At 32.4% G+C, this 141,870-nt stretch overlaps 7 protein-coding genes across 10 annotated transcripts; 3 read left to right on the top strand and 4 right to left on the bottom strand.

Annotated features, from left to right (window-relative positions):
* Positions 1 to 10,574: 10,574 nt before the first annotated feature.
* LOC115881703 (serine/threonine-protein kinase BRSK2) lies at positions 10,575 to 42,131 on the bottom strand. The gene is made up of 14 exons (XM_030899306.1): positions 41,708 to 42,131; positions 31,450 to 31,544; positions 29,652 to 29,737; positions 29,449 to 29,589; positions 27,871 to 28,021; positions 23,830 to 24,045; positions 18,364 to 18,563; positions 17,996 to 18,220; positions 16,324 to 16,457; positions 15,874 to 16,227; positions 15,552 to 15,718; positions 12,997 to 13,180; positions 12,767 to 12,930; positions 10,575 to 11,908 (listed from the first exon to the last, which is right to left on the bottom strand). The coding sequence occupies exons 1-14, from the start codon at positions 41,796 to 41,798 to the stop codon at positions 11,681 to 11,683; spliced, it is 2,436 nt and encodes an 811-aa protein (XP_030755166.1). The 5' UTR covers positions 41,799 to 42,131; the 3' UTR covers positions 10,575 to 11,680.
* A 5,830-nt stretch (positions 42,132 to 47,961) lies between these two features.
* Positions 47,962 to 92,110, bottom strand: LOC115881483 (anaphase-promoting complex subunit 1). Its single transcript, XM_030898975.1, has 28 exons — positions 91,891 to 92,110; positions 91,640 to 91,824; positions 91,236 to 91,587; positions 91,066 to 91,186; positions 90,853 to 91,002; positions 90,504 to 90,793; positions 90,034 to 90,182; positions 85,342 to 85,711; positions 84,002 to 84,153; positions 81,044 to 81,192; positions 80,670 to 80,942; positions 77,640 to 78,235; positions 70,745 to 70,923; positions 70,544 to 70,694; positions 69,456 to 69,604; positions 69,184 to 69,336; positions 66,503 to 66,741; positions 65,283 to 65,423; positions 65,049 to 65,230; positions 60,486 to 60,687; positions 58,229 to 58,447; positions 58,013 to 58,136; positions 56,423 to 56,624; positions 56,137 to 56,372; positions 53,337 to 53,455; positions 53,149 to 53,278; positions 49,377 to 49,704; positions 47,962 to 48,462 (listed from the first exon to the last, which is right to left on the bottom strand). Exons 1-28 carry the CDS (start codon positions 91,912 to 91,914, stop codon positions 48,088 to 48,090), a joined length of 5,940 nt encoding a protein of 1,979 aa, XP_030754835.1. The 5' UTR covers positions 91,915 to 92,110; the 3' UTR covers positions 47,962 to 48,087.
* Positions 92,111 to 92,855: 745 nt separating this feature from the next.
* On the bottom strand, positions 92,856 to 94,493 carry LOC115881473 (replication factor C subunit 2). The gene is made up of 7 exons (XM_030898954.1): positions 94,258 to 94,493; positions 94,094 to 94,205; positions 93,832 to 94,040; positions 93,581 to 93,776; positions 93,318 to 93,527; positions 93,146 to 93,259; positions 92,856 to 93,087 (listed from the first exon to the last, which is right to left on the bottom strand). Exons 1-7 carry the CDS (start codon positions 94,350 to 94,352, stop codon positions 92,977 to 92,979), a joined length of 1,047 nt encoding a protein of 348 aa, XP_030754814.1. The 5' UTR covers positions 94,353 to 94,493; the 3' UTR covers positions 92,856 to 92,976.
* Positions 94,494 to 94,575: 82 nt separating this feature from the next.
* LOC115881471 (mevalonate kinase) lies at positions 94,576 to 105,522 on the top strand. Of its 2 annotated transcripts, XM_030898953.1 has the most exons (9): positions 94,596 to 94,777; positions 97,275 to 97,301; positions 97,356 to 97,450; positions 99,824 to 99,969; positions 101,243 to 101,433; positions 101,615 to 101,927; positions 104,451 to 104,642; positions 104,803 to 105,187; positions 105,299 to 105,522. In XM_030898953.1, exons 4-9 carry the CDS (start codon positions 99,921 to 99,923, stop codon positions 105,453 to 105,455), a joined length of 1,287 nt encoding a protein of 428 aa, XP_030754813.1. In that variant the 5' UTR covers positions 94,596 to 94,777; positions 97,275 to 97,301; positions 97,356 to 97,450; positions 99,824 to 99,920; the 3' UTR covers positions 105,456 to 105,522. The 2 variants fall into 2 exon arrangements, with proteins under 2 accessions (XP_030754812.1, XP_030754813.1); XM_030898952.1 differs by lacking the exon at positions 97,275 to 97,301 and having other exon boundaries at positions 94,576 to 94,777.
* On the top strand, positions 94,808 to 96,802 carry LOC115881470 (probable dolichyl pyrophosphate Man9GlcNAc2 alpha-1,3-glucosyltransferase). The gene has a single exon (XM_030898951.1). The coding sequence runs from the start codon at positions 94,978 to 94,980 to the stop codon at positions 96,733 to 96,735; it is 1,758 nt and encodes a 585-aa protein (XP_030754811.1). The 5' UTR covers positions 94,808 to 94,977; the 3' UTR covers positions 96,736 to 96,802.
* Positions 105,523 to 106,027: 505 nt separating the features above from the next.
* Positions 106,028 to 113,644, top strand: LOC115881572 (phosphorylase b kinase gamma catalytic chain, skeletal muscle/heart isoform). The gene is made up of 11 exons (XM_030899114.1): positions 106,028 to 106,122; positions 107,433 to 107,587; positions 107,643 to 107,826; positions 107,878 to 107,978; positions 108,032 to 108,122; positions 108,194 to 108,223; positions 108,291 to 108,397; positions 108,506 to 108,603; positions 110,077 to 110,163; positions 112,334 to 112,492; positions 112,711 to 113,644. The coding sequence occupies exons 1-11, from the start codon at positions 106,028 to 106,030 to the stop codon at positions 112,843 to 112,845; spliced, it is 1,242 nt and encodes a 413-aa protein (XP_030754974.1). The 3' UTR covers positions 112,846 to 113,644.
* Positions 113,645 to 114,317: 673 nt separating this feature from the next.
* On the bottom strand, positions 114,318 to 132,688 carry LOC115881634 (hyaluronidase A-like). Of its 3 annotated transcripts, none has more exons than XM_030899192.1 (5): positions 132,574 to 132,688; positions 122,906 to 123,127; positions 119,888 to 119,982; positions 117,780 to 118,297; positions 114,318 to 115,935 (listed from the first exon to the last, which is right to left on the bottom strand). In XM_030899192.1, the coding sequence occupies exons 1-5, from the start codon at positions 132,630 to 132,632 to the stop codon at positions 115,780 to 115,782; spliced, it is 1,050 nt and encodes a 349-aa protein (XP_030755052.1). In that variant the 5' UTR covers positions 132,633 to 132,688; the 3' UTR covers positions 114,318 to 115,779. The 3 variants fall into 3 exon arrangements, with proteins under 3 accessions (XP_030755052.1, XP_030755054.1, XP_030755053.1); XM_030899194.1 differs by having other exon boundaries at positions 122,906 to 123,124; XM_030899193.1 differs by lacking the exon at positions 132,574 to 132,688 and adding an exon at positions 127,547 to 127,628.
* Positions 132,689 to 141,870: the final 9,182 nt, after the last annotated feature.

The raw sequence follows: 141,870 nt of genomic DNA, 5'->3' as shown, positions 1-141,870 counted from the left end.
TTACTATACAAATAATGGCAAATAAGTACAGTTCAGAGTTTTCTTAATGTTAGTACTAAGCCATCGTTTTAACAAAAATGAATGTGTATCATTTTGTTTTCAAAATGTAGCGTTACTGAAATAACTATGTAAGTTACAAAAACAACATCATAGTGGTCTTTGAAATGGTCATTCATGATCTCTGTAGGTTTGACCTCTATATCTATTAAAAAGGTATATAAAATGTGTTAAGTATGATTTTTATTTACGTATAGGGGTCAATCTGACAAAAATAATCATCGGTTGTCATTTCAAAGGCCACACTAACGTCGTTTTTTCGATAATGTGGAATTATGTAATTCTGAATATCATAAGAATTATTCTTATTATAATACAGGGTGGTCCGAATTGTATTCCGGAAACTTCGGCTGCATATTCTGCAGATAAAAATATGTAAACAAGTTCGTATAAATGTATGTCCTAAAATGCTTAGTTTCGGAGATACAGGGTGTAGAAATTTCATTTTTATTTCGATTTTTTCCAAATAATTTCTGAAGTAACGTCAATATTTGGATGAAAGTTGGTGTCTGGGAGTTTTTTGACATGAGAAATTTGGATTTTGATGTCATTATGACTTCTACTAGTAGAGGGCGCCACCTACATATCTTTTAACTGGTTTTAAAAGTAATAACTTTTCGTCCGTACCTGTATAAAACTACTGAGTAAAAAAATATACGTTTACGACGTTTTTTACGTGAAAAAGGTCTCTTGGTAAAAATCGCTACGAGTAATGGTTTTCGAAATATTTGAAATTGAAATTATCAATACCTGTCATTGACATAAATTAAACATGTTGACTAAACAGTTATTAGATTGAAATCATAAATTTGAAATGTTTTTATACCAAAAGTTCAACAGAAACTGTTTTATCATCATTTTTGCAAATAAATTCATGATTAATTTAAAAAAATAAAAATTTCCTAAATTTATTATTTCAGTGAGATAACTATCTACTCAACGTGATTATTTTTCCTCAATAATGACATGTTGTCTATTTCCATGCTAAATATCTTAAGAACGGTTGCTCGTAGAGATTTTTACAAAGAGATGTATATTTTTTCGCTCAGTAGTTTTATACAAGTACGGATAAAAAGTGATTACGCCTCAAAACATTTAAAACACATGTAGGTGGCGCCCTCTACTAGTAGGAGTCATATTAACACCAAAATCAAATGTCTCATGTCAAAAAACTACCAGACACCAATTGTGTCTCTGAAAGTAAGCATTTTAGGACATACATTTATACGAACTTTTTTACTTATTTTTATCTGCAGAATATGCTGCCGAAGTTTCCGGAATACAGTTCGGACCACCCTGTATATCGTATACCTCACGATAACTCGGATTAAAATACCAGACAATTTTTATTAAAATGATACACATTGTAAGTTCATACTGTATGATCAAAAAAAATCATTAGTTACAATCCAAATAATCATTATAATGATTTGAGTACATTACAGATGTTATTAGTTATTATTACCATTTTTCGTGATCATACAGTACGTTTGAAGTGATTTGTTCAAAGCTTATTTGTACAAACGTCGAAGCTGTGATATTGATGAGTTAAAATTGAGTTAAAACAAAAGAGCTACACTACGTCCTATACAGGGCGAATCATACGACATAAATACTATTTTATATACTTTTAATGGAGTTATGGATATGTTTGATTCACTCTGTATTATTATCGTAATCTTTGAACCATTCAGGAAACCACTTTGAGCCATATGCTGTAGTATTTTGCATCCATGAACACATGTTTTTCATTCTGTTATCGTAATATCTTTTAGAATTAAAAAATATGCACGTATAATACCGTATGATCGAAAAGAAGGGCGTCCAGTTGGCTCGGGACTGACGATCAATGACATGCCTCGTATAATTTTACACATAAAATGACAGTGATCTTCATTTCAAAGCCATCTCTAACGCCGTTTTTTTTTCTCGATTATATTGTAATATTATAAAACATTACGTTACTCAGATATTACTGCTGAATTCAGAGGTGATATCTTAACGTTATATTGAAGGGAAATAAGATATAAAAAGTAGACCATTCATTGACTGATCTATTGGAAATACCGTATGATCGAAAACGACGGTGTCAAGTTGGCTCAAGAAATGACGCCAGCAATCATTATTTTTGACGACTACGATCACAGTTTCCAAGCCAATTCTGACGTCGTCTTTTTTTGATCGTCTGTGAATTAATTGTATAGTGGATATAAGCAGTAGTTAGCTGTCAGAATTATATACTAAATTGCAATAAAATTTAAAAAAATGATATTTGATTGTAAGGTAGTACCAACTAAAATTAGTAATTTTTCAAAAACAGAGAACCAAAATAAACCGTATATGATACGTCAATGGATAATGTTTAAAATAATGAAGGAGATACACAAACCAAGTGGTACAATTTGACCAAGATTACACTAGCCTACAGATTCATTACAGAGATAGCTATCATTCTCAGCTCAAACATATTGTTTTGGTTGGTACTGCGCAGGAAAAATACCGCGCAGGACACCAAAACGCAATGTACCTGTTACAAGATTTCTAGTAAGTTAATCCGATATAGAAAGTCAACATTTCCTGTTAACAGCTATCCTATTTGAGATTTTTACTACATATAAGCTTTACTACATATAAGTTCGAATTAGAGTAAACAGTTTTAAAAATCTGAAACAGGATACCTGGTATGGAAATTACCGAAATTAATTTTATTCTTATATATTGTAAATATGCAATAAAAAAAGTATATTCTCTATTACTATAGAGAATATACTTTTTTTCTTATAAAATACTATAGTAATCTTTATATCATATAATAGTTCTTTATGATATAAGTGCTAAAAGTGGTATTTTATTTTGTGAGAAGGGAAGCTTCGAACAAAGTAAAATCGCTTTTAGCACACATATCATACACTATTTAAGGGCAATTATGCAGTATAGGTGTTTTTCGTATTTTTAGAGATTTGCAACGCACGTTGAAATTTTTTTTTACTCGTCTTCATATCGAGCGTTGGGCGGGTTGGTTAGCGTGGTTATTTGGAGGGTGTTAATTCATTGGTTAGTCATAGATAATTATATATCGAGCGTTGGGCGGGTTGGTTAACGTGGTTATTTGGAAGGTGTTAATTCATTGGTTAGTCATAGGTAATTATAATTACCTATGACTTTAATTATAATTAACTATGATAGGTAATTATAATTACCTATGACTAACCAATGAATTAACACCCTCCAAATAACCACGCTAACCAACCCGCCCAACGCTCGATATGAAGAGGAGTTCGGCTCAACTTGTCTTAACATCAGAAGAAAAAATGTCAACGTGCGCACACGGATTTGTGTTGTATTTGGTCTCTAGAAGCACGTAAAAAAAGAATTTCTGAGAAATCACTAAAAATACGAAAAACACCTATACTGCATAATTACCATTTTTTTCTACAAACAAGTTTATGCTCGTATATACCAAGGTATTTTTGCGTAAATGAATAATTCATAATATTATGTTATTCCAGAGGTCATTCTGAAATCAAATTAATTATGAAGTTGCTAAGGTCTAGGGTAGTGATGGGTTGTTATTTAACTATCTGTTATTTTATAACAATTATTTATAAATAACATAACGCAACCGTTACTACTTCTAAAAAATAACAGATATAAAATAACGACACGTAGAGATCGGCCGCTCGTGAAACGAAAAACGAAGTCGGCGCTCTGCATCACCACGAAATTCTATGCTGCTCGAAGCAATTCCAAAAAACAACTAGTATGGATGGAAAACGAAACGAAAAAACGAAATGTTATTTCGTCAACCATCGATACAGGCGGCGAGACAACGGACAACGGAGTGGGGAAAGCGCTACGCCGAACGTAGCTGCTTCGGTCGATACCGTCGATGGTCGTATTTACAACAGCTTAAAAATAATAGGATATAAAAGAAGCAGGTTTTTTGAAACAGTTGCGGGCATAACGCCTGGCAGTGGAGATAACAGGTGTGGGAAAGGAACGCTGCTGCATCGGTCGATTGTCGATGGAGGCTGGCAACGGGTTGGAGAAGCAGTCATTTTAGATATGTTGTTTTTCAACCTGTTACGAGCATAACAGGGCGGTGGTCGAGATAATCGGTGTGGGAAAGGAATGCTGCTGCATCGGTCGATTGTCGATGGAGGTTCGAAACAGGTTGGGGAATAACGCATCAGTTGTTTTAGATACATTCTGTTTCAACCTGTTACGAGCATAACGGACGGAGGTCGAGATATTATGGCGCTGTATGTTTCAGTACTTACTTATTAAGTTTCAATATTTAGGTATTTATTTATTCTGAAAAATTTTCAGAATATTTTAAGATTTTTTAAAATGTATACAGGGTGTTTTGAAAAATCTGGTCATTGATTAATCACGATCCTGCTTAAAGCCCTTGACGTAAAAAGCTGATTTTGGAAAACGGATTGACTTTAGTGTGTAGAGGTTCGATAAGAAGAAGGATTTTTCGAAACTCGAATTCTAAGGGGGTGAAACTACTCTCAAATATTAGAATATTTTTATTTAAAACCGGTGAGTTTTTCGGAAAAACTCTTAAAACACGTATATTTTATTATGTTGTTTTACATATTTTAAGATTTTTTAAAATATATACAGGGTGTTTCATAAAATATGACCATTGAGTAATATTCTGCTTAAACTGCTGGGCGTTTAAAGCTGATTTTTGCAAACGGATTGACTGGGGTTGAGGTTCGATAAGGAAGGGTTTCTCGAATCTCAAATTCCAACAGGGTGAAAACGCCCCTCAAATATTACAATATTTGTTACTTAAAAACGGTTAGTCTTTCGGGAAAACGCCTGGACACGCATAATTTATTTTGTTTTTTACATATTTTGAATTTTTTAAAAAATCATACAGGGTGTTCCAAAAGTTGAGTAATTGATTAACCACGATTCTGCTTAAACTGCTCGACGTTAGAAAGCTTATTTTGGCAAATGTGAGAAAATTTTATCCAGTTTGTATGTTAATGGAAATTCTTGTTTTGCTTTATCATCACCATTTGAAATTATTAATTCGACGCGAACAAAGTCGCGGGTACACGCTAGTTTAAGTGTAAAATTAATTCGAACTCTAGTGTGTAGTTGGTTTACTTATATGAAGAATATACTACACATTTTCTTATATTGCTATTTTTTACCGCAAATGGTAAAATCATAACTAAGAGCTTCTCGCCCGTCGAGTGATATGCACCCTGTACACTGCTACGCAATTCAGGATCTACGCGGATCGAGGGGCAGGGCGTAGGTAGATCGCAATGTGTAGGTATAGACGAGTGGCGGAATTTTGGCTTTTTTTATATCGCAATTTGTAAACAGCGCTTATTTGTAAACAACGAACGTTTTTAGAGAGGTATTTTAGATAACAATCGATATTTAGAAATGTTTTGACACCCTGGAAATACGTCATTGTTGCAACTTGCAACTGCGTTAATACGCCTGGCGGTGACCGTCTCATACTCTTTCAGATATTTAGCAGTAAAATAAAGAAACCTGTTATTTTTAAGCTGTTATTTTAAGCTGTTTTTTTATAAATAACTATAACAGTTTCAACTGTTATCTAAAAATAACAGTTTTGCCCATCACTAGTCTAGGGTAATTGAAAGCATATTGAAAGATTCCAAACATTCGATCATTTGTTGTCAACTAATGTCAAATTTGTGCCTCAACTCTTGTAAAATGATGCAAAGTGATAAAGAAACTGAGTGTTTCCCAGCAGAAATTGATGAAGCGGCGAATAGAATTACTTTTGATTTATTACCCAGCAAGTCCAAGGATCAGTACGAGTTTTCATACAGGGTGGCCCATCGAAAACGTTCCGCAAGGCATAACGGCCAGGGTATTTTTTTTTTAGAAAATTCAAAAACACGTCAATTTTGTTTGTGAGGGGGACAACTTTTGCCCCAAAAATAATTGCAAAATCTTCAACCCTCTAAGCGGGGGTGTTATCCCCCAATTTTTTTCAAATGGAAAAGGAGGTCAAGTGATACCGCAATGAAAAGGGCTTTCTATCCTCTATACTTTCCGGCTTCGTTTTTGAAAATCGGTCGAGTCATTGAGAAAATATGAAGGATTGATATTTGAAAAGTTTATTTAAACATTTGTCAGAGTAAATGATAAGAGTAAATTCCTTCGACCAATTTGCTGTTTTTTCTAATTATTTTTGGATGTTTACGCATTTTTTCACTTGTCACAAGGTTGAACGATCAGGTGCGGTAGTTGCTAGATAGCTGTTCTGTGACTTATGAGTTGAAGTTCTTCTCAATATCGTTTAGCTTTTTAACAATTATTATGGTGTACTCCCTTGCAGAAAAAGTAGAAATAATCGAACTTTATTTTAAAAATAATGAATGTGGCAATCGGTTTGCGCAGATATTGAATGAACGTCATCCTGACAAACACCTTTATGGCAAAATTGTTCGCGAGTTAGTAGCAAAATTTCGAGAAACTGGTTTTGTTATGAATAAAAAAAGGCAGAGGGAAAATCCTGTAGTAAATGAAGCTATGGAGGTATTCGTATTGGGCCAAGTTGCCATGGATAGTACGCTGAGTACAAGAAAATTAGCCAATGAGACCGGCGTGAATCGTACAAATGTCCAAATGATATTAAAAAAACACCGTACAAAATTCAGGTGGTACAAGAACTCAACGAAGACAATTTTGATCGTCGCTTGCAATTTTCTGAAACTATGAGTGAACGAGTGGCGAATGATAATAATTTCCTATTTAATGTGTGTGTTTTCGGATGAGTGTACCCTCTTTTTGAACGATGTAGTTAATCGGCACTACTGTCGGTACTGGGCTGAGGACAACCCCAGGGTTTTTCACGAGGTGAACACACAAAATCCTCAGAAATTGAACGTGTGGGCTGGTATTTTTGGAAATTCTATTGTAGGTCAGTTTAACGATATTGAGAAGAACTTCAACGCACAAGTCACAGAACAGCTATCTAGCAACTACCGCACCTGATCGTTCAACCTTGTGGCAAGTGAAAAAATGCGTAAACATCTAGAAATAATAAGAAAAAAACTCAAATTGGTCGAAGGAATTTATCCTTATCATTTACTCTGATAAATGTTTAAATAAACTTTTCAAATTTCAATCCTTCATATTTTCTCAATGCCTCGACCGATTTTCAAAAACGAGGCGGGGAAATATAGAGAATAGAAAGCTCTTTTCATTGCGGTGCCACTTGACCCCCATTTCCATTTGAAAAAAGTTGGGGGATGGCACCCCCGCTTAGAGGGTTGAATATTTTGCAATCATTTTTGGGGCAAAAGTTGTCCCCCTCACAAACAAAATTGACGTGTTTTTGGATTTTGTGAAAAAATAATACCCTGGCCGTTATGCCTTGCGGAACGTTTTCGATGGGCCACCCTATATAATCGATATGTATATGCATGCATATGTAACGCATGCGTTAAAAGTTACATTTTTACTGACGTTTGTAGAAAAAGATCTTTATATCATATAAAGTTTACTAGAGTATTTTATTAGAGAAAATAAGAAAATTTTAGTTAAATATTATAAATAAAATCACCAAAAATGATCATCATAGACACAGATATTATTACGATTAATGTTGACTTCCTATTACAGTGTTAGAACTGACTTTATGTACAAAGGTAAAATTTCCTTCCTATCTAAAATATTATTTCACATATTCTTTCATCGTTGAATCATATCCAAGATATTTCTAAATAAGTTTCGATAAAATATAAACAGTCGAAAAATGAATCTTATAGAAACTGCCTCGGATATGTTTCGGACTCTCGTACTAGATCAAAACGATTTAAAAATAGTTTTATGCCGAAAAAGTTGCTTATATACAGGAAGCTTATATTAGTTTTTGAGGTTGTAAAATTTCGGAAACTTATTAGATGATTGTAATAGAACATTCTGAGTTATTAAGCATTTATGAGAAAAATCTCTAAGCGATTCAAAACTAATATTTGTAAACTGAGTTAAAAATCAAGGAAAATGAAATCAAACTTAGTATTTTCTGTTAATTTTGGAAATTTCATCTGTCAATTCAAAAGACTAAGGAAACAGTTGAATATTATATAGGGTGTTTCAAAAAACATCTGTCGTGGGAGATTCCTCGTGTAAAAATAAGATTTGCTTTTCATATCAACATACGTCCGATTCTGCTTCGTTTCGTAGCTACAGGGGGGTAAAGTCTTTTAGAACGTTTTTTACCCAAACAGCATTTGGACGTCGGGACAACTTTGTGTCACACGACCAAACGTCGGGGCGCAACCTCGTGCCAACCCTAGTCTGCACTAGTTTGGAGAATAATTTTTGGGTCGAAACGACGTTGGATACCGACGTTGGCTAGCAGCCTAATTTAGTACAAACTGCAACGTTGTTTAAAATCCTAATTCACAGAAATACAAAACTATAATAATATGGCGTCTAAGTTGCGTTTTATCCTAAATTGGGATAATTATAGTAAAAATATTATTTTTATGATTTAGTTAGAGACATATGCCAGATGGCAGTAAAGGAAAACAAAACAAAAGTATTTAAGTGTGGAAGATGTTTGAAGATCATAATTATTGAAACACTTTAACCGACTCTGTAACTCGTTAAGCAAGACAAAAAAGTTAAAGGCAAACAACTTTATTGATAAATGTATTGTTCCTACTTTGAAAAATACTAATGGGCCTCAAAATTAAAGAAGTCTTAAAAAATTTCATGAATTTTTTTTTAGTAAAATGAGAATAATTTATTCGCAGTCGAAAAAATTGTTTCCGCGTGTTTTTTAGGGTCAAATATTTCAAGTTAATGGATTCAAAAAGCAGGAATTGCTATTTTAGGAACAAAACATTTTCTTATTCAACAACATGGCGGCTTTCACTTTGTTGTTTTGGAGATTAAGATGGAGTAGTTCAAGTAGTCGCATACCCTGGACTAATAAAATCGCAGTTCAGCCTTAACAGGTAGTATACTAGTCGCAAGATTGCCTAATTTAGTCATCCTAGAGTCTAGCTTGTGCCGCCCTCTATATTCTAAACAAACGAGGGTGTGGATAAAGTATCGGTAATATGTCGATGTATATTTAAATTTAGTTTTATATGTACTTTCTTATGTCCCATTTTAATTAAGTTTTTTTTTATAAAAACAAAAACAGCACTGAACTGCCTGACTGAACGGAACAATGAAGTGAAAATTTAAGATTTAAGGTTATGGTTCAATACAGTTGCAAAAAGGTAGTGGTTCGACGTCCTACCAACGTAAGAATAAGGAAATCTAAACAACGTTGGAATTAGTAAAACAGACGACGTTTGCATAACGTTGGAATAGGTCCTGAAAGTGACGTCGGGAAACTCTTTATTGCCCAACATTGTAACTACGTTGTCCGAATCACCTAAAGATCACTTAAGCAAAAAAGGTTACAAGACAACGTTTATTCGACGTCGCAGAAGCTTTTACTTTGTTGTAGTACTAGTTCAACGTCCGTTACAACAACGTTTACATTTATTTTAATACACAAGGTAGGGAGCTAACTATTTTTTGTAACTAATCCAACGTTGTGTTTAGTAAACATGTGGTCGCAAGTCGTGAAAATGCTACTTGGGTAGTTTTTTCTTTTTTTCGATTTATTATAATTTTCTTCTTTTAGCGATTTGAATGAAATTTTGAGGGTAAAAGTTCAAATCAAAAAAGTGCAACATATTTTAATGCTAAAAAGTGTCAACATATTCACCAGGGACGTGCATATGGGTTATCACTGGAACATTTTTTGGAAAAAAGCATGTGCGCCACAGGCTTTTTTCTCTTGTTAGCAAAATTGTGTAGACCGTTTAATGCCGATTTAAAATTGTCTCCAAACCTGTCACAAATGTATAGCTTTAAATTCACATAAAGATTTTTTAGTTTATAAAACAACTTCAAAAAAGTATTTTGAAAAATATTCCAAGAAACGAAAAATATTCTTTCGGTTATTTTAACTATATTTTATACTGTTAGTCGGATTTATACTTCTATAATTACATAAGTAATGCTTAATATTGTTTTTATTCTCATTAATTCTATTTTAATCTTAAACGAATTAGATTAATATCAATCTCACTGATTTTTTCTCTCCAATAAAAGACCATTAGCTAGTTCTCTAAATACAACTACGTTATACTTACTTATTTGGTGTTTTAATTTTATCTCTTTAATTGTATGTATCTGTTTATATCTCTAACTACGTACGATTACCAAAAATATCTGTGGACAATTTGTTTTCTCTTTTCTCTTACCAAAGATGAGTTAGTTTTTAGGTATTTGCGGATCATATAAGGTTTATGAATGAAATTATTACACAGTGATATACAGTGTACGAAAAAAACGTTCGCAACAAATGGAAATGTTTTTGATTATTGAATTTCCACAAAAAAGTCAGCATGCCCAGTAACTAAATGTTTATTTTATACAGGGTGGTCCGAATTGTAATCTGGAAACTTCGGCGACATATTCTGTAAATAAAAATAAATTAAAAAGTTCTTATACATATAAGCGATACCAATTAAACTTTTAGTTACATAATCGAGGGCACAATTTTTAAATTGATTGTTACTAATCATGGACATATTCGATGCCGAGTTTAATTTTATACCTATATATGGCAAATTTTCATAAATATACGCTCAATATATCGATTTGTTGCAAACTTTTTGGCATACTCCCTATAATATCGTAACTGTTAATTTTTTAAAATAAAACTTCACAATTATATATACTTAAACGAATTCTTTAAAAAACGTCCACATTACCGTAAGTCATCTACTATATACATAGTGTTCAAAGTAAATCAACAACGCGAATCAACATTAAAAATAACGAAATCAAGTTTAACTAATTCGAAGGCTATAACGATTTCAGGAGTATAATTAAATTTTATTTTCTTCCTGTTAATATATTTAGTATTATTTGATTTATGGGTAAAGTGTTTTCTAAAACGGCGATATAAGTTCTATATTGACATGACATTTATCGATACATCACGTCTGCTTTGACATAGGAGTTGGTTTGGTAATAATAATAATTTACATTTCAAAAAACACCTTCAATAATATATTAACGCGTGTCTTACAATAACCTTAAATTTCAGGCCTTGATAACATATAAACCAAATAGTTTTCAATGCAGAACTGCTTATTAATTTTAAAATCGCTTTTATCCATTTATTAAGCTACAAAAACAGTTTTAAATAACGTATATCGTACGGTTTAAACGTATAATTAAGCATTAAGTCTTCTTCACTCACTGAAACTTCGTAGTGGCAAACCAAAGACATATTGAGGAAAAAAATATAACCAATAAACTATTAATTAATAATAAATATAAATAATAATCACAATTATCACTCAAATATATTTTGAGTCTCATATTCTTGTAAAATTCTACTTCATAAAACAAAAAATGCGATTTTTTTCTTCGGAAATGTCTTTGGTTATTGAGCCACGCCCTTAGAGCGACGCCACCACGCCCTCCGGCCAATAAGAACGGCGAATCGCAACACTTGACCGTACCAGCAGGTAAGCGCGGCGCCGTAGCGCTTGTACAACAGCCAGAGACCGCCCACTAGCCCCGCCCAATATTACGCAATTGAACTGCCCGACATGGTGGTGATGCAGGTTTTCTCGCAGGAGTCGGTGTTTTCCGAGTTGGACCGGACCGCTTTGGGCGTGCCGGGCGGGTTCTGTTCGCAGTTCTCCGTGTTGTTATTGGTGGAGGCCCGTCTGGACACCTCCCTGGAGGCGGTGCGAACGTCGAACACGCTACATTCGCTCTCCAAGTCACTGTTTTCAAGCTGGAGCACGTTGACCTAAAATAAAATAATATTTTTATTGTACTATTCTGACAATTTTTTTGAGATAACAGATAAAGCATGAATGCAATTTGTCAAACACATTATTTCGAATGAGCACTCGTATCAATTGAACATATTTAAAGTTGAAATTTAGAATAAAGCTTAAGAAAAGTGTATATTTGATTTAGACAAATCAAGCAACCGATTGGATATAAAATAGGAAGAAAAAAATATATTTACTTCCTTTTGTTACAAAATTGCTCAACTCCTTGTTATTTGAATTCAACTTTCTGTGTATTATTTAAAAAATGAAGAAAATAATATTGCTTTAAAAACACTAATAATATTGCTTTTCTCAATAATATTGCTTGTAACTCAAACTTATGGTTTCTTCGGTAAAATAATTTTAAATACATTTAATAAAAAAAAAACATTTTCTCTAAAGAAAATGGTTACCATGAAAAACAATCAAACTTTTTAAACAAAAGTATCAATTAGACTTTCCTTACAATATTTTTAAAATTGTCTTCTCAAAATTCTTGAAATAAAACCACCTCCCTACATAAAGTATGGTCCAACAAGTCAAGAAAGATTTCGACAGAAGACATCCAGCAAATAAAATTTTCCTCTAAATTAAAATGACCGACATATGTCACTGTCATGTATTCTCTAGCTGGACAGACTTGTTTAAATACTATACACCATTATATGCATAATTCGACAATCTATGATACACATTTTAACATTGAAGTGTTTTCGCAATAAGGTAAAAAATATTAAACATCCTAAAAATGCTTTGAAGCCTGAATGTAATCAATAACAGCTAATTTTTTTATAATATAGTGCAATTTGATAAATGAAATACGTATTTACTTGTCTAGTGTTAAGATACAATTCACTGGAATCCGACCCACAGGACGAGCTCTCTGACAAGTCTGTTGTGAATTTTCTTTGGGCCCTAGGACTAGGTGGAGGCCTTCTTGTGCAAACCTGCGCTTGGATATGCTCACAAACCCGTCGAAAACGTCGTATATTACCTAAAAAATAAAAATCATACAAAAAATTAACAATAAGAACATTAATTTAGTTTCAAGTCAATATACCTGATAACAACGTGAAAGTTATGGCATATAAATGTTCCTTGGCATTCTCCGTTTGCTTCGTTATAATGGAAATGTCAACTTGAAATCGCACGTGCCTCTGGAACATTGCCGGTCCTGCCGTGCCCCTCTTATATTCCACTCGGAATGACATGGGACTTGAGACGGAATGACTCAACTCTGCTATCTATAGAATCAAAAGAAACATAGTTTATCTAGTAATGAAACTAACAATCTTCTAGATTACCAAGGTATTGCAAGTATTGCACCAAGGTGTGCAAGTATTTTAAGAGGTGGTAGATATGGCCAAAAGAAACATATTTCCTCTTTACCATTTGTATAATACATTGATAATAATCGTGTTATTTAACTTTGAAAATTTAAAAAAATAATGGCAACATTTTGAGGGCAATTACCCGGATCTTAGCTTGTTCGACGCCCAGTGTTGACACATCGACTAGAAAGATTTAACTTGGGCGCACATTTCTGTTGGCGAATTATAACCAGTTAAAATATTTGCACTTATTTCTCTGACACTCTGTATATGGTAAATACGAAAACAAAAAAAAATTATAGAACTGTTTCTAATGTTAATGATTGCCAACTTTTACAGAGAGATTTAGATAGAATGGGTGACTGGTGTAAGGTGAACGGCCTTTCCCTAAACGCTAGTAAATGTTCAGTTATAAGTTTTCCCAAAAAAAGATCACCAGGGATTCCCTTTGATTATGATTTGAATCATGTTCATTTGACACGGGTGGATTTGGTCAAGGACTAGGGTATAAGCTTTGATTGTTCTCTTTCTTTTAATGAACACATTAATATAATTGCTAATAAAGCTTTAAAAGCACTGGGTTTTGTATTGAGAAACTCTAAAGACTTGTCGGTATGGGCGTTGCAGATAGTATATTGCTCATTGGTAAGATCAATTTTAGAATATGCATCTGTTATATGGAATCCTCAATACGATGTATCTAAGAAAACAATAGAAAGGGTTCAAAAGAAGTTTGTAAGGTATTGCGCTTTCAGACACAATCAAGAATATAGTTACATTATCAACTTAGACCCATTAAATTTAGAGACTCTGGACAAAAGGAGATTAATCTATGATTTTTCTTTTTTTATAAGATTGTTATTGGCGTATATGACTGTCCTGAGATACTTAGACAAATTGATTTCAAAGTTCCATTTAGGCCATTGAGAATTAATGATCTGTTCTTTATTCCTTTGCATGGCACTAATTATGGAAAGCACTCTCCAATTCCAAGGGCACTTAATTCTCTGAACAAGTTTCATGATGTTGACATTTTTAATGACTCTTACTGGGCATTTAGGAGGAAGATTAGAAATGGGAGTGGTGATTGATGGGTGTGGTTAATTCTTCTTTTTAGTGTACCGCTCTTCTCTTATAAGTGTTTATTGTTTTTTTTTGGATTATTTTTTAATGTTTTTAAGTATCTTTATACGATGTGAAAGAAAAAGAAAAGAATTTTTTTTTTCTTTTTTTTAATATTGTTTTGTAAATTTTGTAATGTAATGGGGTTTCCCGTAAATAAATAAATAAAAAATAAATAATATAAAATAATAATATGTAAAGTAATCGCAAAACAATTTCCGATGCACGTGATCAACTGTGAGTGACAAGCGATGGCGACAGCGCTGCCAGATTGTGATGGATTTATGAGATGAATCTTAATTTAAAATTGGGAAACAATACATTTATTATATCATTTTTTATTATATCATATCATTATATCAAGACTTTTACGTTTTATTTTTAATTGAATAATTATAATTTTAGTAATTAATTTATTTATTAACAGTAGTCACTAACACTCACAGTACCAATATTCAAATTTAAGGCAACAGATACTCGCTACAAATCGAAATAAGTAGTAACTTTGAAAATGGTATAATGCGCTTACCAATCAAATCTACTTCTCTGGCTGCAGTCAAGGGTAATAAAGGACCTTTATTGTCATGTTCTCGTTTAAAATAGTTTATCAGGAAAGCTACAAGCTATTTGCTTCGACTGTTTAAATGCTTCGGCATATTTTCAACACACAATTTCAAGAAATGTAATACAAAAACTGAAAATTTAGTTCTTAAATGAACCGTTTGTGCTTAAAAGTACAATTTTTATAAAAAAGCCTATGAAAATCAGCAAAAACCGAGAATTACTCCAAAAGATTCAATAACAACACGATATTATACAAAATAATTACTGACGTTATGAAAATTGTCAAATAATAAACGACAACGTTGCTGATCGCGGCGCAATGTAACCAATATGGCGATAGTAAAAATCGCTTTAAACTAATTTTTGCAGCTTTAATCTAAATAAAATATCTGTTAAAATCATTTGCTCAATGAAATCAAATGAAGAGCTGCTCGGTATCTGAAATTATACAACAAATTTAAACATTTTTGCCAAAATTTTATTGTCAGGTTTATAGGCTTTAGTGTCAATTTCGATATGATTGATGACGTGCATCGGAAAATGTTTGCGATTACCGTATATGGTAAATACGAAAATAATATGGATGTATAAATCTTACCGATAAGAAAGCATGTATCAGATCAGCCTTTACTGTAGCTAACGGCTTGCCCTTCACCAATATGGTGAAGGTCTCGTCCTTTTCTGTTGTCATCAAACTTCCAAACCAGGACTTTTTCGTTAATTCTGGAGACGACTCGGGAGTTAGATGAACTTCTTCAGAAGAAGCTACAAATAAAACATTAGTAAACCGGCACCTTCAAAATAACGTAAATGTTCAGTAGTACCGGTTTAACGCTTTGGGAGTAGCAAGGTACAGCTTTCCATGCTACAGCCGTTCGGTATACAAGGAATGTGGCTTCAAATAAAATATACAAACTTACTTTGTAATTTTCGCCTGTGAAACCTCGGGGAGCCGAGAAAACTGTTTTTGATAGTGGTCAGTCTCGACCTCCAGTGATGGCTGGTCGTACTCAGGTGCGGCGAGCCGGGCGGGGTCATCGGGGTCAATATATTAGAGCCTGCCACCAAGCTGGCGGCGTCGCTTTCCGGTGACGTCAGCGACATCACCGACGCGCCGCCGCTGCTATTGGCTCGGTGGTGGGTGGGCGTGGCCGGGGGCGGGGTCACCGTCACGTGTGTGTTAGCCGTCACGTGGGCGGAGACGCGGTGAGTGGAGGAGGGGGGCGCGTGGTGGGACGGCGTCGAGCGTTGGCTTACAGGCGAAGACATTCCAGCTAAAAAATATTTATTATATAAAATTGGAGGATATTTAAAAATCATTATGTAAAAACCACTATGTGAATTACTAAATATGTAATTAAAAGACTTACAGTGAGTATTAGTAGGTGTGATACTACTGTTAAACATTACAGGGCTAGAAGCGCCAGATGATCTCGTAGGTGAATGAACACTAAGGCTGCTGTGAGTGCTACCAGTTGAGGGGCTTCTTCTTGCATGATGTCGTCTGAAACAATAATAAATTGAAAAATATATGTTTTGATGAATACATGCTTGATGTTTATATAGATATAGTCTGTCTAAGACAAAAAGACAGAATATCTGTTTCATCTGCCATATTAATAAAAAAATGTTTTATTAAAATTCCAGATAACTGCACAACTACCTGTATTCTTTAACTAGACAGGCAATAGAAATAATCATAATTAAATAACATAAAAATCAATCTTATGCAATTTCTTCCATTAAATTACATTCGTATTTCAATACTTAGTGACTCGCTTTGTGTATCACAAAAGCTAACCACAATGATACGCAGGTTAATAATCAATATAACTATACCGTGCTGGCAACTGTTACTTTTGGGTCGGCATTTACATGTGTGGAAGTAAATCGCATAGGGATCTTATTAAGGCGGAGTGAGAGAAATGCGGCCGACCGATGCGACGCGCGATGGTGTGCTGTTGCGGCGTTGCCGATACGCCTTTCCCTATCAAGTAAAGTAAAATCACGATCGCAAACCGCTTATTTTTAAAAGACTTTTTTTTTCAAGAGATAACTAGATAAAATCATTAGGTTTGTAATGTTTCTGAGCATCTGAAATGGAATTACAAGGATATCGTTAGGGTGTCATTTTTTTATAACGAGAAAACGTCAGTAATCGCGATAATTTAAAAACTCAACTTTTTAACACGTAACAGGCCATAACTCAAGAACCACTTTAGATATTGAAACTTTTTTTATTTTCAAGATCGGATATTTTACAATATGTTTACATAAGAAAAATTCGATAAGGTTGTTTTTTCCATTCAAATTTGTAAACAATCCATCCATTTACTTTTAGAGCATAGCAATTTTCAGCAATCGTGTAATTTTTTTATTGATAAAGATTTTCACATACTGTCTACAAAGAAAATACATCAGAAATATTAACAAAGTTCTTGAAAAAACTACAATCTATTATTTCTAATAGATTTCGAGATATCGATTTTTGAATTCAGAGTTCTAATAGCGCGACCGCTATCGAACGCCCACTCAATTCCACTTATTTTTACCAAAAATGCAAGTGTTTTTAACTTGCACTTAAAAGTTCAAGCTATAGGGAAAATTACAACGACTCGCTAATAAATAAACAAATCAAGTATCACGAGACGTAATTACATCGTGAAGCTGAACGCATGACGTACACCTTTCCCTAGAACTTTAAGTACCGACAGAGGTATTGATTGGGTCGACCTGTCAACTGCGACAAATCTGCTATGTCCCCTTCCACGTCTCAGCGATGTGCACAGTTACTCGGTTTATTTCATACGTTGGGCAACGTGTTTACTGTCCTCTCTTTGTTCAGTACATTATAAACGCATTGTACTCTTCTTACGTACAGAAATCTCGACCCAAGACTAACCTTTGCCAGCCCTTAGTATAAAGAAGGCGTCCATTCTTCTCAAAGAGACCTGATTCAAATTAAAAAAGTAGAAAAAAAGTAGAAAAAACCTAACCTAACCGAGACTTTTTTCTACTTTTTTAATATAACTATATGCTTACTTATAGTGGGACCTTCTTGGTGTTAGAGGAGATCCTTCGCTGATTTGTCCAAACTGCAAACTAGTCTGCCCGTTCACTCTGCAAGTGTCGATTCTCTTTTTCGGTGGATCCAATGATTCGTTTGGTCGTATCCTTAAAACTGAGTCAGTCGTTTCATCCTCGTACGCAGGCCTGCGTCTTTTTCTTTCCAGCAATAGAAAATATATCACCTTTTCAGTATTATGACTGAAATTTAAAAAAATAACAAAACTGTTAGAATATTCATATAAAATTTTTAAATATAATTTGTTGAAATATCGTTGATAATTATTTCTCAAATAAAGTTATTAAAAAATATATTTCTACACAAATAAATATTGGTAATTTACCTGGGGCTAAGTAGATGTTGAATTAGTTTTTCTTTTTCCTTGAAACAACCCAAACTGCAGATTGCTTGTAGAACATCTGGGTCTACAGCTTCGATGGACGGCAACACGTGTGTCTGTACTACTTCCATCATGGGAAGTTCCAATTCGAGTTCACCCTTTCCTCCAGCGGTTACCCAAGGGTGCTTGTTAATTTCTGTTAACTATAACGTCATTTATTTAGTTCTTTTGTATTTAACTATCACATACAAAAATAATTGTAAACTAATTTTTGAACATAAATTTTGAGAACATACACAATTTGTAATATTTTAAAATTATTTTTGCGTAATAGTTTTAAATACACATTGATATAATAAATAAAATATATCGTCGGTCGGTGAAATACGAGGATGGTCTGAAAAGTTTCCGACCTCAACGTGAAGATGGCAGCACTCGTAGATAAAAGCTAGTTAATTTTCATTGTTCATCTGTTGACAGTTATTCACCAAGTTTCAGCCATTTTGGATGCACAGTTGTTATGTAACAGTCGTTTGAGTGAGTTGATGTCAGCGTTTTTGTGAAAATGGATAAAATCGAGTATCGAGCTGTCATTAAATATCTGGTTTTGAAAGGCAATACGCCTACACAAAATTAAACATGAGTTGGATTCTGTGTATGGGGACTCTGCACCATCATTTACCACAGTGAAATTTTGGGCAGCTGAATTTAAACGTGGCCGTAAGAGCTTGGGAGACGATGAACGTTCGGGACATCCAAAAACTGCAACTATCGACGATAACATCGCCAAAGTTCACCAAATGGTGTTAGACGACCGCCGAATTAAAGTGAGAGAGATAGCAGAGGTTATGAACATATCAAAAGAACGTGTTTGTCACATATTAAATCAAGATTTAGGCATGAGAAAGCTGTCCGCGCGTTGGGTGCCGCGTTTGCTCACGTTAGACCAAAAGCGTGTTCGTATGAACATTTCCAACGCTATGTTGGCGCAGTTTAGGCGCAATAAATCCGAGTTTTGGCGTCGAGTAATTACTGTAGATGAAACTTGGATACACCACTATACACCAGAAACAAAAATACAGTCCAAACAGTGGACGGCAAAGGGAGAACCGGCTCCAAAAAAAAGCAAAACTGTTATTTCGGCTGGGAAAGTGTTTTTTGGGATAGTCATGGAGTTATTTTAATTGATTATCTTCAAAAAGGAAATACCGTCACAGGAGCATACTACACATAATTACTTGACAAGCTAAAAGCAGAACTTACGGAAAACGGCCACATTTACAGAAAAAGAAAATCCTGTTTCACCAAGATAACGCACCGTCTCACACCTCAGCGGTTGCCATGGCGAAAATCCACGAATTACGGTTTGAACTGCTTGACCATCCGCCTTACTCACCAGATCTAGCCCCTAGCGATTTCTTTTTGTTCCCTCATTTAAAAATTGCGCTCGGAGGACAGAGATTTTCGTCAAATGAAGAGGTAATCACCTTCGTCAACCACTATTGCAGAGAAAAACGCCGAATACTATTTGGACGGGTTACAGAGATGGGAGCATCGCTGGGAAAAGTGTGTAGAGTTACAAGGGGACTTGTTCAAAAATAAAAAAAAATATTCAGAAAAAATGTCTTGTATCTTTGTTAGGTCCGAAACTTTTCAGACCACCCTCGTATGGTAAACTGCTAACTCCATTATTCCTAATTTTAGAGAAGAGAAAAGAAACGGTACAAAAAATATGTACACATGTAGCAACTATATTCATGCGTTAATATGATAAGAGATAGCACTAATATTTGTTGGGGAACAATAAAATTTAATATTTCGTTAAAAATGTTACGTAAAAATGATGTATTAGACGTATTATTTACTTAAAATCAAAAATGGAGTTAGTAGGTTATCACGTTTCACTGACGATATAATAAATAAGAGTAAATGTATTTAAGATAAAAAAGTAAATGTATTTCTCTAATAATGTTTTTTATCTTGAATAATACTTTTGTGTATATTATACAGAATATTATTTACTATTTTGTCAGAAATTTGTAGTATAGGTAATCTATATACAGACCGGACCACCGTAGTAGTAACATAGGCAGAACCGGACGAATTAACTTATACCCGTCCGCCGGATAAAAAGCAGGCGAAAAAATGCGATAAAATAATAATAGGTAGATAGGTGATAAGAATGTTTCAGAATTTGTATTTATTCGTGTTTTAATAGCCGAATACATAGATTCTCGCGACAGTTCTCGTGTAAAATTTATTTTTTAAGTAAAAGAATGGATGTTTACGAAGTTCGTGAGAAAATTCAAATTGTACAATGGTATTTAGAAAATAGGTCTTATCGGGATATAGAAACAATTTTTCCACAAACTTTTGTAAACAGGCCAATTCCATCTTTACCTACTATATCAAGAGTTATTAATAATTTTGAAACACATGGGTGCGTGTCCCCACAAAAATACAAAAAGCCTGATGTGTTTATTAATGACGAACAGGAGTTAAAGCAAGTGTTCATTTGTGCTACCGCGGATCAAAATCCCACGTTTTCAAGTAATCAAATTGCTGAGGTGGTTGCCCTGCCCACAATGTCCGTATTGTTCAAGAATATTTGAACAATTTTTTTCCCAATCGTTTAATTAGTGGAAATGGAACTATTTTGTGGCCCGCTAGAACACCAGATCTTTCTCCCAATGATTTCTTTTTGTGGGGTTATGTAAAATCCAAAGTGTATGGTCATAATAGGGCTAATAATCTGGATGAGCTTCAAGTAAAAATACGAGGCTTTCCAAACTATTAGCTCTAATGTGTTAGCCAATGTCAGACGGGGATTTTACGACCGCCTAGTCTAGCACAAGAATATGGTCTTTTTGAACACTTGTTATAACTTTTTTTATTTACAGAAATATTTTAGTTTTTTTTTGGGTTTAGAGAATTTATTTATTTTTAGTTTTGGTTTGTAAACATACTCAAATAATAAATATTTAAGTATATTTATTTTAAATGTTACCTTAAGTGAAGGTAAACACTTAAAATGAAAATAATAAATACTCGGCACTCCTCGCGTCGTATTCCTAGTCTGTCACGACCGACCCGTCCAAGCAAAACTGCAACTGCGTACTGCCTGACCAGCCGACTAGCCGGCGTGAATCTCGAGTACAAACGCAAATCGGGTAAACGTAAATTCGTCCGGCAACTTGCTATGGTACTAGTAGGCTGGTCTTCTCTGTATACTATAAAACACTGTCATTTAATGTGTAATAGTAATACTGCGCAACGTGTAGAAAAAATACTTTCGGAGAATCATATGCTACAAAATTATGCTCAGTTGAAAAAATACTTTTCATTTTTCATACATTTTATATTCAATACTCGATATAAATGACTAAGTAACTACTAATGTCAATGGCTGAATACGAAAAATATTGCTTCATAGTGAAATAAAAAATTGTTTCTCCAAAAAAGTCCTGTGGGTATTTCGCCACTAGAAAAATCTACAAAATAAAATAGTTATTTTTTGTAAACCCTGCTGCGTTAATCCAAAGGAGACTAATTGTCAGCAATGGCTTCCTAATAAACAAATTTGCCTAATGGACAAAAAATGCTTAACGTTTCGGAAAGTATATCTCTTTTCATCGTCGGAAGCAAAAAAAACAAAGAACAAATTAAAAAAAACTATTTAAAATATCTAAAATAATTCGAGAACACTTTAGTTTTTTTTAACAGATACGTATACAAAAACCGCGGTTCAAATTTTATTTTGTAATTTTCTTACATCCGCCACAAAGGTATAGACATTTTTTAAAAAATTGTTGTATTTTTTTTAAATGAGTTAGTTATAAATATCTCTTAAATGTTTTCTTTCTTTCTCGTTAAAATTCCTTATTTGTACATACAGAAACAGCTTTGGTTAGAGAATGTAGTCAAAATAACAGCCAACTACGAAGTAATTCCACACACCACCGCATTATTTACCGAAAAGAAACAAAAAAAAAGCGAATAGGATACAACGACGCTTCAAACTCGATTAAACTGAAACTAGTTGTACGTTGCTCACACCAAGTGGCAATAGAATATCGTTATCTCGCCTCGCTCGTGTTTCCAGTTGTTGCAAAGTTAATTTTATATCGATGACGATCTAATTTATGGGTCGAAAATGCATATTCGTATATTTTCAATTACACAGGTAGGCAGATATATTTTGTTTTATCAAGAATAATGGCTCATATTGTCTACGCATTATTGATAACCGATATTTTAATTAGGAATATGTAATTTTTTTATTGTGTTAAATTTTATTTTTATTTAACAAAGATCTAACTAAAACTGTATCTGATTAACTAAGGAATGTGAGCAATGAAAATTAAAGTAACCATGTGTCTAATTCAAATTTAAATGTCTCATTATTTTCTGATTGCTTGCAAAATTCTGCTTGTCAATGGCAGTTATTTCTGACGCACTTTTGGTAAAATACTTCTTCCTAAAGTAAAACTTAGTTAATTGTATAATAATATAATAATATAATTATTGTATATACTGTAGTTAATTGTAATTAAGACATACAAAAAATATGTTCGTAGTTATGTTTTGACGACATTTAGTATTTCAATTGGTCTAAATATTTATCTTTGTAAGAATAATTCACACTGTTGGTTTCTTATTTGGATTAATATTAATCAAACTAGTCAGATCCATACATTGTTTCAAAAAAGTAAGATAAATATTTAAAAAAATGACTATAGAGGTAAAAGAATTATGCAGGTTTTGCAGAAATGGAATTAACTTATTGATTAGAACTCGCACTTTTAAAAATTATTTTCCTTTGAAAAAAATAAACATATCATAAAATATTTATAATATTATTTTCCTTTAAAAAATCATCCTAAATTTAGGATATAAAAATAATAAGGTCTTCTTACCTTCCAATCATAATTGTTAGATCTGATTCGATTTTAGTAAAAATAAATTTTCAAATGTAATAAGAAGAATGTTTTTAATAGTACGATCAAGAAAAAATAAATTATAGGACCAATAAAAATGTTTGAACTAAAGCAAACATTTGAGACAGAACAGTGGAGATCTGAGTGCAGATCAAAAATTATCAGATCAATTAGTGCAAAATTATATTACAAAATATACCGGATGCTTTTCTAGAGTGGCTCACATCTCAAAAAAGCCCTCAACGTTCATATTATACATTATTTCAACAAGTCTAGCATTTCAAATAAATGTTCACCAAAGATCCATTATGAAACTTTAATATATAAAAAAGTATGGCATGAATCTGTCCTTTAGATTAATCAATCAAATTAAAGTAAAATGTAAAAAAATAGTAAAACGCGCCTCATAGGTGAAAAAATTATGCATTTTATGCATATCTTAATAGTTCACTAATCATACACAAATTTTTAAGAAAATATATTTAAAAAAAAACGAAACGATCATATGTAGAGGATCCAAAATTATGCATACCGTTAGCCTTTTATCTGGATTGATCTCGATCATTCCTCGTAACAGACTCTGACAATCCGGGGGTACAAAGTGCGGGATGTGAAACACGCCTCTTTTTACCTTCTCCAGCAGTTGCCTGAGGTTATCGTCATCAAAGGGCAGAGCACCGACCAATAGGGCGTACAATATCACTCCACAAGACCATACGTCCGCTTTTCTACCATCGTATTTTTCACCCTAGAATGAGATACAGAAGCACAACTTTTAATCTATCTAGTAATGTACATTTGCAGGTCTTAAGACCAACTGCGACCAATATTAAAACAACTAAATCGATGAAAGTTCGTAACCAACGATGTCGCTCCCTTTATCATTGCAGCAGCATCTACAGGGTCCGACGATAGTGCGTCGGGCATCTGTAGCTCCTAGAATAAAAAAACTTGAGAATTTCAGGAAAATATTTTAACTTCTATAGGGTGGCTTAGAAAAGTGTGAGCGGACCTGGATGATTTTTTTTTAAATATAACACCCTGTATATTATTGCATTTTTGGCTTCCTTTCAGATCACTTTACATAACCCTAAGATATGAATATTAAAAAATAAATCAAAAATATATATTTTTCAGCCCTTCTTAAAAAAATTATTAAAAATACAAGAACTGTTCTGAAATCAAAACGATATTAGGTATTTACTTTAGATGGTCTGTTCTTACTTTGCTATAAATATGGTAATGGTAATTCATACAGGATCTTCAATATTCTACGCCAAACTTTCTAAAATATAAAATATTTTTTCTTTGTTTTTTTTTAAATGGAACACCCTGTATATTATTTTTTTATTAGATGGAGTGTTTAAAAATGAACATTTTTTGTATTTAGAGTATTTCAAAATTTTTAACGGTTTCGCAGATACACGCAATATTATTTCATATGGCGCTTTCAATGGTAAAATACGAGAGAAAAATTATTGGGTGGCTTTGATAAAAATTTACTGTGGAAAATGCCATATGAAATATAAAACCGCAAATATCTGCGAAACCGTTAAAATTTTTGAAATACTCTAAATACAAAAAATGTTCATTTTTTAATTCTCCGTCTATTGAAAAAATAATATACATGGCATTCCATTTAAAAAAAACGAAGAAAAATTATTTTATATTTTAGAAAGTTTGGCGTAGAATTTTGAACATCCTGTATAATTTACGATTTTTATATTTATAGCAAAGTAAGTACAGACCATCTAAAGTAAATACCTAATATAGTTTTATTTTCAGAACAGGTTCTTGTATTTTTAATAATTTTTTTAAGAAGGGCAAAAAAAAATATATTTTTGATTTATTTTTTAATATCTCCGAAACTAATCAAAATGTATTTATTCATATCTTAAGGTTATGTAAAGTGATCGAAAAGGAAGCCAAAAATGTAATAATATACAGGTTGTTCCATTTAAAAAAAATCATTCAGGTCCACTCACACTTTTTTGAGCCACTCTATAGAAGTTACATTTCCTGAAATACATCCTGGTACATACTTCAGGTATGCACTTAAACAAAATTCTCAAGTTCTTTATTCTAGGAGCTACAGATGCCCGACGCACTATTGCCGGACCCTGTATAGAGGAGGTAAATAATTTTTATGACACCCTGTATTTTGTCGTTAAATAACAAAGATATGTTACATATTATACAGGGTGTCCCAGAAATAAGTGCAAGTACTTTAAGGGGTGGTAGATCTCGATAAAAGAAATATATTTTCTCTTTATCGTTTTTCAAATAAGCTTTTCCAAACCAAAATAACGGAGTTATTTTACTTTGAAAATTTAAAAAAAAAATATATTTTTTGCTAAAATTTTGGGACCCACTGGATCTTTTCTGGGTTTTCTTTCTTGTAAATTTAATCTAGTACCTATGTTGCCATATTATCAAGAAATTATGTTTTTAACTAAAACCTAGAAAGAAATCCAAAAAATTTTTCAAATTCCGAATTTTCAAAACAAAATTTTTTCGCGAAAAAAACTCATAGGCGTGTTTCTGGGGTTGAACTATACTCCCAGTTAAAATACTTGCACTTATTTCTGGGACACCCTGTATAAACTTATTTATGGATATAAATTGTAGAATGCCTTTTATACAATATTTTGTAAATTTTTAAAATTACTTTGTTTTATTTGCTTTATAAAAAGTAATCTCTAATAATATTTTTTTACCTTGAATAATACTTTTAGAAGTGAATATTAATACACATTATTATTTACTATTTTGTCAGAAATTTGTATCATAGGTAATCAAGGTACTATAACACACTACCAGTTAATGTGTATTAGTAATACTGCACTGACTGTGTAGAAAAAATACTTTCGGAGAATCTTATACTGCGAAATTATGCTAAATGCAAAAAATATATTTTATTTTTCAAATGTATTTTATATTCACGCACAGAATATAAATGACTAAATAACCATTAATCTAAATGGATGAATGTGGAAAAATTGCTTTATAGCTTTAAATAGTGTTGTAAAAAAATAGATGTATTTTTCTAAAAATGATTTAGTTCTCTTAAATGTTGAGAATGAAATACAAAAGCAGAAATTTTAATATATCTAGTATTGTACATCTGCGGGTCTTAAGACCAACTGCAACCAATATTAAAAAAAAACAAAATCGATGAGAGTTTGTAACCAACAATGTCGCTCCCTTTATCATTGCAACAGCAGCTATAGAGGAGGTAAATAATTTTACTTACTTGGGGTAGTTTAATCTCAACCAACGCAAGTGCAGAGCAAGATATTATCATAAACAGAATAAACAAGGCCAAAATAATATTTGGAATGCTCAACAATATATGGTGATCTAGACAATACTGTCAACTTACCAAACTTAAAATTTTCAATTAAATGTCAAGTCAGTATTGCTGTATGGTTCAGAGACATACACCGCTGTCTACGCAAATCAGAAACCAAAAAAAAAAACGCGAACATCAGAAATGAGGATATATGGAAGTTACCATCCAGAGGCAGGTGGATAATGAGATCAAACTGAGGAAATGGAGGTGGTTTGGTCACTGGCAGAGCTATTGAGTGGAACCCATCAGGCAGTAGATGAACTGGTAGTCCAAGACACACATCGCAAAGAACAATCAAAAAGGAGATTGGAGCAGTAAACCGATCATGTCAAGTCAGTTGCAAACAACCGAACCCGCTGGAGAACCTATACTGAAGCCCTATGCTCCACGTAGGAGTAAAGGATAAAATAAAAAATTGGCGCCGGGAGGCACGTATAGCCGCCCATACTAAAATATGTTAATATCTCGAAAACTGCGACTTTGACTGATTTTAATGTTATTACAAATTTTGTTGCAAATATTATTCCTAATCTTAATTTGAAAACCGCGTTTCGCTAGCTACTGTAATTTTGGAGTTTTTTTTAAATTTTTAACCCCCTCCCATACCACCTTACCAACCCCCACCCCCACCAAAAACTAATGGCCAGATTCTCGGATGCCACAGTTTTTTGTGCCAAATTTGGTTAAAATCGGTTCAGCGGTTTTTGAGTTATCGTGTTACAGACGGACAGACAGACAGACAGACACCATGAAAATATTTTGTATTTAGGTCATTTATGACCCAAGTAACTCATTTTGAGTGAAATTAAAAAACTTTTTTTTTGCCGATCCTAATAGCCGATCCTTTAGCCGACCATACCTGTTGGTATGGTCGGCTAAAAATAAGTATTGAATATTTCAAATTATACAATCTCAAAAAAAACAAAATTGTTGTATAAATTTCCAGCTATAATAGTATAAAAGTGCAAGCAAGACAGTTAGCAATGAATTCACTCTACAGAAATCATATCAAAACATCTGCAGGTAATAGCATTTAAGATATTTTATAAAGATGGCTGCTTTGAATCATGTAGAATGAAAAATGATAGCTGGCCTTCTATTATAATTGCTTCCTATTGAACACATTTAAAATTTTGACTCAAAGATTTATTAAGTTACAAGATAATATTATTTTGAATTTATTAACCATAAAATAATAAGGTAAATAATGTTTTTTCTTACCCTGATGACTTCCGGACATGCGTAATGGGGTGAGCCGCAACTTGTTTCCAACATGGATCCCATCGGCTGTAAGGAGGCCATTCCAAAATCCGCTATTTTTATATTGTTTTTCTCATCGAGCAGCAGGTTTTCAGGTTTTAGGTCTCTATGGCTGAAACATATAATCATAAAAATTACAACATTTGGAATGCAATGGAATGGAATGTTGGAAGTTATACAGAATGTCTTAAATAAGTGCAAATATTTTCAGGGCTGGTAGATCTCGATAAAAAAATATATTTTTCTTACCGTTTTTCAAATAGGTAATACTTTCAAATAAGTAATAATACTTTGAAAATTTAAAAAAATTGACTTTTTGAGAACCACTCGTCCTTTTCTACGTTTTCTTTCTTCTAAATTTAATCTACTGTCTGTGTTGCCATATTATGAACAAAAAAAAATTACAAAAATTCCAAATTTTCATTTTTTTTCGCGAAAGAAAGCTCATAGACATGTTTCTGGAGTAGACATGTTTCGAAATATACTACCCTAAAAATATTTGAACTTATTTAAGTCTCACCCTGTATATATCCCGTTATCAGGTAGATCCTAAAATTAAACACCCTAAGTAATATTTTCAAAATGTTTCCTAAACTCCTTATGTAAGGATTTAAATATTTTAACTAGTTCTTTTGTGGAATTGTAGAACAATTTTTAATAACATAATATGCTGAGAGACTGAAAATATACTTTAAAAAAAGTAAAACAGCACAAGATCTTGAAGATTTGTTTTTCCATTAGTATTATTTTTAGTAAACATTTATTTGCATATTTTAATAGCTACAGATAAAGCATGTTCTCGAATGATAATAGATAAATAGCTTGTGAAATAGCCATTTCATGGTGCAGTTAATAGGTATTAGAACGCGAGTTTAAGTGCAAATTACTTTAAAATTATGCAAATTTGACTGCCGTTCTGGTAATTTCGGTAACTTTCTACTACTGTCGTAATGTATCAGACTTTAGGCGAGTAATATGGATAGTTAACTTGTCAACAATGGTTATCTATGACAGTTGTTAACCGAGACCTTTATATCTTTGTTTTTTTTTTGTATTTTTTATACTTATACTGGAGACGTAAGTAAATAAACCGAGATAAGACTCACCAGGTTTTAAAATTAACGTATATACTTTGTTCATCTAACCGCTAATCGTTAAGCTAACCGCTAAAAATAAAAACATCTCGACAGCGCGAAGATGCGACTGTCCTCGTTACATCTTGAACGCCGCCGAACACGAGCCAGTGTCAGCAAACTTTCCGGCCGCGATTACGTCTCCCGTTTGCTATTTTAGTCGGTGGGTGATGCGGTTTTTTAAACACATCTAGTATAAAAAAATATCGTCGCGCGTCGCGGTGACCTGAGTGCCGATTCTGAGTGCGACTGTAAAATAGAAGTAATGTTGCAATAATCTTTCAGTTCTATGATGTATTCAGAAAAATTAAAAATTATTGAAGAAGGACCTCCAAAGCATATTTTGAATATTAATACTAAATTAAAATAGAGTAAATATATTGGAGTAAATAAGGTTTATACATACCAGATAGAATGGCTGTGGCAAAAATCTAATGCTGATATTATTTGGCGAAAGAATCTACGGGCTTCTTTAGGTGTTAGACGGCCTTTCTTCACTAGATAGTCGAATAGTTCGCCGCCAGAGACGTGTTCTAATACTAAATACCTTAAAATATTAAAATAAGTAATTTTGTAATTTTGTACTTTCCATGAGAAGAAATTACTTACAAATATTTTTTATTTTCGTAAACATCCGTCAGTCCTAGGACGTGAGGATGGTCTATTAGTTTCATTATAGCTATTTCTCGTTCCACCTGCAAACAAATTCATTTACATAAATTAAAATTAAATTTCACAAAATATAACCCGAGTTTTTAATTGTTAAATTTGTTATCCGTAGCTTTCATAACAAAAATTGTTCCATCAAATTGAAGTTTTCAAACGCAAATATCAACAAGAAAAGAATTTAAACTAAAAATTAAAGGCAAAAATAAGAAAGTGCGAATAATATCTACAAAAGTTATGCAAATATTAATGGATATCTATCAATTTATCTGTTAACGTCTAAAGCTATCTTAATCATACAATTGTTTCCTCATATGGCAATTTGACAACTATAGCTTTTAGAGAAAACGGCATCCCAATAAAAAAAATGGCTTTATTTTTTTATTCAAGAAGTAATCTTGATTTTAAATGTATAAAAATAACATATTATTAAAATATAAAGATAAAAAAACGAGATTTGGTATGTTAGTATATGACATAAATTAGGATTGACTGACGTATTCAATTGTTTTCGGTCACTTCCTGTTTCACCAGAAATGACAACAACTTTTGATTTTTAAATGGCACCTTCTCTATATTTCTACTTTATTCGATAGAAAATGACATTCTGAATGGAATACCATATGTCAACTTTTGACATTCTGGCTTAAAAAATATCATAATTTATATTTTAAATTTCAATGTAGATTATGTAGAGTGTCATGGCTGACTAATTTTTAAACACTAAAAACAAAAATCAAGGAGCTTTGGAAAAATATATTTGATCGTCAAACGTTTTTCGTGTCTTGTCTGGGTCGGTTAAGAGATACCCAAATCGCATTTTTAATCATATCTCAGTTTTTTCAAATAGGACAAGGATGGCTCATTAGCATATTATTTGGAAAAAAACATTTTTTTACGAATAATTTGGTACCACACACTTGGTATTTCGGGTCAAACTGTAGATACGAACCGCATATTACAATTTCAAATGAACCATATGCAAAAATGTCTAAAGTTGACATATGATATGTCATTCTATTCAAAGTGTCATTTTCTATCGAAAGAAAAGCAGAAAAGTACTTTGCCAGAATGGTCCTGGCAGCGTCCTGGCAGCCTAGGCAACGCAACTCTCTCCTGAAAAGGAGAGTTTGAGAAGAAAGAAGAAGAAGAAGTATAAATATACCGAGGGTGCAATTTAAAAATAAAAAGTTGTAGTCATTTCAGGCAAAACAGGAACTGACCAAAAACAATAATTTTATACGTCAATTAATCTTAATTTATGTCATATATTAAATAGCAAATCTCTTTTTTTTATCTGAATAAGTAAGTTATAGGAGTGAGCCACTTTTGAGACGCACCCGGTATATCGATCAACAATGGGTACACTCACTGAATTTGACACCCAATGCCAGTTTAATAATATATTATTGTACTTTGGTGCTTTGCTTTTGTGCTTAGGCGTAAAAGTGTTTTGGTTTGGTTTACTTTTGTGCCTAGGCGCTAAAATTACCTTTTTATATTGTCAATCACGTAGCAAAAGTTAATATTTTTGTGTCGTTTGAAATAACAGATTTGTTTTATCAATAAAAGGAAACAATAAAAAATACTTTTTTTAAAAGCAAATGAAAAATATTGAAAACGTTGTGATATATTTCAATTTAAATTACCTTAAATAAGTGATTACATCAACTGTTAAATCATTAAAAATATTCTCTACCGTTCTAAGTTAAAATTAACGTAGATTTTGGTTTGTACTCACCTTCATCAAAACGCTCTCGCTCAATTTTTCCCTGTTAATAATTTTAATCGCTACTTTCTTTCCAGTGACGCATTGCACCCCCAATTTAACCAGTCCTGAAACAAACAATAGTTTTATTTAAAGCGAAGGTAATAATGGCGAAACTCTCAATAGAACACAGAATAGCAGATTCTGTTCAACGTATCCTCACTAATGACTTTTTTATTTGGAGGACAATCGATATTATGAACACAAAATCCTTCGAGATTGGAACTGTTCCTAGGATTATACTGTTTAGTTCAAAATCATTAGTGTAATTGGAAGAAAGTTAAACCTATACAGGGTGTCTCAAAAATAAGTGCAAGTATTTTAAGAGGTGGTAGATCTGGTCAAAAGAAACATTTTTTCTCTTTACCGTTTTTCAAATCCAAAGTAACCGAATAATTTTACTTTGAAAATTACCAAAAAAAAATAATTATTTGCTAAAATTTTGAGAACCACTGGATCTTTTCTGGATTTTCTTTCATGTAAATAGTATGCTACTATGTTGCCATATTATCAAGAAATTATCTTTTTTAACTTAGTTGTAACTTAGAACTAAAAAAAATTCCAAATTTTTTTTTCAAAAATTCCAAATTTTCAATTTTTTTTTTGTAAAAAATACCTCATAGGTGTATTTCTGAGCCCGAAATATACTACCAGTTAAAATACTTGCACTTATTTCTGGACACCCTGTATTATGTGCTCTTATATTAAATACAATAATGTCTTTAAAGTCCTACGTTATACTAAACATATAATATTTACTAATTTTGTTATACCCCAGTCAAAATAGACATTTCAATTAATAATAATTCGCATAGAGCTGAAAATTGGTACAGGTTTTAAATACACTATTATAAATGATATCTGAAAAACCCCACCCCTCCCATATCGACTAAAAAAATTATTCAATGTCAAAAGTCAAAAATATGTTTTTTTTTTTGCTTTTTTTCTCCTAAACGGTAAGCGCTATCGCACAAGTACCTTAAACAAATGTTGTAGACCATTAAATTTTCTACAATAATGGTTCTTATATTTTTTTCGTACGAACCACAATTCCTGAGATATGGCGATCAAAAGTTGAAAAACTCATATTTTTCATAATATGCACACATTTCCGCACCACCTATGAGGTAGTGTACTTGGCGCGTTTTTTTAACGTGATTTCCCTTGTAGGCCTTGTTCACGATCTATTGCCCCCAGTTAATTTTTATTACACATTATACTATTAATTTTAAAAACGGTGCTCTTGGTAATGATTAATCGAACGGATTATAGTTCATTTTGGGAGAATTTTAATCTGAGTGGTAATCTTCAAATGATACTTCAACAGTAATGTCTTCTTCGCATTCTTCTTTCTCATTATCTTGCGGTATATCTGGAAATCCATCTATGACAGATGCATTAGTTGTCTCCTCATCAAAATCCTCATCTGTATTTAAGTCAATATTGGAGTAAGACTGACCTTGACAATTAGTACATATTGGTGTACAAAAAAAAATCCGACTCTTTTACAACCACAGTTTGCGCTACAACCCTTTTTGCAATTGCAAAAAATTGTGTTAAGTAGTTTTTCTGGAGCAGGTGGAAGTAAAGTTTTAATCAGCTCCAAAGTATTATCTATAAATTTCCATCCCCAGTCTTCTGGGTTCAGTTGATTGCCTAGCCACAATTGAACTTGATAGTATACACGATATAAGTGTTGACAGGCAGAAGCAGATGTTGGAGGAAGACAAGAAAGTTGTACCATTTTGTTATTCCGAGTATTTTTAACAAAACTTAAATATCTATACTTGCCTATTGAGTCAATTTTTTTTGGACTACCATATAGGGCAAGAAGCAAGCGAATTCCACTTGTGATGATGACTTGTGGAGAAGAGTCAATCTTTTTGAATACGTCTGCGCAGACACTACTGTTGAAGTTATCATTTGAAGATTACCACTCAGATTAAAATTCTCCCATAATCAACAATAATCCGTTCGACTATAATCATTACCAAGTGCACCGTTTTTTTAAATTAATAGTATAATGTGTAATAAAACTTAACCACAATAGATCGTAGACTAGGCCTACGGGGGAAACCACGTTAAAAAAACGCGCCAAGTACACTACCTCACAGGTGGTGCGGAAATGTGTGCATATTATGAAAAATATGAGTTCTTCAACTTTTGAAATCGCCATATCTCAGGAATGGGGGTTCGTAAGAAAAAAGTGTAAGAACCATTATTGTAGAAAATTTAATGGTCTACAACATTTGTTTAAGGTTCTTTTGCGATAGCGCTTACCGTTCAAGAGAAAAAAGCAAAAAAAACATATTTTTGAGCTTTGACATTAAATACTGTTTTTAGCAGGCGTGGGAGCGATGGGGACTTTTCAGATATCATTTATAACAGTGTATTTAAGACCTGTCCCAGTTTTCAGCTCTATGCGAATTATTGTTATTTAACCCCCTTTTTTTGTTTATTTTGACTGGGGTATTAATATTATTCATTTAATAAATATAATAATGTGACTTAGGTGTTTCAGTAGCTTATCTTGTATTTTTGTTATTAAAACTTATCTATTTCTATTAGAAATACATTTTTTTAACAATTTTAATAACTAATATCATTTATTGACAGTGTAAAAGAAAACCAACAAATTATTGAGTCTATCCTACATTGTATTTTACACTTTTTATATAAAATTAGCGAGGACCTGATGAACCGAAATTTAGGAGAGCCATATTAATCCACCTAAGTTTGTCGATATGCTACTTCCTTAATAATTTTATTCAAAGTAAAACACCAATTCAAAGGAAAACACCAAGTTTACAATAGTAGAAGATCGATAATAAACATCGATATTTTATATAGTTTCAAAAATATTGATTGCATTCTTAATGTTTATACATATATCTGTTTATTTGATGAGCAACTATTTTTAGGAGTAGTATATTTCGACCCCAGAGAGCACGCCTATGAGGTTTTTTCGCAAAATTTTTTTTGGAAAATTTGGAATTTTTGAGAACTTGTTTAATTATTTCTAGTTAAAAAACACGATATCTTCATAATATGACAACATATGTAGTAGATTAAATTTACAAGAAAGAAACCCCATAAAATATCCACTGGCTCTCAAAATTTAAGAGAAAAATCATTTTTTTTTGGAAATTTTCAAAATAAAATATCTCGGTTATTTTGGACGTATTTGAAAAACGGTAAAGAGAAAATATGTTTCTTTTATCAAGATCTACCAACCCTGGAAATATTTACACTTATTTAAGACTCACCCTGTATAGACTCACATTTTTTTTGCGCCAGGGCCTTTGGCATTTTACATAGCTTTGCGACTGAAAAATACCCTGTGTCTCACATGCATGTCTATTTCAATCAACTCAGTTAGTGCTTTTTGTATGTTTACACAGCAATTGAGTTTTCAAAATGAAAACTGAGATCAAAATTGTTCCCCCGCTTGAATCCTTCATCCTTTCAGTTCTCTGTCATACTCGTCATATTCTAATTAAGGTACGAAGACAAAAAGAAGATCCAGTGGAGAACTCTCAAACAATGGGAAAGGGAAATGACGAGAAGTCGTTATATCTGTGTAATCAGTCCAATGGCGTACATATATATTATTGTATATTATTTTTTCAATAGATGAAGATTTTAAAAATAAACATTTTTTGTTTTTAGGTATTTCAAAAATTTTAACGGTTTCACAGATATTCGCGGTTTTATATTTCATATGGCATTTTCCACAGTAAATTTTTATCTAAGCCACCCAATGAGTTTTCTATCGTATTTTACCGTTGAAGCAGCCATATAAAATAATACTGCGTGTATCTGCGAAACCATTAAAAATTTTGAAATACTTGAATACTTTGAAATACAAAAATTTTCAATTTTTAACTTTCCATCTCATAAAAAATAATATACAATATACAGAGTATTCCATTAAAAAAAACAAAGAAAAGTTATTTTATATTTTAGAAAGTTTTGGTGTAGAAGTTTGAACATCCTGTATTATTTAAGATTACGATTACGATATTTATAGTAAAGTAAGTATAGACCATTTAAAGTTAATATCTATTATAGTTTTGATTTTAGGACAGTTCTTGTATTTGTAATAATTTTTTAAGGAGGGTTGAAAAAAATATATATTTTATTTATTTAAAAATATCTCTGAAATTATCGAAATGTATTTACTCATATCTCAGGATTATCTAAAGTGATCTGAAAGGAAACCAAAAATGCAATAATATACAGGGCGTTTCATTAAAAATCATCTCGATCCACTCACACTTTTTTGAGCCACCCTATAGAAGTTAAAATATTTTCTTGAAATACATCCTCGTACATACTTTAGGTTTGCAATTAAACAAAATTCTCAAGTTTTTTATTCTAGGTGCAGATGCCCGATGCACTATTGTCGGAGCCTGTAAATCTATTGTGTTTCCCTTTCTTGAGTTAGAACTTATCATACAGTCTCAGGACGTTGATAAAAGCCAGTATCGGAGACTGTTTTATAGAAGTTAGTTCTCAATCTCCGATATCAGTCGTACCAAAGTTCAGAGCACGAATGGTTATCATCTCGGCGCACTCAGTGATGAGGTATTCTGGGATGAGGGTTTTCCCATTTTCCCCACAGAATCTGCATTCACCGTTGTTTATTAGCTTCAATTTCCTGAGATGTACGTTGAGGAGACAGTGTCCTGTTGAAACCCCGTGACAATCCAAAGATTTTTCTTACTTAAATCAAAAAAAATCTTCAGTCTGGTCAGTGATGATTTTACTATGGAGTCTTCAATGTTTCCCTCAAGCCTATTTTTTAATGTAGTTTTTAGAGGTTTTTTTACCACGTTGATGTCCAGAGGATGGAATAAATACATTTCGAAAGCTTGACCATTAACAAAGTGTATTAATTCTAGTCCAAACCCCACTAGTTCCTAGATTTTCTTTAAATACATTCCTATATATATAACATTTTCTATACGCTTATAAACTCATTGATATTCTTCATGCAAGCCACGATATATTTATCTCACCTCCCTTGATCGATTATTAATGTAGGAAATTGCAAATTATACAACGTAAACTTTTTTCTTGCACCCCGCCTACGATAATACACATCCGCCTTTAATCTTCCACCCCAATTATGCGGAATCTTTTAGGCCTAATCTGTCAAAGGGCAAAATCCACGCCTCCGATGCCTCAAAGGGCCTATTTTTAACGGGTCACTTTTGCTTTTCTGCCTTATTCATAATTAAAGTTTTCCACCAGTGACGGGTCCTTAGGTACGGAGCAGGGAAACATTTCCAAAAAATCGAAAATTGATAAACATATATATACAAGGGTTGTGTTGGTACTATTTTTGATATCAATATCACGGACTTTACATACAAAGCACTAACGATTTTTTTTATTTAGAGGACGTTAAAAAAGTTTTTCCTCTTGCAAAGAAAATCCGGGGATATACTGTAGATCTATTGTGGCCTCCTTTCTTGAGTTATAACTCATCATACAGTCTCAGGGCTTTGACGAAAGCCAGCATCTGAGACGATTTTACAGAGGTTTCTCCATTTTCCCACAGAATCTGCATTCATCGTTGATCCTTGGCTTCAATCTACTGAGGTATTCATTGAGGAAACAGTGTCCTGTTAAAAACCCCGTGATAATCCGAAGTAGTGATGGGTTATTATTTAACTATCTGTTATTTTATAACAATTATTTAGAAATAACATAACGCAACCGTTACTACTTTTAAAAAATAACAGATATAAAATAACGATACGCAGAGATCGACCGTTCGTGAAACGAAGTCGGCGCTCTGCACCGCCACGAAATTCGATGCTGCTCGAAGCAATTCCAAAAAACAACTATTATGGATTATGGATGGAAAACATGTTATTTCGACAACCATCGATACATACAACGGACAACGGAGTGGGGAATGCGCTACGGCGCGGCTCGGCGAACGTAGCTGCATCGGTCGATGGTCGTGTGGGGCTTGCAACAGCTTAAAAATAATAGGATATAAAAGAAGCAGCTTTTTTGAAACAGTTGCGGGCATAACGCCTGGCGGTCGAGATAACAGGAGTGGGAAAGGAACGCTGCTGCTTCGGTCGATTGTCGATGGAGGCTCGCAACGGGTTGGAAGAAGCAGTCATTTTAGATACGTTGTTTTTTAACCTGTTACGAGCATAACAGAGCGGCGGTCGAGATAATCGGAGTGGGAAAGTAACGCTGCTGCATCGGTCGATTATCGATGGAGGTTCGAAACAGGTGGGAGAATAACGCATCAGTTGTTTTAGATACATTGCTTTTCAACCTGTTACGAGCATAACGGGCGGAGGTCGAGATATTATGGCGCTGTATGTTTCAGTACTTACTTATTAAGTTTGAATATTTAGGTATTTATTTATTCTGAAAATTTTTCAGAATATTCATATTATAATCATATTTTAAGATTTTTTAAACATGTATACAGGGTGTTTTGAAAAATTTGGTCATTGATTAATCACGATCCTGCTTAAAGCCCTTGACGTAAAAAGCTGATTTTTGGAAAACGGATTGACTTTAGGGTGTAGAGGTTCGATAAGAAGGGATTTTTCGAAACTCGAATTCTAAGGGGGTGAAACCACCCTCAAATATTAGAATATTTTTTATTTAAAAAAGCGGTGAGTTTTTCGGAAAAACTCTTAAACACGTATATTTTATTTTGTTGTTTTACATATTTTAAGATTTTTTAAAAATATATACAGGGTGTTTCATAAAATATGACCATTGAGTAATTTCGATTTTGCTTAAACTGCTTGACGTTTAAAGCTGAGTTTTGGCAAACGGATTGACTGTGGGGTTGAGGTTCGATAAGGAGGGGTTTCTCGAATCTCAAATTCCAAGAGGGTGAAAATGCCCCTCAAATATTACAATATTTGTTATTTAAAAAACGGTTAGTCTTTCGGGAAAACGCTTGGACACGCATAATTTATTTTGTTTTTTTACATATTTTGAAATTTTTTAAAAAATCATACAGGGTGTTCCAAAAGTTGAGTAATTGATTAACCACGATTCTGCTTAAACTGCTCGACGTTTAAAGCTTATTTTTGGCAAATGTGAGAAAATTTTATCCAGTTTGTATGTTAATGGAAATTCTTGCTTTGCTTTATCATCACCATTACAAATTATTAATTCGACGCGAACGAAGTCGCGGGTACACGCTAGTTTAAGTGTAAAATTAATTCGAACTCTAGTGTGTAGTTGGTTTACTTATGAAGAATATACTATACATTTTCTTATATTGCTATTTTTTGACCGCAAATGGTAAAATCATAACTAAGAGCTTCTCGCCCGTCGAGTGAGATGCACCCTGTACTACGCAATTCAGGCGGATCGAGGGGCACGGCGTAGGTAGATCGGAATGTATAGGTCTAGACGAGTGGCGGAATTTTGGCTTTTTTATATCGCAATTTGTAAACAGGGCTTATTTGTAAACAACCACGGTTTTTAGAGAGGTATTTTAGATAACAATCGATATTTAGAAATGTTTTGACACCCTAGAAATACTACCACCGAGCACGTCATTGTTGCAACTTACAACTGCGTTAATACGCCTGGCGGTGACCGCCTCATACTCTTTCAGATATTTAGCAATAAAATAAAGTAACCTGTTATTTTTAAGCTGTTATTTTAAGCTGTTTTTTATAAATAACTATAACAGTTTCAACTGTTATCTAAAAATAACAGTTTTGCCCATCACTAATCCGAAGATTGTTCTTACTAAAATCAAGAAAAATCTTTGATTTTTCACGGTCATGAGTTCTGAGAAATTTCTTCGAGACCGTTGGAGGATTCCCATTCCAGGTTACGGATGGAGTCTTCCAGGTTCTTCAATGCTTTAAGTTGGTTTCCACTTGGGAAGCTGAACGGTTCTTGTCCAGTTAGTGGGGTGTTCGCTCTTTTTTTAGCTAAATCGTTTGCTTCTTCATTACTTTTTATCCCTTGGTGGACAGGTACCTATAGTAAGATGACTTTATTCTCTTTACTTGATTGGTTTATCTTCTCTAGGCATTAAATTTGCCTTCTTCGAATTTATGGTTACTGCGTTGATTGCTTTTAATGCTGTTTGAAGGATGTTAAGTTTACCATTTATCTCTTGTATTGAAAAACCGCATACTATTTTAGAATTTCTGCTCGAGAATTTTCGAGCCGAAATTGTAATTATAATTAAAAAAAAATCAGCCATCAAATGTTGCTGTTAATTTTCCTGTGTCTCTATTGCTGTATTAGTTAAGAAGCTCATGTTTTTTTAACCATTCAAAATAATAAATATTGTATAAAAAGTTTACTTATTTGTTTAAAATTATCGTTTTTAATTTATTGCAAACTTTCCCGATTTTTTCATAAAATTTTAAAAGAAGTAATGCTGATTCAATAACTGAAAAGTAAAAAAATATTGTCAGAAAAATATTGTTTCTTTCCTAATATTTCATTTGTATTAAATTTCTTAAAATACTATTACTTTAAATAGTTTCTATTTGGAAAGTGTCTTTAGTAAAGTCGATTAAAAAAATGCATGACCTGCATTTTAACTTGCAGTAAGTCTTGCAGCAAAATTAAGACCAAGACTACTTATTAGACTGCAAGACCAAGAGTCTCTTGGTCTTGCTCATATTTTTCAGCTGGTGTTCCTTAAAAAAAGAATTTTTCTATTTACCTTTAGACGAAAAATATGCTCAAAGTCCATTGGTAGAATTTTAAAAACAAGACTATCAGGACTGTCGATCTAATCGTCGAGAATTATTGAGAATCTAGCAGCTAAGGCTAGATTCTCATAAATATCAGTCTTGCAGCAAGACCAATACCAAGACTACTTCTTAAACTCCAAGATCAAGACGAAAACATTACTACTGAATTGATCATTACTACTGAATTTTTTCTACATATACTACATATACAGGGTGAGTCTTAAATAAGTGCAAATATTTTCAGGGCTGGTAGATCTCGATAAATGAAACACATTTTTTTTGTTTACCGTTTTTCAAATAAGTTTAAAATAATTGAGATATTTTATCTCTCCAAAAGATTCATATGCGTATTTCACTGTAACAAAATCTACAAAATAAAATAGTTATTTTTTGTAAATACTGCTGCGTTAATCCAAATGAGACTAATTGTCAGCGGTGGCTAACTAATAAACAAATTTGCCTACCGGACAAAAAAATCCTTAACGTTTTGGAAAGTTTATCTCTTTCCGTCGTCGGAAGCAAAAAAATACAAAGAACAAAGAAAAAACTATTTAAAATATCTAAATGCAACTATGCGAGAACACTTTAGTTTTTTTTTTAACAGATATGTCTACAAAAACCGTGGACGTTTAGTTAAAATGATATCATATCAAGTTAAACTTCAAAATTAACAATTACTACCTGATAATTACTTAATAAGGTAAAACCAAAAAGCCCAAACTTTCTGTATGATTATTTTTAAATTTCACGTATGTTATGTATATTTATGCAATGTTCTTTAAAATCGAAGAAGCGATTGCCATACATTACTAACATCTACAGATGCATGAACAATACATTTATTTTTATTAGATTGTATTAAAAAAGCCTCTTTTGTTTTTCTTTTAGAGGCTACCGCTTCTTTCATTATAATTTTTTAATTGATAAAATCTATTCTGTGCCCTGTGTCCCATTAATGTTGACTAATCTTAGATTTGTGAAAGTCGCCCTTTCTTAAATAATGTTTATGTTCTTTTATTCGAACACTTAAGATTTTCTTGCAGTGGCAAAATACCCATAGGACTTTTTTAGAGAGATGAATCCGCCACAGAGGTATAGACATTTTTTGAGATATTTTATTTTGAACATTTCAAAAAAAAAATTTTCGCTCATATTTTTAAAACCACTGGATCTTTTTTGGGTTTTCTTTCTTGTAAATTTAATCTACTATACCTATGATGAACCTACCTACATATTATGAAGATATTATGTTTTTTAACTGAAAATTAAAAAATTATCCAAAGTATTTTTCAAAAATTTTCAAAACATTTTCTCGCGAAAAAAACTTAATAGATGTATTTCTGGGGTCGAAATATACTACCCCTAAAAATATTTGCACTTATTTAAGACTCACCCTGGCATAGATATGTTTATGTTTGAATCAATCTTATTTTATAACAATACAGTTTCGAATTCAGAACATTTTATAATAAATTATTTTTTATTTGTAGTATTAAACGCAATTCCTTCACCTGTTTGTCCTTTTCCGAGAGTCTTTTCCAAGCGGTACGGTCCAACATATTGGTGCTGAACCTCCGCAGCGTTACTGTTTTCCTTCTGCATTTTCGTCACCTTCACCCCGGTCACATGCCCCTCGCATTCACCGACACGTTCACATTTCCGCCCACACGCCACGGAAATTCCATCGTTTTTCACAGTTTCCCGTTTTCGTAAATCACTCAGTTTTTTCTTCGGTCGGAAAACTCACAGGAACCACACGGGGGTTGCAAAGAAGCGATGTTTTCCGGCAACGCGCTACAGGGACCGGATTTTTTTCTTGGTTTTCTTGGCGGCCATAGTTTGCGGGGGCGAGTTAGTGGTCGCGGACCGCGAGCTGTCGCTTCGCAGTCGACATTTTCAGCCGATTTTCGAACAGAGCTGCTGAGAAGGCCCCGATTCGACGGCACGGCGATTCCTGCGAGGGGTGGGCAAAATCAATATCGACCCCGCGAGCGCTAGGGGATGGCGGTCGCTGCTGTTGAAGCCGAAAAGTCCCTAGGCGGATGTCATGGCCGGTACGGTTTACCTTCGTTTACGAGGGCGAAAAGAAAAGTTTGGGTCAAGTGGCAAGCGCGGTTTTAGTGGTTGTTATTAAAAAATTAACATTTTTTGTATTTAAAGTATTTGAAAATTTTTAATGATTTCGCAGATATACGCACTATTATTTCATATGGCTCTCTCAACGATAAAATGTTTAACTCTATGGTAAAATACAAGAGAAAAATCATTGGGTGGCTTTGATATAAATTTACTGTGAAAAATGCCATATGAAATATAAAACCGCGAATATCTGCGAAGCCGTTAAAAATTTTGAAATACTCTAAATACAAAAAATGTTCATTTTTTAATTTTCCATCTATTGAAAAAATAATATACAGCGTATTCAATTTAAAAAACGAAAAAAAATATATTTTAGAAAGTTTGGCATAGAATTTTAAACATCATGTATGATTTACGATTACTATATTTATAGCAAAGTAAGTACAGACCATCTCAAGTAAATACCTGGTATTGTTTTGATTTCAGGACAGTTCTTGTATTTTTAATAATTTTTTTAAGGAAGAAAAATATACAGGGTGGTCCGAACTGTATTCCGGAAACTTCGGCAGCATATTCTGCAGATAAAAATAAGTTAAAATGTTCGTATAGATGTATGTCCAAAAAGATCTAAAAGGAAGCCAAAAATGCAATAATATACAGGGTGTTCCATTTAAAAAAAATCATACCGATCCGCTCACACTTTTTTGAGCCACCCTATAGAAGTTAAAATATTTTCTTGAAATACCTGCACTTAAAGAAAATTCCCAAGTTTTTTATTGTGGGAGGTACAGATGCCCGACGTACTATTGACGAACCCTGTATAGTTTTTTGAGTGTATTTTTTTTCAGAGAGGTATGTATAATAATGAGACCATGGTAGAGAGGTATGAGAGTAACAGAAGTAATAATGAGACAATGACAGGGATAAATATGAGATAACTTAATAGCATCTATAGTTTAAAATTTTAATTACCACTCAAAAATGCTAAAAAATATGTAAAGAAACCAAATAAGGAATATACAGGGTGTCAAGGAAATAGTGTATAGTAAACGCCACGAATGTTTGGTTAGTGATTCATCGGTCGCTATCATGTGAACTAATCTGTTCAAGGTCACATAAAACTTAATTCCAGTGCCGTGGTGTTTCAAATCATATAATAATCAATATATTATAATATGATTATAATCTGTTGTATAGTAAGCCACGAATGTTTGGGAGTGATTCATCGGTCGCTACCATGTGAACTAATCTGTTCAAGGTCATATAAACTTAATTCCAGTGCCGTGGTGTTTCAAGTTATATAATAATCAATATATAATCTGTTGTAATTTGTTGTTTTAACTGTCAAAGTCTTGTCAAAACATATATTTGGTTATAAATATAAAATGGAATGCCCCATTGGTCGCACTGCAAGCACACCAATGGACTAACGCTCAAAAACGAATCAATCAAAGAAACGCGATATAGTATCGTCTTTGTCAATCTACGCTAACATTTTAGAATAAGTAGGAGGAGCGCAGGCAGATGATTAGACCGGGCCGTTAAAAACCTACGTCTGCGGTAAAAATTTACGTTTTTAATGTAAAAATGATAGCACGCGTGTCGATTCTAACTTCATCAAGCGCCGAATCACTCCCAAACATTCGTGGCGTTTACTATAATTTGTTGTTTTAACTCTTGTCAAAACATATATTTGGTTATAAATATAAAATGGAATGCTCCACTGGTCGCACTGCAAGCACACCAATGGACTGACGCACAAAAACGAATCAATCAAAGAAACGCGATATAGTATCGTCTTTGTCAATAACGCTAACATTTTAGAATAAGTAGGAGAAGCGCAGGCATATGATTAGACCGGGCCTTTAAAAACCTACGTCTGCGGTAAAAATTAACCTTTTTAATGTAAAAATCATAGCGCGTGTGTCGCTTCTAACTTCATCAAGCGATGAATCACTCCCAAACATTCGTGGCGTTTACTATATCTAACTTTGATGGGTGATTATACAGATAGATAAAAATAAAACAAAAAGTATCTAAAATGGCTCCCGAAGAAGTTACAGTCCTTGAAAGGGTAAATAAAAATAATATTTATTTAATTTTTAGGACTTCTGATTTTTAGGACTTTTAGGAAAATAGGAAAAAATTCAACTATATTTTCATGTTTTTTTTTTAATTTTCTCTAAAACGGCATGGAAATTTGGAAAAGTATTAACCAGATTAACCATTTTAGAACAAGCATTTTTTTATGAAGAATGCATTCTTTTCAAAATGTCAATAATAAAAAAAGTTTTTCCTCTTGTAAAGACAATCCGGGGACATACTGTACCGTGCTGGCAACTATTACTTTTGGGTCGGCATTTATATGTGTGTGGAAGTAAATCGCATAGGGATATTATCAAGTCGGAGTGAGAGAAATGCGACCGACAGACGCGACGCGCGACGGTGTGCTGCGGCGTTGCCGATACGCCTTTCCCTATCAAGTAAAGTAAAGTCACGATCACAAACCGCTTATTTTTAAAAGACTTTTTTTAAAGACATAACTAGATAAAATCATTAGACATGTTTCTGAGCATCTGAAATGGAATTATAAGGATATCGTTAGGGTGTCATTTTTTTATAACGAGAAAACGTCAGTAATCGCGATAATTTAAAAACTCAACTTTTTAACACATAACAGGCCATAACTCAAGAACCACTTTAGATATTGAAACTTTTTTTTATTTTCAAGATCGGATATTTTACAATATGTTTACATAAGAAAAATTCGATACGGTTGTTTTTTCCATTCAAAAATTGTAAACAATCCATCCATTTACTTTTAGAGCATAGCAATTTTCAGCAATGTGTAATTTTTTTATTGATGAAGATTTTCACATACTGTCTACAAAGAAAATACAGCAGAAATATTAACAAAGTTCTTGAAAAAACTACAATCTATTATTTCTAATAGATTTCGAGTTCTAATAGCGCGACCACTATCGACTACCCACTCAATTCCACTTATTTTTACCAAAAATGCAAGTATTTTTAACAAATTAAGTATCACGAGAGGTAATTAAATCGTGAAGCTGAACGCAGGATGTACACCTTTCCCTAGAACTTTAAGTACTGACAGAGGTACTGATTGGGTCGGCCGCTCGACTACGACAAATCAGAAGTGTCTAGCTCTAGCAGTCAACTATTAAGCTTGACCAATTAGGTTGGTTTTGGTTAGCGTGGTTATTTGAAGGGTGTTAATATATTTGTGTTTGTCAAAAGCTCTAACGTGATTGGTCAGGCTTAATAGTTGCCTGCTAGGGCTAAACACAAGTCGACAAATCTGCTATATCCCCTTCCACGTCTCTTAGTAATATGTGCACAGTTTCTCGGTTTATTTCATGTGTTTGGCAACGTGTTTACTGTTCCCTCTTTGTTCGGTACATTATAAAACGCATTGTACTCTTCTTACATACGGAAATCTCGACCCAAGACTAAGCTTTGCCAGCCCTTAGTATATGTTAAGTGGATTCTGATCAACTTCCTATTTAAATCAAGAAACACAGAGCTGCAACAACTCAGTTTTAAAAAGACTTAAGTATTAAGTCATTTCTAAAATCAAAATGATTTATGTCTTAATTCAAATTCAACATAAAGTTCAAATGATTTATCCTTAGACTTCCTCGGACTTTTTTTTCAATTAAGTCATTTCTGTAAAGATTTAAATCAATATAACGTTATTTAAGTCATTTTTATGACTTAAACTTATATATTTTTGATTTAAATCATGATGATCTGCAAGTTAGGTCAGTAAAATAATAAAAAATATCTTCTTTCATAAAAATACTTAAATATTTTAATGATTTAAGTCTTTTCTAAAAAGACTTAAATCTTTTTCTATTTCGGAATAAAGATTTAAATCACAAATCATTTTGGAAAATACTTAAGTTTTAAGTCTTAAGTCAACTTTCGAAAAATGACTTAAAATCAAATGACTTAAGTCATTAAAATTATTTAAATCAAAGAACTACTTAAGTTTTCTGTGAGCTTGCAATTCTAAACACAAAACCCAGAAGCCCTATTTTTATTGATTATATCAATAATTTTCTGCATAGTCTGTAGCAAGCCTTTGTTATTGAATAGGTTGATAAAAAACGTTAAAAATTAGGTTATTGCGTGTTATACTCAATTCGAGAACTTCTTTTTCTTATTAATTTTATTTCAAATATAATGTTACTTGGTGTCAAAGCTATATCATAATCATCAAAAAATCAATATTTATATAATTTGTTATGTTCATTAAATTTATTATAATTAATATGTATATGTCTCTTAATTATACGTTAAAAACTACCAAATGGCTTGGAAATGAAGATCAATGACATTGCCTATATAATTTTACATATATAATAACAGCAATCTTTATTTCATAGCCATCGCTGACGCCGGTTTTTTTCGATCATATTGTATTTAAAATCGTACCTCACATTAGATTAGTTAAACTACCAAGATATGAGAAGTAAAATCAAGACATAAGTATATATAAGTTATCAAAGTTTCTTTATGGTCAAACCATATTGGTCAAACAAACTATAGGATACATGTCAGTGACAGTTACCGTCTGTCATTTTTAGTCTCAGTAATTTCGGCCATTTTTTGGATATCGAAATCCCTTCCCTGACTCGTAGAAAAGATAGAGATAATAACATACAGGGTATCCCAATATTCCGTGGACCTAGAACTACTACATATTTTTAGAATCAAAGTAAGTTCATTGGACAATCAAACACATTTTTTCAGATATTTTAAGAACCGTTATTTCGATTTGGGGTAGCTTTCACCCTTTCTGTAATTTTTCTTGATTTTTGTGAATGTCAAATGTTAAAACACTTAGCAAAACATAGATACCCAAAATCTCATTCAAATCGAATAATGGTTCTTCAAATATTTGAAATGTGTTTTTTTTTTAAGTTTTGATTGCCCTCTAGCTGACAAACGAAGCACTTTTGTATAGTAAATAGTAAATTGTGTCAAAAATACATAGTAGTTCTATATCCACGGACTATTGGGACACCCTTATACTATACTATTAGTATAATATAAGTTTTTTTTATTCTTTTCTTTGACCTCTCAATATATATTTTATTTAATTTTTTCTTGGCTTTAGGTCAGGTAAACAATGAGAAAAACGGTTTTTTTATATTAAAAATTTCATTGACGTTTCGACCTGGTAGGGTCTTTATCAAAATTTATTACTTGAACGTAGATTTCGGCCGTTTTGTTTTAGTTTTTATTTTAATTTTTATTGTTTTCTTTTTACAATTTTATTATTTTCTAAAAAACTAGTAAAATCCATTTCAATGTGTATGTCTCTTTACAAAAATTGTGACGACTGTATGTTTATGTTATGTGTGTGGATGCCAATGTTGTATATTGGATTATTTTCTTCGCTAAGAATGAAAATAATAAAATTGTAAAAAGAAAACAATAAAAATTAAAATAAAAACTAAAACAAAACGGCCTAAATCTACGTTCAAGTAATAAATTTTGATAAAGACCCTACCAGGTCGAAACGTCAATGAAATTTTTAATATAAAAAAAACCGTTTTTCTCATTGTTTACCTGACCTAAAGCCAAGAAAAAATTAAATAAAGTATAATATAATATATATATATAGGTAATATATACATGTAATAGAAAACTCATACCACTTAATAACATATTTATTCAGTTCAGTTTGTAGAAACTACAATATTAATACATAATTCTTAAATTACCATTGTTAAATATGTACAAAATAATATCACTCTGTAATTCCTATATCACAAATTCGTTATTTCCAAAATTCCAAAACCTTTTCATGCTCACTGCAACTTCCCGTTCTATTTTTCATTTCTATCAGCGATTGAAAAAAGGAATTTTGAAGCGTATTTTCTGCTAAATCGTTTGGAATGTCATGGAAAACGATATATTCAGCTAATAGGTTTTTTTGAGCATTAAACCCTGAACTAATCGAAAAGTTGCGTAAATCTTGTTTCAATGTTTCTAAATGCTTATCGAAAATATCAGACACTTCTTGATTTAATGCTAAAATAGTTTCTTTCGGGATCAAATTCGGTAGTGGACTTTTTGAAAAAACTTGCTGACTGATAATCTTCAGTTGCCACAGACCAAGTGTATGGTATTCCGAATTCAGCATTACAATCATCTGAAAATAAAAGTATACACTTGTTTTAAACTCTGTTTTAAACTATATAGCGTAGATGGCATTCAAAAATTAAAAAGTAGGATGGGTAACAATAAGGCAGCAAAACTTATTTAGATTTTTAAAGAACTTAACTCTAATGGTTGAAGTGATTAAGTTTCACGAATAATGAGCTAAACCATTTTTTTTCTAGACAAAGTTAAGTTGGGATAATTACTCTGTTCTTTATTCCTTTCGTATTAGAGTTATAAAATAATTGAAAAAAAAAATTTTTCTTAATATTTCATTGAAAAAAAAACACCTACGCACCAAACATGTTTAAAACAGAGCTTTAAGCATATTTAAACAACTATTGTAAACAAGTAATGACATTTTAACACTTGTTTTTAAAAAATCCTATATGGGCATTTCGCCACTGCAAGACAATCTACGAAATAAAATAGATATTTTTTGTAAACACTGCTGCGTTAATTTATCTAAACTCAAAACTACTTCAAACAACATTCAACTCTTCAAAAACTACTTGTCAGCAGTTAAGTTTACTGATAAACAAATTTGCCTAACGAACAAAAAAAATGCTCAACGTTTCGGAAAGTTTATCTCTTTCCGTCGTCGGAAGCAAAAAAATACAAAGAATAAAGAAAAAACTATTTAAAATATATGAATGCAACTATTCGAGAACACTTTATTTTTTTTAAATAGATACGTCTACAAAAACATAAAAAAAAAGGAGAGAGATAAACTTGCCTTCTTAACTTGTTATTTTGACTTTGATCTATGTTCATAAATAAAATTATAACCCCAAATCAAATGACAATGGTTGACATCTGGTTGTCAAGTAAAAAAGGGAGTTCGACAATATATGACGTAACGTTAAACAATTGCTGAACAAACAATACATTTGATAGAGAGCATACCTTCAATAAAGCAATCATAATATCAATAATTATGACTCTATCCTTCACCACAGCATCGTACGTCATTCTGGTCAATAACTGTACCATTTTCTTCTCCATATAGCTCGCTTTGGTCCGGTCTATATTCAAAACGGACTCGCAAAAATTCCTCACCGACTCATCCGAGGTAAAACTTATAACGGAATTTGAGGGCGGATCCCATGGAATTACTTTCGATTGAGTTAGGGTACGCGCCAAGTCGCTGTGATGTCCAAATTTGTCGGTTACATAACTAAGACAACCTGCACGCTGTTTTACTGCAATGTAGCCTGTAGTGGACAAAATTTTCCTAGGAACAAATATTTAAAATATATAAATATATAATCCCATTAAAAACATAGAATGTAAAAAAATGCCAAATCTCGCAACACAATTTCTCCGCTATAAAAAGTTGTGAGATCTCATGTAAAACCAAGTCAGTTTATTTTATTTAGTCTCTCTTTAAGCACCTATTCAACAATCTTGATACAAATTGTTAGTATCAATATTAGTCATCTTTATTTCTATAATAATCATAATGGATGCACGGCCCCATAATTATAAAAAAGAATAATCTACTATTTCGATTACTAAGTAAATCTAAAGCCGGGTCTCATTTCATTTCGAGCGTCCATCTGTGATTTTTATTTTTTACCGAGTATTCGACAATGGGGGACGCAGTTATTGACTGGGATCGTGAAAAACATTTACAACTAATTTGTTTACACAAAGAAAATATTTTATAATTTTAATTTTATTGTGGGTTGAGTGTGAATAGCTATGTAGCTAGACTACGTCCATATAATTTCATTTTTGTTAATAAAGACCTTTATGATTATTTTTATTAAAAACCGGAATTATTATGGAATTGTGAAATTAAAAATTACTACTTAATAGGAAGCTTGACACCGGAAATGAAATTTTACCATTACATTTTTAGAAATAAATATACCGGGTGTTTCTGAAAAGTGGTTCACTTCTATAACTTTTCTAATTTTTTAGAAAAAAAACGAGATTTGGTATGTTAGTATAGGACATAAATCAGGATTAATCGACGTTTTCATATATTTTCGGTCACTACCTATTTTACCGTATATGATAGAAAATGACATTCTAAATAGAATGATATATTATATGTCAACTTTTAACATTTTCAATTTAAAAATGGCCATAAATAAACGTAACGACGTAATTTTACTCCAAATACCAAGTATGTGGTACCAAAATATTCGTAATAAATGCTTTTTCCAAATATGCTGAGCCAGCCTCGTACCATTTGAGAAATTTGAGTTATCATTAAAAATACGATTTGGGCATCTTTTAAGCGGTCACGAAAGGATACGAAAAATAATTACACGATCAAATATGTTTCCAAAGTTCTTTGATTACAAATTAATAGTTTTAACTCAGTCTTGGCACTCTAGACTGAAATTTAAAATGCTATTTTTATTTAATTGGAATTGTCTAAAATTGACGTATGGTATGTGATTCTATTCAGAATGTCATTTTCTATCAAATAAAGTAAAAAAGTACTTAGGATACAATCTAAAAATACAAAGTTGTAGTCATTTCCGGTGGAACAGGAAGCGACCGAAGGTAATTGAATACGTCAATCAATCCCGATTTATGTCATATACTAACAAACCAAATTTCGTTGTATTATCTGAAAAAATAAAAAAGTAAAAAAGTGCGACTACCTAAAGGCATCCTAGATCTATAGAGCAAACTAGTTGTCGCATTCTTCCCCGCACCTCAGTTCTTGGGACCGATGCGATGGGCTGTGCCGTCGTTTACGACCTGCTGCTTCGAGTATATAGTGTGAATTATATATCTTCGCGAACGTTTTGTTCGAGTAGCTTGGACGCGGCTTAATAAACGGTGCATTTAGAATAAAGTTTTTTAATTACTATAGAATATCATATCGTGCAATTGCCAAGTCATTATAATTATTATACAAATAAAGATGACTAATATTGATACTAACAATTTATATTAAAATTGTTGAATAGGTGCTTAAAGAGAGACTAAATAAAATAAACTGACTTGGTTTTACATGAGATCTCGCAACTTTTTATAGCGGAGGAATTGTGTTGCGAGACTTGGCATTTTTTTACATTCTATGTTATTGATGGGATCTTATTTCTTTTTGTAGGTTATCCTTCTATTTTTTTTCGGGTCATTCAAAATAATATTAAAGAAGTTTGGCTATAATTCATAAACTTTGAATTATCGTATAATTAATTAAGTCAGATAATATCAATTGAATTAATACTAGTTTTCTAACGACTTGTGTTTCCGACTTTGGGGCTCCCGAGTTCGTACTAGCGGAGTACTTTGCCATCGCGCTATCAAGTCTTGGTCGAAATACTGTAACGTGCCAAAATTTCACTAAACTATTTTATTTCTTTTCTTTAATAATTTAACGCTAATTGGTATTATTATTAGTCTGAAATATCGATCAGTTCAATTCAGTAAACCAAGAATAAATAAATCGTACTTACATGTTAACAAAAGTAATTATTCCATCCTTATTTTTAACTAAACATATTTCACACTTAATAACATTTTTTCGCCGATGCAGCCTCGAACTCGGGACTCCCGAGTTCGGCCTTCTGAACTAGCGGGTACTTTGCCACTCTCCGAATTTTCTGAGCTAGGGCATAAATTTGTTCGCGACTAGACCCCTGCAAATTCCATAAATATTTATTTTTCTTAATCGCTAACTTAATAATATTTTTTTTTTCTTCTTCGTATTTTTTTTTACTTCTTTTCTAAATTTTTTTTTTCTTTTTTTTTTAATTTAAAAGAACCGAGCTAAGGCCAAAACGCGTGACAATACGTTCAAGCCTAGCATTTAACATATTAAACTAAAAAAATAAATAAGGACTTCATTACAAGTTAAAGTCTGACTAGAAAAAATTCATAATCCTCGAATTATTGTTGGTATATTGATACATTTTGGTTATAAGCTTAAAGCTACCTAAAATTCTAAATTTGGAGTTTGTGATACATCTAGAAGTACCTTACAATTTTGATGATTTGTCAGTGAGTCAATGTCGAAATTAAAGAAATTTGACAAGCGATCATTCATAAACTATGAGGGATAATTACTAGATATTTTGGTAACCTAGCCAGCTATAGTATGTCTTCAAGTGTACTGAAAATTAATATTCTTGCATTATCCACAACGAAGTTAAAGGGTGGTGAAAAGTGCCGCTAATACCTTCGAGAAAAGGATGGTACGGCTGCGGCTGTGCTCGACTTGGCAGATAACAGTTTTTTCATTCATAAATTACTTTGATTTTATACTTCATTACTTTTTTCAGTATTCTAGATTAAGGTATAACTTGTCCAGCGAGAGATAAGTGACATTTGTGACAGTTGTCTGTCATTTAAAATTAAAGCAAGGTAAATTGTTTTTCTGTCATTTATTGGATGTTATCTGTCGTAAATATTTATTCTTTCACTGAACAAACTATAGACATTACTTAAACCATATGAAGGGTCCAGGGAAAAAACATGATAAGCGCTATTTTACTAATTTTACAGGAGAGTACTGGAAGGCTGGTGGTTATCAGGTTCTTTCCCTACATGTATATTTTTACTAAACATATATCATAGGATTTAAAAGTTTATTGGCTAGCAGAGTTTATACATTTTTTTTACCAAAAACCCAAAAACCCTAAAATTAGGAAATAGGCGCTTGTCACGTTTTTCCCCTAGGCCTTCATATGTTTTTCGTCGTGATACTTACAATAATAACTCCCAATTTCTTCCTCTTTCAAAGACAACTGGCCAATACCGTTCGTCATCTAATATGACCTTCGCTAGCGAATTAGGATCTGGTATCAATCCAGGACCTTTAATTTCCATTTGGACCCCATCTATGATGAATATGACAGGGTTAAACATAACCTGATAATGAAATTATAGAAAACAAACCTAATTTGACAATCCTCAACCTAGCGTAACAAATTTCATCTGTAAAAACATCTTTAGGGATTAGTAATCTGGGCTCTACAGCTAATACATAAAGATGTCTAAAAGCTTGCAAATGATACCTATAAAAAATGGATTTAATTTGTTTTCTTAATTGTTATATACTGCATTTTTTCTTAGATCACACAATTACAATTAGATACGCTCCTTGTATTATTAGTTTTGAAAAACTTGACATTTCCCGCCTACTAGTGACGCCTTCTAAAGGGTTAACAATTAAAGCAAGATATATTTTATACTGGCCAAATAGTTGTAGACAGTGAAACAGTCCGACAAAAATACTTATCCCTGGACAGCAACTTACAGCTTAAGAAACTAAATGAAGTCACTGGGAAATAAATCTGGTGAAGCCAACTCGTAAATTTTCGCTATTATAATCGCAGCGATAATAGATGCATTGTTTTGGTAAAACTTTTTGTTTCTGCTGTAGATGTGGCTGTTTTCCGCGATTGCTGCCTTTTTTCCAAATAAAGGTTCATTCTCACTATACCTTCCATATCAGCTCCCTTCCGTTTACGTAAAATATTATATCAAGTAAATGAATAGGACAATGCACACTATCCGTTCCGTTTCCCTTCCGTTCCATATCCTCTCCTTCCATACATTTTTTTGGCGGACGGACTGAAGCGTATCGGAAACAGCGTTGTCAAGTTCTTACATTTGTACCAGCCTTGGTAAAATTATGCTGATATTTATTCATTCTTTCACCTCTTAATTAAATCTATTACCTTTTTCAAAAGAACCAAATTTTTAAAATAAAACTTTCATAATGATATAAATTGTACAATGAAAACTATCGAACTGATACGGAACGGAAGCTTACGTATAGCGTCAATACAATCAAAAATACGGAACGGATATGGAATGGAAACGGAAGGTATAGTGAGAATCAACCATAATGATGGCATAGTATTGTCTTGTAAATGCTATCTCTTTGTGTTTTTCTAATTCCAAATAAAAGCGCAATTACTTCTCCAGTTTTAAAAACAGTATTCGCTTTCATTAGGACTCTTAGTATATTAGGTGGAAAAAAGCATTGGTTACTTCCGGTTTTTCCTATTACCATTTTTAAACCATTTCTAGAACCGTGATACACATGTGTAAAAGAAAATATGAGGCGGTTTTTCTTCATCTGCGCATGCGCTGTCGATTGTAGGACGGTCCACAATCGGTAATAACAAAACCCCGATAAAACCTACTTATTGGGTATACCGAAGCCTCTGTATATTCGTAGATCTCGCTAAAGCATTTGATACGGTAAATCACAAAATACTTTTAGACAAATTAGAGAGATATGGAATACGAGGAAACAGCCTTAGTATTTTAAAAAGTTACCTTAAGAACAGATCACAATATGTTAATTTGGGAGATATTAATAGCAAGCCAGGAAGGATTGAGCATGGTGTACCACAAGGCACTGTGTTAGGTCCATTATTGTTTGTTATTTATATTAATGATCTAGTTACAATTAACACAAAAGCAGAAATTTTTAGCTACGCAGATGATACAGCGATATTTTACAAATCTAACTCTTGGTTGAATTTGAAAAGATTAGCAGAGGAAGACTTTCAGACAATTAATACCTGGTTCGTCAAAAACAAATTAACATTAAACTATGACAAAACCAAATTTATATCCTTCTCTATTTATAAAAATAATGAACCAGATTGGGACAGATTACAAATAACCAATAATAATGTAATACCGGAATGTGATTTTATAAAATATTTAGGGGTTACAATCGACAAACATCTTAAATGGAATATTCATATTAATAATGTAACTAAAAAATTGCGAGGATTGTTGCCGAAATTTAATTATTTAAAAAGTTTTTTGGACGTCAAACAGTTTAGAATCCTGTACTCATCCCTTGTACAATCTCATTTGACATATGGAATTCTAGGGTGGAGTGGTGCGGCTGAATGTCATTTAAGGAGCTTGTATTCTGTTCAAAAATGGTTCATAAAAATTATTTACAATAAAAAGAAAACTCTCTCTTCAAACATTTTCTTTAAGCAGGCGCATCTACTGGATATACGTCAGCTATACTGCCTAGATGTTTTAAAATTCATTTATCAGGGGAAAATATCTATTGAACATGTTGACCATGAATATGAAACTAGACATAAGGCGTTTTATCCTAGTTTATGCCCTAAAACTGTTGGACAAAGATCTTCAAAGTTTTTTGCACCTCGATTATATAACATCTTACCAACATTCCTAAAGGAAGTTAAAAGTTACTCTGGGTTTAAAAAAGGGGTATGCAAATGGATGGTTGATCGAGGTAGAGATATATTTAATGACCTAATTAAATTAAAATATACAAAATAAATTTTCATAAGTGCCAGTGAACATTATATATTGTCATAATTAAACTGTATTCCTTTCCACATACAAGTAATTCTATTACTTTGTGGTAATTCTTTTAACGTTTATTGCGATTCTTAAAATTTAAATTTAGTTTTAGTTAAATTGTACTTAGATAATGTGTATTAGATATATTAGAATACTATGTTGTATTGTACTGTACTATTATCTGTTTTAATTTCAAGAGAAAATGTTTAATAAACGTTATTATTATGATTATTATTATTACTTTGTTAATGTAAAACATTATTTTTAAGCGGAAAAAAACTGCCTACAGTACGAAGAAGATGTAGCAGACTAACTTATGTTGGCTTCAGTAAGAATATAAGAAGCGTATCTAGATATTGTATGGTCTAAGATTGGTACAGTAACTCACTTATTATCGTTGCTGTGGATGGGAAACTTCGGATAAAAAGCGCATATCAGAGCTGCAATGCTCGAAGGTGAATTGCTCAACGTATACCTTCCCCCACCCAAAAACAGAAGCCCTAACGCCATATGAATGGCCAACTGAGATCCGTACGTTACTATGCCGTTAATTGACGCACCCAATCGCCTACGTAGATGGCGCACAAGACGCATAATTTCTAGGTTACCTGTACCAGCCATAACCTAAAATAAATCAGGCATATAAAATAACAAAAGATTGTTTAAAAAATTACCATAGATGCACTGAGTAACAGGACATTCAAACAGGTCTCTATTGTGGCTTTTCCAGCTAATTCAGCAATGGACTTGCCCGTCAAGGACGTGAACATATGACAGAAAAAGAGCAAAGTATCGAATGCTTCTTTGTCGGCAGATCCGGCATATTTTAATCCTAAGGCGAAACAAGCGCCGGCAACAATGTTGCAGTATGCTTGACTGTAAGAATAAACAGGTTATTAAAAAATACATACAGAAAAGTCCACAGACTTCGAGACATAGGAAAATCAAGTCCATTTAGCGTGTGTCCAAATTTTGACAAGTTTTTAAAAATTACAGTTTTGTTTAGACTGACGTTTAATTTCACTTGACCTCTCGGTGAATGATTTCTTTTTATGGGGGTACATAAAATCTAAAATTTACGGCCGTGAAGAAATTCCAAACTTGGAGCAGTTAAGGCAGAAAATATTTAATGCCTTTGACACTGTCACCCCTGATATGTTATCCAATGTGAGGAGAGGGGATTTTATGATCGTTTGGGTTATTCTTTAATGCAAGAGGGAGGCATTTTTGTACAATTTTTGTAGTTTTTTAAATTTCATTATCCTGTTTTTTTACCATTTACCCATTGACGAACATAGGAAAACAAAGGTCCTTTTCAGGACCACAAATATTTGGATTGAGAAATTTGTTACTTTTATTTTTTTTTTGGATTAAAAAAACAAAAGTTGTTAATATAATACCAATTTAAAAGTGTTTTAGTAGTTTCAATATACACTATGATATAAAATTTATTATTATTATAATGTACATTATTAATACTATTATTCATTCAAAATGGCATTAAGGCCCAATTGCATCAATGATTTAAATTTTTCTTAAAGATAAGTAGAGCTTAGAGTGAGCTGTATTTATATTTACTTTAATATTCACCTTAAATGAGGGCATTTGACTGATACAATTTTTGAATTTGAATTGTTTTTAATGATACTAACAATTTTAGTTCAATTTTTAATAAAATTTATTTAATATTATTAGAAATCCAAGAGATTTGAAACCTCTTTTAGCGATTTATAACATTCTCAAATGAATTACAGGTGCCCTTATTTCCTATGAAAACCACACAGCTTTTTCATAGTCGCTGTTGTTGCTATAGCTATAAAAACATAAATAAATGAATAGGGACACACTTTATTCTCTTAGTTTCATAATAATTACGTTTTTAAAGAAAAAGTCACAGTTATAACTCGACTTAAGCTAAGAAGACCTTAAATATCGCGGTGCAATTGGCCATACATTAATGTCAAAACTAATTTTTTAAGGTGTGAAAATTGCGACACACGCTAAATGGACTTGATTTTTCCTATGTCTCAAAGTCTGTGGACCTTTCTGTATATGCTTAAATACAGTATACAGTGTGATTAAACAAAATTGGCCACATTTATAAATTGTTCTGTTTATAGTCATGTGATCATTTCTGACTAGTCTGTCAAACGAAAGAATATACAATTTTGAAAGATGTATGGAAAAAAATCATGTTACAAATAACATATAACAACTGTCATATATTCTTTCGCTAGACAGACTGAACATATGTTATAACTTACTTCATTGCCTCATAATCGATATCCAAAGAGGTAGGTGTCACAAGGCAATATGGTCTTATAGAAGACGGCACTAACGATTCAACCCAATCTTTAGAAGGATCGATATCTTTCCATAAAATTAAAGCTAAAATTTAAAGACGAACAATAATTAATATAAAAAACCACCATCTTATGATCAAGTGCACTTTGTACGTCGACAGACATTGACATACTTACACTTGGACAAACTTCTAAGCATTAGAAAATCGGGTCTGACAAAATCCAACAAATACTGCGTTTCAGGTAAAGACATCCAATCGGCTACTGCCTTATTTCCGGTCCCCATATACATCATGGCCAAGGCCAAAGTAGCACCAGGAGCAGTTACATCGAGATTCACTGACGACCCTTCTCGAATTTGAAAGGAAGGTGTTTTATATTTGTCCTTTTGCGAACCTGTATGTCAATCAAATTGAAATCAAAAAATAAAAAAAAAAGATTTTTAGAAATAAATCAAAACCACAGCTTGTTCACTATAGTAAACGCCACGAATGTTTGGGAGTGATTTATCGGTCGCTACCATGTGAACTAATCTGTTCAAGGTCACATAAACTTAATTCCAGTGCCATGGTGTTTCAAGTAATATAATAATCAATATATAATCTGTTGTAATTTGTTGTTTTAACTGTCAAAGTCTTGTCAAAACATATATTTGGTTAAAAAATATAAAATGGAATGCCCCATTACTCGCAATGCAAGCACACCAATGGACTGACGCACAAAAACGAATCAATCAAAGAAACGCGATATAGTATCGTCTTTGTCAATCACGCTAAGATTTTAGAATAAGTAGGAGGAGCGCAGGCAGATGATTAGACCCGGCCTTTAAAAACCTACGTTTGCGGTAAAAATTTACGTTTTTAATGTAAACATGATAGCGCGCGTGTCAATTCTAACTTCATCAAGCGATGAATCACTCCCAAACATTCGTGGCGTTTACTATACCCATCTATACCATTCGGCGCCAGGCTGACTAACTGGAATTTAAATTTCGCGCTGGTGATTCAGGTGATAGCTCTGCTGTAAAAAATGTCAAGTTGCCGCATTTATTTATTTACTTCCTGACATTGTCATTCGTTTTGATACTTTAGTTTTGTATTACGAGTTTTTGGTTTAAATAAATAGTGTTGTGATATTTTAAGCTTAAAAAAGTTTACTAGCAGACCTTGCAGTCGAACATTGTTCTTTTTAAAACCTCTTTTAATGCGAAGAGTACAAGATAGCTTAATAGCCGTAAAAAACTCATCGCAACTTTATTAGAATGATGACCCTTTATGTTCCTTAAGTGCTGTTAAAAATGCGAGTTTTGTTGATGTAAATAATAACTGTTTATATATTTATAATTAATTTATTTTTGTTTCCTAAAATCTTCTGATTAAAAAAATATATATAAAAGTGGGCAATGCTGTGCCGGTCAAGCTTAATCACGTGATTAAAAGTTTATTTGGTATGAACTGTAGTTAAATAAAGTCTATTTCTTTCTAGTGGATTAGTTTCTTAAATAAATTGTCAAAATTCATGGAACATAAGCTTCAAAGTTGACTTTAACAATATAAAGACTATAATAAAAGAACTGATAGCCTCTAAACAAAACATAACAAAGACTATTCCAATCCAGTGAAATGTGAATAAAAGTATGCCTTTTTATATCTACTAGTGGGTAAATGAATTTGTAGATATATTATGACATTCCTTGGAACTTTAGTTTCGGAGATATAAATTTAATCGGACCTTTTTAAGAAAATTAATTTTATTTTTCAGAAACTATTTGAGACAGAGTTTACCAAAAATGCTTTTTATAACTACTAGCGGGTAAATGAATTTGTAGATATATTACGAATTTTTTCGGAACTTTACTTTCGGAGATATACATTTAATCGGACCTTTTTAAAAAAATTAATTTTATTTTTCAGAAACTATTAGAGAAAGAGTTTACCAAAAATGCTTTTTATAACTACTAGTGGGTAAATGAATTTCTAGATATATTACGAATTTTCTTGGAACTTTAGTTTCGGAGATATACATTTAATCGGACATTTTTAATCGGACATTGCTCAGGCATTTGTAGCTGTTATTAGTAATGTATGGCCATCGCCACTTTGATTTTTCGTTAGGTAACTGACTGAATGTGATTCAGTAAAACTGAACTAAAATGGGTTATTATGATACCCACTCTTGGTATTTGGTAAAATAAATTAAAAAATACAATTATAGTATAATGAAGGGTAAGAGCACTCACATACCGTAAAGTATGTCTAATCAGGGAAGATTTCGTCAGAAAAAAAAATCAGAAAACTGTCATATATCCTCTCGTTGGAGAGATTATATGAACAGTAGGCAAAGAAAAGTTATAAATATGTGATGTAAAAACCTTGGAGATATGCATAGAGATCAAGCCGGATATTGATTAAACTGTGTCAAAACACCATAATACCTGTAAGGGGTCTTTTATTTCCGCCGACCATGTAATAGTGTAGAGTGTCTGGGACGTTTAAATCCGACATGCCTGCAGGCTGGTCCCCGTGTTTCAACATGACCAAACCGAGAGCTAAACCGGCAGCTAAAGAGTAAGATTCTCGATCGACGCTGTTCTCCATTTCCGGTCCCGGTGGTCGTCCAATTTCGGATAACAAAACCTAAAATCGCAAACATTGAGAGCACAGTCCAACAATTTTCCAAGCATTATTAGTCATAAGTTAGTATAACTATATATATATATATATATATATATATATATATATATATATATATATATATATATATATATATATATATATATATATATATATATATATATATATATATATATATATATATATATATATATATATATATATATATATATATATATATATATATATATATATATATATATATATATATATATATATATATATATATATATATATATATATATATATATATATATATATATATATATATATATATATATATATATATATATATATATATATATATATATATATATATATATATATATAGTATACCTAATCTGTGGTATAACTTAACAAAGCTGTACTTTGAATAAAAAGATTAAGGAGTATAACAAAAATCTTAGATTCACCGCGAAGGGACTCTAAAACGACCTTCTAATTTTATTTAAAAAGTGTTTATTTATTTAACGTACGGCATATTAAGACACAAAGTACGTATATGACAAAAAGAAAGAAAAAAAATTACAAACGAATATTTAACAAATTAATATAATCTATTGATTCTGGAGTTGCCAGTAGGAAATCTTCTCGTCTGCCGTTATAAGCCGTTTCAGGGCATTGCTCCACGATATGTTTGATGGTCTGATTTTTGCCGCACTCGCAGGAGGGGCTTGGACTTTTTCCCCATTTGTGTAAAGTATAGGCGCATCTGCCATGCTGCGTTCTAATTCTATTTAGCGTGCACCGGTTTTCCTTGGTAAGTCAAAACCTGGTGGTGGGTTGGTGATGCATGGCATGTCACTGTTTAGTTTCGACTTCCATTCCTGATACCAAGCGTCGGTGATGCTCCATTCGTCTTCGTTTACATTTAGTGCGGTTTTGGTGGGTGGTTTTCTAGATCGGAGGCGGTTGTGGTTAGCATCCTCGATGGATCGGTAGTTCTCTGTTGTCCAGTACCTTGTTAAACTCTCTGTATAGAGCGTTTATGCCGCGCAGACTTGGGGGTGGGATGTGACTACGGGAAGCCATTCTGTGGATGTGGATTTAATAACACCAGCAATCATTCTCATTGTATTATTGAGCTGTGTGTCTATTTTGTGGACTTGTGGACTATTGAGCCATACCGGAGCACAGTATTCGACAGCTGAGAAGACGAGACCCAGAGCTGACGAGCGCAAAGTAGAAAATGAAAAGATTTAAAAAGTGTACTTTGATGTAACTATGATGTAGGGTAGACGTGGGTAGACTCAATAATTTGTTGTTTTATTTTACGTTGCGAATACATGTTGCTAGTTATTAAAATTGTTATAAAAATATATAATAATAATAGCTCCCGTATATAGCGTTTAACGCCTTGAGAATAGCTTGATACAGCTTGCCATACTAGAGCCGTTCGGTATACAAGGAAGGTAATGTGGCTAGCACTACGCTTCAACCGCCTATTATTACCTCAGGATTGTGAATCCCAAGTACTCATTTAAGGCTGAGTCGACCTAGGTACCCAAACTATTTTTATTTTAATAAAAATAGTCGGCTGATGAAATGCCGGGTGTAGTATTCGAACCCACAACCTTGAGATTGGTAGACGAGAGCCTGTACCTCTACGCCACCGGATACCATAAAAATATATAATTCTAATAAAAATAGATAAAAAATGTCTATACCTATGTGGCGGATTCGTCTTTCCAAAAAAATCCTTTATGGGTATTTCGCCACTGCACTGCAAGGAAATCTACAATATAAAATAATTATTTTTTGTAAACACTTCTGCGTTAAACCTAAACGGACGCTGCTTGTCAGAAGTTATGTTTATAGTAATACAAATTTGCCTAACAAAAGAAAAAAAAATGTTAACGTTCGGAAAGTTACCTCTTTCCGTCGTCGGAAGCAAAAAAATACAAAGAATAAAGAAAAAAACTATTTAAAATATTGAAATTCAACTATTCGAGAACACTTCACTTTTTTAAAACAGATACGTCTACAGTACGTCTGTTCGTTCTGTAGCTAAGGGGTATCCGTGAGCGGGGAAACGATATTCTCTCGATGTTTTTCGTAAAAAATTAGAGGACGCGTCCCATCAATAAAAATTCGACAAATTTGCAAGTAGCCAATAAAATGAGTGGGCGGAGCGATTTGCGGTGACGTACTCGTTAAGTCGACGTATAAAATATATTGCTGTTTATTTAAATGATTTTTGTCCGCATTCCTTTCATAGACACAGATCCAGCAGACGCACTTTACAAGAAACCGTTGACGTTCTGTTAAAAAGACATTTTTAACCGTTTAAATATCAAGTTAAAAATGTCATTTTAACAGAACGTCAACGGTTTCTTGTAGACGTATCTGTTTTAAAAAAGTAAAGTGTTCTCGAATAGTTGAATTTCAATATTTTAAATAGTTTTTTTCTTTATTCTTTGTATTTTTTTGCTTCCGACGACGGAAAGAGATAACTTTCCGAAACGTTAAGCATTTTTTTTCTTTGTTAGGCAAATTTGTATTACTACAAACATAACTTCTGACAAGCAGCGTCCGTTTAGGTTTAACGCAGAAGTGTTTACAAAAAATAATTATTTTATTTTGTAGATTTTCTTGCAGTGCAGTGGCGAAATACCCATAAAGGATTTTTTTGGAGAAATAGATAAGTTATAATAATTATTTATTAACACAAATATCCGACACGCTACTGAAGCAGGTATCTAAATTCTTCGACATGTAATCTGAGACAAGTAGTAAATAAAAGCAAAAATGCAAGAAAAAATACATAATTAGTTAATTTAAGTGAATTTCATAAATGATCGGTTTACTATAGGTATTATATAGTCACTTACTAGCGAAAAGTTATTCGATTATTTCACTCGATTTTCGACCGAGATCTACCGCACGCTACACAATCAACCATTTTAGTCTTTTTCAATGAATTGCAATAGTGTCACTGTTAATTTAAGTTCTGCTACAATTTCCATCTAGATTTACTACCTTTATACAACTATCAGTAGTAGAATAAATAATAAATAACATAAAATAAGCTCAGTAAAGACTGACAAATCCACAAAATTTGAAATCAAATTCAAATGTGTCAAACGAATCGTCAAACAGAACTGTCAAGAATTCCCACCCTAGAGTCCTTTTTCCGTCCACTATGCATGAATACATGGATAGGTTATACTCCTTCCTTAATCTATTTATTCAAAGAAAGAAGATTTAAAGCTGTAGAAAGAGCAAACGTAAGAGAAATGAGAAAAGATGAGTGAGGAAAATGTACGAGAGTAATGAAAGTGGGAAGCAGAGGTAAATAATAGCACAGATTATAAACTTTCTTTTTTCTTTATTGTTTTTCGTGGTTCCAGTTTTCGGAATCGGGCACTAGTTAGGTTAGTAGTTTGCGCACATAGCACGCCCACTTATGGCCTCTAAAATTGTGCACAACGCCTGACTGGCGCAGTTATTAGAGAGATATCGGAAAACCGAATATCGTCATGCAGTATTTACGCGTACCTTATCATGGTTACGATATGCGCGAGTCAATTTTTAACGCAATACCCGCTAATAACGTTACCGCCTGACGTAATTTGCGGATCAATTACACCAAGCGCTATTTCTAAATAACGTTTAAAAATTGCTTAAATGGGCATGTGCGGGTATTTGACAACCGGGGCCGGCCGGCGAGATCTTTTATTTTAAGTTATGTTTGAATTGTTTTGAATTATTACTTTAGTTTTATTAGGTAATTTGATATTTAAGTAGCTGGGATTAGTTTTAATTAAATAAATATGGCCCAAAATATGGATTCCACCTCTTCCAATATTAAAACACCTATAAAGAGGCTTAGGTTTACAGCAGATGACGACTTAGCCCTTCTAAGAGAATTTGTTGCTTGTTGCCCTAAACCCACTGGCAGACGTTGAACAATAAAGCACTGGAAATAAGCACTTTAGCCCTTTAGTTTTAAAATACCTAGTAAACACAACAATTTCAAAGTTTTAAATTCAAAGTTAGGTTAAGTTTAAATAGCGGACGCGACGGGAACAGAATTCTTTCAGATCCGATAACTATAAATGAAGAGAGTTAATACCACCTCACGTAAAGGAAATAACACCTGGCCTTATTAACGTCCATGCACGCTATTCAGTTTAGAGATATCTCTCTATTACGCTGTTTATTGTGCGAGTTTATTTTTGCGCACAGGAAATTTTACTCGTTTGCACATCGTCATAAAAAACAATTTTCGTACCACGAATTAGGGACAAGATTTTTATCTGTATACTTATAGGATACCTAGTCTGTGATAATAGTGACACTTGCGAATAAAAAAACATATTTACTTCTGTTATATGCCTGTGAGCGCTTCCCTGATAAACCAAACCAATTCCCAATAGTCCCGCAACCTGAATATTCTGCGATACATCGAACTCCATGGAAGTTGGAGGAAGTAAAGCTTCCACATGAATAGCCAGAATCTTTGTTAGGCTCTGATTGCGAGTACCTCTGAAAGCTGCCGCCAGACCTAAAAAGATTCTGTTAGTTTAATATCAGGTTAAAATTAATCCAAATCAAACCCAGTAGTATGCCCACGCTCGTCATTTCGTGCTGCTTAGAAAAATAAACGAACTTGTTCAATACTGCCAAGTTGCTTAAATGCCCATTTAAACCTAAGGCCATCAGGAAACCAGCGTGTTCCATTTGCGGTTCGGCGCAACCTAAAATAAAAAGATATGGTAATCGCAAAACAATTTCCGATGCACGTGACCAACTTTGAGTGATAAGCGATGGCGACAGCGCTGCCAGATTGTGATGGATTTATGAGATAAATCTTAATTTAAAATTGTCAAACATTTATTATATCATTATTTAAAGTTTAAAGAGTTTTACGTTTTATTTTTAATTTAATAACCAATATTTTAGTGATTAATTGATTTATTTGTTTTATAGCTTATTTTACTTATTACATATTGGCAAAAACTAGTCCATTATGAAGATTATTATAAGCGTTATTATGGGGTTATTTATTTATTGATGTATGTACATCTTACAACGCTATAAGTGGTAATAACAAGTAAAGAGGGTGCTATTAATGCACAAACTAATAATCACAGAATTTAATAAAAATTAACTTTAAAAGTGGTATAATGTGCTTATCAATCAAACTTACTTCTCTGACTGCAGCCAAGGGTAATAAAGGACCTTTATTGTCACGTTTTCGTTCAAATTGTTTTATCAGGGAAGCTACAAGTTTTATGCTTCGACTGTTTAAATGCTTCGGCATATTTTCAACACAATTTCAAGAAATGCAATACAAAAACTCGAAAATTTAGTTCTTAAAAGAAGTGTTTGTGTTAAAAGTGCAATTTAAAAAAAAAAGACTATGAAAATAGGCAAAAAAACGAGAATTGCTCACAAAGATTCAACAACACGATATTACACAAAATAATGACTGACATTATGATAATTGTCAAATAATAAACGACAACCTTGCTGAACGCGGCACAATCTGACCAACATAGCGATAATAAAATTCGGTTTAAACTGATTTTTGCAGCTTTAATCTAAATAAAATATCTGTTAGAATCATTTTCTCCATAAAGTAAAATGAAGAATCTGCTCGTTATCTTAAATTATACAAAAAGATTTAAACATTTTTGCCAAAATCTCATTTAGTCAGGTTTATATGCTTCAGTGTCAATTTCGATATGATTGATGACGTGTATCGGAAAATGTTTTGCGATTACCGTATATTCCCTGTTTTTTTTCCAAAAAAGTATAAAATGACTAAACCTACCTTTAGGTTTATTAAAAATGATCCAAGTACAATCGATGTTTTCAGCACCTGTTGTGATTCTAAGACCATTTGCCACGCCATTGTGAAATAAAGGCCATAGGTTCATATTAGCTGGTGTATCTATGTGATTTAGCTCTACAGTGTTGCCTCTAGGCAGCGCTTTGCCCGTCAGACACAAGGTCGGCGTTGCCAGTGGTTCTGTTATTATGGGTGTTGTGGTTCTTAACGTAATCATTCCCCTTGAAATTTGAAAATGATCAAACATTACAATTTAGGATCATGTAATAGCCGCCAAAGAGTTAAGATAAAAATAGTATATTGTTTTATTAGGAAATTATGCTTTTTGTGGCGAGGCTGACCGTTAGCGAGTTCAGCATTACAGGCTAGGCACAAAAAGTAATTTTTACTCTGAATAGAACATGCTATTTTTTTCTGACTTCAGAAATAATTTTTAAACAATTTCAAACGTTGCAAATACTACAATAAGATGATTTAAAAGTAACACCATGTATACTTGTATTCATTTAAAACTTCCCAATATGGCGGACTTCAGTATGGGAGGCTTAAACGAAAATCTCTAGACTGGAAGCGACTGTAGTTCAAATCGTTCAAATTGATAATCTGTGGTAAATCCAATTGAACTCTGACACTTGGCTGACATTGACGTTTACGGTTCCTTTTTCTAAATATTATTTTTTGAGTTTTTATTCACAAATTCTACTTGACCCTGTTCTTTTATTTAACCTGCAGCCTGCAGTACTAATTATATAGCTATAAATAATCTTTTCACCGATCAAGAACTGAGGAATAGGCTGGAAGATATTCAAAATGTGTAAAACACTTAAAAACGTATTAGAAAACATTGACTCGTCCACAAATTCGTGAAAATAAATTAGTCCAGATGTTTGTAAAAAGGTCTCTAATTATTGTGAGAAGTTTCCTCGTATCAGTAATTTTCAGGTTTGTAATATGTATATGATAATAAATAGATTAAAACTTATATTTCAGGAAACAGCGCGGGCATTACAGATTGTTGTAAATCAGTTTTAAAATATAAAGAAGGTTTAAAACAGGTTTAAAAGTTGAGTTATTAGAGAAGACCTAAATAAGGTAATGTTGGTAATGGGACCAAAGATCAAATAACACTTGAAATATATAATATGTACAATAATTGTAAGTAGTTTTTATGAATCTGTTTGATATCTATTGCATTGTTTTTATATTTCTTGAAATATATATTTTTTTACTTTACAGGATACACAAAGAATAATAAAAAATACAGTTACTTACTAAAAGCACTTAAGATGTGTAATAGATGTAGTTAGAATATCAAACACCAAACCAAACCAAAAATTATGTTTTATTTTACTGGTATTCTTCACATTTGAACGGAAAGTCATTTCATAAATAAGCAGAAGGACATTGTATAGTACACTCTATATTAATAATTAATATATAAAAATTCTTTTTATCCTATACTTGATAGTTGATGCATCACTTACTAGGTATAGAATTTAGTACTGATTCCAAACCTATAGTTGTGGTTGTGACATATTCTGATGTGTTTCTGGCAATTTAAAATAAGTTAATATTTAAACAAACATTTATGGCTTTCCTGACAGAAGTGTGAACACAAATTTAATAAAGGTATATAATGTGGATAATGTTCTGATTATTAAAGTTTGCATGGATGTTTTTGTATGTTGTTATTTTTAATAAAGTATATTTAATGAGTTTTTGAGTATTTCTTTTTCCCTCAGAGGGTTGCGTTCTAATCTTTATATATAAATTTTCATAAATTATATCTACAAAATTTATTACCTTGTAACTTTTTTTGCTAAAGACTTTGTAGTTGATACAGTTTAACAGTATATAAAAGAACTATTTAAATAAGATGTTTGAAAATATATAGCTGTTTTTGCACACATCAATTCAATTTGTGATTAACTGTACTGAAATAAAAACAAATTAAGAGAAATGGGGTGATCTATCAACTATAACATGAAACGCATCATCCTCTTTCCAAGTCTTCTATTAATTTCAGTTATTAAACAAATATAATTATTCAATAATCTTGATAATTCTAGGAACTCTCAGATATCGTCAAAACATGAAAACAAAAATTCACTTCTATAATTCTTACGTCCCTTTAACTGAAATATAAGTAACAGGGATGTTAATATTCTCACTGAGAAAGTTTATAAAATACCTTTAAGTAAAATCTCTTCGGATCTGCGGTAAAATACCTTTATTTATTAAATAATTTCAATAATCTATGTTTTTATTTATGACAACCACCTAATAACCTAATTTTAACGTCAACTTGACAATCCTGAAAAATGTTATTGTTAACCAAATAGTAAATCAATTTCTGAATTTGGTAACGCCAACTTATTTTTCATTAAAAAAAAATTACCAATTTTCGTAACTAGGTCGGCCATATTGAGGAACTTTTAAAAGAATTGTACTATAAAGTAATTATATATCAGGCGAAACTATGGTTACACTCGTTGAATTTGACACTTCATGTCAGTTTCATTATATATTTTTTTTCTTTTGTGTTTAGGCGTAAAGGTGCTTTTCTTTTATGTCTAGGTGCTAAAATGACATTTTTATATTGTCAATCATGTCGCAAAAATTAATAGTTTTGTGACGTTTAAAAAAAATTATAAAAAACTTACCTTCCTACTGGTAAAGCCATTGTTCTAATGCAAATTCCAAACAAATGCTTTTCCTGTTCTTCAATAAAATCGTGATCGGAAACATCGGGTCTCTGTATCAAAGTTATTGGTACCGGTTTTGAACTTGCTAGCATTTTGCGCGCTTCCAGTACCCTAGATTCATTATTAATAAAATGAAGAACATTCCAAAATGAAATCTATAAAATTTCAATAATCTTAGTAGTCGAGACTATATATCTAACGAGGGAAGAAACAGATAAGAGAAAACTAACCTTATGTCATCACTAAATCTCATTTTGGTTAGGCTGCAATCAATGTCCTCCATACCATCCAAGTCCGCGATTTCCTGTTTTGTATTGGGCATGGATTCTTGCAGTTGAAAAACTGTATTAACTTTCTCATCTGAGAGTTTATTTTTTTCCTGTGAAAAAAAAACACGGTACATAGCAAATTCGCCAAAAAATGCATATCTGAATCTTAATGCAACCAACTGTAGGACATTGCTGATAATATTTCAAATTCTTACTTCATTATACAGGGTGATCTGAACTGAATCTCAGAAACTTCGGCAGCATATTCTGAAGATAAAAATAAGTAATAAAGTTCTTATAAATGTATGTCCTAAAATGTTTACTTTCGGAAGTACAGGGTGTAGATGTTTCATTTTTATTTCGATTTTTACCAAATAATTTCTGAAGCAACGTCAATTTTTGGATGAAAATTGGTGTTTGGAGGTTTTTTGGCATGAGAAATTTGATTTTTATGTCAATATGACTCCTTTTTGTAAGGGGCGCCACCTACATGTGTTTTAACTGTTTTGAAGAGTAATAACTGTTCGTCCATACTTGGATAAAACTACTGAATGAAAAAATATACATTCTCGTGACTTTTTACGTAAAAAATGTTTCTGAAACTCTACATGATTCTGAAACTCTACAGATGTTTCAAAAACTCTACGACACCAATTTTTATCCAAATATTGACGTTAGTTACTTCACAAATTATTTGGAAAAAATCCAAATAAATATGAAACTTCTACACCCTGTATCTTCGAAACTAACCATTTTAGTAAATATATTTATGCTAACTTTTTTACTTATTTTTATCTGCAGAATATGCTGCCGAAGTTTCCGGAATACAGTTCGGACCACTCTGTATAATATAAACCCTGCTCAATTATACTCAATTATCTGTTTTTATTTATATTTGAGCTTTAGAATAAACAACCTAACAAAACTATACATACATACATAGACAAAACTATAGAAAACAACCAGAGGCACAACTATGACAGGTGACATCTGTGACAGATGTCATCTGTCTAAATCATATATTCTCTCCACAGACAGACTATACATACCATTTCAATTTCCTGTGCTTGTGATACCAAATCATCTCTCCACAACAATCGGTAAGCATCGACAGGCCAATCTGATGGCGGATTTTCTCGACATTTCCATAAAGCAGTGTAGAGCAAAAAGCTTATTCCTATGGGCAATGTTTCGAGGTACCTATGAAACTTGTATTTAGAAAATAAAACTAAAAATAATGTTTTTAAAACCTTTTGGTAATGTTCATGTCGACCATAGTCAGTACTACTTGTTCTATTGCTTTATCGTCCACCAAAACACTTTTTTCATTCACATTTTCTTGCTGTACTCCCGCTTGGTTTTGCGTAAAACAGTCCTTAGAAATGTCAGCATCACAAGAATGATTCAGTTCTGATAACAGTCCACAGAGCTAAAAGAATATACCGATTGGTCATATTGCCATTGGTGGTCGAAATAGGAAAAACAAAGATAAAGTCCTCTAATTATAACCAGTTGCTAGACAGAGATATAAAGAAATGCAGAGTTGCCGGTTCCTATTTACGGTAGGCATAATTAAAGATAAACGACTTAGAAATAATAACTGAGTTAAGCGCGTACACCAATACAATATTAAAAATTTTGTAGAGTACCGTATGATCGAAAAAAAAACGGCGCCAAAGAAAGCTGGGGTATGGTTTTATAATTGTAGCAAAATTACTAATTAATTGTTATGTAATACCGGGTGCGTCTCAAAAGTGGCTCACTCCTATAACTTTTTTATTTTTTCAGACAAAACAAAGATATTTTGTTTGTTAGTATATGACATAAATTGGGATTGATTGACGTATTCAATTGTTTTTGTGCACTTCCGGTTTCACCGCGAATGACTACAACTTTTGATTTTTAAATGGCACCCTCAGTATATTTTTACCTTATTCGATAGAAAATGACACTCTGAATCGAATGACATATCATATGTCAACTTTTGACATTTATGGGTTTATTTGAAATTGTACCATGCGGTTCATAACGACAATTTGACTCAAAATACCAAGTGTGTGGTATCAAATTATTCATAAAAAATGCTTTTTCCAAATATGCTAATGAGCCACCCTCGTCCCATTTGAAAAAATTGAGATATGATTAAAAATACGATTTGGGCATCTTTTAACCGGCCAGGACAAGACACTAAAACATTAGACAAACAAATATATTTTTCCACGGCTCCCTGATTAAAAATTAGTGTTTTTAACACAGCCACTCTAGATTGAAATTTAGAATTTGCTTTTGAGTGACTATGTCAAAAATTGATATATGATATGTCATTCGATTCCGAGTGTCATTTCCTATCGAATAAAGTAAAAAAATACCGAGGGTGCCATTTAAAAATCAAAAGTTGTAGTCATATCCGGTAAAACCGGAAGTGACCGAAAACAATTGAATACGTCAATCAATCCCAATTTATGTCATATACTAACATACCAAATATCGTTGTTTTATCTGAAAAAATAAAAAAGTTATGGGGGGTGAGCCACTTTTGAGACGCACTGGGTATATTGATGATCAAACCAATGCTAAAATACTATTGGAAATGCTATCTCGGTTGATTTTATTTTTTTATAGAAAATCCGCAATACCGCTGGGAAGAAATACATCAGCCCACCCATTGTCTCTTTTTAGCGCGTTTGAATTTCCATTAAGGTATCTCTATCGTTGTCTTACCCGTTGAAATGAACCACGGAGGAATAAGAGAGGGGAGATGCTACAGCTGTTGCAAAAAGAGGTTCACCTAGCCGTCCGCCATCTTAGATTGTGGTACTTTTTGTAATTTGTGCATTTTTCTCGAAATTTAATGTTTTTCATCGATAATTTGAGTGTTTTCTATTACAAAAACATTTAAAACCATGGTGTTGTGTGCTGTACGCAATTGTAGGAGCAGGAAAGGTATCGACTCGAAGAAACTCACCCGCGTAACATTTCACAGGTTAGATAAACAGTGTGGTCCGTAATGACCGAATTAACGGATGAACATTAATTAGTATTTTATGCCTATTTTAAGTTTGGTGTAGTAATGCCAAGTAATTTGTTCATTGCGATACACACGATTAATATTACACAATGATTTTACATTAGCTCAAGACAAATTTTCATTATTGTTTGTTTTTATTATTTGAAGTTTTACTTAATCAGGTCCTGTCCAAAGGGTACGCTTTTGGCCCCGCCCAAACAACGAAGTGGGACTGTTTTTATCCTACAGAAATACGTGTAGTAGCGACTCCGCTTTCTTATTCCTCCGTGAAATGAACCGACACAGTCACTGATCTGTCTGTATAGCTTTCATCGCGTAACTTTTCCCAATACGGCGGAATACATACGTCAAAACAACAAAATCAACTACTTAAACTACAATGAATTCATTGAAAATCTAGTTTTAATTATTTATTCGAAAGTATTGGTAAGAACGAAAATGTTAAATATGATTTAAAATCTTAAAAATCAAAATATATTAGAAACCGAAAAGCAGTGTCTACCTTAGTATAACACACTTCATACCAAATAAACTTTTAGTCACGCGATTAAGCTTAACCGGCACTGCTTTGTCCACTTTTATACATTTTCTTTTAATCAAAATATTTCAGGAAACAAAAATAAATTAATTATAAATATATAAACAGTTATTATTTACATCAACAAAACTCACCTTCTTAACAGCACTTAAAGAACATAAAGGGTCATTACTACCGCTTTCCCGTTCAAAATATTCTAATATCTTTTTACGGCTATTAAGCTATCTTGTACACTTCGCATTAAAAGAGGTTCTAAAAAGAACAATGTTCGACTGCAAGGTCTGCTATAGTCATGGCCGGAACAGCGATTTTTTAATAACAGGTACAAGCTGTTCCAGTTGCAAAAGATACCTGTTCCAAGAAACCTGTTCCAGTTCCAAACTGTTCCAAAACGAAAACTAATACCGTACTTGCGTCAATCTGATTCGGTTGCTATTTTTCTTTTTAAATTTATATAAAAGAATATTTTTTGCTTAAATAATGAGAACTACTGGGGATTTTTCTGTTTTCTCTAAATTTAATCTACTATCTATGTTGCTATATTACCAAGATATAATGTTTTTTAACTAAAAATTTAAAAAAAACTATCAAATTTTCGAAAAATATAAACTTTTCAAAAACATGTTTTCTCGAAAAAAACTCATGAGAATCGAAATATACAACCCCTAAAAATATGTGCACTTATTTAAGACCTCCCCTGTATAAGCACTAATGAATAAATATAGATTTATAATTTTGTTATATACTTAAAGAGTAAATTTTTGGAAGAGCTTAATTTTTTTTAATATCTACTATATTTATAATACAAAACAATAACCGACTGTTCTTACACTGTATTCTTCAAAAAAAACTATAATGCGATAATTATATTGCATTTGGCAACATCGCCAGCATTTTTTTATAATAAAAAATGTTTCTTACCTATTCTGTTTCTGTTTACATTAAAAAAATAAAATATTTAAAAAAAATATATAAATTTAAAATTTATAATAAGAATTTAGTTGAATTTTAATTAAATATTTTAAATAACGGCAACAGCCACACTTGTTTTTTACGCCCCTGTATCCCGATAACAGATAACACCTGAACGGTCGCGTGCGCTAGACTTGGCTAGACTAGCGAAACATTGAGCGAAACCGATATACGACCTCGATTATCAACTCAAACCAGTTCTTTTTACTTAACTGTTTCAAACAGTTCCAAGTTCCTAACTGTTCCATGCCCTAAACTGTTCCAGGTCGCAAACTGTTTCAAGTCTCAAACAGTTCCAAGTCCCTAACTGTTCCAAGCGCTAAACTGTTCCAAGCCCTAAACTGTTCCAGGTCGCAAACTGTTCCAAGTCTCAAACTGTTCAGGTTGGGACTTGAAACAGTTTACGGCTTGGAACAGTTTAGCGCTTGGAACAGTTAAGGATATGGAACTGTTTGGGACTTGGAACAGTTAAGTAAAAAGAACTAGTTTCAGTTGAGAAACGAGGTAGTATATCGCTTTAGCGACGCGGTCGCTTGGCGTTATATTATCGAGATTGAGTGCGAGTGCACTAATATAGTACATAGACGTAAAAAAACAAGGGTGACGGTTTTCGCAGCGTTGCCGATATTTGATATATTTAATTAAAATTCAACTAAATTTTTATTATAAATTTTAAATAGGAAATCAATATTTAAAAATACAGAAAGAAAATAATTTCTAATATTTACTATTTTATATATGTAAAATAGTAAAATACATATATAAAATAAAAACAATTTACTTTCCTAGATAATAAAAACAAGCGGTTCTTTGTCGGTATACATTTTTTGCGCAGAGTTTTTTTTTTAATGTAAACAGAATAGGCGAAGAGAATTTCTTACCATCGAAAAAACGTAAATATGATGTTGCCAAATGCAATATAATATATAATTATCTAATTTTGAAAAAAACACTATTAAGAATCTATTAGTATCACAAATATAGTAGGTAATATAATTTAAACAATTCCAAGAATTTATTTCTTTAAGTATTTAATTTAAGTTGCAGTGTTTTGAAACAGTTGAACAGTTGGAACTGGAACTGGTATAGGATAGCACATAAACCTGTTCCAAGCCAGTTCCAAAACAAACCTGTTTCTGAAAATATGTAATTCATTAATAAAATAGATAAGTTATAATAAGTATTTATTAACACAAACATCCGATACGCTACTGAAGCAGGTAAGTCAAATTAACGTATCAAAATTCTTTGACATCTGATCTTTGACAAGTAGTGAATAAAAGCTAAAATGCAAGAAAATATATAATTTAGTTAATTTAAGTGAATTTCATAAATGATCGGTTTACTACATGTATGTATATTATATAGTCACTTACTAGCGAAAAGTTGTTCCATTATTTCACTCAATTTTTTCCGAGATCTACCGCACGCTACACAACCAACTATTTTAGAGTTTTTTTCGATAAATCGCGATAATGTCACTGTTAATTTAAGTTCTGCCACAATTTCCATCTACATTTACTACCTTTATACAACTATCAGTAGTAGAATAAATAATAAGTAACATAAAATAAGCTCCGTAAAGACTGACAAATCCACAAAATTTCAAATCAAATTCAAATGTGTCAAATGAATCGTCAAACAGAACTGTCAAGGATCCCCACCCTAGAGTGCTTTTATGGTGCTTTTTCCGCCCACCATTCATGAATACATGGATAGCATTATGCTCCTTCCTTAGTCTTCTTATTCAAAGGTCGGTATGTATACTCTGTTTTTTTTTTCTCAGGTAAGATTTCGACAGACGATGACAGAAGAAAAGCAGATGACGTCCAATACCAATCTATTTATTTTACTAAAAAAAGTTTCTAATAATTTTTAAGTTAACTATGGATGGGTTTAAATATACATCCGTCATGCATCGTCTCTTGTTGTTTTTAACCAGTTTTATTGGTTTATTTCAAAAATGACAGATCGTATTGCAATTTTATTGGTTTGACGGAACGATAAACGACAAACGGACGCCGATGCGTATGAACTCGCCTTTGGATTTTTGATGCTTGTCAAAGTCTTGCCAAATTAGAGGTTATAATTTTGTGTCAACTGTTGTCAGTTTTTGCATGATGTATTTTGATTCGTGTTATTACGTGGGTTTTGTGTCTTTTGAAGTCAATTGGAGGAAAAATCGAGTGAAAATTAACTGTAGACCCAGAGCACAGTTTATGATTAATACACGCTGCCCAGGCAAAAAGTCTTATACACCAATAAAGTTATCATTAAAGTTCGTATACCATCTCGTCGTAGACAAGTGCATCTCGAATATGGTAGAAGGACCATACTAAACACATACTAAAAACTGGAGTAGCTGTAAAATATCACACGATACGTAAATAATGGATTTTAGTAATGCCAAAGGTACTGGTTTAGAAAATTAAGATTAAAGTTAATTGATCAACCTTTAAGATACCTATAAAATTTGCTAAGTGTTATTAATAATAAAATAGTTTGTTTTATTTATGTTGTTTTATTTATTCCTGCGGAATATTACAAATTTGTATTTGTACGTAAGTTATATTGATAAGTATAATCATAAATGCTGGAAGTTTCATAAAGCTGGTGCAAGTAAATAGTTCTTTTTTATGTTTTCTTGAGGTATGTGGTGTCTTGTTCTTGTTTTGTATTAACACATACTGTTTAGTACATAAATTAAATAACTCTGATTACGGTTTTCGCAGTTTTATACAGATTTTTCACAATATTTTTAAAAATTCAAATAAACTTGTCAGTATAAATTTTAAATATAATAATTCCTGCTAAAAATACAGAAAGCCAACTTATTTCTTTTATTTAAATATAAATAAACTACTTAAAAAATTATAAAATGACAGACACATCTATCATGTAGATAAGGATCAACCGGTTCCTTTGACTATATACATTTTTTAGCGCAGAGTTTTTTTTTAATGTAAGCAGAATAGGCGAAGAGAATGTCTTACCATCAAAAAAACGTAATGGCGATGTTGCCAAATGCAATATAATATATAATTATCTAATTTTGAAAAATACACTATTAAGAATCTATTAGTATCACAAATATAGTAGATAACATAATTTAAACAATTCCAAGAATTTATTTCTTTAAGTATTTAATTTAAGTTGCAGTGTTTTGAAACAGCTGGAACAGTTGGAACTGGAACTGGTATAGGATAGCACATAAACCTGTTCCAAGCCAGTTCCAAAACAAACCTGTTTCGAAAATAACAGATCCTGTTCCAAAGCGTCATCACTAGTCTGCTAGTAAACATTTTTAAGCTTAAAGTATGACAACACTACTTATTTAAACCAATAACTCGTAATACAAAACTAAAGTGTCAAAACGAATGACAATGCTAGAAACTAAATAAATACGGCAACCTGACATTTTTTACAGCAGAGCTACTACCTGAATCCCCAGCGCTAAATTTAAATTCCTGTTAGTCAGCCCGGCGCCGAATATCTCCAAGGTTGGCAACAAATAAATTTAAAAATCGCGCCCTCGATTACATAACTAAAAGTTTAATTGATATCAAATATATGTAAAAATTTGACCAATACTATATTTAAAACTTACCTGTACTATATCTCGTGATCTACTATTAACATTGGCAAAATACGGATAAGGACTCAGACTACGTTTCTGCAATAAGTGGCAAATATAGCTCATGACGCTAATCGGCTTATCGCTAAGGCCTTGCCACATGTTTATTGATTTTCCAACATTTTCATCTATGACAGGTTTGGTAAACACTACCATTTTCGGAAAATCTTTCCAGTAATGCGTAACAAAATCCACTAGACCTAGATCATTGCAGATTTTTGACAAAAACTTCGCCAATGGTAACAAAATATCGTTAAACAGCAAATTCAGTTTAAAATCTTCGTATAAGAGGTGCAAAGAGAAATGGATGTAACGGATGTAAGGGAATAAAACGGACTTCGGATTAATTGTAATTTTAGGTACTTCATTATCAACTGAACTGTCATTAGTGATGCCCAATGGTAGTTTCAGGATATGAGATAAACTGTCTGTGATATCTTTATGATCACTTTTGGACAAGAACAGCCAATCATCGTCCGAACAAGATGGCGTAGTTTTCGGTTTTTTGACAGCGGAAGCGGGAGTTTCTGGTTTCTCGAAGATATGGTCTTCTTCATAACCCAGCAATTCTAAAATAAATCTTTAACTGTATTTCTGAATTAATAATTCACGATAAAAATTATAAATCAGTTATATATGCTTGGTGCATTCTGCGCCGGTACTACCATCATCGGAGAATATCGTAAACAACTAGGATATATAAATACACGGGTTTAAATAACTAGTATACGAAAAGTTTATTTATTATTAATTCTAAAAATGTTAGGAAGTATAATTTGTGAAAATTTTAAAAATTAAATTAAAAAAGTAAATATTTTGATATCTTCAGAAGATCGATAACTTGTATTGTAATTTCTTATTCCAGTTAAAAAAACTTTTTAGATGAGTTCAACTACGGTAACGAGCATAGTTTTAATCACCGGTTTTGCTAGTGGCGCATAATTGGGGCAATAACGAAATTTTTTAAAGGTACATAATTATAATTTTAGATGTTCATAAAACATTTAATCACTAGTTGATTAAAAAAAGTATACCATTAATATTACAAATTATATTTTATCCTCTCGTAGTATATGTCTATTTAATTTTATGATCGTGTAACGAGCACTTTGTTTACTCACTTGTTTCGTCGAACTGCTTGAATCCATTTTTGCTTTTGATCAAGTCGGTATGAGAAACTATGAAGCTATAAAATGTTGTTTCGGGGAGTTGAATATCCGGCGGGAAAATTGAGTTATTGAATGTTATTTCACCCAACAACGCTCTAAATACGCTCTCCTTTACGCGTTAACATTTTTTCGGCAATTGTATTAATATTTGAAATTGTCACAACATAACATGACGCATATTTCAAATTCTTTTTCACTTATTTTTTACAACCCGAAACAGCGTTACATCACACAAACCTCGTACCTGAGTGTTTTATAGTCTCAATAACTGTACTAGCAAAAAAATAAAATACTTAAATATTATTAGGCCAGTCAGCAATTGCATTGATGGCGGGAGCAAATCTGGACAGGCTGGAATAAGTTTTATTTTGTTTAGTTTAGTATCGAGAAGCACGTAGTAAATTTGCACTCCCTGTAAAGCCCGGATTTAGCCGCCATCTTGGAAAAATTGGCTAAAATTCGGTTTATTTTTCATTATTTGTCAATAACTCGATTTCTATCAACTTTATTGCAAAATATGTAGAGACCAAAATTAAAGAAGAAAGCTGTATGCGTTTTTTTCGTGCGACTACCCAAAGTTTCGAATTTTACGAAAACAAAATTAAAGTTTGATATAATGTACGTGTTCTGTATATCCGGGGTTAACTGTACTTGTTTCCTTACCACCTTGAGCGGCACCCCCGAGACATAAAGCCTAAAAACTTGTTTGCCACTGGTTGGCAGTAGCCTGCTGTCGCGGTCATAATGGAAGACCGCAAATAACGGAATAAATTTTTATTGTTGCGCGACTGGTGAAAAAAAAAGTTTAACCGCCTTGTCTCTCAGGGAGCTGCCTTGGGGTAAAGTGCCCGGCCCGTTTTTTTTTTGAGTGGTCTTCCCATTTCCAATAGGCCTAATCCACATGTCGTCAACTTAGGTTTCTGTTGAGGTGGAAGGTTCATCAGAGTTCCTTCGTTTTTTTTATGTTACTGGCTGTTCAATATAATCTTCCTGAATGTCTTCCACATCTGTATCATATTCCGGATCTGGTTCATAAGGTGGAGAATATTCTTTTCGTTGATCTTTATCGAGAGGAAAATTGTCCTCGTAAATTCGTCTAATTTTGCCACCTCCAAACTATTCGAACATGATTTGCCCTGACTAAGTGCACACATTACCGCAACGCAAACCTGCTTTGCGGCAACTACTAGATGTATTACAACCTTTGGCACACTTACATGAAATCAGATTTAATAATTCTTGGGGAGCTGCATCTTGGGAAGTAGCAATGGGCATCAACCCATTCTTTGTATTTTTCCATTCCCAATCCAGAGGTGATTTTTCATTCATAGCTGTATATGACTGTATGTACAAAAGGAGTGAAAGCGAGCTGCATCTTTGGTCGGTGATAATGATGCTAGGTTTGGTAAGTTTTTGGTTATTTTTTACTACCCGAAACAGCGTTACACAAACCTCGTACTAAGTGTTTTATAGTCTCTGGGCACTAGCAAAATACTAAAATACTTAAATATTATGACAAAACCACAATTTCAATATTATTTTAACGCGATCAACATGACGGCGCCACCGGCGGCGTGGAATAGTTAGGGATAATATCTGATTTTTGCCGTTGAAGCGCTGCGGTCGGAATTTGTTGAAATCAACTGAAATACAACAAGCCTATACTAATTAATAATTACTGCTATATAAACTGGTGCTTGATAAAACGGCGATGGTAAAATGGCGTGAAATACATACTGAAAATTTTTGATTTCTGACGTTGAAGCGCTGCGGTCGGAATTTGTTGAAATCAACTGAAATGCACCAAGCCTATAAAATAATATGTAACTCTCACCTAATAATAATCCGCTAAACATTTCCCATTCTTGTTTAGTATCTAAGTCAGTATTGCCAATAGCGTTTCTCGTCGCATACCATCTACAGACGACTACTAAGGCTGCATCTCTAGGTAGGCACTGTCTTAGCGCAACTAAACAATGCTCCACCAGTTCTGAGTGCGTTAGAATGGGTACAGTAACTCTATAGAATGTTCCGTCGGAATATTTCAAAGTTATGCGATTCTCTACTTCGTCAGAAAGGCCTACTAAAGTGGCCTTTTTTTCAACCCCTGAAATACAACAATTATAAATTTACTTAAATATCGTACAATAGAAAAATACGGCATCACGAAATTTGAGATATCTGAATAAATTTAATGAAATTATTTACCTTGAAAACTATATTTTAATGGTGTCGGGTTTCCAGCAGGGGGTAAGAAGTTCAAATTAGGTTGTGCTGCAGATGGCAACACAGGAGATAATAAGTGTTCGTCGAATATTGGTTCTGGTTGTTTAGACAGTGGAAGAAGACTGCTACGTCTAAAACGACAAAATGTATTATAAAGCCTGTCTAGCGAGAAGGCGGACCATTTCGACAGGCCACATTCCAAAAATGACAGAAAATACACTCTACTTTTACATTTTCAAACGACAGACAACACCTATCACTGTCATCTCACATCAGACAGAACAGGATAGACAGCAGAGCTGTAACAAGTCAGTTTTATAAAGACTTAGATGTTAGGTCAGGTTATCAATGTCTAAAGTCATTTCTAAAATTAAAACAATTTAAATCTGCTTTTTTTAATGACGTAAGTCATCTTCTATTTCGAAATAACAACTTAAATCACAAATCATCTTGAAAATGACTTAAATTTTAAGTCTTAAGTCAGCTTTCGAAATATGACTTAAAATCGAATGACTTTTAAGTCATTCTTCTTCTTACAGTGCCATACCCTAAACAGAGCGTCGCCGTCGCACAGTGGGCTGGATGACTGAACCAGGTTGACATTTGTTTTAGAATAAACTTATTAGTCGCGCGTCACAAGGTTTAAGATTATATATTATATAATAATATATAATATTATATTATATATATATATTGCTTTTTTTGTTTACAACTAAATATTATTATTCCTAACTAGTACTCAAAACGAACGATTAGTATAATATACAGGGTGTAATCCCATATTAGGGCACATAATATACGATACTATGTTCCTTGATGATTTCAAAATTGCTTATTAATATCTAATATTTTATTTTTATAGAAAATATTGTAATTTATCTAACCTTACATAAAAAAATACGGAGTGGCCCGTCGAAAACATACCGTAAGGCATTATAGGGTGGGCAAGAATTTTTCGGCAATATCCAAAAATACGTCAACATTGCATACTTTTTGTCTCAAAATGTGTCCCCCCCTCAAACAAAGTTGACGTGTCTTTCGATATTTTCCGTCATAAAAGCAGCAGTTACGTAGCATTTTTAAGCTTTAAAGCATTGCTATTTCTATCATTTTATGAATTAACAGCTTTTTAAAATCAATCTTTAAAGATATACCTATTAAGTTATTGCGATTCTTGGCGTTTTCTAACTTCAAGTTTTAGCATCAAAAACTTGGAAAGAAAGCACTTTTACTCTCATTTTTTCGCTACGAAATATTCCATCCATATAAAATTATTTGTCACAAAATCAATACAATCCATAGAATGGATTAAATAGTGATTTTTAATAACAAACATTCACTTTGCTGACTTTTTAAAAGTCCAAAAATCGAAAAGGAAAATTCTGGAAATTTTGGCATGACGGCATTTCGTTTTGGAAAATGACAGATATTTCAAACTTTGGAAATGAAAAGAGAATTTTACTACCTTCTAAATGAGGTGCCACTCGGCCCCTATTCCCATTTAAGATAATGGGGTTGGAGCACACCCCCGCGAGGGGATGAAAGTGGTAATGTTCATTATATGAGAAAAATCTTTCCCCCGGGAAATAAAAATCGACGAGTCCGAGGATTTATTACAAAAAAACATCTAAGGCTAGAAAATCGAGGTGTAAACTTTTCGTTGACCCACCCTGTATTCGACAGATGCTGTTTTTTGACAACATAATCTTTTAATTAGATGAATATTCTTTCGATTTAAAAACATTTTTAAATTCAAAAATATGCAAAATAGATGACACCCATGGAGTTCGTTTAACGGTTTTACATATATGTGTGGGTATATTTACTTACAGAGTTCACAAAAATCCATGAAAACACCCTTTATCGCAAAAAATCGCAACAAAGCAGGCTCAGATTTATAATCAGAAGGAAATAATACATTTAAAAATGCTGCTTTTATTATGGTACTTTGGGGTACTCTGTAAGTTTTTTTCTCCTAAACAAAATAAAATAAATTTTTGCCACTTACCTTAGCAGCTAAGAATATAATCACTAACACTTGCTAATACAAATATAAAATATAAAACAGCAAATTAAACTGCAATGCTATGAAATGTCAATACTATAGCTTAATTCGGGTTTCTCTTATTACCGATTCTGAACCGTCCTAGAACTGTGATGCGTATGCGCAGAAGGAAATATGAAGATATTATTTCATTTGCGCATGCGCTGCAGAGTTCTAGGACGGTTCAGAATCGGTAATAACAAGAACCCGAACAAATCTTTTGTTTGACAGCGCTCGAAAAATTGTTTTCCAAAGCCTACTATGAAAATTTATTTACTTTGTTTGATGCGTGTATTTAGCGCGATATCAAGTGATGAATGTGATTTTCAGATAGGATGAAATATTTAATTTTCTACATACATTGGGTTCTAATTTTTATCTTTAAATTAGATATATTTTATGTATATAGGGTGTGATATATAGGGCTCTATAATATTTTGATATCAAACCTTATCTTTTAAAAAGTTGCCTGTGTCAACCTAGTTTGGTTTAATTGCCCTCTGTGCGTCGGTTACCTCTCGCATGTACTTGGAACGTGTGTCATCAGTGTTTCACAAGTACACGGGACCTACAGTTTATCGCCGAATCCGAACGGCACTATTTGAAAGGCTGTACAAAGCAAATATACTCAAGGTGGTTTGCCATTGCCTTCCTTGAGGTGGCGGCTCGCTGGTCGCTCTATTTAGATAAATCAATATTTTTATTTAAATAAATTAAGCAACCATACTAGCTGGGGATCGAACTCAGTACCATCCCATCTCTCGCACCGCAGATCGACACACTACTGTTTGCGCTACGGCCGGCCACACTTAAGTCATTAAAATTATTTATATAAAAAAAGACTAAACAGACTATAAAAAAAACTAAACAGACTATATTAAAAACCAATATTCTACCTAGGAAAAGGAGATCTCATATGTCTTCTTATACAAGGAGATGGTGTATGCTGTAATAAAGTACCGCCAATATGCAATTTTCCAACAACGGTTAGACCCGAGTATAATGTTACATTTCCAGTATGTTCCAAGATGGCTAACATATCCAGATGCTAAAAAATATAACAAGCGTATTATACATAACTGAAAGCAATATTTTATTACACAAAACAACGAAGAGTCATTCTTTATATTCCAAAACCATACCCAAGATAATTATTTTTAAATAACAAATTTCTTTATGGTAGATAAATAAAAATGTAATGCATTGAAGCAAACAAAAAATATCTGGACAGTGGATACAAAAATATGATCTGTGTAGATGTAGTCAGATATATCTGAAAAACGGATCTGAAACATATTGATGACAATCGAGGACATTTCCCATATAATTTGACATATAAAATGACAGCGATCTTCATTTCATAGCCATCGCTGACGCCGTTTTTATTCGATCATACGGTAGTTCATATCAAATAAACTTTTAGTCATGTGATTAGGCTTGATCGGCAGAGAGTTGCCCACCTTTACATATTTTCTTTTAATCAAAATATTTTAGGAAACAAAAATAAATTAATTATAAATATATATATAAACAGTTGTTATTTACATCAACAAAACTCACCTTCTTAACACCACTTAAGTGACATAAAGGGCCATTACTACCGCTTTCCCGTTTAAAATATTCTAATAAAGTTGCGATTAGTTTTTTACGGCTATTAAGCTATCTTCCTATTAAGTTACCCTTCGCACTAAAAAAGGTTCTAAAAAGAACAATGTTCAACTGCCAGGTCTGCTGGTAAACATTTTTAAGCTTAAAGTATCACAACACTATTTATTTAAACCAAGAACTCGTAATACAAAACTAAACTGTCAAAACAAATGACAATGTCAGGAAATAAATAAATAAAAGTGACAACTTGACATTTTTTAAAGCAGAGCTACCACCTGAATACCCAGCGCGAAATTTAAATTCCAGTTAGTCAGCCCAGCGCCGAATATGTCCATGGTTGGCAACAATAAATTTAAAAATCGCGCCCTCGTTTACGTAACTAAAAGTTTAATTGATATCAAATATACGTTAATAAAATACCTAGCATAAATATAATAATTATGTATGTTGGAATAAAAAAAAATATTAAATCTATAGGCAACATCGAGGAATTTTGCTTTTGTATTATTAAACTTGACAACATTGCTTTTTTTGCTTGCATCCTTTTCGCTGCTTCAGACCCGTTTGTCAGATAATCTACTCCTCTACCCTAAAACTACCAACATAATAAAAATCAAACAACTCTTACTGGAATATTAATCGCATCTTTGGCGCTGATACTTGTCACCAATCCAAAACTAATATTTGTGTCTGTAAAGTCAACTTTAACAACTGACAGTTGAAATCTTGATGGCAATATATAACACAAATACCACTGGCCTATAAAATCCTTCGATAGGAAGACAGATGTAGCGGGTCCGGCGGTAAAATTGTCTTTAAAAGAATAAGCGTCGCTCCAAATATATTCGAAACATATATTCGGGGTCGATTTTAGATGAGACATGTATTTGGAACAGTTAAAAAAAGATTTTGGGTGCGAATAATCTTTTTCCAGATAAGCTTTGTTTGATGCGGGTCCCAGCCATGGACTCTCTACAACAGCTGGAGATTGGCAACGACTGAAACAAAGTATACTCAGATATACCGGGTGCGTCTCAAAAGCGGCTCACCCCCATAACTTTTTTTTTATTTTTTCACATAAAAAAACGAGATTTAGTATGTTACTATATGACATAAATTAGGATCGATTAGCGTACTCAATTGTTTTCGATTACTTCCTGTTTCACCGGAAGTGACTAAAACTTTTTATTTTTAAATGGCACCATCAGTATCTTTTTACTTTATTCGACAGAAGATGACATGACCCTGAATAAAATGACGTATCACACGTCAACTTTTGACATTTTCGCATATGGTTGATTTGAAATTGTAACATGCGGTTCATAACGACATTTTGACTCGAAATACCAAGTGTGTGGTACCAAATCATTCGTAAAAATATGTATTTTCCAAATATGCTAATGAGCTACCCCTGTTCTATTTAAAAAAAATGAGATATGATTGAAAATACGATGTGGGCATCTTTTAACTGGACAGGACAAGACACGAAAAATATTAGACAATCAAATCTATTTTTCCAAGGCTCCTTTATTAAAAATTAGTGTTTTTTAATAGCGATGGGAACTATCGAATGAATTAGACTATCGAATGGTTACTGAATGTATGATTTCAACTATCGAAGGGTTTTATTCGAATAAAATCATTCATTCATTTGTATACTAAAGCATATATGACAGCCTCGCCGTGCGACTAAATGGTTATCGTTGAGCCACTACTATCGAATGCTTTTGATAAATGAAATTTAGTATTCGTTTGATGTACGTCAGTGCATTATTAGTTCTTCCAAATTTTTATAACTTTGCCTTATAAATACTGTGCTATTTTTGCGTTTATTAAAATATTTAAAATACTAAAATAGTAGTTTTTTTAACTGACGATTGTGTGCGTGTGCAGGTGGTCAAAATTTTTCCGAAAATTTGTGTGACTTTCCGTAGCCCGATCTTTCAATTATTTAATTTTATATGGTATATGGTCTATTTTTTAATGGGAAATTTTGAGAAGTAGCAATTTTTAAGAGAGATAAAATAAACTTACCTTACAATTAATTTTAAAAATATATATTTGTATTTTAATAATATGAATTAGTTGAACTTAATAATCATTTTTAAGTAATGTGGTTAAGTAAATGGTTATCGAACTCAAACTATGGGGTCAGAAAATTAAATTGAAAGTTTTACACGTGCCAATTTAAAAAAAAAGTTAACGATGTTTGTATTTTGTTTATGCTAATTCTCTTACATGTAGTTTTTTACGAAGAAATATTTCATTTATTTTTTAAAGTAAATGCCAGTAAAAGGAAATATTATTTTTAAATAGTAATATAAAGTACCTAATAATATAAATAATTTTGACATCTAACTTGTTGTTTATATTTTGCTACTACTTAAAAAAATGTTTATATTAAATGATTTTAAATTTTGTTGTTAATACAACAAATCATTTTCCTACATCGAAAATAACAAGTATTATTGCAGTGTAACAACAGAATATTAATAAAAAAATGCAAAATATAAACACTAAAGACATACTATCCCTAACTAACTAAAGCCAAACAATAATATTCTTTGCTAATATCAACTAATACCAACATATGGCAACAGCGCTCTTGTATTTTCTGTATAAATACTAGCACCCCAATAAAAAAAATAATGTGTCCTTATATTTATCTGACTCTGCAAAAAATCAAAGATGCCGGCTTCTTTCATAGCATTGCCACCGACCGCTCGCTGTCGGGTTTCTCGGAAAGAAACCTACGTCGCCGGGCGACAACTAGAATCCAGTTAATATTTTATTATAGTCAATCCTGACGAATAAATGAATTTTATAAATGAATGGTTTTTGCTGCTAAATTACTAGAATACAATATTTCAAGGCAGATGACGCATCTGTTCGATAATTTTTATTCGAATAGTTTTCAACGAATGTTTTCTTACTAGCTATCGAATTATTCAAATGAATTGCAACTATCGAATGTTTCGATAGTATTCATTCGATAGTTCCCACTATAGTCTGTCGAACGACAAAATCCTTGACTGTGATTGATGTGTCTGTCATTTTAATTTCAAAGTAGTTTATTTTATTTTACAAAGAAATAAGTTGGTACAATTGGAATGCATAATTAATATATTTAAATTTTGAGTGACAAATGATTACTTCAAAATATTGTAAAAAAAAATTGTATAAAACTGAAAAAATCTAATCTTGGTTAATTAACTTTATTCTTTTTTTTTCTGCAGTACTAAAATGTATTATTTAACTAACGTGTAATGTTATTTTACAGATACTCCAGTTTTTTGGTACCATATACGAGATGGTATCTTTGTTTGTGGCTAATACAACTTTCTGGCGATAGTCTCTGGCAAATTGTGTCTCTAGAGGTGTGCTCTCTGTGCACCGAATATTAACTGTAAACTATGGTCTGGGTCAACACTTAATTTTCCCTCGAGTTTTCCTCCACTTAATTTTTAAAAACACGAAACACAAGCAACGACACAGTCCAAAATGCAAAACGCAACATATTTATCATTTCTATTTGACATAATTTGACACAAAATTATAACCTATAATTTGGCAAGAGTTTGACACAAAGACTAAAGAATATAAGGACATGTAACGCCCCTATACGGGCTGCAGCAGAATTTGTGACCTTAGACGCCTTTTCTTTTGGTGGCAAACAATGAGTCATCAGTTGGTCACCAGCGACAATTTTAGCAATTTTTAATAGTTCGTGGGTAGTGAACTTTGTATAAACTTTATTACAATGCTGATTAGTTGTTGAGCTTTCAAATGTAAAAGCAGCAGTGACGAGAAAGAGCCAGGAGTTATGTTTCATAGGTAAATAAACAGTCCGCTCCACCTTTTTAGCGTTTTCTTAAGTTTTCTTATTGAATTCGATAATTATTTTTCTGATATTATATGTACTTGATGTGTGCTATACGTCGATACTAGTTTTGTACCTTTTGTTAACATTTTAATACGTTTTTTTCGTAATTAATTAGTATGATGCCACCGCCTACATCATAGGCGTAGTCAAAACATTTATCAAAAATATAAATATCCCTTCAACTAGCTAAGTTAGGAAAAAAATATGGCCACGGCACTGTTTGGTGCCATGGTAACAATTTGCTCTCGGGTGTTATTTGTCGAGTTCATACGCATAGGCGTCCGTTTGTCGTTCATCGTTGCGTCAAACCAATAATATTTAAATATGATCTGTCATTTTTGAAATAAACCAATAAAACTGGTTAAAAACAACAAGAGACGACGCATGACGTATTTATTTATAAACCCATCCATAGTTAACTTAAAAAATATTAGAAATTTTTTTTGGTGAAATAAATGGATTGGTATGGAAGTCATCTGCTTTTTTTCTGTCATCGTCTGTCGAAATCTTACCTGAGAAAAAAACAGAGTATACTGAATTTGCATAGCCTAACTTTTTTATCAATAAACTTCAGATTATTTAATTCCTTTTGTTTCCGTTTGTAATTTTATTTTTAAGACATATTATGTGATTGTTTCACATAATATGTTTTAAAAATAAAATTGCAAATAGCGAATAAAAATAATTAAAATAAAAAAGTGCATTTTACAATTCCCCCCGGCCCCGCACCCCTTTGGCTAACCTATAATGTCAGCTATGTCGAGAGATGGCGTTACAAAAATGGAACCGATTTATTACAAGGGACTTGGGCTTCTTTTTCGTTAGTATATTCTGTGTATCTATTTTTATTCTTAATCTAAGATTGTGCAGTTTATTATATGAAATTAATGTACAGGACAATATTTAACTGTTCCCAAGATTGCAATTTAAGCAAAAAGATATATTTTTTAATTCAAAATTATAAAAACAATACATTCAATTAAATTTAACCAATTATGTAAGTTAATAACATTTTTGTGCCTCCTCGAAAATTGTTTTTCTGGAGATAAGAGGTATTGTTTAAGAAGCATCGATATGTCTCAGAGAAATAAGTAAATATAGAAAGGCCTTAACAAGTGAGTAAGTTTGCAGTTAATTACAATACCCATATATTAAAAAATAAAAAAATATATTAAAATAGATTTTCAGTAACTGACGTCTAGAGATTGACCTCGCTAAAATCATTATCGATTGTCATTCCCCAGCCGTCTTTGACGCCTTTTATCATAGGATATATCTACACATTAGATTTTCTCATTAATTTTTATGTATAAACAAAGTTTCGACATTCCTGTAAAATATAGCAACATTACAAGATATAAACAGAAACGTGAAGACTATATCAACAATAATTTTAAATCCTTTCTAAGTTTACTTATCTCTGAGGTAAATTTTTACCTCATAGTTGCCATAGAACAGAATGACTTGGTTTTTTGGTGAGCAACAGGATGCTTCTCGTGCGGTGTCGGTTTCTTGTTAATGGGACTGGGAGTGACCAAACTGCCACTCGTCATCAGATTGTCCCACATTGACAGACGACTTTTTAACTTAAAATAGGAGAAAAAATACATCTAGTTTTGATTCACCTCATACAAACAACCTATGGTGCCTCTTATACTAAGCAGAGGCTCCAAGGAGTATGACAGTTTGTATTGAAAAGAAATTTTAGCAGTATAAGTAGATTCATTTAGAACCTTTTTTTAATATACAGGGTATTTAAAAAAAACACGTGCCGTGGAGATATTCCTCTCATAAAGAAAATATTTAATTTTTATATCTCACAATATAAAACCTGATACGGAGTTTTTTATGCAATACTGAGTCACCCTGTATATCACAATTAAAATATGTTTAATTTTAAAGCTTACCTTTTGAGAATTATAAACAGCAGAATGAGAACCAGTAACATTCTCTCCATAGTCTTTTTCATCTTGTCTTACTTTTCTTATTTTATAAACAACGTGTTCCTTTGTAACAGTGTCAAATATCATACAAATACTTGGATTATTACTCGTAAAAACAATCTTACAATTAGAGTTCATAAACCTTGTTATAGTGTTATTACGATTTGTCACTACTTGGCATACATCATCTAATGGATAAGCCAGTGAAAATATTGGGGCTGTATAGTCTTGTCCATATTTCTCTTCATTTTGACCTAAGTACAAAAATTTATAAGTTTTTATATAATATTTATTTATGCATAATTATAACTACCATCCAGACTTTTTTCTATAATAATACCATATTTTGTATTCCATATTTTTTCAATACGAAATGGCATTGGTATAACAAACTGTTCTCCCTTAACAACAAATACTCTGATATTATTTTTATCTACTAAGCATATAGCAGGTGTAGGTGTCCCTAAATAAACAAGTTGTTATACAGTTACAATACATATTTTACAATAAGATCTTTTGTTGCTACCTGCATATTCTTTATTCTCTTGAATATCAATGTTGTTAGACTCAAAAATGGGACGTTCGCAATAAAAAACTACCCATAAAGCTTGTTTGATTGGCAATGGAACAGTATAAGAAGAAATAATCTGAAACTATATATTAATTTCTTCCTCTAAAATATTTCAATATATTTACAGTTCTTCCATTATCTTCCCGATTATCACTGTTAAGCAGGCCTCTGGACCAAACTGCTGTGTGGCCTTTGACATACAATTCATCTTCCATAAATCCAGGGCTTATTTTTGATTTCAAACTATTGTCTGTTATATTTGTGGCATGCTGTTTTTCACCAGATTGAAATCTTTTGTTTGAAGTTCGAGTACTGGTATCTGATACTCTTTTATTGATAACTTTTTGATGAAAACTAGTATCTGATGTTTTAAAACTATTGCTATCATCCACCAAATCAGTATAATCCATGACATAAGATACACTTGCCAACGAAGTGTAACTTTTATGTTCTGATTTTGATTCTGTTTTATTAATACTACAAATAAAATTACTGATAACTATTCAGACCAAGTATTACTACAAAATACCATTTATTAATTTCATTGTCAGGCGCTCTTCGCAAAATCCAGAATTCGCTTAATTTATTTTCTGACAAGGATACTTTCTCTAATCCATTTTGAATGAATTCATCAAAATTTTTATCCTTTCTGAGAGGTGGTTCTAATGGACCCGGGTGGCGAGCTATTTGCTGCCGACCACGAGGTACAAATTCCTAAAAATAAGAATCATTACTGCAAATCTATAATCTATTACTGAAAATTTCACGTTCAAAATATACCTGTGGATCAGAGGCAGCAATCATGATATCCAATTTATCATCCAGATTTGCAAAATAAATTGCAGTTTGGTAATATGGAAGTGAACAAAAGTGAAATAAAGCTATATTGAAAAAAATATGGACTACTATTTAACTCAAAAAATAGAATATTTTCTTTTAAATATAACGACAATTTCTTTCAAAGTATTTGGAGGTTAGTAGCTTTGGTTTTGTAATGGCTTTGGTTAGTAGTTAGTAGTAAAAAGTAAAAAGGTGGTAATAGGGTGTAAAGAAATATCGAACTTTTAATCATATCGATATATTTGAACTGATGTATCCTTGTTGTATCCAAATATTTTCTTTATTAAATTAAGGGGTAATGAGGTGTGTGTATAAATAATTTAGGAATACAATTATTTTTGTATTTATGTAATTCGAAAACAACATTTTTAAAGAAATTGACAGACCTTTCTCATTTTAAGATGAGTGTAATAAAAACTAATATGAATATGTCTTTTCTGAAAATTAACCATCTCTATTAAATAATGTCAAAAAGTCGTTCAAATGGGTCAATCATATTCTTTGGAGTCTTTTATATGATGTCAATCAACTCGCTATATATCCTTGATAGGTAGCAAGAAGTAAAAATCTATGTCAAATCTGTGGTTGTCCATATTTTAAACCGTAAATATATAAATGAAGAAGAACAACACTTTTGCTCTGTGGTTACGGTTCTTTTAAGACCTGAAATATGTAAAAGAAGAAGACTGCAAGTGGCTCCATTGTGGAAAGTGAGAAAAATTTGAACTAAAGTATTTACATGGTTGCCAACAGTTGCCAAGATACCAACGAAATCCTAAAATTAATCTAAATTCTTAAATCTTTATTTTTGTAAATCTAAAATGAATTAAACCGTTACACAATCATGATAAATCTAATAAACATATAATCTAATATTAATAACTTTGGTAACTAATAGATAACAGAGATAGATAACCAAAATTTATTGAAACATGGAGAAATAAGAGTCTCTCCTATTAGATTAGGTCTTTGAATAGATATATCCAAATATCATAAACTTAAAATAATACAGCATAATAGTAAAAATTAACTTATTTCAACACCACTTGATGCTATACAAAGTCTAGATAAGAGACCGGACATTTGAACCAGCGTAGTTAAACCCTCTACTATACGTTTATGAGTAATACCTATTTCCTAAAAACAGATTATCAGTTTTAAAACATTTAGAATTTTTTAGGATATATGTTTTTACCTTGATAAAAGCTAATTTTAATGGCTCCTCAATGTCCAAATTTTTACACACTTTAAATATATTTTTGATAATATCCTCTGCAGCATATCCGAGATTCCAAAAATGTTCCATTACCTATAATTAAAACAAGAAGTAATATACACTCTAATATATGAATTTCAGTTTTACATACTTTATAAGCCTTCCGAATATCACCCACTGAACAAGATTTTAACATTTCTTTAATTAACATTGGATGAGGCTCATCACAAACTTTAAAAACATTTTCAGACTTAACTATATCAAAACCATTATGGGTTGACTGGAGATTGTTTAAAGCTTGTCTCATATCACCTTGGGCAGTAAAAACAATAGCTTCCAGACCATCTTCAGTATAATTTACCTTTAAAATAAAACATATATTGCATAAAAAAATAATTGATTTTTTAAAATTACATTTTCTTTCTGGCAAATTTGAATTACTCTTGCCAATACTTGTGCGTCAGAGAGTTTTGTATATCGTAAGATAGCACACCGGGATTGAATTGGCTCAATAATCTTTTCACTATAGTTACAAGCTAAAGCAAATCTTGTGGTGTTGCTGTAAATCTCCATAGTACGTCTGAGAGCTTGTTGTGCACCTTCAGTCATACTAAAAACTAAACATGTAGACTGTTTTAATACCTAATATATATTATATTCCTTACCTATCTACTTCATCTAATATAATGATTTTATGCCTGCCAGGGGGTAAAGTGACTTTTTGTTGAGCAAACATTTTTATTTTGTTTCTAACTACATCAATGCCTCTATCGTTCGAAGCGTTTAATTCAAGTACTGCCTCTTTAAATGCAGAGCCCAACAATATCTTCGCTAAACATAGAATGGTAGTAGTCTTTCCTACACCTGGTGGACCCTAAAAAATAAACAAACTTAATGCAATATTCCCAAAAATATAAATAACATTACCGCAATGATAATATTAGGCACATTGCCCTTTTTAGCGAATATTGAGAGGCGTGTTGTAGTTTCTTCATTACCCATGATCTCTTCGAAGGTTTGAGGTCTATACTTTTCTATCCTAAGAATATTTTAAATATAGTATTATAAGATTTTATTTAAAACATCCCTACCAAGGAAGGTTAGAAGTCTTTTTTGATACTTCAGTGGATTTCGATGTTCCTGGTTGTGGCGAGTCCGTTTCCATCATTTCACAAGTGTCTGCCATTTTTGAAAACCTATTTATTGAAATTATAAACCTTAAAACAATTAACTCTTTTTATATTTTTTATTTTCTTATTTAAAATTATTTCCCTCCAAAAATGGTCACTTGTCACTTTGACAATTTTGACAGTACCAACGTTCAACCAATCAGAATGTTTTGTATAAAACATTTGAACTATTCCAGATTCCAGTCGGACAAATATCATACAAATATTTCTCTGAAATGTCAAATAGTTTCGTAATCTTCGTTTCTGTGGGAGTCCGTCTTTAAAATTTTAAATGGCATTTTTAATACGTCAAAATAAGAAATGTTTACAACATTTTCAGGTCGCTTTAAAAGTGTGTCGGTATTATAACGGTAAAGCTATGCCCATTACTGAAGAACACATTAGGAGTAAGTTACAAAAGGAACTCGAAGCAGCATATGTGGTAAGTCTGATAAATTTCTTATTTTATCATTTCTATCTGTCAAAAAACTAACCCTTTTCATCGATCTCGTTTTCCGCCAAGCTATTCCTAGTTATCCGTCCCTTTTGCCACATCAGTACGAAGAAAATAAGTTATTTTTATAAGTAGACGTATCAGTCAATAGGAATTACAAAGTTTTTTCCGCAAAAAGAACATGCATAATGCTTCTGTATTGCAAAATTAGTAGTGAGATTTGGTTGGTAATATTCAGTACCATTGTCGCTATTTTATTGAGATGTTGCACCAGTCTTCATTCATACTCAGGAGAAGGAACACCTCCAATGTATGGAGATTATGAAGCACAAAGACATTGGATGGAAATAACAACAAATTTGCATGTAACAGATTGGTATCAAAACACTACAGATAACCACCTCAACTACTGGGGATTGGACTACCCCCCCTTAACGGCCTATCATATGTTTTTATGTGGAAAAGTTGCAAATTTTATCAACGAGAATTTCACCAAGTTGCACGACTCTCGTGGTCATGAAAGCGAGACACATAAGTTGTTCATGAGATATACTGTGTTATTAAGTGATGTAGCTTTATTTATACCAAGTATAATTATTTATTATTACACCTGTATAATACCAGAGAATAAGCAAGATAATGTTAAAGTTAAAAATCATCAAAAACCTAAAAGCAATATAAAACTGACGATAATAGACTCTTCACTTTCAGTGATTTTAGCTTTGCTTTACCCAGGAATAATTTTAATTGATCATGGCCATTTTCAGTATAATTCTATATCTTTAGGACTGTTTATATTTGCTACTATATTTATTTTACACAGAAAAAATATCCTTGCTTCTGTATTTTTTAGTTTAGCACTAAATTACAAGCAAATGGAGCTGTACCATTCCATACCCTTCTTTCTTTATCTCTTAAGTATTTGTGTTCCAAAGCCTGGTCAAGGTACTATTTCTGGATTGTTTAGACTTATAAAGATAGGCTTAACTGTAATAATTACTTTCACCATAATTTGGTTACCGTTTATTTTTGATTTGGGCGTGTTCTTACAAGTTTTGCATCGTCAATTTCCCATTGCTCGAGGAGTGTTTGAAGATAAAGTATCGAATGTTTGGTGTGCTTTAAATATATTTTATAAATTTAAAAATCACTTTGATAACCATCAAATGATGCGTTTGTGTTTGTTTACCACGTTGTCAGCGATCCTTCCATCAAGTGCAGACTTATTTCTTCGGCCAAATATTAAGAAATTTGTATTGTCTTTGATCAACTCGTCCTTAGCTTTTTTCTTGTTTAGTTTTCAAGTACACGAAAAAACAATACTTTTAGTTGCAATTCCGGTACTTCTTTATTTTCCGTATTCACCCTTTGTTTGTTTGTGGTTTTTATATATTTCAATTTTTAGTATGGTACCTTTAATAATTAAAGATAAGCTACTTATAGCACTTATAGGTTTAACTGTATTTTATATGATATCGTCACGAATTTGTCTGGAACATGCTGTGAAAAACTCTTTTAAAACAAACACTGGCTTGTCAGAGTATTATAAAAGACTAATTAATGCCTTATTTCGTAATGACCCTAAAAATAACGCTAAAATAGAAGCAATTGCAATGTTTACATGTCAACGAGTATTAAAAAATAAAAATAACGCCAAAATAGAAACAATTGCAATGACATATCAACGAGTGTTAAAAAATAAAGAAGCCTTATTTGCTTTAATTCTTCACTTGAGTTTGTTGTTTTCTGTTGTAGGGTCGATAACGTTGTTTTTATTTAGTGTAATTTGGGAACCGCCCATAAAATACCCAGATTTATATCCTTTGTTAATTTCTCTTTATTCTTGTGTACACTTTTTGGGATTCTTTGTATATTTTAATGTAAAGCAATTTAGTATACCTCAAGAATTTGATGATATTAAATATGTTAAAGTTAAAGCTTCATGAAAGTATTGGTAAATAAATATGTTAAGTAGTGAATTATAAAATTTGAGAATAAATTTTTTAATGTTAATAGTGTTTATTTTTTATTTAAAGTCCTATTTATTAAATGTTTGGGGGTACGACAGTAATATTAGTACTGTATAAAATTTATTAATCTGTAAATATACTGTGCAAAATGTGATTTTTTTTTTATAAAACTCAAAACCTTTAAACTCCTATAATAATTCATTGGTTGTCTTAATTAATTATTATACAGAGTAGCTACACTAAAAAAAATACATGCAAACCTAAATATTAATATTAGCTGAAATTCGAGAATAAAATGCTGTTGTTTGAAAGATATCTAAAATCTTGTGGGAAACAAAGATGTAATGCCATTAAAAGCTCCGATTAAAATGAAAATATGGATATATAAAATTATTATTTTGTGCCACCTTGCAATGAAAAAGAGAAAAGTTAATGATTATTACGTAAAGATATCGCATTTATTTGAAATATTTATTTTAGTAAAAGATTTTGTAATGTTAAATCACTGCTTACAGCTAGGAGTAACATTAGCATTCATTTAGGTAAATCGTAACGACCGACGTATTGACGCATTTTGTATGGTTTGCTTTTTTTAGGAGGTCATAGATCATTCGGATGGTTGTGGAGAGAAATTTTCGTGCCTAGTTGTATCTGATAAGTTCAAAGGGAAGCCTCTGCTACAGAGACATAGGTAAATATAATTATAAAGTGTTGATATCTCCAAAAAAATCCTTTATGGGTATTTCGCCACTGCACTGCAAGAAAAATCTACAAAATAAAATAGTTATTTTTTGTAAACACTTCTGCGTTAAACCTAAACGGACACTGCTTGTCAGAAGTTATGTTTACAGTAATAAAAATTTGCCTAACAAAGCAAAAAAAGCTTAACGTTTCGGAAAGTTTATCTCTTTTCGTCGTCGGAAGCAAAAAATACAAAGAATAAAAAAAAACTATTTAAAATATTTAAATTCAACTATTCGAGAACACTTTACTTTTTTCAAAACAGATACGTCTACAAGAAACCGTTGACGTTCTGTTAAAATTCACCGGAAATAACTACAACTTTTGATTTTTAAAAACATTAGTGTTTACAAAAAATAACTATTTTATTTTGTAGATTTTTCTTGCAGTGCAGTGGCGAAATACCCATAAAGGATTTTTTTGGAGAGATTAATCCGCCACATAGGTATAGACCAGGTATAGACATTTTTTAAAGTGTTGATAGTTACAAAGGAAAAAATCAAAAATTAATTAAGGTATGAGACACACTAAATATACAGCAATATACTTTACGTGGGTTTAAGTTTTATGAAATTATTGTATGGATAATAGTATGAATAATTTAATATTTTAACTTATATCCTCTTATATTAACCACCATAAAGTATACAGGGTGGCGCACCTTATTCGCCTCGGTTGATTATACGAAAACGGAAAGATGTAGAAACATAATTTTTTATGGGTATATGTAGACAGGCAATGTGCATAATTTAAAATCATTTTCAAATGTACAGAGTGTGTCACTAAGATTTATACCAAAGGTATATTTTTTCTTATGGAACATCCGGTATTTTATTTCATTTTTGGATTCTTGGGCATAAAATAAGGCATTTATTATAAGGGTTTAACATGCTTTGGTTTTCGAGATATTTAAAGATATTTAAATATGCATGCTATAATAAAAAAAATTGTCAACACCCTGTACATTACTTTTCAGAGTTAATTCTAGTGCTGACTCTGAAGCCAGGGAAATAAACTTTACTAACAAAATGTATTGCTTCCATAAATGTATACAGGGGTATCAAAAATCGCTGGTCTATTTTAAATATTTATTTTACATAAAAACCTCGTTATTTCAAATACAACACCCTGTATTTTTTAAAATAAATCCAAGCAGATTTAAATGCTCTTTCAAACTGTATTAGGGTTTCCTATACCTACTTGGCTCTGATTTTGAATAATAAGCGATTTTTCAATAAAATTGTAATCAAGATGGCTGGTGTCGCCATGGCAATTTTCTAGTGACACTTACTAACTATTTTCAAAATCGACATTAGTTTATGGACTTCATTTAAATTTATAACAGTTTACTTTTATTTAATTTTTCTACAATAGTCTAAAAAGTAAGTATTCATTATTTTATTGAGAAAAATAAAGAAGTAGTTCTTTTTGATTTATATTACGATGACTAGTAGAAATTGGATTTTCAATAAAAGAACCAATTAAGGTAAATTAATTTCCTTCACTTCCAACGACAGGTTTCTGCCTAATAGGTCTTTCATATACCACAGTATCAGCTCTGCGAAATAGGAAAAGTTGTTTTTCAAAGATACACTTGTCAAGAAAATTTCTATTTGGATATTTTTAAGCATAAACCCTTCAGGCTAGCCTCCCCCCCCAAGCAATTGTCTTCAAAAATCCTGCATAAACTTAAGAAAGCAATAACACTTTTCTGTAAAGTTTGTCTCTACCTTTAAATCAACAGAAGAATTAATTCTGAAAAGTAATGTACAGGGTGTTAATAATCCATTCTATTGTAGCATGCAAATTTAAATATCTTTAAATATCAAAATAACAAAAACCAAAGATTTTAAACATATTTAACCCTTATAATAAATGCCTTTTTTTGGGCCCAAGAATCCAAAATTTAAATAAAATACCGGGTGTTCCATAAGAAAAAATATAACTTTGGTATGGATCTTAGTTCTGCCACACCCTGTACATTTCAAAATAATTTTAAATTATGCACATTGCCTTCCCACATGTACCCATAAAATATTTTGTTTCTACATCTTTCCGTTTTTTGTATAATCAACCGAGGCGAATGAGGTGCGCCACCCTGTATAAATATATAATAAAGAACCAGTTTGTGTTACGTCAAATCGCGGTAAAATACATTTGTGTGCAAATGTATATGGTGTGTTCAGCGAAAAAATTTATGACAGTGACAGTTGTCCTTGACAGATGATGCACTAGTGGAGAGTTTTTCACTAAAAATAAACATATATACTTTACGAAGGAAGGCATCTATTCATGCATTGTAAATGGTACATTTTTGTTTTAGATTAGTTAATAATATTCTACAAGAAGAATTGAAAAATATACACGCCTTCTCGCAACAGACGTTGACGCCCGAACAGTGGGCCGAACGGCAGTAAGACATGTCAAGTTTGGGTAGTAAATCTTTTAGCTATAATAAAATTCGAAACGGTAAGTTTTTCTAAATTTTTCCTGTTTAGCCTCTACGGGTGCGTCTCAAAAATGGCTCACCCCTATAACTTTTTTATTTATCAGATAAAAAAACGAGATTTGGTATGTTAGTATATGACATAAATTAGGATTGGTTGAAGTATTCAATTATTTTTGGTCACTTCCAGTTTCACCGGAAATAACTACAACTTTTTATTTTTAAATAACACCCTCGGTATTTTTTTACTTTATTCGATAGAAAAAGACACTCTGAATAGAATGACATATCATATGTCAACTTTTGACATTTTCCATATGGTTTATTTGAAATTATAACATGCGGTTCATACCAAGTGTGGGGTATCAAATTATTCACCAAAAAAATATTTTTCCAAATATGCTAATGAGCAACCTTTGTTCCATTTGAAAAAATTGAGATATGATTAGAAATACGATTTGGGCATCTTTTAACCGGTCAGGACAAGACACAAAAAACAGTAGACGATCAAATGTATTTTTCCAAGACTCCGTGACTAAAAATTAATGTTTTTAACACAGCCACGGCACTCTAAAATGAAATTTAAAATACGATTTTTTAAGCGAAAATGTCAAAAGTTGACATATAATATATCGTTCTATTGAGAGTGTAATTTTCTATTGAATAATTTGGTACTACACAGTAACAAAATACCGAGAGTGCTATTTAAAAATCAAAAGTTGTAGTCATTTCCGGTGAAACAGGCAGTGACCAAAACCAATTGAATACATCAATCAATCCTAATTTATGCCATATACTAACATACCAAATCTTTTTTTATCTGAAAAAAAAGTTATAGGCGTGAGTCACTTTTGAGATGCACCAGGTATAGTTTATATCATAGGATCGAAAAAAACGCGAGATTATTATGTCAATGATTATAATTTCCCAGCCAACGCCGTTTTTTGGATCCTTTGGTATTATTTGTTAATAAAATACAATTAAAATTTGTCAGTTAGGAGAATCATGTAATATCTATTATGGATATTAATAAATAATTATTAATACATATAATTAAAAAAAACATTTCTTTGAGATTTATAAAGAACTTTGCTTGTGCAACTATGCAATAAATATACCTGTATGATCTAATGAAAAAAGCGTGTCACAGTACAGACGTAGACATAAGTAATATGTTCTGTTAATGTGTCATAATGACATATATATTATCAGTATCAATAAGTTTGCGACTCTTTGTTGTAAAGAATAAGAAATCAATCAGTAAATAATAGTAATTTACACTAAATACATTTTAAGGTACTGAATTTAATGTTTCTGCTCCTGGCAAAGTAATTCTCCATGGCGAACACTCAGTAGTTTATGGGAAGCTAGCCATAGCTGCTAGCTTAGGACTCAGAACTAGGATAAATCTAGTTGAGATCGACAGTCCCGATAGTCTTGTTTTTAAAATTGTACCTATGGATTTTGAGCATATTTTTAGTCTAAAGGTAAATAAAAAAGTTCTTTTTTTCTTTTAAGAAACGTCAGCTTGACTACACAGTTAATTGTATGAACAAATGAAAGACCACGACTCCCTTGGTTTTCATATTTTTATGTTAGAGCACTTCTAGGTTTGCCTATTTCTCTGAGTTGGAAACTTTTTTAGCAGTTACTATTTCGTTATTTCAGGATATAGAAAAATTACTCTTAACGGAATCCCCTGCAATCAGTTCCGACGATTCAAAGTTCAACTGGGAAAATCCTAAAATGATAGAACACCAATCACAGTTGAGGATAGTGGAGACTGCCTTGGACGCCACTTTACAGTCTCATCGTAGCGGACGCTACGAAACAGCATTGAAATCTATAAAATGCTTGTTTTATTTCATTTCTGGTATTCTGTCGTCGACCGTTGTCAAATTGAAGCCGTTGCTGATTTGTGTCGATTCTGATCTGAAAATGGGAGCTGGAACGGGCAGTTCGGCAAGTTTCTCTGTTGCCTGTAAGTTTGTTTTGTTCAGATTTGTTTAGCTGTAAAACGTAAGCATATCGATAACTTGAGTCTTAAAACGTAGGTAATAAAATAGATTCATACTCGTAGTTGATAAATATCTCTATTCACGTTATTAGATATTTCATTGCATATAGACCACATGGATTTGCTTTTATTATCGGAGTTCCTTATTCTACTCTCATATACTTGTGATTTAGCCTTGATTAACAAATTATTATATTCTCTCTTTGTGGAGTTGTATATGTCTCTATATTTAATATCTTTCTTACTAAGAACTAACAATGTGTCCAAACAAAATAAAATCACGATCGCAAACCGCTTATTTTTAAAAGACTTTTTTTTCGAAAAGATAACTAGATAAAATTATTAGATATGTTTCTGAGCATCTGAAATGGAATTATAAGGATATCGAATAATATTAGGGTGTCCATATTTTTTATAACGAGAAAACGTCAGTAATCGCGATAATTTAAAAACTCAAACTTTTTAACACACAACACGCGATAACTCATGAACAACTTTAGATATTGATTTTTTTTTACTTTGAAGTTTGAATCTTTTACAAGATATTTTAAATGAGAAAAAATCAATAGGTTTGTTTTTTTTTCATTCAAAAATTTAAAAAAAGTCGTCCATTTGCTTTTAGTGCAGAGCAATTTTCAGCAATCGTGTAACTTTTTTATTTGTATAGATTTTCATATACTCTTAACAGAAATATTAAGAAAGTTTTTGAAAAAAACTACAATCAATTATTTATAATGGATTTCGAGATATCGATTTTTGAATTGAGAGTTCTAATAGCTCAACCACTGTCGAACAGCAACTCAATTCCACTTATTTTTAAAAAAAGTGCAAGTGCTTCTAACTTGCACTTAAAAATTTTCAAGCTATAGGTAAAATTACAACGATTCGTTAGTAAATAAACAAATAAAGTATCACGAGAAGTAATTAAATCGTAAAGCTGAATACATGATATACACCCTTCTCTAGAATTTTAAAGTACTGATTGGGTCGACCGGTCGACCGCGACGAATCTGCTGTATCCCCTTCCACGTCTCTTAGCAATGTGCATTCTCGGTTTATTTAATACGTTTGGCAACGTTTTTACTATTCTCTCTTTGTTCAGTACATTATAAACGCATTGTACTCTTCTAAAAGACGGTCCACACTTGCTATATAGCAAAGTTATATAACATGTTACATATTTTTTAGTCATATTTATCAAATTTCGCTGCTATATAACTTGCTAGATGTTATCCATTTGTAGTCGGTAAAGATCAAAGGATGTTGTGCAACACTGCTATTAATTGTAACATGAAACAATGCGTCCAGACTTGCTAAATTTCTAGTTTAGCCGCTCATATTTTCAGGGACGTGCGCGACAGAGTCTTAGTGTGGTAAGCTGATATTGGTTTTTTATTTAGTGGTTAATAATATGCCGTATGGTCAATAATAACGTCCGCATGATCGAAAAAAAAAACTGTGTCCAGTCGGCCTCTCGTCCAGTTGGCTCTGACATGACGATCGATGACATTCCCCATATAATTTTCCATATAAAATGACAGCGATCTTCATTTCATAGCCATCGCTGACGCCATTTTTTTTTTCGATCGGATGGTTCTTATATAATTAATGGAATAGAGCCAAGAGCAGACTTGTCAACTAATTAAGTTGTATAGAGATCATACTGTGTTATGGGATATCCGTAGTCCCTCATTTAAAGTGAAATAAAAAAAGCATGATGCATGGTTAAAAATTGCTAAAAGTATGTATTTGGAAAGAGAAAAGTTGAGAAAAAATGCGTTGTCTAATAGGCCAGTTCCAGAGGGAACAAAAGAAATGCAAATCAGGTACTGGTTTAGATAAAGTGGAAAATTCAAAATGGTTTGCTTTTAAGTTATTAATGTGTTTAAAGACAGAAACACACCACCAGAAACAGCCGCGGTAGGTATTGAAAAGGTAAGCTAATTGAATTCAACTATATCTAGATCTTACTTGTACGCTATGGCGGACTCAAAACCGTTTTTTTTTCTCGACTTTCTTTTTCTTTCTTCAAAAAAAATTACGCAATCCGCTGCTGCGAGCTGAACTTCTTTTTTGCCAAAACGATTCATGTTTACGAAAACTATAATGTGGACGGCTCCCGGTATTTTAACATGTGATATGTAACTTGTTAAATAGCAATGTTATATAACATGTTACTAAATGTGGACTCTCCTTAACATACGGAAATCTCAACCCAAAACTAACCTTTGCCAGCCCTTAGTATATCTACAAAAAAATATACAGAACAATCTACTAGCACTGGTCATTTTATTTCCGTGGTCTGTATTTGTGTGCATACGACAGAGATAAATATATACGACCAGTTATAGAGACAAAATAAACAGCGGCCTACAGTGTTGTCGGTGAAATTACATAATAAACAAAGATAATTTATTTATGTAAGCTATTAAATAATAGTGGTAGTAATCGTATTTTGCTAGTATTAATAAACAAAAATGTTTTTAGTGGCAACAACTCTTATTCATTATCTGAAACTGGCTACTCTCGATTTGGACAATGTTTCTAAGAAAAACTTCAAACCATCATCATGGACTCTGGAAGAAATAGAACGGCTGGATGGGCTTAGCGATCGCCAATTAAAAGCAATATGCACGTGGGCTTTTTGTGGAGAAAACCTGTTTCATGGAACACCATCAGGTAATCAAAACATCCAAGCATATTTTAAGTAATTATATTAAATTGGGTAATTATACTGCACAATCATAGGATATATTTTAATCCTATGATTGAGCATTATTTAATAAATATGTGATATTGGAAATATAACTCTTCCTAATATTATTTTCTTCATTTTAAGGATTAGATAATACTATATGTACATACGGCAACATGGTTAAGTTTCGTAGAGGCGAACAACCCACCATCCTCAAACTCTCCAATGCCTCATTCGACGTCCTTCTCATCGATACTCACGTGGCACGCGAGACGTTCAAACTGGTGGCCCGCGTTGCCAAACTTCGCGAAGCTTTTCCCGCTCTCGTCTCGCACATACTGGACGCAATGGAGGATCTGACAACGCGTGCGGCCGATCTTATTGTCGGTATTGACGGCGCCACCGAAACACCTTTGGATGACTTCCACGACTTGGCAACGCTGGTGCAAATGAACCACGGGCTGCTGTGCGCACTGGGCGTGTCGCATCAGAAACTGGAAGAGGTTATCATGATATTAGAAAAGCATGAGTAAGTACCATATAATCGAAAAAAATAGCTTCAGAGTTTGCTTAATTTTTATGAGTTCCTAACATTTTAGACGATAGTAGATATAATTTTAATACATTTTGATTTATTTAGTCTCAAAGGAAAACTGACAGGAGCTGGAGGTGGTGGATTTGCGATTGCGCTGTTGCCGCCTGACTACGATCCAGAAGAAGTGGTGCGTAAATTGAACGAGAGAGACTTTGGAGTGATGTGTACAAAGTTGGGTGGTGAGGGGGTAAAAATTGAGTAATTTTATTGTGTTTGTAGCTTGAACTTTTTTACATGCATAAAATAAATAAATAATTTCATTAATTATTTTTATTGCGTTTTGCTTTCTTTTACACAAATTTTAAATTTATTACATATACCGATTTGGTCATTTTAGAAATGTGGTCTGTATTTTAACGTGTAAGACAGTGATGTAGGCAGCCTAATGGAAAAAGAGATAAAAGTTCGGTTGACACATTTCTTCAATGCGGTATTGCCGCATTTTGCATCAAAAGTTCAAAGGTTCAAACCGCACAAGGGTTGGAACCATATTCTTCACAATTAGTTACTCATTTTACTACAGATGTAATAGATTATATTTAGCTTAGATATATTATCTTCATTTCAGTAGTATACATGACAATTTTTAAATTGGTTTATTTTTTTCCACACCACACTTAAAATCCAGACCACACTTCTAAAATGACCAAATCGGTGGGTACCTATAATTTAAAAGATTTTTAAATACAGTTTATTCGATTTGGCCATTTTTAGGCATAATCCTACTAATAATTTTTTTAAAGCTGAAAAAAGTATTTTTTAATACAAGGGTAAATGAAAAGACTGTCTAACGAATCAGTGAAGATTTTGACAATTACCTACCATCTAAAATATGACAGAGAATGCAATTTTACCTGCGGTGGGATTCTGTAAGCTCCATAGCAAGAAATTTCCTGTCTAGCCTATGCTATTTGTATACGATTGATGAGTCACTAGACAGAAAATATGTTTACAGAATCGCTAGCCTGGTTGTCTCGATGGAAGGACTTTACTTTTATTCAATGTATTTTAGATAAATTATACTTAATTTGGTCTATAGAATGTCTTCTAAATACGGCTATAATAAGATCTAACTGGAACTGCTATTATAGTGAGTTAAATAAAATTATGGTAAAGTAGAAAATTGTTGTGGAGTAACATCAATATATTTTAATACGGGCAATAAAGCTTGATTTTCATGCATCTGTTGTCCGACGATACCAAAGACGATACGATGATACGATATGAATTTTATTGGTTGAATTTAAAGACTTCGATTGGTTAACCATTTCTAACCAATCGAAGTTTTTAAATTCGACCAATAAAATTAATATCGTATCGTCGGATAACGGATGCATGAAAATCAAGGTTAATGCGAAGTCAGTTACGAGGCACAATTGTATACACACTGTCTAGTTATTTTTTGTTTGACTAAGATTTCCTCTAGAGGATGTCGAAACGAGAAAACTCTCATGATTTCTACTATATAATAAAATGTTTTTTGAATTTAGGCAACTCAATATACAGAAACAGTTCTTCCAAAATTGTTGAAATAGGTTTCTAAAATAATTTTTGTTACTTATCTCTATTTTTCTTTAAATCATAGGAATTTCGTAATTACTGTGACAATACCCTTAGATAGAGATTTCTAAAAATTAAGAATAATTATGTAATACAGAAAAAAAATTAAAATGTCAGTAGAGTCACAGAATATCTAGCTACGCAACAGAAAAATACTCGAAATGAAAGAGCTAAAATTGCACAAATAAAATACTAGATGGCGCGACAATATCATAATCAGAATATAATTGGAAATTTTCAACTTTCGGTTTTGGATCGTCGTAGATCGACGGCACGTCGACGGCCTTGAAGCTCGGCAAAATATGCACAGTTGCCAGATTCAAACAGACTTTAATTGACATCCCATTCTTTTTCTGGTGTATAATAATTTCTTTCTATTCTTCGTTTCTTGGCAGATACACTTATATTAATTATTCGTTTGGCTTTTAAAATTAGAATAAATTAATAAAAATAAAAAAATAAATTAGAAAACATATGCTCTCAAAATACATTTTTAATATACACTACTTTATTATGTTAACTAAGAAAATAACTTTAATTACCTTTAAAGGAAGGTACACATTTTATATCTGTTTTATATTTATGTTTTTCAATATATCTATTTAAATTTGTTCTTTAGGGGTATTTCCTCAACAGTCAGACGATGTATTGAGAAAGAAACTGGAAAGGAATATGCTGCTAAGATTATTGATTTAAGTAACGATGATGCTTCTTTGGAAGGCACCAAACAAGAAGTAAATATACTTAGAATTGTTGCTGGACATCCGTACATAAGTAAACATTTATGTGCTCAATGTTCACTGATACTATAAACTTATTTCTTTTGTAGTTGAATTACAAGATGTGTTCGAGTCATCTACATTTATATTCTTAGTATTTGAACTGTGCAAGCACGGTGAATTATTTGATTACCTCACATCAGTAGTTACTCTAAGTGAGAAGAAAACAAGGTATATTATGAAGCAAGTGTTTGAAGGTGTACAACATATACATTCACGAGGGGTAGTGCATAGGTTAATTGTAAAAAGTATGTTGAAAATGTGAAATTATATGGCATTTTCTAGGGACCTGAAGCCAGAAAATATTTTATTAGATGATAATCTAAATGTAAAAATTACAGATTTTGGTTTTGCAAAGAAGTTAGAGAAAGGAGATCTCTTACATGGTAAGCTAATTATTCAAGATTTACTGATGTCCCTTAATTGTTATTTTTTATAGATTTGTGTGGTACTCCTGGTTATTTGGCTCCAGAAACCCTCAAAACTAATATGTTTGATAATGCTCCAGGATATTCCTATGAAGTAGACATGTAGGTACAATACACTTAATATTTTTTATGTATCACAATGTGTTTTATGTTTGTTTTTGATATTTTTTCAGATGGGCATGTGGAGTTATCATGTATACTTTGTAAGTAGAGATAACTTTGTCATAGTTTTGTAATGTAGTTTTAATATACATTTATTTTCTCTCAAAGATTAGTAGGTTGTCCACCTTTTTGGCATAGAAAACAAATGGTAATGTTAAGGAATATCATGGAAGGAAAATATTCTTTTTCATCGCCAGAGTGGACTGATATTTCAGGTAAATTCATAAAATTATATATGTATTTAATTATCCCAAACACCTTTAACATTTTATAGTCTCTTAATTTCTGTTGCAATGTAAATTTTTACTATTTTATATTTTTAGAATCACCAAAAGATCTCATAAGAAAACTCCTAGTGGTTGACCCTAAACAAAGAATAAGCATTGAAGAAGCTTTAAATCATGAATTCTTCCAATCTGTGGTAAGTACTGTTTATATCAAATATTGATATTAGGTGATAAAATATCTTTGTCATTAGCCAAAATTGAGAAACAGTATTTATGAATATGTAGATAAAAAAGACATAATGCAGATAAACTAGAAAAAAGATAGAGATATTGTAAGGGTTCTTCTAAAACAACAAATAATAAAGCTATTTTGATATTTTTTGAAAAAGTGATGTACATATTTGCATAAGTTTTAGTGATAAATTTAACAAAACATCTGATCATATACAGGATCCAGCAATAGTGCGTCGGGCATCTGTAGCTCGTGGAATAAAAAAAATGAGAATTTTGTGTAAGTGCAAAAAGTGTACGAGGATGTATTTCAGGAAAATATTTTAGGTTCTATATGGTGGTTCAAGAAAGTGTGAGTGGATAGGGATGATTTTTTGAAAATGGAACAGCCTGTATATTATTGCATTTTTGACTTCCTTTCAGATCACGTTACATAATAGAGATGAGCAGAAAATCGCAAACTGCGATTTAATCGCAGCGATTGTAAATTCGCAATCGCAACCTGTGATTCCTTTCCATAGCAAACTGCGACTTGCGATTGAAACATATATCTGCCGATTTTGGATTTTTAGGCAACCAATATTACACCAGTTGCGATTTGCAATCGCAGTGGGCAAACCTTCAAACAATTTGAAATACCTTAAATACAAAAAATTGTTCATTTTTTAATCCTCCATCTACTGAAAAAATAATATACAGGGTATTCCATTAAAAAAAAGGGGAAAAAAATTTATATTTTAGAAAGTTTGGCTTAAAATTTTGAACATTCTGTATGATTTACGATTACCATATTTATAGCAAAGTTAAGTACAGACTACATAAATTTAATACCTAACATAGTTTTGATTTCAGAAGGTTTTTATGTTTTTAATATATTTTTTAAGAAAGGCTGAAAAATATATATTCTTTATTTAGTTATTAATATCTCTGAAAATATCGAAATATATTTACTTATTATGTATTACGGATTATGTAAAGTGATCTGAAAAGAAGCCAAAAATGCCATAATATACAGGGTGTTCCATTTAAAAAAAATCATCCCGATCCACTCACACTTTTTTGAGCCACCCTATAGAAGTTAAAATATTTTCGTGAAATACATCCTAGTACATACTTTTATGTTTACACTTAAACAAAGTCCCAAGTTTTTTATTCTAGGAGCTACACAGAACCCTGTAGAGTCTGTCCAGTGAAAGATTTTGACACATCATCTCCAACAGGGCATCATCTCTTCATATATTATTGGATATATTTTTTGACTATAAAATGGATTGGACATATTATTGACTATAAAATGAAATAATCAACATATTTACTATCGTTCATTTATTACATTGTAAATTATTATTAATTTGTTATTGTGAAGCTTCATACATAGGATATTTGTCCCTAAACTGTAAATAATTTGTGCTTTATATGTTTTTAACCCCCCTCAGCAGCTGTGGGATCAGAATTTATCAAGTTTGAAGCACTCCCTTCGCAAGAACTCACGTAGGATGACCATCATTTCCGAATTGGCGCTGGTAATTTTATTTTCAGATGGTTGTGATTACACCTTTGTTTTTCTTAATTCCCCTTTGCTGCAGGTTATAGAGTGACCTAACGCAACGTTTTTTAACGTTTTAACTATAAGTTTCTAAAATCTATGTGGTTTTATTGATATTAACGTTTTTTTAGATTTTTATTAGTCTACAAAAGTGAATAAAATATAAGCTTCAATTTGATTCCTATGACACTTGTTATGTAGAAAAAGAGTGAAGTGTATGCAACCAGCATTATGGCTGGATATTCAAAGTTCAATCAAAAATCAATCTTGGGACGCATTTTTGGAATTAGAAACGCATATTGTTCATTCTTTTCTTCATAAGCACATTAATGACAAATCTGATTTTACAACATCAAAAAAATATTTATAGTGTATTTTCTTATTAATTACAGTTTTTCTTTTTATACAGTTGCTTGTAGTCAACATTACTGTCATACAAGAACACATTGAGTACTTAATTTTAGAAAAATCATACTTTTTTATCAATTTAGAAAGGAAAAAATATTAAAAATATTACTGTCTAAAAATTAATAAAATACAAATTCTAGTTTGTCCTTGATTCACTTTTGTATTTTTTTTCAGCTGGTTTTGTCCTATTTATCTTTAAAAATGATACAGAGGGACTCTATCTTAAGCCCTCTCTACATATAAAGTTTTACAGTACGTTTTGCCTGTCAGTTAAATAGGAAGACGGTCTAATTATAACGTTTTATCTGTCAGTTAAAGATTAGTGTAAACGTGTGGAAGTTTTTCCTGAGATTTTATATCAGTTTTTGGTAAAGAGCATGGAGGAAGCACTGCTTTTATGAATTATAGCATTGTGTTGAGAGTTACATTAAATTATATTAAATTATTCTGGGTGCAGGACCACAGCGGGCATCCAAGGTAATCCAACGAAATAGCCGATGAGTTAGTACTGGGAATACCCAAATGTAGGGAAAAGCAGAATATCCACTGGAGAAACAGACAGGGGCACAGGCACAGCAAGGCCTTTATCCAAGGACCTAGCTCTAAAACCACAAAAGAACTGCTAATTCTTAGCAGGAATAAAGTGCGGATTACAACAGGCCTCTTGACAGGACACATGGCTGTCAAGTGTTACCTGAACAAGCTCAGAGTCTGCACTGCGATAAAGATCCTGAAACAGCGGAGCACATAATATGCCACTGCGAGGCCCTGGATCGCAAGCGACACCTTTTATTTGGTTTTTTTTTGTTTGTTTGTTTTTTTTTTATTTTTGGAAGCTAGGCTAGAACCGGAGGAACTCTGCTCCCATCCTATCTAGGACCTGCATAAGTTGGTGCCGGGTACAGGGATAGGAGAATGGGTGCAGATATAGAAAGGGGACAAAAAAATAGGCCTTACAGGTCGCAGTGTTTCCGGCAGAGGACAGCCCCTTGATATTGGAAAAAAATTGTGTTGAGTGAAGTTGAAAGGAAAAACCAAGGAATTGCATTGTTTTGGAAAACTTTAATAAGCGACTTAAAATTCTAATAGTTTTTTTAATCAAAAAGAATCAAGTAAAATACTGTGTAGACAAAAAAATCCACCTTTTACTTGAACTGATTTAAGACGGCGTACCGTTTCGCCTACACTAAAACAAATATATAAAAAATAATATGGATATATTAGACCATCTTTAATAAGCGACTTAAAATTCTAATAGTTTTTGAAGATGCTCTAATATAGGTATCCATATTATTTTTATATATTTTTTTAGTGTAGGCGAAACGGTACCCCGTCTTAAATCAGTTCAAGTAAAGGGTGGATTTTTTTGTCTACACAGTATTTTACTTGATTCTTTTTGATTGAACAGGTCAGATGTAAGGTAAAACGTTCTGTGTAGGGGCCTTTAAGTTAGTAAAGTCTTCCTCATTTACTGCTGTTATCATCATTGGCAAATCCTGTCCAGAGTGTTTAGGTATTGCGCAAATAAAGTTTCTAATAATATTTGTTGCTTCTAGTGTGTTATAGTATTTAGAATGATCATAGGATTTTAAAGTATTCTAGCGTCTTCTCATCTAACTAATGTGCTGGATTGATTTATTAATTTTTTATTCTTATTTTAAAATATATTGAATTTCCGACTAATACACTCAATTCAACGCGCTCATTTATTCATTTACATTTGTTTATTTTTATTTTAGAAACTTCAAACCAGCAAATTCAATGCTCGGAGGAAATTCAAACTCGCGATCCTCTTTGTTAGGGCTATGGTTAGGATACAAAGGTTAAGGTTTACTCCCGAACCTATGTCTGTCGATACTGCCAGAACCGATCCTTACAGAATTAAGTTACTAAGAAAGGTAAGTAAATGTATATCTAGATAAAATTCGATAACAAGTTTTTTTAACAAACAATTTGTAAAAGTTTGACGTCTTGTTTATCAAAGTATTACCATGAGACTACCTTCGTATGTCTTATTGAGAGAAAAGTATGGAATTAATTCATGTTTATTTGTTTCATTGTATCTCTAGTCATGCTGTATCATTACCTGCTACCACTTATTTTCTTTTACTTTCAGATTGTAGACGGCTGTGCTTTTCGTGTCTACGGTCACTGGGTTAAGAAAGGGGAGGGCCAAAACAGGGCCGCCCTCTTCGAGAACACGGCCAAAACGGACCTCAAACATATCTACCTGGCTAACCTGAGTCGATAGTACCGATTATTATCGATTGTTAGGTCAATTTTAGTTTAATTCCTAACTTATTTCCATTTAGTTTAGGATAATTCTTAGCGTGCTTTTCGAAAAGTCCCCAAAACTCATAATTTATTTTCGAGGGGATTGTCGTACCAGTAATAAAGAAAAGTACAACCCTTTTAACTTGATTTAGGTGCTCGAAGTTTATTGGCTCTTTAATGGAGGCTCGTAAGATTAAATTCATTGAATAAAAAGACTACAGTGTGAGAAACTTCGCGACGGTCCAATTTAACTTCCGGTTGATCGGTAGAGTTGATTTTTTATGCTGTTCCAACTGAGATCGGATAAAGTATACACCCAATAGCTGGTTTTTTTATTCTGAGTAACGTTAATAATAATTAAACTTTCCAATTGAAATAAAAATAATAAAATAATTATCACAAACTACTGGAATTATAATTAAAGCCCTGTATATATACAATGTCTATCCAGAATTATACACTTTGCATAGAATCAATTAGAAAATAAACAAGAAATAAAATAAAATAAACAGAGAAAAATGCAACTAAGTCAACAAAAAACCAGTTTTTAAAGGAAAAATTCATAGATAAAAGAAACAAGTTTAAATTTGAAAGTGCCCATAAGGACAATGTAAATACTATTTGGCGCTATTCTTACAATTGTCGTTCTCCAAAGCTCTTAATCATGGTATAAAGAAAACAAGGTATGATCGATAGCGGCTCCAATTTCGTTAAGTTTACGCATACCACCTGTGATGTCATACGCCATACAAAAAAAATATCCATATTGTTAAATTGCCACTAATAAAAAAAGAAATAAAATAGGGAAGAATTAGGACATAACCCCAAAAAGTATGTTTTGACATCGAACTTGACATTTGAAAAATTATTTTCATATTTTGACACAATCAAATTTCACAGATGACACAATCTGTTTGACAATTTGAAATTGTCGCGCAGAGCTTGCCGACCAATGGTGCCGTTTATCACCTGTGACGTAGTGACCAACCTGCGCAATATCATACCTTGTATTCTTTATATCATGGCTTTTAATAATTTCGGAGCGGTTCGGCTTTTTCCGGACTTATGTCGCCAAATATTTATACAAATTTATTATTTTTTTTAATTGTGTTGCGTATAAGAAACTTTATTTTAGGACATGTATAAAATACCTATGAAACATTGGAAACCGACGTTATGCCACGATCCAAGATGACTTTTGCAGTTCACAGTTCACACAGCTTTTTAAGTTTTTAATGCCACTTTTTCACAATTATCGCGTGTTTGAGTAAATAAAATTTAAATTAAACTCACAAGATAGCAATAATTACTTTGAGAATGGACTCTGTACACACTTTCCGGTACTTTTTCAATGAGGGCGGTTTAAATTTTGAAATATTTTATATTTTTTTTATGATTCTGACTTTGACAAGAGAAAATTATTTCTGTTCTTGTTTGGCGGTTGTTCGTACCAACCGCTATAGCAGCGCCCTACAACGTATGCGCTCCAAAACAATTATAAGTTTTGGCGGCAAGCTGAGCATTCCAATCTAAACTTGTTTCCGTTATCTATGGAAAAATTGAAACAAAACTGTCAAATTAGGTGTTCAAAATGGTTACCATGGCGGCCTTTCCGTCTTTAATGTATGAATATAAAATTGTAGTACCGTAAGATGAAAAAAACAGCGCCCAGTTGGCTTGGCAATTCCCGTATAATTTTACATGTAAAATGACAGCGATCTTCATTTCATAGCCATCGCTGACTCGATCATACGGTATTTGACTCGTTCCTAGTCTTTTTATTCAATAATTAAATATTGAATAAAGAATTATGATAAATCTAACTGATCAACAGGGTGTTTTTATATGTTACCAACAAAATTAAAATTATTTTTTATATACCTAACGCAAAGCAATTTCCGATGCACGTCATAGCCTTCGATTAACGTTAGTAGTCCGCAGTATTGCCAGACTAACCAAAATTTGTGACGATTTATTTTACCAAAATCGTACTACATCCTTTGAATTTATTTAAATGGTTTATAACGGGTTTTCACAAATTTCGGAAAAAATATTGGTATAGAATTAGTGAACAAAACTAAGCCAGACATAATATCAGTATAGTTTGCCCAACGAGACGATATATGGAAGTGACAGTTGTACCTGTCATTTTACTTTACAGGTCATCTGTCGAAATCTTCTCTGACTCTCGAACAGATTTTAGCATTGTGACAACATCAAACCAATCACTGTAAAGCCAGCAACTTTGAAGGAATAAAATTCAAATTGAAACTAACTTTTTAATTGAAAAAACTAACACAAAATAAATTTATAATATATTCATTAGCAATACAAAATCTCTGTGCAAAATATTTTTTTTGCGAAAAAAACATTTTTTGCACAGGTTCAATGCTGGTGACGTGCATTGAAATTTGTCTTGTGTTAAGTATACTCATATACGCGTTGCTTATGGAGTCTTCACAATACACGATTTAAATTTCTTCGTCTTTCTTTAGATATTGTAGTAATCTACTATGATAAATAGCTCTTTTTGTGATACATAGATTGTTTGCAAATAATATATCAAAGGTATACCATTTTACGACTATTATACATACCCTTTTAAACGACAATGCAATAAATTTTATGTTTTTAACGCAAATAAAGACATTATATAAAAAATAGCTCTTATTTTTTATTTAGTTTCTAAATTTCATACCATCATTAGATAAGTAAATAATAAATTATTCTATTCTTTAAACATGTATGTATATAAAAAATTAAATAATTAATACTACTACATAATCTGGTTTTTCTGATGCATTGATATTTTCATCGATTTAAATCCATACTAAAAGCTTAATTTTGTACGAAAATAAAGTTTTTTTCACAGTAAATAACTGATTGAAAATCACAAGAGGCAAGACTGGCCTTAAACCCTTACAATCATGGGTCCTAATACTTTATCCACATAGTCATACAGTCGCAGACAGTTGGCCTTGGAATTTACGTCAGCACTGGCACCCCACATTACGACACCGTCGATGTCATAGCTGGCCAGCACCGTCAACGTGGTGAACAGGTTTTGCTAGAAAGAACAAACGAACGTCAATGGATTTTTACATTTCTAGGTGATTAAGTCTGCAGTATTTCTTGGAAGGTAGGTGAGTCAATATTTTTTTTATTATTTATAATGAATTAATTATCAATTAATTATTTGTTTACATATTTCTGTGATAGTAAATTATAATTTAAAGGGACTACACACAACCAAACTTATATGGAATCACTATTTCTGACTAAATCTTTTGCAAGGAAAAAATTAGTATACAATTTTAAGAGAACGCTTTTTGTTCTAAATAAACACGATAATAAAGAATAAACGACTGCTGTGATTTATTTTCTTTTGAATTTTGTTTTCATTAGTAAAATTTAGATTGTCCGGTAATTTTCATTTGATCCAAAAAAATGCCTGTTGAATTAACCCTTACAATCATAGGTCCTAATACTTTATCCACATAGTCATACAGTCGCAGACCAGAGGGAAATAATTTTTGCTCACATTGAAGAAGGAATGCCCCAAAGAGACGTGCAGAGATAGTAGGCGTTACCCAGGGTGTTGTATCAAAAACATATGCAAGGTACTTGGAACTAGGAACTCTCAAGAACAGGCCCAGTCAAAGTCGTCACATAGTCACAACTGAACGACAAAACCGCTTTGTGTGCCAAATTGCTAGAAGAAATGCCAATGTTTCTCATCCATAACAATGTTTCTCATCCAAACAAAGACAACTTCTGGCAGCTACAGGTGTAAACGTTTCAGTTGAAACCATAAAACATAGGCTTCGTGCTAGAGGGTTGTACAGCAGAAGACAGTTACGGGTCCCACAGTTATCTCGGCAAAATAAATTTGACCGTCTAAATTGGTGCCTTTAATATCAAAACTGGACAATTGAGAATTGGCAAAATGTTCTTTTTTCGGATGAGACCAGAATTATTGGCCTAAGATCAGATGACTATCGAATTCGGGTTCTCAGAGATCTAGGAAGACGAGCGAGACTCCAGGCTGCCAAATCTGTACCAAAATGTAAAGGAGGAACTGTAATGTTCTGCGAAGATTATGCTGGGAGTAAAAACTCCATTATTACCACTTCAACAAACTTTAACGGGTCAGAGATATGTTGGTTTAGTGCTAGAACCAATCGTTAGGCTTTGAAGAGCTGCAATTGGGGATAATTTTAACTTCATACACGATAATGTACCACCCCATACCAGCAAAGTGGCTAGAGAATGTCTTCAAACGGAATGTGTCATAGTTTTGGACTGGCCTGCGTGTTCACCAGATCTAAACCCTATCGAATACTTGTGGGACAAGTATAAAACAAGGGTTAGAGCTCGTCGAAACAATCCAGGAAATCTCGCACAGCTTGTTGATGCAGCATTAGCAGAATTGGAAAATATACCCCAGACAACGTTGATAATTTAATAAGAAGCATGCCGGCGCGGATAGAAGCTTGCATAGGGGTTAGATGTGGCAACACGGGTTATCAAAAACAAAAAGAAAATTATCAATTTTCTTTTTGTTTTTGCTGTTTGACCATTACAAATTTAAATCTCATTTCGTTTCAGAAACCAAAAAAATACCATTGCGTTTATTTTACGTAACTTATTATTTTTTTATTGCTGTATATGTGGATTATTTTTCATTACAGGTCTTTGGTAAGGACTGAGTTTTATTAATAAACACAAAATGTTCATACGTCTGGAAAATTATGAAAAATAATAGATGATTTCATATAAGTTTGGTTGTGTTTATATCTGATGCAGTGGCGGTGAGTGGTTTAGTACTCTGGGGGTGTACATAGCGTTCAGAACCGAATAGTATAAAAACAGTATATTTACAGTTTATTGTATGATTCTTGGTATACTCACTTGCGACACATACTTCATGCTATCTTGGTATTTATACCAATAATAAACGTAGATATTTTTACGCGATTTCATACTATCCCGAATCCGTACCGCCTCATCTAACCGACCCTCTAGCCTTTGAACGGCCTGGTCCAAGGTCTGGCTTTCCTGCAGATATACAGACGGGTAGAAATTATCTGACATCTCGAACAACCATTTAGTATTGTCATTCTCCTGCTGGACCTGCTTCGAGCACTCTTTTTGCATACTGCCTGGTGAAAAATTGAAGCAGTAAGGGTAGGCGTAGTAGCCCCAGGTAGCATTTGGACGCAACTCTTTCGCAGTTCTTAGAGTCTCTTCCATGAAGACTTGCGATGATTCGTCGAAGCGTTTGGCTGCTTCTTTTTTGACCCAAGGCATTGGCCAGGTGGGGTGTTTCTGGCGTTCGATGTCCTCGGAAAGGTTCTTGTAGAGGGTGAGTTTGCCCCAGTTTTGACGGTAGATTGGTCTCCAGCTTTCGAAATCGATAATAGCGAGCCCTAAAACAAGTATCCTTAAGTGATTAGAAAATATGAAGAATAGTGTTCCATTAAGAATAGATCTCGGAAATGACTAGCCTGTGGAATGAAATATTTACAATTAAAGAGGCCATGAAAAATTGCTGGAAATAATTTTGAAGTTTTGGGAAATGGTCGTTAGGAGGGGTAACTTCTAGTGTAAAATAGATTTTTTTAAATATTTTCTTTAAATAAGAAGTACTGTAAATAATAATAGTGTCACAATCTTTAACAAATGTAGTATTTTTTTGTTTGAACAAGTTTGCCCTATCTTCTAAAATGAAGTTGTGGAGGAAGGTTAGACCTGATTTAGCTTAAATATTAACTCCGGACTGGGTCATCGGAATTCAACAAACTAGGGCTCGTTTAAAAGAGCGTTCCTTACTTTATACTATACCTTATAAATAATAATAATAAAAAAATTAAATGCAATATCATTTGTGCATTCCAAAAAGGATTCCGATTACCCAGTCCGGATTTATTAATATTTAAATAAAAACATATTTAAGCTTTCCCCATCACTTCATTTTAGCTGATAGGACAAAATTATTATGAATAAAAAAATCCGAAATTTGCTTAAGATTATTATGCCATCGTTTATAGTAACCTTTATACCGTATGATCGAAAAAAAACGGCGTCCAGTTGGTTTGGCAGTGACGATCGATGACAGTCCTCATATAATTTTACATATAAAATGATAGCGATCTTGATTTGATTTCATAGCCATCGCTGACGCCGTTTTTTTTTCGATCATATTGTATAAGCAAAATTTTGTAAAAATTCCATTTATTTATTTGGCATATCAGTTGCGCCCTCTATCGGCTGTTCTACAAACTTGAAGATACTTTCCAACAAATTCCCATGGCCCTTTTAGTCATAATACTTTCCTGGAGAGCAACTTCTTAGTGAAACACCCTGAGTGAACACAAGAATGGGAACGCATCCTTAAAATATAAACAATATTATTGACTGATAAAATAAAAACTAACACACAATATCCTTGACACCTTTTATTTAATATTGTCCATTGTGAATATATTTTTTTATAAAACAGCAGAATCCTTATAGTACTAAATTTGTTTATCAGCATTAAAAGGTAAATATATGCGCACATAATATATAATATATAGGTCGTTTCCTATCAGTTTAAAATTTGTTTTTTCTCTTATTAAACGGATAAAAATATCCATATACAAGGCGAGTCTTAAATAAGTGCAAATATTTTCAGGGCTGGTAGATCTCGACAAAAGAAATATATTTTTTCATTACCGTTTTTCAAATAACTCCAAAACAACCGAGTTATTTTATTTCAAAAATTTAAAAAATACGATTTTTTGGTTAAATTTTTAGAACCCCAGGATCTTTTCCGGCTTCCTTGTAAATTTAATCTACCACCTATGTTGCCATATTATCAAGATTTTATGTTTTTCAATTTAAAATTTAAAAAGAAAATCAAATTTCCAGAAAAAAAATCGCGAAATAACCTCATGGACGTGTTTCTGGGGTCGAAATAGACTACCCCTAAAATATTTACATTTATTTAAGACTCACTCTGTATGAATAATAATTACCTGAAAAATTTTTGGATGGTATTAATTGTTCTAAGATTTCTCTGAATATATCTAAATGTTCAGTTAGATTTCCTTCTTGTGGTACTCCACCATTCCTGTAAATACATAAATCGTAATAGTAAGTATAAAATAGTAAAGTAAAATACCATACGATTGAAAAAAAACGGCGTCAAAGACGGCTGGGAATGACAATCGATAATAATATTGACGAGGTCAAGGCCTAGATGTCATTTACTTGCCCTGTACTATTCATTATTTTTTAACGGCGCTCAGTCAGCCTTAAGAAAAAAAAATATATTTTTATATCGAGAAAAAGGCATTTTTAAATTGTATAGTTTCAAATTCGAGAAAAAATATTTTTTTGGAAATAGATTTGTGTGTCTGGAAATGTTCTATCCATTTTTAATCTTTCTATAATAGTGTTAATTTTTTATCAGTTTTATGTTAATTTTTAGTAAATGACGTCTAGAGATTGACCTCTCCAAATTTATCATCGTTTGTCATTTCCAAGCCTTCTTTGATGCCATTTTTTTCGATTATACTGTACAATGGGCTCTTTCACAAAAATAAAATACCCAATTCAAGGACAAAATCTGAAATAGAAGACTATTTTCAGTATATTTATCCAAAAAAAAATAGTTCCATGACAATGAATATTTTTTCTATAGGCCCTCAAAATTTTTTTTTCTATTGCCCTTTAATTTGAAATAATTTTAAAGTGCCAATTGATGACGTATGAAAAATACGCCCAATCACATTGCAGAACCGTGCTCGTGCGCCAGCCAACAACTGGCAACATTGCGATTTGCTTTGACCAACACCACCTCAACTCAAGGCCAATCAACATGATATGGGCAAGGCAAATATGCTCCGATTGCATACCAGAAATAATTAATTATCTCTAGTTTGTTGTGCTTCTGCAACACGTTTGTTTAGCTCTTAGTGTTCAGTGCATGGTGTGATCAGAAAATTGTGATAAAATAACAGTGTAGTAAAAATCCAAACCAGACATTCCACATAGGGAAGTTCAAACTTTTGTGCTTGTCGTACTCCTCTATTATTAATTATTTTAAGGTAAGAACTAGAAGTATTTATCAAGATATTACACCTAAATGAGTAAAAAGCCTTCGCCGCTAGTCTGCATAGTACTTTATACTGGTTACTTACAATAATCAATAGATAGGTATTAAAGGGTAAGCATTAACATTTTATTGTAGCATGTTTTTTACATGCTCTGTTCCAAATTGTTACGGGAATTATAGAGGGGGTCCCAAGGTTTCTGCTTTTATATTCCTCAAAAATGACGAGCTTCGTAAAAAATGGTTGACAGCTATTAAAAGAGATAATTTCACTCCTACTAGTAGTTCTCGGGTAAGAAGTGCATTAAATATGCCTCAAAAAGGCCAAAGGCCCCAAAGCCTCTGTTACCCTAGTCAGGATGTAGTGGCTACTGCTTACACTTACCTCACTATAAGTAAAATATTGGAAGAAGAATCAAGCATTTTACATCAAAAAAGTCACAGAAAGATATTGACAACATTGACATTTGAAAATATAAATGGCCTGGATGTAAGTCTTTTTTTAGGGCACAATTGCCCCTCACATACGTCAGAATTTATTATTAAATCCATCTTGTTCAGAATATCCAATATTTTATTGAAGAACTATGCAAGGGAATGACGTCTTTACCACAAAGACAATGCCCTATGTAAAGAGAAAGAGTAAAGAAAACTAAGCTAAGCGTAAGTTTTACTTACGAACCCCCAAAAAGGCATTTAGTTTTTTTTTCTATATAAAATCTTGAAACACATATTATATTTTTTATTTATCCTCACCTATTATAGTTTAAATTTATTCCCATTTGTGTAATGCTGCAAAACATAGAAAAAATATTCCATATTTTTTGACCCAAGCCAGTGTAGTTTATAATTCCAAGAGCATTTACCAAGGCTTTTACTAAGACAAGTAACTTCCTATACTGTCCATAATAGTATATATTTATCAAACGTTCAGAGTAAATTCTAAACTATGGTAGGTAAGTATTTGTAATTGAATATTTAGTTTATATTGCTATTTTCTGTCATATATTTCTGGTTATTTCTTTTTCCGATGATTTTGAACACCTTATATATGCTACCTCAAGTTTGAATATTTTAACACTACCTATTTTCTTAGAAAGCAGACCTTTTTATAAAAAGCAACTAACTGATATTTTCATAAAAGTAATAATACAAAAAAATCCATACTTATGTGGAGAACTTTAGACTCCCTGTATGTTAAAAAATTAGTGAAATATTACGTAATCTAACCCGACATTTGTGTGAAAAATGTCTATTTGGAAATAAAGCAGGTTTTAAAATACGCGCCAAATAAAGCACTTCTATCTCCGCCATATTGGAAAAGGTTGAATGGCCTTGTGTGGAGGTGGTGGTGGGTCAGCATGGTGGCCCGGCCGCGGCCGTTTTGCCGCTTTTCAACTTGCCAGGTGTGACGTATTAAAAATAAAGTGCGGATTTTTATTCTGGGGTTTTTTGTTTTTATTTATTTTCTTAAGAACCAGTGGCGGATACAGAGGGGGGGCCATGGAGCACGGGCCCCCCCTAAAATCTATAAATTGGGTTAAATATTAGCCTTATGGGTTAAAAATGGCACCCTAAACAGCATATTCTACATTACTTTTTATTTGGGCCCCCCCTAAAATAAAATTCTGTATCCGCCCCTGTTAAGAACGACTTCAAATTTTTCGAAAGTGAAATAGCAGAAAATTCTAGAATTAATTGCTTTATTCAATTATGCTAATTCCAAAATATAGTGAAAGAGCCCATTTTAATGACTATTTTAGAGAGTAAAGAGTTTATTACATCACCCTTAAACGATGACCTCACGCAAAAGTCGTCAGTCCTTGTGTTAAGGTGGTGTTGATTTATTTTTTTATGTGCTTATTTTGCTAATGTTTAACTCTGTATAATTGATTTTAGCTATCCCATTTTTTTTGACTGACAAAACATCTACCTTTACCTTAAAAATGTTCCATTTCCTGTCTCCAAAATTGCTGGAAAACTGCCTGGATCGTACATGATAACGATTTTGTCACCTCGAAATCGGGCGTTGTCATTTTGAATGATGTGATACTTGTCCAGGATAAGTGAGAAGTTTAGCCTGAACGGATCGCATTGGAACGAAGGAACGTTCCACAGTACTTTCAAAGGTTTCTTGGAGAGTTTAAATCCTTGCTCGCTACTAAATAATCAGTATTGTGAATATTTTTAAGAATCAGTATTGTAAATATTTTTTGAGTTGTCTGGTTAAATGTAGGTATTATTTCTACGCTATAATATCATCGCTGATGCACAGTTCACTACAATTTTGCATATTTGTCAGGATTTGATAGTATTTTTGGGAGAAGCCAGAAACCTAGATTTTAGAAAGTAGAATTAACCAATGTAATGGTGGTCTAGTTGCAGAAAAAATTAAGATATTCAATATTTTTAGAACCGGGTGTCCCACTAAGAATAGCTCTCGGCTGTATCTTGGAAAGTATTAGTCGTAGAGCTTGGGGAAAAAATATTTATAACTAATGAGACCATGAGAAATTGCTGGAAATTATTTTCAAGTTTGTAGGACGGCAGCTAGAGGGCGTAACTGCTATGGAAAATAACAAAATGGAATTTTTAAGAAATTTTGCCTAGATACGATGTACTATAAATAATAGCTTCATAATCTTCAGTAAATTTTGGATCTTTTTTGTTAGAACCATTTTCCCCTATCTGCTAAAATAAAGTGGTGGGGGGAGGTTAGATCTGTTTTTATTTAAATATTAATAACTCCGGACTGGATGATCGGAATTCAACAAGCGAGGGCTCGTTTAAAAGAGCGTTTCTTACTCCATATTGTACTATATAAACAATAATAATAAACGTTTGAACGTAGACGCTAGGAGGCGTTGTCTTACAATTTAACAAACATTGCGCGTTTTTTCAATAAAATTAAATATGATAGTATATGTAATTTTAGCTGATGGTAAAGAGTAATAAAAGCTTAACAAGTCAGCGAAAACCGCATCTTGATATCTTTTTTCAAACCAAAGTTATTAGCAAAATTATAATAAATACGAAAATATAAGCCCTTAATTATCGTATTTTTCAACACGATATCACTAGCCCTCTTGATTATGACCACTCTAATAAAAAATAATATAAACAAGATTATTTTATTTAAAATATCGACAATGAACCAAAAAACCATCATACTAGGTGTATTAATATCTAATAATTAAGATACCAATGACGGTGGACAAGAAACGACACCTCAGTGAATTCATGGTAGGCTTTGGAAAAAAGTTGCTTTTAAACGGATAGTTTAAACATCAAAATATTATTATATCAACATTTTGATAGTCTCAGCAGCCTTTTTTTATCTTTTGATTGCTTTTCTCTAAAAATGCCTTTCTTCAACAGAGAAAAAACGCTGCAAAGACTATCAAAATGTTGATCTAATAACACTTTGACGTTTATACTATTACGTCAAAAGCAATTTTTCTCCAAAGCCTCCCATGACTTCACTGAGGCGTCGTTTCTTATCAACTGTCATTGATATCTTAATTATTAAATATTAATAGATCTGGTGTTATGGTATTCTGGTATATTGTCGATTTTAAAATAATCTAATCATTTCTATCTTATTTTTTGTCAGAATGTTCATAATCAAGAGGGCTAGCAATACCGTGTTAGCAAAATAAGGTAATTAAGGGCTTATATTTTCGTATTTATTATAATTTTGCTAATAACTTTGGGTCGAAAAAAGATATCAAGATGCGGTTTTCGCTGACTTGTTAAGCTGTTAAAATTACGTATACTATCGCATTTAATGTTTTTGAAAAAACACGCAATTTTTGTTAAATTGTAAAACAACGCCCCCTAGCGTCTATGTTCAAAAGCTCATAATTATTGTTTATATGATACAATATAGAGTAGGAAACGCTCTTTTAAACGAGCCCTCGCTTGTTGGATTCCGATCATCCAGTCCGGAGTTATTAATATTTAAATAAAAACAGATCTAACCTCCCCCCACCACTTTATTTTGGTAGATAGGGAAAAATGGCTCTAACAAAAATTATTCAAAATTTACTGAAGATTATGAACCTATTACTTATAGTATACCTTATCTAGGCAAAATTGTGTAAAAACTCCATTTTCTTATTTTTTGTTGCAGTTGCGCCCCCTAACGGTCGTTCTACAAACTTAAACATAATTTCCAGCAATTTCTCTTAGCCTCTTTAGTTATAAATATTTTTTTCCGCAGGCCCTACGGCTAATACTTTCCGAGATACAGCCGAGAGCTATTCTTAGTGGGACACCCTGTACAATTAACGATAAGGTTCACTATAGGCTTGATGCATTTCAGTTGATTTTAAAAATTCCGACCGCAGCGCTCCATCGGCAGAAATCAGAAGTTTTCACTGTGTATTTCACGCAGTTCCGATGTAGATAGCATTGAAATAATATCAAAATCGTGCCTTTGTCATAATATTTAAGTAATTTAGTTTTTAATAGTGCATTGAGTTTACTGAAACTCTAAAACACTTGTAGGCCAGTAAGCAAGGGTTTTAGGGTCCGAATTCTGAACACTTGCACTGATTGACGTGAAATTTTAACAGTAAATAGAGATATATGTAAGAAACAAAAGTTACGTAGTAGCGATGTATGCTTTCACCCAGGGGGTGAGTGGCACGACCCCTTCTTAGGGGTGAAAAATAAATCACCCATTTTAGTTGCAATAATCAATAAAGGGGTGAATTCTAAGCAAAAAATGTTCTATAACATTTTTTCAAAAAATTAATATTTTCCGAGTGATTTAGGATTGAAAATGTTGATTTTTCATCTAAAAACTGCATATTTTTCTGCCATTTTTTATAAATAACTCGAAAACCTTGCGTTTTATCGTAAAACTTATATTAAGCAAAAATGAAGCTTTTGCAATAACTGAACGGTTTATTATTTGCTGATTATCGTAGGTATAATAGTAGCCGAGTTATCACTCTGTAAAGGTGACTTTATTTTTTTTCGGAAACTAAATTGCAACCTTTTACCGTAAAATAATGGCGAAAGAACACATTTTTCGAAGAAAATTAATATGACCGTTTTTAAAGTGCTTGAAAAGACCTTTTAAATGCTTCCTTAAAAAAAGTTTGTAGCTCAAAAACTCGCGGAGTTATGATAAAAATACCTCAGACACCTCATTATTTCGGAAAAAATTATCATTTTATTATCAAAATATTTTATCATAACTCCACGAGTTTTTGAGCTACGAACTTGAAAAAAACTTAAAAAAAAGACATTTAAAAGGTCTTTTCAAGCACTTTAAAAATGGTCATATTAATTTTCTTCGAAAGATGTGTCCTTTGGCCATTATTTTACGGTAAAAGTTGCAATTTAGTTTTTGAAAAATAAAATATCAGGTTTACAGAGTGATAATTCGGCTACTACTACACCTACGGTAGTCAGCAAAGAATGAATCGATTCGTTATTCGAAAAGCTTCATTTTTGCTTTATATGAGTTTTGCGATAAAATGCAAGATTTTCGAGTTATTTATAAAAAATGGCAGAAAAATATGCAGTTTTTAGATGAAAAATCAACATTTTCAATCCTAAATAACTCGTAAAAAATTAATTTTGTGAAAAAATGTTATAGAAAATTTTTTGCTTAGAATTCATCCCTTTATTGATTTTTGTAATTAAAACGGGTGATTTATTTTTCCCCCCGAGAAGGGGTGGGGGTGATTTATTTTTCCCCTCAAGGTGAAAGCACACATCGCTACTATGTAACTTTTGTTTCTTACATATTCTCTATTCACTGTTAAAATTACACGACAATCGGTGCGGGTGTTAAGAATTCGGAGGTAATACCCTATTTTTATCCTCGCTTACGGGCCTATTGGTACGGTTTCGGATAGTAAAAATTAAGTGAAAAAGAACCCGAAATGGGCGCCGCTTTGTGTTGTGACAATTTTAAATGTTAATAGAATAATTATGGAAAAAATGTTAACACATAAAGGAGGGCGTAATTACGTGGTTGTTGGGTGCAATAACATTCAATAACTCAACTTTCCCGGATATTCAACTCTCTCGAAACATTTTATAGCTTCACGACTTCTCACACCGGTTTGGTCAAAAGCAAAAATGGATATACCACACACTTTGTTGTTAAATCTTTAAATAAATGATAATAACCTAAGTCATTTCAATTATTTCATTCATAAAATCTGTAACAATATATTTTAATAAATAAATTAATACTTACAACGTTATTTTATAGTATACGAGTATGTGAATCATTTCAGTGCATATACGTAAAATTATTTGGTAACTTTGGTAACTTAACGTAAAATGGTTTGGTTTGAGTCATTTTTAAGTAAGCCTTTGTTTATTTTGCTGTATAATGATTAAAAAAAAATAATGATAATTTTCGTTGCTCAATTTTTTTGTAGCTTACTGGGAGTACCGATTTATGCAATTAAAATGACTAAGAGATTAATTTGTGTTATGAAAATGTGTTTTGTAAGTGTCGAAAATATGAGGAATAATTTAGAAGATCATTTTTTTAACTTACTTTCAGAAAATTTTAAATAAATGAAATAAAATTTGTATAGTATTGACCCACCTGCAAAAAGAAACTGCTGCCAAGAACACAATTTTAAGCAAATTCACAACACACCCCATCCTGTCAAACCGCGTCAACGACTTAGCGCACATAATTAGTATCTTCATCAATTGCTTACCTTAATACATATTTATACGCGAAAAGCAGTATTATTATCTACTGTTTGTAATTTGTGTTACCGGCTTGAACAGTTCATTTTTATGGCTTCTTCATTTAAATGAAATTTACTTACTTAATAAAACAAGAACCATTGCGCCAAATGAATTCAGGATTTCTGTTTTTTTCCGTATTGTCAGGAGGAGAAAGTGAGTAAGATATAGTTAAAAAAATTAGTTTTTAACATCGGACAATATATTAAATATATCGTTAAGAAATAATCTATACTAATATATAAAAATCCTTAAGTGACTGACATACTGATTAATCACGATCCTGATCAAACCACTTAACATAAGAAGCTCAATTTTGGCATACAGGTTGATTCTAGGGTGTAGAGGTTCGATAAGAAGGGATTTTTCAAAATTCCAGTTCCAAGGGGGTGAAACCACCCCTCAAATTTTATAATATTTTTTATTTAAAAAACGGCCAAATTTCCGAAAAAAAGCTTAAACACGTATATTTTATTTTGTTTTTTTACATATTGTAAGATTTTTTAAAAATGTATACAGGGTGTTTCGAAAAATGAATATGGCCATTGAGTAATCACGATTCTGCTTAAACTGCTTGACGTTTAAAGCTGATTTTTGGCAAACGGATTGACTGTGGGGTGTAGAGGTTCGATAAGGAGGGGTTTCTGGAATCTCAAATTCCAAGAGGGTGAAAACCGAGGTGAAAAAACCCTCAAATATTACGATATTTGTTATTTAAAAAACGGTTAGTCTTTCGGGAAAACCCTTGGACATGCATAATTTATTTTGTATTTTAAATATTTTGAATTTTTTTAAAAAATCATACAGGGTGTTCAATCAAGTTGGGTAATTGATTAACCACGATTCTGCTTAAACTGCTTGCCGTAAAAATCTTATTTTTGGCAAATGGATTTTTTGAAAGAATTCCAACGAGATGAAACTACCCGTCAAATATTACCAAGTTATATAATAATATCGCCATATTATTTTTTCTTATGCTGACATAAATGTGAGAAAATTTTATCCAGTTTGTATGTTAATGGAAATTCTTGCTTTGCTTTGTCATCACCATTACAAATGATTAATTCGACGCGAACGAAATCGCGGGTACACGCTAGTATATTAATAATATATTGGTAATATATTTCAAATTTTGACAAATTAGTTTTATCCATTTATTAAACTTCTTTGTCAGTTGTTATACAGGCCATTCCAGAAATACAGTGCCAACAGGGGGTGAATCCTTATAAAAAAAAAAACGGACAAGTGCGAATCGGGTAAAAATTAAGGTTGCCAAGCGTCACAAAAATGGTATCGATGTATCTCTCATCTATGTGAGCTAGGGGCTGAAACTCGAAATGTAGATGGGGCCCTTCGAGCCCTATTTTTCACGATATTTTGACAACGTTTCCTGCACTACGAAACTCCATCATCAATGAATCAAATCAAAAAATCGTCCGATTTAAATTAAATTTGGTACGTCGATAGATTGGACCAAGACCAACTTGACCGTGTACGACATGTGTCGCTGTGACAGTTAGTTGTGACGTAATAAACGTCAAAAGTTTATGTCGTCCGATTGCGACCAAATTTGGAGAGTATGCAATGTGAGCGCAGGTGCACACGGTTCCATCCTGCAAAGTTGGATACGACGTTTCGTTTACATCTTCATCAGGGTGGGACTAACGATTCGACATTGAAGAAAATATGTATAATGTGTCGATTTTGGCATAAATGGGGACGGGATACAGGATAACGCCCTCGACGTTTCGAACCCATGGGTCGATTGGAACCAAACTCGGCACGTGGATAGAGGTACCCGAATGGAGTCCTCAGACGGACAGACAGACAGATGAAAGTAAGAAGTTTCACTTAAAATATGCGCACATAGTGCATACCCATTTTTTTTTTCATTTTTCGTCATAGATCGAAAACTATACAGTATAAAAATAGTTAAAAATCTATTTAAGTTTGTGCCAATGAAACCTTTTCATACGATATCCTACATGACAAGGTTAACTAATTCAAAATTTGGACCACTGTTCCTTGTATAAACATCCTGGTTTTTTGTGATTTAACTAAAAATATAGGCCTTTCAGATTTTTCTCCTCTGTACCGAATTAGTGAAAGTTTTAAAAAAATCTACAAAAAAATTTGGTCGCCCATACAATAATTATGACCGCGTATACCGTTGATTAACCTCGATGATTGATTACGTACTTTAAATGTAGACTAAACTATATTTTTTATGATTTAATTGCAAATGTATAGTTTTCAGATTTTTTCCTATACCTACATGTAGTACTAGATGGTATTACTTGCCAAATTTCATAGTTCTAGGTCAACGGAAAATACTCTATAAATTTTGATTTGAGAGTGTCGAAATATACGTTTTTTGTGGCTTAAACTGCCTTATCTTACTAGTTTGTTTTTTACAGCTTCAAAGAACTGTAGACCTGTTTATATGGTTTTAATTTCAACTCCGTATCTCCACTTGTTCCGGAGGTAAAGGGTCTTGACAGACGGACGGACACATAACAAAGTGATCCTATAAGGATTCCACTTTTTTCTTTTGAGGTACGGAACTCTAAAAATATTGAAATAAGTTCCTATAAACATGAGCCGGAAAGAGATATAGGTAACATCCTGTATCTTTATCTATTTTCAAAGAAAATAGTTTTTTTGTAATTATCTAAAATTTTCTAGTATTAATGACCTAATTTAGGTTCAATTAAATGGAAATTAATGATTTCAGTGGCGTCTCAAGGGACACCGTATCGAAAATAATTTAGAAAAAAATGTACGCCACTGACGTCTCTCGTAATTTTTATATTTCTTTAGATAAGGCAACTAAAAATACAACTTTTTTTCGCTGGTTTTATATGCATATCTAGAATTGATTTCGAGAAAAAAAAAACAATGCATTGCAAAACCCCATTAAAAAAAACTTATAATGGTACTAGCGTGTGCCCGTCGAATTAATCATTTGTAATGGTGATGATAAAGCAAAGCAAGAATTTCCATTAACATACAAACTGGATAAAATTTTCTCACATTTATGTCAGCATAAGAAAAAATAATATGACGATATTATTATATAACTTGGTAATATTTGAGGGGTAGTTTCATCTCGTTGGAATTATAAAATAAGCTTTTTACGGCAAGCAGTTTAAGCAGAATCGTGGTTAATCAATTACCCAACTTTTTGGAACACCCTGTATGATTTTTTAAAAAATTTTAAAATATGTAAAATACAAAATAAATTATGCGTGTCCAAGCGTTTTCCCGAAAGACTAACCGTTTAAATAACAAATATCGTAATATTTGAGGGTTTTTTCACCTCGGTTTTCACCCTCTTGGAATTTGAGATTCGAGAAACCCCTCCTTATCGAACCTCTACACCCCACAGTCAATCCGTTTGCCAAAAATCGGCTTTAAACGTCAAGCAGTTTAAGCAGAATCGTGATTACTCAATGGTCATATTTTATGAAACACCGTGTATAAATTTATAATAAATCTTAAAACATGTAAAACAACAAAATAAAATAAACGTGTTTAAGAGTTTTTCCAAAAAACTCACCGGTTTTTAAATAAAAAATATTCTAATATTTGAGGGGTGGTTTCACCCTCTTAGAATTCGAGTTTCAAAAAATCCCTTCTTATCAAACCTTTACACCATAAAGTCAATCCGTTTTCCAAAAATCAGCTTTTTACGTCAAGCGCTTTAAGCAGTAAAAAGAAAACACCCTGTATACATTTTTAAAAAATCTTAAAATATGTAATAAAACAAAATAAAATATACGTGTTTAAGCGTTTTTTTGGAAACTTGACCGTTTTTTAAATAAAAAATATTGTAAAATTTGAGGGGTGGTTTCACCTCCTTGGAACTGGAATTTCGAAAAATCCCTTCTTATCGAACCTCTACACCCTAGAATCAACCTGTATGCCAAAACTGAGCTTCTTACGTTGAGTGGTTTGATCAGGATCGTGATTAATCAGTATGTCAGTCACTTAAGGATTTTATATATTACCAAATATTACCTAGTATAGATTTCAGACAATTTCAAAAAACTTTTTTTAGCTTTTAATATCGTGTATCTTTAAAACTATGCATTTCCCGACCCATGTTTATAGGGACCTTTTTTCATATATTTTGATGGGAAATCACCCCGTGAAATTTGAACGTGCGTTTATTGAACACCCTGTATACAGGGTGAATCTTATATAAGTGCAATTATTTTCCGTGCTGGTAGATGTCGATAAAAGAAACATATTTTCTCTTTACCATTTTTCAAATAAGTCCAAAATAAACGTTATTTTGCTTTGAAAATTTCCAAAAAATGTCTTTTGCTTAAATTTTGAGAGCCACTAGATTCACAGAGAAGAATTTTAAAAAATGCGAAAAATACCTCATTATCGTGTTTCTGTGATCGAAAGATTCACCCTGTATAGCTTGCCCTTATTTTTGACTTTAAATAAGCTAAAAAGAAGAAAAATTGGCGTTTCTGTTTAAAAAATCGACTTGTAGTTTTGTTAACGTGTGGTAATAATATTTGTAATTTTTTTTATGAGAATCCTGTATCATATTTGAGAAATTTTTGTTAAAATTTAAATATAGTAAAACCAAAAGTAAAACATTTTTTAAAAGACAAGCAACATAAATTTATGAAAAAAGTATCTGATCTGCAAATGTAATTTTTCACATAAAATTGTAATTATTCGAAAAACTGTTAAACTTAAGCATATGACATTATAAACAAAATGTGTTTATTTTTCATTATTTCATTTATGTAAAATTCATAAATCATAAAATATAGAGGGTGTTTCATTTAAAATAAAGAATTAATTTGTATCTATATTAGACTCTACTAGATAACACATTTAATATTAAGTACTTACAGCTTGTGGTGCCATTCGTAAAGCAGTACGCACAAGATACACTTGTGGAACAGCCCCATATCCCTGGAAATGTCAACCGCTGGGGGCGGCACACAACAACTGATTCGTATTTAGCGGGTTTGTTAACATTTCGCTAATAAATAAACACAAACATGCCGTCAAATCCAACCGCAATTGAATACGTCCGTCATTTTTTAAAGCCCCATCTACACGTAACGTTTTACCTCTTCGGTCAAATCTTAATAATAAGCAATTTATAAAAATCTAATATAGACTTTTAAAAAGCAAAGATAGCAGCCAGATGTAACCTGAATATACAGGGTGGTCCGAACTGTATTCCGGAAACTTTGGCAGCATATTCTGCAGTTAATCACTAAAAAAGTTCGTATAAATGTATGTCCTAAATTGTTTAGTTTCAGAGATACAGGGTGTAAAAGTTTCATTTTTATTTCGATTTTTTACAAATAATTTCTGAGGTAGGTAACGTCAATATTTGGATGAAAATTGGTGTCTGGGAGTTTTTTAACATGAGAAATTTGATTTTGATGTCAATACGACTCTTATTAGTAGGGGGGCCACCTACATGTGTTTTAACCAAATACGTTTAAATAAAATATACGACGGCCTCCCCATAAGAGCAATGAGAGGATTTACGTCCCAGTATTGAAGGAGGACAGAAAATCGAGTCGAATGTTCAAGACATAGGTTCATCCTTGTTTAGTCAAACCTCCTACAAACCAAGGATAGACTTATGTAGGAAATGCATTGAAATTCTATAGCCATCCTTCAATATCGGGACAGGAATTTAAGCGGTACCCTCCGTATACTTTATTTCAAACGTATTTGGTTTTAACTGTTTTGAAGAGTAATAACTTTTCGTCCGTACTTGTACAAAACTACTGAGTGAAAAAATATACATCTCCATGACTTTTTACGTAAAAAATGTCTCTTAGTAAAAAATGCTACGAGCACCCGTTCTCAAGATATTTAGAATAGAAATAGTCAATACATGTCATTATTGACAAAAAATAAACACGTCGAATAGAATGAATTATTTGACTGAAATAATAAATTTGGGAAATTTTTATTTTTTTAAATTAACCATAAACTTTTCTGCGAAAAAATGATGATAAAACAGTTTGTGTTGAACTTTTGGCACAAAAACATTTCAAATTTATGATTTCAGTCTAACAACTATTTAGCCAACATGTTTAATTTATGTCAATGATGACATGTATTGATAATTTCGATTCCAAATATCTCGAGAACCATTATTCGTAGCGATTTTTACTAAGAGACCTTTTTTACGTAAAAAACGTTCTAAATGTATATTTTTTACTCAGTAGTTTTATACAGGTACGGACGAAAAGTTATTACTCTTCAAACCAGTTAAAAAATATAGAATATGCTGCCGAAGTTTCCGGAATTCAGTTCGGACCACCCTGTATAGTCCAAGAAAATAGGCCTTCAAATATCTAAAAACGAATTGTGAAAGATTTTTTTTTAAATTTACCCTCGAGCAGGGATGAAATAAATAAATAAAATTATTTGTTCGAAATTTCGGAGAAATGGTAAGAATTAGAAAAAAAGCTCAAATAAAAGTTGTAGAGCGTCCAATTTGACATAAAAATGGTATCTATATTTTTTTGCTCAAATCAAAATTAATCGAGATAGGGTGGATAGAAGCTAGGGGACAGCTTTTATTGAAACATTTTTTTTTTCAAAGTACTTACCGTTTCTCTGAAATTTGAAGAAAAGTTTATTTATATTTTTCACCCCTTCTCGGGGTGAATTTAAAAAAATCTTCATTAAAATTTATTATTTTCCAAACAAATTGAATAAAAATGTTAAATATTTGAATTTTTCAGTAACTTATAATTTTTTTTAAGTCTTCCCGTAGTTTCTAGCCACCCTACCTCGGTTAATTTTGATCTGAGCAAACAAAAAAACAAAAAAAGTATAGAGATCATTTCTATGTATAATTTAACGCCCCACAACTTTTATTTGAACTTTTTTGTTCTAGTGCTTACCGTTTCTCCAAAATTTCGAAAAAATAATTTTATTTATTTATTTCTCCCCTTCTCGGGGGATGAACTGAGATAAATGTTTTAGAGAAAGATATTGTTTTAAAATTACCACACCATCAAATTTGCAAAGCGGGACTTCTAGGCCTATGAAGATGTTTGCTCTTTCCGAGGGGTGTCTCCAAAGATATAAATATCTTTGGGTGTCTCACTAGGGTAAAAAATGTACATACGCACTGCCAAAATATCATTTTGCTGCCAAGCAATTGCCAATGACTGCGAAGAAGACGGCCTATGTCTGCCATATAATTTTTTTTCCATAACAAGGGGCTGTCCTCTGCCGGAAACACTGGGACCTGTGAGGCCTATTGTGTTTGTCCCCCTTCTATATCTGCACCCATTCTCCTATCTCTGTGCCCTGCACTAGCTTATGCAGGTCCTTGATAGGATGGGAGCATATTTCCTCCGGTTCTAGCCTAGCTTTCCCAAATAAAAAGTGTCGCTTGCGATCCAGAGCCTCGCAATGACATATTATGTGCTCCGCTGTTTCAGGATCTTTATCGCAGAGTCTGCAGCAAAGACTTCCTTGATACAGGTTGAGCTTGTTCAGGTAACACTTGACAGCCATGTGTCCTGTCAAGAGGCCTGTTGTAATCCGCACTTTATTCCTGCTAAGCATTAGCAGTTCTTTTGCGGTTTTAGTGCTAGGTCCTTGGATAAAAACCTTGCTGTGCCTGTGCCTCTGTCTGTTTCTCCAATGGACATTGTGCTTTTCCCTGATCCAGAGTTTTAGTGCACTACGGGCCATACATTTGGGTATTCCCAGTACTGGCTCCGGACCAAGATAGGATGCCAATGATCCTTGCCTAGCTAGCTCATCGGCTTTTTCGTTGCCTTGGATGCTGCTGTGGCCCGGCACCCAGAATAATTTAATTCTGTTCCTTCGTGTTCACTCGAGTCTCGACGATACCTTTGGGTTCATAAGCGCCCCAAGTGCCGCCTGACTGTCTGAGCATATATTGATGAGCTTACCTGAATAAGCTTTTCTATTGTTTTCTCTCGAACATTGTAGAATGGCGAAGATTTCTGTCTGGAATACGGTTGAGTGTTTACCCAAGGAAAAGGATAAGCTTGTCGTTGGTCTTTCCCCAAATACTCCAGCTCCTGTTCCTTCAGCGGTCTTTGATCCGTCTGTATACCAGGTTAGTCCATCCTGAAGGAATGTTACATCTGTCATATAATTTTAGTCGAGTGCTGTAAGACTGATGCCAGCGACTGCCAAGAAAATGTTCATGTAATTCCAACAGTAAGACATCGGCTCTTTCAATAGATTTTTGAAAAATTTAGTTAGAAATATTCTAACCAACTGCCGCTAGTTCTCTTTTAACTGATACGCAAAACGTAAGATAAAACGTTAGGTGTAGACGGGCCTTTAGATGGCGCAGAATCGGGCCTTTGTTGCTTCTAAACACCGTGGTAATTGGATATTTTTCCGATGATTGGGATTTGGTTGGTGTTTATGTCGTATTTTATTGCTGTTTGCGGCGAGATCGCTTTCATTAAGATATGATTTCATTGCGCGTCCTAATTGCCCATCAATCGATATTTAATTACCTTGACCGTGTAAATTATACTGTGTGATCTCTGGGATTTGAGTTTAGGCATTTGCTAGATTTTAATTTTATTAAATTTATTGGTAAAGGTTGCCTAACACATACAGTTTTTACTCTAGGCAAAACTGTGCCGTCGAGGTCTTGAAGATTGTGTTTAAATGCGGATGACCTATATACAGGGTGGTCCGAACTGTATTCCGGAAACTTCGGCAGCATATTCTGCAGATAAAAATAAATAAAAAAGTTCGTATAAATTATGTCCTAAAATGCTTAGTTTCGGAGATACAGGGTGTAGAAGATTCATTTTTAACCTCAATATTTGGATGAAAATTGGTGTCTGGGAGTTTTTGACATGAGAAATTTGATTTTGATGTCAATATGACTCCTACTAGTAGAGGCGCCACCTACATATTTTTAACAAGTTTGAAGGGTAATAACTTTTCGGGCGTACCTGTATAAAACAACTGAGTAAAAAATATACATTTACGACGTTTTTTACGTGAAAAAGGTCTCTTGGTAAAAATCGCTACGAGTAATAGTTTTCGAGATATTTGAAGTCGAAATCATCAATACATGTCATCATTGACATAAATTAAACTTGTTGACTAAATAGTTATTAGACTGAAATCATAAATTTGAAATGTTTTGTGCCAAAAGTTCAACAGCAACTGTTTTGTCATCATTTTTTACAGAAAAAATTATGATTAATGTAAAAAAATAAAAATTTCCCAAATTTATTATTTCAGTGAAATAACTATCTACTCAACGTGTTTATTTTTCGTCAATAATGACATGTATTGTCTATTTCCATTTTAAATATCTTAAGAACGATTGCTCGTAGCGATTTTTACAAAGAGATATTTTTTACGTAAAAAGTCACAGAGATGTATATTTTTTCGCTCGGTAGTTTTATACAGGTACGGACAAAAAGTTATTACGCTTCAAAATAGTTAAAACACATGTAGGTGGCGCCCTCTACCAGTAGGTGTCATATTGACATCAAAATCAAATTTCTCATGTCAAAAACTCCCAGACACCAATTTTCATCCAAATATTGAGGTTACTTCTGAAATTATTTAGAAAAAATAGAAATAAAATGAATCTCTACACCCTGTATCTCTGAAAGTAAACATTTAGGACATACATTTATACGAACTTTTTACTTATTTTTATCTGCAGAATATGCTGCCGAAGTGTCCGGAATACAGTTCGGACCCCCTGTATAGACTAAGATTATGTCAGTTCGTCATGGCGTTAATTGTATACGTCATCAGCTGATAGTGGCGTATCTAGAGACTGAGTCTGGGAGGGGTAGTGGCAAGTAAAGGTTTACGTTAAGTAAATTTACGCTGAAAGTTATTGTCACTGCGGAAAAAATAACTTAGGTTTGAAAAAAAATAACTGGATTTTCTATTTTGATTGGTGTTGTTAATTTTATTTTATACCACGTTTTAACTCATTTTAATTTCTTCCTGGGAGGGGTAATTACCTCCATTACCCCTCCCGTATATGCGCCACTCTCAGCTGATCCTCTAGACTTCCAGTGTGTCTTTGAGGTGTTTATTTTTTTTGTGGGGACTTCTCCAGTTGAATCTTCTCCAATTTTTACTTGACATCATCTTTGTAGCCATTTGGCTCAATCTTTCAGTTTTTCTACAGATCTTGTGTTATCAGGCATATTTTTTATTATTAGTATTTTAATTAAGCACGCTTTTAGATGTTTCAGAAAACTTTTTAATAAGAGTAGCTTTAACTCTACATATCAGCTCTTTTCGTAAAGCAACACGCAACTGTCACTTTTATTCACTTCACTGTTCTAGGGTTGCCTACGCTCTGTAGTTATCTGTATAAATGACATATCGATAGATACTGAAAGGATACTGATAGTCACTAATTATAAAAATATATATATATTTGCTATGGGGGTGGGTTCAGAGAGTTTACAATAGGGGTAATAAAAATGTGTTTAGAAATCCTTGTTGGTCGTTAACATTATTTTCATTCACGACCAGCAAGGATTTCTAAACACATTTTTTATTACCTCTGAACTACCCCCATAGCAAATATATATATATAGTTACAGTGTAGTTAGGCGATTAGTCTCTAAAAACTCTTGAAAAAAACTAGCTTCGAAACAGTATGTAGAAGTTACTCTTATTAAAAGTTTTTTGAAACATCTAAAAGCGTGCTTTATTAAAATACTAATATTTCAACGATGTTTCACAAGGAACCAACCACAGCTTCAGTACAATATTTTTTATTCTTGTGGATTGTGTGAATTTATATACACTGGCTTATTTTCGTATAATTTAATGAGGTCTCTCACAAATCGCTCTTTTCGTAAGCTTCATAGAATATACTAACGAAAAAGAAGCCCAAGTTCCTTGTAATAAATCGGTTCCATTTTAGTAACGCCATCTCTCGACAAAGCTGACATTTACAGGTTAGCCAAAGATTGTAAATACACTTTTTTATTTTAATTATTTTTATTCGCTATTTGCAATTTTATTTTTAAAACATATTATGTGAAACAATCACATAATATGTCTTAAAAATAAAATTACAAACGGAAACAAAAGGAATTAAATAATCTGAAAATCTACAAAGTTTATTGATAAGAAATTGATATATTAAGTATAACCTCTTTGGTATAACATTGTTACACAAACATTAACAAATCATAACAAAGCAGATCATAGAACTAAAAAAAGTACTATTACATAAAAACAGGTGATACAATACTTCAAAATTAATTTTAACATAATATCAAAACCGAAAAATCAAACTGCAAATACAACCACACTTATCACAACAGAAATTAACACACACTTCCGCGGCAAACACAGGCGGCAAATGTCCAAGAAAGACTGATCATTCTGATTGGTCCTGGTCCGGTTATAGCTCACGTCGTATTGTCGGTAAGCAAAATCCCTGTACAAAAATTTTGACGATCAGCGCCATCACCCGTCATAATTGGGAAACTTTTGCTGGAACAATTTTTAATATTTCATTTACATGGCCCTGGTAAGCTTAACACGCAACTGTCACTTTTATCCACTTCACTGTTCTAGAGGTTGCCTACGATCTGTAGTTATCTATGGCTCTGTATAGAAATTACATATCGATAGATACTGAAAGGATACTGATAGTCACTAATTATAAAAATGCATATTTTTATAATTATATATACCGGGCGAATCTTAAATAAGTGCAGACATTTTTAGTGGTAGTATATTTTGATCCCAGAAACACGTCTATGTAGTTTTTTTTCGCGGACTTTTTTTTGAAAATTTTGAAAAATTTTTGGGAATTTTTAAAAATGTTTAGTTAAAAATCATATTCTCATCTCATCTAATATGGCAACATAGGTAGTGAATTAAATTCACAAGTAAGAAAACCCGGAAAAGATCCAGCGTTCTCAAAATTTAAGCGAAAAATCATTTTAATTTTCAAAGTAAAATATCTCGGATATTTTGGGATTATTTGAAAAACGATAAAGGTAAAATATGTTCCTATTATCGAGATCTACCAGCTATATACGACTATTTATCATTATCTATCAGTATAATCGTATTCATCGTATCGTATATCATTATCTATTAGTATATCACGGAATCTTGAAAATTTCTATATTTTGAAAACTAAAATTGTTGATATTGCAAAATAAAACACTAAATCACCACAATACACTTTACTTTTGTACTGGACGCGCATTTTGCTAACCACGCTAGCGATGGTATTTTGTGATGATTTAGTGCTTTATTTTGCTGTTGTAACACCAATGGTTCCAACCCCCAACTGTAATTGTTGATATTGTGCGCCTTTAGAAGACACGCCGACTGACTGATCGCTGAGAATTTTGCCCAGCGGCTGATTGTTATTGCGTGTAAAAATAGATCGTTCGCTTACTCAGCACCTCAGCCGCTGATCATCCCTGGACATACACATTGTTAGCTTACTGATTATACAAACGAATAAATAAAATCACAGATCATATTTAAGGCACATTTTATTTGAAGGACAATACATATAAAACTTCATATAACTTCACACTGGCATAGTAAATGTAAAACTAATCATCGGTTTCCTTTATCGGAAAATAACAATCTTTTCAATGACTTCTAATGACAATAAATATTGTGTTTGCAATAAACGTAGTTTTAATCTTAGAAACTAAAAATTCTTAACATAATTATAATTAACCTAAAAACAACGCATACAATTAACTATAATAACTTTTCACCAGAGAAAACCCTTGTTCTGTACAACGTATAAGTGTACCCAGTGTCCCAAAAATGGGTCAAATTGTGAGACACCTAGTACAGTTATTTTTTATCTTAAATAGTAAACGCTAGTTTTTGTCTTATTCCATGTATCACTGAATGACAAATAAACTTAAAAATATCTCTAATAGCATAAAATAAATAAGACAAAAACAATTAAAAGTTTAATATTCTACAGAATACCTAAGATTAATTGACAGAACGATTGATCCCATTTGCTTAGTATTAAACATGGTATCCAGAGACCCTAATAAATTGTATATTAATTTGGCAGTTATGTATTTCAGTTTATATTTGTTTTGGTCCCCTTGACGAGTCGCTCTTCGTAAAATATATCAAACCATTGGCGTACAAAAAATAAAATAAAAAAATCAAGTTTAAGAGACTAAAATCGAGTTTGTTTATGTACTCTTTCTAGATTCAAAAAATAAAAAATTATAGCATAAAAAACTAAAAACTGGGAAGTCTTTGGATACCATGAAAAAAAAAGGTTAATATTTTTAGGAACTCGATACATTGCTTTAATTTATTACGTTAATATACTAGTCTTGATTAGTAAACGACTTTTATAATTCTAGGTGTTACATATTGTGGAACTTTTTTGGTATGAGAACATTTTTGGATGATCGCTCTGCCTACAAAAGTCGACGTTACTTATTTACATTTTTATTAAACTAAATGTAGTCGAATCTCATATCAATAAATTATAAAATACGTTTGAGCAAGCTATAAGGATGAAGCAAAATAATTAAAAAATTCTATTAATAAATAAACATTCACAGCATATTTTTCATTATTTTAGAGTAACAAATTTTCTACTAATAGATTCATATAATTTCCTATATCATTTTTGATATTACATATGAGCAATATAAAGATAGTCAAAAACAAAAGCTTTAATTTTTGTATGTTTAAAGCTTAGTGTTTTTCAAATATCTTTGGAATTATGTATAATGGGTCTTAATTGTAATTATTAGAGGCACATACATGACCAGATAGAAAGGATGGATATTTAAAATACATATATGTAAATATCCACAAAATAAGTGTGGGTTTATATGCATCCGCAATACCTTGTTTATTTTATACAATCTAATTGGTTTATTTCAAAAATGACAAATCGTACATCATCATGATTGGACTGACGGAACGACGGACGACGAGATGCGCTTAAATCCAGATTAAGAACCAAGGCTGGATGAGACCATAGATAAAGGAAACAAGTTTAGATTGGAATGCTCGGCTATGCCTAAACTTATAATTGTTTTGAAGCGCATACGTTCTAGAGCGCTATAGCGGTTGCTAAGAACAGCCGCAAACAAGAACAGAAATAATTTTCTCTTGTCAAAGTCAGAATCTTCAAAAATTATAAAATCT

Source organism: Sitophilus oryzae, unplaced genomic scaffold (genome assembly GCF_002938485.1).
Source record: "Sitophilus oryzae breed Bouriz unplaced genomic scaffold, Soryzae_2.0 scaffold_172_pilon_pilon, whole genome shotgun sequence".
NCBI classification, from domain to species: Eukaryota; Metazoa; Arthropoda; class Insecta; order Coleoptera; family Curculionidae; genus Sitophilus; species Sitophilus oryzae.
Note: the sequence above shows the minus strand (reverse complement) of the source record. Positions and strands in the feature narration are given on the sequence as shown.

What these genes read in the sequence shown, in the direction of transcription:
- LOC115881470 (XM_030898951.1), top strand. Translation starts at nt 94,978, where the DNA reads ATGCTTCTGTATTGCAAAATTAGTAGTGAGATTTGGTTGGTAATATTC.
- LOC115881703 (XM_030899306.1), bottom strand. Translation starts at nt 41,798, where the DNA reads ATGCAGAAGGAAAACAGTAACGCTGCGGAGGTTCAGCACCAATATGTT. An exon ending in GCGAGAGCGTTTTGATGAAG is followed by an intron (nt 29,738 to 31,449) that starts GTGAGTACAAAC and finishes ATTTGTTTGCAG; the next exon opens with GTGGAACGAGAAATAGCTAT. An exon ending in CACACCTACTAATACTCACT is followed by an intron (nt 16,228 to 16,323) that starts GTAAGTCTTTTA and finishes AATATTTTTTAG; the next exon opens with CTGGAATGTCTTCGCCTGTA.
- LOC115881572 (XM_030899114.1), top strand. Translation starts at nt 106,028, where the DNA reads ATGAAAAGACTGTCTAACGAATCAGTGAAGATTTTGACAATTACCTAC. An exon ending in TCACGAGGGGTAGTGCATAG is followed by an intron (nt 107,827 to 107,877) that starts GTTAATTGTAAA and finishes GGCATTTTCTAG; the next exon opens with GGACCTGAAGCCAGAAAATA. An exon ending in AGAGTGGACTGATATTTCAG is followed by an intron (nt 108,398 to 108,505) that starts GTAAATTCATAA and finishes TTATATTTTTAG; the next exon opens with AATCACCAAAAGATCTCATA.
- LOC115881634 (XM_030899192.1), bottom strand. Translation starts at nt 132,632, where the DNA reads ATGGGGCTGTTCCACAAGTGTATCTTGTGCGTACTGCTTTACGAATGG. An exon ending in GGAAATGGAACATTTTTAAG is followed by an intron (nt 119,983 to 122,905) that starts GTAAAGGTAGAT and finishes ATGTATTTACAG; the next exon opens with GAATGGTGGAGTACCACAAG. An exon ending in ACCATCCAAAAATTTTTCAG is followed by an intron (nt 118,298 to 119,887) that starts GTAATTATTATT and finishes TACTTGTTTTAG; the next exon opens with GGCTCGCTATTATCGATTTC.
- LOC115881471 (XM_030898952.1), top strand. Translation starts at nt 99,921, where the DNA reads ATGTCAAGTTTGGGTAGTAAATCTTTTAGCTATAATAAAATTCGAAAC. An exon ending in CTATAATAAAATTCGAAACG is followed by an intron (nt 99,970 to 101,242) that starts GTAAGTTTTTCT and finishes ATACATTTTAAG; the next exon opens with GTACTGAATTTAATGTTTCT. An exon ending in AGCATATTTTTAGTCTAAAG is followed by an intron (nt 101,434 to 101,614) that starts GTAAATAAAAAA and finishes TCGTTATTTCAG; the next exon opens with GATATAGAAAAATTACTCTT.
- LOC115881483 (XM_030898975.1), bottom strand. Translation starts at nt 91,914, where the DNA reads ATGATTGCTGCCTCTGATCCACAG. An exon ending in ATCCACAGCAACGATAATAA is followed by an intron (nt 53,456 to 56,136) that starts GTGAGTTACTGT and finishes CATTTTTTATAG; the next exon opens with GTATCATTTGCAAGCTTTTA. An exon ending in TTATGATTGCTTTATTGAAG is followed by an intron (nt 48,463 to 49,376) that starts GTATGCTCTCTA and finishes TTTTATTTTCAG; the next exon opens with ATGATTGTAATGCTGAATTC.
- LOC115881473 (XM_030898954.1), bottom strand. Translation starts at nt 94,352, where the DNA reads ATGGCAGACACTTGTGAAATGATGGAAACGGACTCGCCACAACCAGGA. An exon ending in ATATTAGATGAAGTAGATAG is followed by an intron (nt 93,777 to 93,831) that starts GTAAGGAATATA and finishes TTTAGTTTTTAG; the next exon opens with TATGACTGAAGGTGCACAAC. An exon ending in TAAAATTAGCTTTTATCAAG is followed by an intron (nt 93,088 to 93,145) that starts GTAAAAACATAT and finishes ATCTGTTTTTAG; the next exon opens with GAAATAGGTATTACTCATAA.